The sequence below is a fragment of the Erpetoichthys calabaricus genome, chromosome 9 (assembly GCF_900747795.2).
Source record: "Erpetoichthys calabaricus chromosome 9, fErpCal1.3, whole genome shotgun sequence".
NCBI classification, from domain to species: Eukaryota; Metazoa; Chordata; class Cladistia; order Polypteriformes; family Polypteridae; genus Erpetoichthys; species Erpetoichthys calabaricus.
In genome coordinates this window covers 185296285-185431874 of record NC_041402.2, presented here as the reverse complement: position 1 = coordinate 185431874, position 135590 = coordinate 185296285, and the positions used below count along the sequence as shown (strand labels likewise).

The 135590-nt window shown below is 42.2% G+C and overlaps 3 protein-coding genes across 10 annotated transcripts in view; 2 read left to right on the top strand and 1 right to left on the bottom strand.

Annotated features, from left to right (window-relative positions):
- Positions 1-13994: 13994 nt before the first annotated feature.
- fam78ab (family with sequence similarity 78 member Ab) lies at positions 13995-52134 on the bottom strand. Of its 2 annotated transcripts, XM_051932322.1 has the most exons (3): positions 52017-52134; positions 40253-40552; positions 13995-15048 (listed from the first exon to the last, which is right to left on the bottom strand). In XM_051932322.1, the coding sequence occupies exons 1-3, from the start codon at positions 52025-52027 to the stop codon at positions 14523-14525; spliced, it is 837 nt and encodes a 278-aa protein (XP_051788282.1). In that variant the 5' UTR covers positions 52028-52134; the 3' UTR covers positions 13995-14522. The 2 variants fall into 2 exon arrangements, with proteins under 2 accessions (XP_051788282.1, XP_028648857.1); XM_028793024.2 differs by lacking the exon at positions 52017-52134 and having other exon boundaries at positions 40253-42504.
- A 1005-nt stretch (positions 52135-53139) lies between these two features.
- LOC114645134 (inactive phospholipid phosphatase 7) lies at positions 53140-86792 on the top strand. The gene is made up of 2 exons (XM_051932321.1): positions 53140-53791; positions 85913-86792. Exons 1-2 carry the CDS (start codon positions 53326-53328, stop codon positions 86302-86304), a joined length of 858 nt encoding a protein of 285 aa, XP_051788281.1. The 5' UTR covers positions 53140-53325; the 3' UTR covers positions 86305-86792.
- Positions 86793-117307: 30515 nt separating this feature from the next.
- The window catches only part of prrc2b (proline-rich coiled-coil 2B), a 78974-nt gene continuing 60691 nt past the window's right edge, over positions 117308-135590 (top strand). For 2 of the 7 annotated variants that reach the window (XM_051932173.1, XM_051932172.1), the window contains exon 1: positions 117308-117480. The gene's annotated coding sequence lies outside the window, so the exon portion shown is untranslated. Of the gene's footprint in view, positions 117481-117594; positions 117729-135590 lie in introns of those variants that run through there. The other 5 variants (XM_051932170.1, XM_051932171.1, XM_051932169.1 and 2 more) reach the window with 3 other exon arrangements.

The following is a 135590-nucleotide window of genomic DNA, read 5'->3' as shown; positions in this document are numbered from 1 at the left end:
TCCTTCCCAAACTTCTGTTCTTGGAGCTTTGATGTCCCTTTAGAGCTACTGTAGTTTTTCATATTGTTGTCTAACACACAAATCCCACCGCTGACCGCAGTTTATTTGGCTGACGTGTAACATCAGGTTGCTGCTCAATTGTTTGCATATCTGGAGGACGGCTGGGTGAGGTGACCTGCTCGGAGCTGACCCTGCAGACTTGTGTGTAAAGCCCGCGGCCCGCTGCATCCCACCGCTGACACCAACATAACAGAAGCCTGTGGCTCTCGTCACCGCACACCCGGCCCACTGCCTGCTGTGCTGAAGCTTCTTCCAGACTGGTGGTCTATCAGTCTGTCCTTTGAGCTGTGACTTAACTTCTTCTTCTTCTTCTTCTTTTTCTATAGCTATTCCACTTTTCATATGGGGCAGCTATTACTTTTGCCTAGACTCCTACAATAGAGTTTCCGGCATGATTTTTTACGGCCAGATGCCATTATCTTAAATTAATTATTGCAAACAAATAAAATAATTTAAAGAAAAAAGAAAAACTGCCTAATTTTAATTAAGTTAGACTGGACGACCGTCATGTGAATTTAAAACTGACTTTCCATTACTCAGCTATGGAGCGCTGGCCCAGTCAGGCATGCACTTGACTATAAATAAGCCAGTCTGAAAATAGATCAGTCGTAGTAGTGGGGGGATTAGGGGGCTGTTTATGCCCCTTCGACTTTTTGGAACTGAATAATGAAAGTTATTGAGAGAGGGCAGAAGATCATCGCTGGCTGCCACTTAGAGGGCTGAAGCTTCTCCATTTTGTTTCTTTGCAGCAACAGATAAGGGTCCGGGTGAAAAGCGGGTGGGTCGGTCGGTGTGGTCTGTACGAGTATTCTATACAGGAATGGGGGCGTCACTTCAGAAAAGGTTTGGACATGGAGGAGAACCCAAAATGGCCAATTAAAGCTTTGATTAACTCAGGCTTGTCCAGCTTGGGCTAGCTGAATACCGTTGGGGGGTCTCAATGTGTCCCCCTATGTTAACTAGAAGAAGAGAAATCCGACCAGCTCAGCACTTCTGTGATCTCACAATTCATTTTTTTCTTTGATTAATTCATCTGCTTGCTAAGTAGAAAGTGCCGCAGCATAAATCCCACTCAGGGGGCTTTCTGAAGCTCACCGGCAGATTTATGACGGCTCTAAGCAGAGCAAGCTTTGAAAGTCCAGTGCACTCTGCATAATCTAATAGCTGCGTTTTATGAGGACTTGATTGGTTTAATTCAAGAGACAGAGACGCCAGAAATGTTCCAAGAAGTTCTTCATCTTGATTACTGGGCTGCAGGGATTTGATTGGAAGGCATCTGACAGACCCGCCCATTCCCAGGCCTCTCCCTAGCATCTGGTTGGTTGGCATCTGCTATTTTGAAAAAAAAAATATTCTGCTAATATGACACACCTCCTGCGTATGGAATTTCAAATGTAAGGAAAACGCACAGGTGACATGACGTGTGACGTGTGGCATGTTGATCAGCACGTGAGGCAGAACTGCACTGTAGGAGGGGTGTAAACAGTGGAGGGTTATTTCGGGATTAAACCCCCTTGCAATATGACAGTCCCAGCTGACTGACTGTAGACAGAAATATAATGTTTGGACTTTCTGAAACCCCAGAAATTAAGTGGATTGTGACAGTAAAGACCCTGTAAACCAAAACTTTATGTCACGTGCAACGCCTAGCAAAAGTCTCCCTCCCCACCCCTTGGGCCTTTTCACATTTTTATGTTATATGACTTTGAATAATTTGGCTTTTTTTGATACACATTAACAGAACAAAGACTCTTTAATGTCAAAGTGAAAATCAGTTTCTGCAAAGTGGTCTGCGGCCACAAGGGGGCACCACTGAGCCCCAAACCTCAGACACAGTGTTACCCGACACAATGGGTTTTTAATTTTCAACCCCACTTGTGAGCACAAATGCCAGCTCAAACACTTCCAAATTAAATACATTTCTTCCTCCTGTCACCTCCAGTTGAGTGTCGCCCGCTGCCCCCCGGCACGATATGAGGCGGAGGGTTTCTTTTCAAGCAAAACCCAGAACTGCTGCCAGTGTCCCCGGGTTACATGAAAACCAGTACTGTCCTCCCCCGACGGTGCCCCCTGGTGGTACACAAGGACCCCGACAGGGCTGCACTCCCATACAGCCCTGTGGGTGTCCTGATTGGGGTCAGCCTTGAGGAACACTGCCACCTTCTGTTTGGGGGTATGAACTGCTTCTGGAATCCACGTTGTGCCAGTCCATCCATTAAAGAGCGATCCCTTCCAGGATGAAGATAATAGGGCATTGCAGCCGGGTTGGGTCTCCGATCCAGCAGTCCTTCCATTTTGGCAACCAGGGTGGGCAAGAGATTATCCTCCATATTCTGGCCAGGATGCCTGTCCTTCCTCTTGGGCATTTACACGACTACATTAATTACAAATATAAAACACAAAATAGTTGATCACATGAGTGTTCGTCTGCGGTGGGTTGGCACCCTGCCCAGGATTGGTTCCTGCCTTGTGCCCTGTGTTGGCTGGGATTGGCTCCAGCAGACCCCCGTGACCCTGTGTTCGGATTCAGTGGGTTGGACAATGGATGGATGGATGAGTGTTCATCCCCTTTGACATGACACGTGACACCCCTAAATCTTCAATGGGGCAACCAACTGGTTCTAGAATCTCCATCAATGGAGCACCTGAATGTGGAAGGACCAGCTTGTAATGAGCTAGTATGGTGGTCTAACTTCCAAAATGAAGACAAAAGAACACCACAAGCAACTCCATGAAGAACACAAGTCAGGGGACGGAGTCAAGAACATCTCCAAGTCACTGAATATCCAGTTAAAGCAGTCGTGAAGAAATGGAAAGAGCTGGAAATCTGCTAGAGCAGGCCGTCCACAAAAAGTAAAGAAGACGAGTGAGGAAGGCCATCAAGAGACCTCTGATTGTAGCGAGTGATAAGCTACAGTGGCTCATACTGGAGAAACTATGCAGACAACAACAGTACTCGGGGGGGCTCCACCAGTCACAGCTTTAAGGGGGTATGGCAAAGAAAGAAAATTACACAGGACATCTCAGATGAAGGGTCATTGGCAGACTCGGAAGTCGGCTGGAAGAAGATACTTCAGCCTGATGAGACCCCAATGAACTTTTCTGGCCATCAGACTAAACGTCATGTCACACCACACATTATCACAATCACATCTGGTAGCGTCAGATGGGGGGGGGGGGGGGGGGGTAATTCTTTGCAGCAGGATGTGGGATGCTTTTGGGGGGGGGGAATCAAATGGAGCAAAAATACGGAGAAAACCTGATGGAGTCTGCAAGAGACTTTGAGAGAGGACAGCAAGACCACAAACACAAGGAGAAGGCCAGAGAGACACAGGAATGGCTTCAGAACAACAAGGCGAATGTCCTGGGGTGGCCGAGTCAAAGTCCACATCTCAATCCGATGGAGAATTTATGGTGGGCTTGACAGAGAGCTGTTCACTCAGGACCTCCATGACAGGTGAACAGTTCTGCAGAGAAGTAGAGAGCAGACAGAAAGGGACCCGAGCACAGCAACTCCAGGCTGTCATGGCTGCCATCTATGAAAAGCTGGAGTGAAGGGAGTGAACACTCATGAGATCAGGAAGTTTGTTGTGTTTTATGTTGGTCAGTAATTCCAGCCACTTTGCAGAGATCTGTTTTCACTTTGACTGTTGATCAGTTGTTAAAAAAAAAAAAAAAATCAGTCCACTGGGATTCAAAGTTGTAGAACAATCGACTGGGAGAACCTCCAACGGGGTGAAGGCTTTTACTAGGCGCAGACTTTCTGAAAGTGAAATGCAGTTGTGAAAGTGTCTCCCATTCCATGAGTCATTACGTTGTTCCCCATCACGTTTCTTCAGTTCTGCACGTGTTTGATAGTGGAGGGTCGTGACCGAGAGAAGCTATTGAGTGGTGGAACAGCACTGTCATTTCACTCAGGAGCGTGCTCTTCCTCCGACAGGACACAGAATCCATTACGTTTGTAATATTACAGCTCTCTGAGTAATTAAAATACTGAGAAGTATACGTGATATCATTTTCATGATGATATGCGTTAAAGCACGTTATTAAACATGGGAACACGTGGCGCAGTGATTGTTCATGTCTTACAGCAAGATGCTTACTGTGCCTTGTGTGACCTTCAATGAAATACTTTATCACAGCAGTACTGTCCTTTTCAAACGTACTAACCTCCAATTCCTGTCCTTACTTTTCTTTCTCCAAATACCCAATCGCCACACAATCAGCTCTGTAATAGACGTTAAGCCATCTGTAAGCTTAGAACGCCGATTCTTCAAAACGTTTAAGGAACTTCGAAATATCTTCGTAATGTTTAATTATTCTATCCATCTATCCTTCCAGTGTCACGCCAGCCACAGCATGAAAACAGCGCGAGGCAGGAACAAACCGTGAACGAAACTCAAGCTCGCTAGTGCTGCGGCACTGTGTAGTTATAGTTAAAGTTTTATCTGTATAATATAATCAACATATTTTGCTGCATTTCATCTTAAAAATGATATCGTCATCATATGTAAATACGCGTTTTATAAAGTGGCTCAGAATGTGCAATATTATAACTGTATCATAAGTACAATCACCTCACGGTAACTTGCAAGTACAAACAGTTCTACAAGGAGCACTTGAGCTGCCGTCGTGGATGTGGATCTAAGAAAGGGTAACCACACAGGAACAGTGGCACTGCTTTGACGCTGGGTGCCGCCAGTCTGCAAAACCTAACGGAGAACTTACGTACGACAGGGTATGAGGTACCGTGGAAAAGTGCGTGGCTTTACGCCAAGTGTAGGTTTTATACATCGCGATTTGAACGTGGAAACGTTCTTACGCAACATTTCTGTGCATACGCACCGTTTATACATGGCGCCCCACTTTGGGACGCTTTGTGGAATGTTGTCCCATTGACAGAGGTTTAGAACATATGAACACTCTAGACGAGAACAGGCCATTCAGCACAACAAAGCTCGCCAGTCCTATCCACTTATTTCTTCCAAAAAAACATCAAGTCGAGTTTTCAAAGTCCCCAGCGTCTTACTGTCTACCACCCTACTTGGTCGCTTATTCCAAGTGTCTTATCGTTCTCTGTGTAAAGAAAAACTTCCTAATGTTTGTGAGAAATTTACCCTTAACAAGTTTCCAACTGTGTCCCCGTGTTCTTGATGAACTCATTTTAAAATAACAGTCTCGATCCACTGGACTAATTCCCTCATAATTTTAAACACTTCAGCCAGGTCACCTCTTAATCTTCTTTTGCTTAAACTGTAAAGGCTCAGCTCTTTTAATCTTTCCTCATAACTCATCCCCTGTAGCCCTGGAATCAGCCTAGTAGCTCTTCTCTGGACTCCCTCTAGTGCTGCTATGTCCTTTTTGTAGTCTGGAGACCAAAACTGCACCCAGTACTCCAGATGAGGCCTCACCAGTGTGTTATAAAGCTTGAGCAGAACCACCTGTGACTTGTACTCCACACATCAAGGCGCTATATAACCTGACGTTCTGCTAGCCTTCTTAATGGCTTCTGAACACTGTCTGGAAGTCGATAGCTTAGAGTTCACTATGACTCCTAAATCCTTCTCATAAGGTGGACTCTCGATTTTCTGACCACCCATTGTGTATTCAAACCTCACATTTTTACTTCCTATGTGTAATTCTTTACATTTACTGACATTACATTTCATCGTCCACAAATCTGCCCAAGCCTGTCTGATGTCCAAGTCCTTCTGTGATAAGATAATGGATTCCAAATTATCTGCTAATACACCTATCTTGGCATCATCTGCAAACTTAACCTGCTTGTTCCTTATATTCCTATCTAAATCAATTATAAATATATTAAAAATAGCAGCGGCCCCCACACTGACCCCCGTGGAACACCACTCTTAACATTGGCCTGTTCTGATGAGGTTCCTCGCACCATCACCCTCTGCTTCCAGAGAGTTTAGAAACCTCACCTTTTCTTGAATGAGTGCCACATTAATAGGAATGTTTCTTGATCGAGTATCACTGAACCACATAAAAACGGCTTTTTCGACGTCTTCAAATGTAGCAGTTTGCATACATTTGCAACCCGAGATTTTTCTTCTTTCTTTGCTCGGTCTTTCAAGAAAGTTGACAGTGTCGATGGAGAAATTCCGAGTTCACTGGCAACGTCTTTTTTCTTTTTGCTGCAATCGAGAGCTGCAAAAATTAAGTTTTTTTTCTAATATGAACTGTTATCGTTTTTTTCATGTCTGCCGTTTCTATAGGACGGTGACAATGAGTTAAATTCCAATGAATGTTTTTCAAATGTTGACGAGCGATAAGCAAAAGGTATCACTGAAAACCACCGAAAACAAAGACAGCAAAAAAACATTAAAGGAAAGGAAAGTTTGAAGAAAGAAAAAAAGTTTGGGAGATCCTTGGGCACAACTGAGCTGCGACCATAGAACTAACTGCGATTCATTCGGGCATTTCAAGGTCTTTTGGGCACTTCGTTGTAATGAAAGTATCTGCTGAATGTACATCGTAGTAACGAGATTTCTATAGACTTGTGTCATAAGTGTCTGGACCATAAAAATACTTTGTTGTAATGAAAATTTCGTTGTAAAGATATTCGTTGTAACGGAATATTACCTGTAGTAAAAGTAACGGGAACATAACAGATAGTCAGCCGTGTGTACCGCGTAGCTCAGCCTCAAATTTTACCGACTTCCTAAATTAACGTGAATGACACACTTAGGTAACGCGTATTTGGCTGTACCAAACTGTAAATCTTCGCAAGGAAACTATCGTAATTGAACGTTGCTGTTTAGTATGTATAATTATGTGTATTTTATGTTATTTTTCACAGTTTCTGCTTAATTTCACAAAGTTTATGTGCTGTTCGGGAAGAAAAGACACAATTTTTAAGCAGAAAACAAGGAAATAAGACATCATAAAACAGGATAGGATTATAAAAAGCAAATCAAGGCGCACTTGCAGAGGAACTAAAGCCAAAAAGGTACAAACAAAAGTCGTGAACAAACGACGGGGGGTCATATGTTTAGTAAACGCTAAGTAGGCTCCAGGGATTTATCCACAAACTCAGATAGAAAATGGCCGAAAGAAAAACGCGTCTTTGTAATCGGCATCGAGATTGTGACCCTTGTGGGCACAGCCATAATCACAGCAAATGGCAAATATGAACTTTATAAAGTAAATTTCAAAACGTCAAACAGATGCCCAAAAAATTAGAAGTAATGACAAATACTGCTGGGAGTCTAAAAACTGTTAACTGCCTTTGAGAAGTGGAAAATGTTCATTAATAAAATGATGAAAATTAAAGAATAAAGCCAAATCAAACCAGTTCATTTTATCTTGCGTTTTGTTTCAGTTCGCACAATGCCATTTGGAGATACCATGTCACCATGATCATCTCATCGATGGCGTTGTGAATGGAATAAAATCTAAATGTGACGGTCACTTCATGCCCTGTCCCTCGGTCGATACAGTTACTGTCCAAGCTCTAGAGTGTCGTAGTTCGCTTCTAATTCGAGGAGGTTTGTCCTCTCTGGTTTTGACATCGGTTGATTAGCGTCTCGACCCTCTTGTTACAGTTTCAGTTCTCTTCTGATCTCCTGCCTGCACCTGACTATGTTTAATTTTTGTCATCCATCTCCTGGTCCTTTTATTTTACCTCTTTCACAACAATCTTTTTGCCTTAACGGAAATAAAAGTAGAAACCCAGAATTGTCGTTGTTTCCTTTGTGGATGTGAAACACGTACGATAAATGCTAGAAACCATAAACGACTGTGAATGTAATAATTAGTCATACATCTGAGGTAGTAAGTCAAGGGAACAAAGTGACCACACTGTCCTCGAAGGAGACATGCGCTCAACATGGCCGCAAGACTTCACAATTTACATAAGAGGGACAGGCCTGCAAAGACGCAAACTAAATCTTCGGATCTAAACGTGCTTATCTTATTTCTACAACTTCTAACTTTGTGAATATGTAATACATGCTGTGAACGACTAAAATAATCAAAGATCTGTGAAACGAACGTAATAACTGGTTTTGTGTATGAGGTAGGAAGTCATAAGTACGTTGACTCGGGGAGGCGTCTGACTAATTCTTTAATGGTTGTCATCCATCCAAGAATGATATTGTGTTTATATGTTACTTACCCCAGGGAGTCTGTGGTGACGGCAAAGAAAAATTTTTAATCTCATGCGTTCACGCAGAATCGAATGAACAAAGTTTCTGATATAATAGACTATGGGGCTCCGCCCCTTCTCTCTTTGCTCCGCCCACCCCCGGGTTTGGTTAGAATATACAATTTAACACTAGAATTACCAGAGCCTACGAAAAAACTCGTAAATCCGTCCCACCTTAAATCGCGTCTTAAATCCATTTGCACATCTCCTCCAGAGTCTTTTGTCATCTAAATGTGCTGATAAACACAAGCTACTAGCAGCCAGCTATTCCATCCCCCCACCGACTTAGAATGAACTTCTCCTAGCTCATGCGTTGCCTTGATTTGATTATCTGGGATTGAAGTGGAGTTTTAGAGTGGAAATAATATAGCGTTATTTGGAATACACGCATTTCATGTTGTTCCGTTTCTATAGTAGTCTGTGCAAACACATTTTTAAAACAGAAACGTTTTTCATATTCTAATAGTAAATGACAAAATGTAGGCATAAACTATATAACGTATGAAGCCTGAAGTCCATATATCAAAGAAACACTTTCACAAAAGGTACAAATAAGAGAACACGTGCGCTTTTATTCAAAAATATAACTGCACAAAGAAAAAAAAGCCGCGTTAGCATGCCACATTGACACTCTTACTACAACTGCCGCGGTGGCGTAATGGTATCAGCTCCTGACTGGGAAACAGAGAGTGGTGAGTTCGATCCCGCACGGCTCCACTTTGAGAAATGAACTGCTCTTATTCTTACAATTTTAGAATAACAACATAAATTTGATTTCAGTCTGTAACAGCCGGTGTAACTTATGATACTGGTAAAGGTTAGCTTTTTTTTTTTTTTTAATTCGCTTTTCATTCTCGCAGTCGCATTCAGAATCAATCCATTTTTTCTTTGTGCAGTTATATTTTTGAATAAAAGCGCACGTGTTCTCTTATTTGTACCTTTTGTGAAAGTGTTTCTTTGATATATGGACTTCAGGCTTCATATGTTATATTGTTTATGCCTACATTTTGTCATTTACTATTAGAATATGAAAAACGTTTCTGTTTTAAAAATGTGTTTGCACAGACTACTATAGAAACGGAACACACATGAAATGCGTGTATTCCAAATAACGCTATATTATTTCCACTCTAAAACTCCACTTCAATCCCAGATAATCAAATCAAGGCAACGCATGAGCTAGGAGAAGTTCATTCTAAGTCGGTGGGGGGATGGAATAGCTGGCTGCTAGTAGCTTGTGTTTATCAGCACATTTAGATGACAAAAGACTCTGGCGGAGATGTGCAAACGGATTTAAGACGCGATTTAAGGTGGGACGGATTTACGAGTTTTTTCGTAGGCTCTGGTAATTCTAGTGTTAAAGAGATTGTGATTTTCATGCGTATTGTTACATATGCCTTATTTTCACTTTTACTTTAAAACTTTATTAAAAACAATATTTGGAATTAACGTTTCTTCAAGATCGCATTGAATTTTGATTCCGTGTTTACTTCGTGACAATTCAACGTATAACTGCCTGTGAGTGAATATCGTTTCTTTCTCTCTAATAAATAAATTGAATGTTTGTTCCTGCTCTTTCTTGTTCGCTTAGTCGTTGACGTGTCATCTAGAACGTATAAAATTATTGTCCTGATAAAATTTATAAGAGCTGAGAGCACAAGAAGTGTGTCTGACAAAAGCTTTCACACGACTGAGGTTAGATGACCGTGGTCTTGTTTGAAAATGGTTGTAAGTAGGGCGTGACTTGAAAGAATCTCATGTTAAAAGTCTCCATCTCACGGGACTTCATGCCACAACAACGTTTTTGGAATCTTTTAATTCTCGCTGACAACATGAATTAGACGATCTACAAGTCTCTGATATATTCAATCTCTTTTTGCTGTTCCGTTATTTCACCGAGACTTTCGAATTTTCGTAGTTCCATTATCTCTAACCTGCTGTGCGTGTGTACCGCACTAACGCTTTTGAATTCTTTACAACGTTCTACTTTGTCATCTACTCTTTGTCCTTTATTTCCGGCCCCGGGCCTGGTTAAATCTCTTTCTCACGTGACGTATAAGTGTCTTTCCGAGAAGGTCACGTCTCGACCCAAGATTTTTTAATATAATATAGAGATGTCTGTGGTGGCCTGTGGCTTTGGGCCCATTTTAAATAAATTATTGTGGCCCGTGACATGCAGCTCTACATGATCTCGCTCCGCTCCGGGATGATGGAGGCGTCTGGCTGATTGTGCGATTGCCAGTTGGGTGCCTCATTATTGCCACGGGTGGCGCACCATTTCACATCTGCACCCTCATTAGGAGATGCAAATAAAAGGAGTGTGCACGGGTCAGAGGGGGTCAGACAAAGAATAGAAAGTTGTTAAGAAAAAGGGTCTGCGATGAACCAGCAAGAGAGAGATAGAGAGAGAACAATCAGGCACCATAGGACGGCAGAGACCCGGACCTGTAGTAGTTGGACGGCTGAGCGTCTCCTCCTTCCATAAGGTCCACATAGAACAGCGGTCCTCAATCTGTGGGGTGCGCCCCCCTAGTAACAAAAAAGGGGGCACGAATGTTGCCATATGTGGTGTAATTTCGCTATTTGTAGGTAAATTTTAAACTTGCAGTGGTGTATCAGCAGCAAAAAATATAGGATTAAATTTTATTAGGGTTTCAAAAAAACGTTAGGGAGGCGCAATTAAAACTGTTATGAAAACTCGGGTCGCAAATACTTAAAGGTTGAGAAACGCTGACATAGAAGAAGGGGTGGAGATTCCAGGATAAAAGGGTCTCTCCGGGAACTCAGTTATAAAGGACCGCTGCCTGCCTAGGGTTTTTTAACCTCAAATTTAAAGACTTATTGGATATTTTAACCTCCACGATCCCAGACTTTTAATGGATTTTGTTTTTTTTTGATTGAAGATTGCACTGCTCTTTCATTTGGACACTGTTTTGTTTTTGGAGTTTTAATAAAAGCACTGTTCACTTTTTTTTACACCTACCCCTTGCTACGTATGTGTCCTCATTAGCCTGGCTCATCTCGGTGATGTTATCAATGGCGGTGGGTTCAAGAGGCTACCAAGCAAGAGGGAGAGTATGGAGCCCACCCACACCATCACAGACAAATGGTGGACAACAGCAAACATTATCAAGAACGTCCATGAAAAGAGTCTCACGTAACTCCTGTCACATAATCCATGTGTGAACTCGTCCATTTGTATTCTCATAACTTGTCCAACACATGTATTTTTATTTTTTAAATCAAATATTGATAAATTAAAGTCAGGGACGTCTTAATGTATGGGCACAGGCCAGGGGCCCCAAGAGCACTGGGACCCACTACTTTGCTCAGGGGGCCTAGGATTCTGAATAAAACTCGTGAATGAATGCAGAATGAACTCAGAAGTGACTGTGTGTTTGAACTGTGGACCCCCCCCCCCCCCTCCGATATGTGCAAGTGTGAGGCTGACCCCCCATTCCTGACGATGTTGGCTATCTTTCGTTGTACACGTCTCTCAGTGCACAATGCTAATATCACATGACATGCAATGGTAGCCAATGGTTAAGCTGTTATAGGGCTGGACTCCTGACCAATGAATGAGAAAGAGGCGGGGTCTTCAACTCAAAAGCTCTTTCTTGTTTATGCGCATTACTTTCGCGTTCACGAGAGCATTTTCCGGAAATCGTCTATTTAACAACATTTTAGTAAAAATAAATGGGATTTGCACGTTGTGAGCAGATGACCAGATGACTTGACACGTGGATTGTGTGACACAAGTAGCGTGAGATTTTTATGTCACTGACTTTTTGATGCTGTTGCTGTTCTCCGGTGTTGGTCACCTATACCATCTCGCGAGTGACGGTAAAAGAAAACATGAAAAATGAGCAGGAGAATCGTAAAAGTCAAAACTAGAAAATAACACAACTGAGCGTCAGAAGCAAATATCAAAGTCAAAAAACAAGAGCAGAGATCCAATAACCGGGAAGGGTGAAAATTTAATTCTTCAGCACAGCAAAACAGGGTTTGTCTGCCAAACTTGGAAACCCCTGAGGATGATCTTTAAGCTGTCACTCCGTTGACATCACCGACGAGCGCATCACAAAGCATTCTGGGAAAAATGGTCAGGGAGACCGTAACAACAAAAAAGCTCTAAAATCGCGGTGATCTTCAGAAAAACAAACGGTCGATGCCGTGAAACATAAAAGAAAATTTGCCAGTTACACCATTCCTGATCAAAATACTAACTTCCATGTATGGATCGTCTGGATTGCACTAGGAAAGGGCTTCAAGAATTTATGAAAATCAGAGATCATGACAACACCACAGATGCCTTTTTCATCAGAAAATGTATTTATCACCGTTCCGCATGAAAGCACAAGATTAAAACTTTTTCCCGGCCATCACTACAAACCTCATGAAGTAAGTAACAGAGAAAAAAATAATCGTTTTTGGGTGGCGTATTCCTTTAAAATAGCATATGAATCAGATATGAATATAAATGTAAGAACGAGAGGCGCGTCTACATTTCAAATGTTCCTTCACACCGAAATTCATTCCATTTACGCTCACGAGAACGTTTTCCAGAGGTGGTTTATTTAACGATATTTTAATAAAACTACGTTCATTGTGAACGTACAAACGGAGAAGTTGACATGTGGAATATGCGACACGAGCAACGTGAGATTTTTCCCGTGGACGTTTTCCATAATGTTTGCTGTTGTCCAGTGAGGGTCACCATGGACGACTGTTTTATTTTAAACTTCGCTATTTCCGTTCTGCACGAAAATACGAGATTACAAATTTTCCTCGTCCGTCACTAAACTGCATGGGTTTAGTTATAAAAACAAATCATCCTCTTTGGGTGGAATATTCCCTTAAACAGTAAATGTTAAGGGAAAACATCAAGTAGTAGATCAGTTTTAGGAAGATGATAACCGACAAGATCCATATTATTACTCGGACCGAATGCCTAAAAGACGCATCATGAAAGAACCCGGGTAACAAAATAACACGGGACAGTCATAACTATTGAATTCCCACTGTTTTTTTTTTTCTTCTCTCACATGAAATCAACATCGTGTAACTGAAATCCATGAAATCGCTGTATTCCCGAAGGTTCCAATTTCGTACACATTACATAGGTACACCATTCTTGGGTGGTAATGGGGAAGGCCAAAGTAAGTCATTGAATTAAAAAAGCTTCCCGTGCAAACACAATAGCAGATTGTCCGAGCGTCAACAGGAAAGAGACACAGCTTGTTCCAAATCACACATGCACAACATAAGGATCAGATGGGAATGAAATCGAAAGTAATGGAAACATGATCACCGACCACATGAAATAACCGAGGCGTTTATCCCAGGCGGAAACACCTCACTCCCACAACTGACAATTTCAGGAAGCGCGACTTCCACACCAGGCAGAAAGCCGTGGCTTCCCAACTTTTTACCGTTTCCTTCTTCTTTCCCGATCTCTGAACATTTGGGTGGAATTGGTTACAGTTTGTATGATGGAACCATACAAGTTAGGGGTAGTCATCCGTCCAGAAGTACCTGCGCTTGCAAGGTCAATGCTAAAGTTTGAACGCAAAGCAAGACACAAAGCTCAATCCTCAACCAGTCTCCACTGAACCCGGATTTTCCACTTCTCAGTCTCGTCAGGATTTGTTAGGCGGGACATGCCAGACGATTCCCAGGTGCTACGTTCTCACAGTTGAACACGTCGTAAATGAAATGGGGTGAAAGGGGGAAATTCGCATTCAGGTCCCCAACGCCCTCCATCCCCTGAAGCCCCTGAGATGATGAAGTCCGTCAAGATGAGTCACGTGATGTTGAAGAGCAAGGAGGGGGGACAGGGGGTTGTCTCAGCGGTGGGGCAGCAGGTGCACTTTTTTTTTTTTTTTGGTGGGATCTGAATCTATCCCTGGGGAACAGGGGATTCTGTATCCAGCACTTTTATTTAAGGCAAAGATTCCTTCATGAAAAAGCAATGTAAACTTAAGGCCGCATGGATTGACATTTTGCATGTTAGAAAAGTATTTTGTGTTCCTTTTTGGCGAAAAGAGACCCCTGCCAGTTTAGAATCAAAAATATTTTCCCTGTTTTGAGTATCCAAAATGAAAAAAAAAAAAAAAAGTTGAGATGAAAAAATATGTATCCGTATGAATACTTTGAGAGGTCCATCAAAGTCAAGTAATTTGTTTCAGAACGCAAGCATAAGACTGCCAGGGTTCAGTTTGCACAGTGATAATCCGAGCCACGTGTGAAGGTGCAACCTCAGAAATGACATTCATGGACCAAGACGTCCCCTCTTTCACTGCTTGGGTTTGATCACCACAATGGGATCCCCAGAGGTTGGCCGCCACATCAGAACCTGAGCATCGTTGGCGTTGGGCTTCAGCATGGCGTGCGGTGGGATTGGTTCATTTTGGCTGAGGATCTGAGGCTGCTCCTGGGCGATGGGCTCCAGCAGTTTGGCACGCTGGCCCAGAGGTTTGCTGGGGTCCACATCGATGTGCAGTCGCATCCGCCACTTGATGGTGTGCAGTACGATGGTCTCATTGGTGGCCTGGTTCATGGCCACCAGCCAAGTGGTAAAGCTTTGGTCCCTACGGATACTGGTCAGCTGTGCCACATTGCTGGCACTGACGGGTATGCCCCATGTGACGCTGGGGTAGAAGTTGTCGTTCATGCTGACCAGGAACTTGGAGTCCTTTTTGGTTGGGCCTTCAATCTTGTGCGTCTCCGTCGTATTGCCATACCAGGGGTAGTTCACCCCGTCCGAATCGCTTATTGCTTGGGTCTTCTTCTCTCTCAGATCTGGGAGCTCCCAGCTTGACCTGAAGAAGAGGAAAAACAAGAAGAAAGAAATCACACTTTTGTATCAAAGTGACCTCTGAAGAAGAGGGAGGTAAGGTCTGGGAGAACTTTAGCCATTTCAGAACATTACTGGACTGCATGCCAGGCGAATCTCTGAGACATTCAAGTCCACATCGTGTAGGGGGAGCTACACTATAAAAATCTTACAGGTCACCAACACTCGTCCACCACTTCAGACCATGCTCAAAATTTCCAGTTTGCTAAATACGACTCGTGTGCTCAAACTGTGCAACACCCTAGTGAGACCACATCTGGAGTCCTGTGTGCAGTTCTGGTCACCACACTACAAGAAGGACAGGGCAGCACTTGAAGCTGGGCAGAGGAGAGCAACCCAGTGCATCATGGGACTTAAGGACACATCCTACTGTGACAGACTCCGAGAATTAAACCTGATGAGTCTCGAGCAGAAAACACTGCAAGGGGTCCTCATCTAGTTCTTCAGAATCCTCCAAAGCATCAATAAAGGAGATCCGACAGAATTGTTTCAGCTTAACGGTGAGTCACTAATCTCGAGGACATCACAAGTGGAAATGCATTTAGAACTGAAGCCTGTATGGACTACTCTATTCAAAGAGTTGAGGGACTTGGGAACAAACTACCGAGACATGGAGTTGAAGAAGGAACCTTGAGAACCTTTAAGAAGATGTGGAGGAGATGTTGAGACAGTTAAGCTGTTAGCTAAACAGATGAGTGACAAATGGATGGAAGGAGCTCCTCATTTTTGTCAGACCTGTTTAGTTTCAAGTAGATGAGACTGCATGTGGACCTCATTGAGGTCTTCATAACCCTCAATGGCACTGATAAAGGAGATCCAGCAGAATTCTTTCAAATTAATGGTGAATCATCTACTCGAGGACATCAGTGGAAATGAAATGGAAATACTGAAGGACTGAAGCCAGGAATGACTTCTTTAGGCAAAAAGTTGTGGAAATCTGAAACAAACTACCAAGCCATGGAGTTGTGAAAGAAACCTTGAGATCCTTTAAGAAGGATCTGGATGATGTGTTGGGCCAGCTTAGCTATTTGTTACTAACCCTCACCTGTTGTGTTTCTCTTCTCGGTACTCAAATGTGGCACTTGGTGCCACGGCCCACCTGTCAAGTTGTTTTGCCTGCTTAAGGTAAAGTCATCTCTGATGGAGGATCGCAGGAATTGTGGGGTAGAGGGGTCCTTTCATCGGATTGGCGCTATTTCAGCTGTGAAATGGCCAAATGGAGGAGGCAGCTTGATGGCTGAGGTCTCCAGGACTCTAAACAAATCCAAATCATATTATGTGATATCATCTACTGTTAAATTATACTCCGTACTTCTAAAATTTTTGTTTTTATACTGTATTGAGGATTTGTTCTGTTCTGTGTATTGTATTGTATTGTGTTGATCCCCTTCTTTTTGACACCCACGCCACGCCCAACCTACCTGGACAGGGGTCTCTCTTTCAATTCCCTTTCTCAAGGTTTCTTCCATTTTTTCCCTACAAGGGTTTTTTGGGGAGTTTTTTCTTGTCTTCTTAGAGAGTCAAGGCTGGGGGGCTGTCAAGAGGCAGGGCAGGTTAAAGCCTATTGCGGCCCTCCTTATGTGATTTTGGGCTATACAAAAATAAATTGTATTGTATTGTATTGTATTAGCTAAACAAACAAGTTTGATGGATGGAATGATCTCCTCTTCTTTGTCAAACCTGTTTAGTCCAAGCAGAGAAGACTCTGTGGGGACCTCATCCAGGTCTTTAAAATCCTCAAAGGCATCGATAAAGGAGATCCAACAAAGTTCTTTCAACTTAACCTTGAGGACACCAGTGGAAATGCATTTAGGACTGATGACTGGAAGCTCCTCTTTATGCAAAGTGTTGAGGGACTTGGGAACACACTACCGAGACAGGGAGTTGAAGCAGAAACCTTCAGAATCTTTAAGAAGAATCTGGAGGAGATATGAGGACATCTTAGCTATTAGTTAAACAAACAAGCTTAATGCATGGAACGGCCTCCTCTTGTTTGTCCAATTTCTTACATTCTTAGGTATTATTTGATTTGTGTCTTTTATTGCAGTGTTTTATATTAGGATTATTTATTTATAGCTTTTAAGTGAACAAACCCAGCATTACTTTTGCTGGAGCCCTGGTAGGCCGGTGCCTGCTGCATGCATTAAGATGACAATAGACTTGTTTACATGCTTCTCTGAAGCCCAGCTATTCACAAAAACCTGTTTGCTAAAATGCTAAGTAAGCCCTTATTGTGGTCAGAGAACCCGGGTTATTGGTGTTTGAGAAACCCAATTCTGTAGCCATGTAAACTCTTAACCGGGACGATTAAGGGTTTTGTTGTCTCCACGTGTCCACTGCTCTTTGTCAGCCTATGTGTGTGTTATATGGTTTCAGCAGCCACGGGTAGCCAGCCACAAAATAAATTTTCTGAGGCAAACACTCGGACGATCGCATTATTCCTAATCCTGGCTAAAATCATCCATCGCAGTATTCAACAGGTAACATGGCTAGTTGTTCATAAAATAAACCGCACTCATTTAGGTTAAGTTCTTTCAGGGGTGACGGTTCAAGTGTGGACTGCCATATTCATGACTCACCAGCGGAAGGTTTCCAAGTCCTTTCACATATCTATCTATCTATCTATCTATCTATCTATCTATCTATCTATCTATCTATCTATCTATCTATCTATTATATAGTACCTTTCACATCTATCTACTTATCAATTATATAGTGCCTTTCACACTTATCTATCTATTATATAGTGCATTTCACATCTATCTACTTATCTATTATATAGTGCCTTTCACATCTATCTACTTATCTATTATAAAGAGCCTTTCATATCTATTTATCAATTATATAGTGCCTTTCACATCTATCTACTTATCGATTATATAGTGCCTATCTATCTATTATATAGTGCCTTTCACATCTACCTATCTATCTATCTATCTATTATATATTGCCTTTCACATCTATCTACTTATCGATTATATAGTGCCTATCTATCTATCTGTCTATTATATAGTACCTTTCACATCTATCTAGTTATCTATTATATAGTGTGTATCTATCTATCTATCTATCTATCTATCTATCTATTATATAGTGCCTTTCACATCTATCTATCTATCCATCTATCTATCTATTATATAGTGCCTTTCACATCTATCTATTTATCAATTATATAGTGCCTTTCATATCTATCTATCTATTATATAGTGCCTTTCACATCTATCTATCTATCTATCTATTATATAGAGCCTTTCACATCTATCTACTTATCGATTATATAGTGCCTATCTATCTATTATATAGTGCCTTTCACATCTCTCTATCTATCTATTATATAATGCCTTTCACACCTATCTATGTATTATATAGTGCCTTTCACATCTATCTACTTATCTATTATATAGTGCCTTTCATATCTATCTATCTATCTATCTATCTATCTAAAGAATACGGGGTAGCATTCCTTTCCACAGCCAGTCAGCTGATATGGAAGCCCAATATAATGTTCCTTAATGGCAGACATCCCACCTGACCAGTAGTGAATTCCCATGACTGGCCGACCTGCCATATCAAAGATGGCTCAATGAGAAGGACGGATGGGCCTCCTGACCTGGATGGGCATGGCTCCCTGCCTCACTGGGGAGTGACAGAGGAGGTCTTTGTTCTAAGACACGTTATTGTTAGCAGCAGTTCGCTTCTCTTTTCAAGCAGACCCAGTGCTAGGCTTGTTTTATGATCTACTTGTCAGTTTGATTTTTGGTTAGACCACTGCAACGTAGTCTATGTGATAATATAAAACACAAACTCACTGATCTCATTAATATTCACCCCCCCCCTTCACGTCTGTATTTAGTAGACGACAGCCATGACAGCCTTGACTCTGTCCTCACAGGTCTTTCACAGGTCAGCTCTGCCATTTTCCTCCTTCTTCTTTACTAAACTGCTCGGCTCTGTCAGGTGTCATGGAGATCCTGAGTGAACAGCAGGTGCAGGTTATTTGTGGATATCCGTCCTTCAAGATTTCCTCATATTTTGCTTCCCTCATTGTCACCTCACAAGCCTTCCTGGGCCTGCTGCGGAGAAGCATCTCCACAGCCCAATGCTGCTACCACCATACTTCACGGGTGGAATGGTGTGTTTGTGATAATGTGGAATGTAACATGGCGTTTAGTCTGATGGCCAAAAAGCTCAATGTTGGTCTCACCAGACCACAGACCCTTCTTCCCATAGACGTCAGAGACCCCCATATACCTTCTGCTGATATGTGCTGTGTGTGTGTGTGTTTTTTTTTTTGTCTTTTGTCCACTCTCATCTGTGACAGGTGAAGCCCCCAGACACAGACATTGTTTGCACAGTCTCAGCTACTGTAGCTTGTCACTCCTTCAGCCTTCTCAGAGGTCTCTTGGTGGTCTCCCTCACTCATCTATTTTAGATACTGTGGCCCGCCTGCTCAAACAGATTTCCAGCTCTGCCATACTCTTTCCAGTTCTTCGTGGCTGATTTAACTGGACATTGACTGACTTGGAGATTTTCTTGTCTTCGTCCGCTGACTTCTTATTTCTTCATTCTGTAGGTTAGCCCACCATATTGACTCCCTGCAAGTTTGCTCTTCTACATTCAGATGCCACCCCAGACAGGTGACCTCCATTGAACTAATTCTGGGACTTCTAAAGTCAGTGGGCTGCATCAGTGAGGATTTAAGGGTGTCATATTTTTTTGGTGGGGGGGGGGGCGTGAATACTGACAAGATGAGTTCAATTGGTGTTTAATATTTGTAATTAAGTTAGACGACTTTGACACTAAATAGTCTTTAACTGTTGTTCAGAATTTTAAAAAACCCAAATGAATCCTGGTGGGTTTAAATTATGTCGGGAGTGAAGACTTTTTTATCTGCACTGTACGCACGTTATGCCCACGCAGGCAGCTTTTGAACAGAGAATGACGAGGCCGATTGCACTTGAAGTCCCCCTCCCCGCCACCAAAGGTATCGCAAGGTCTCTGAAAATCAATGGCTGACGCGCGATGGCTTCTCAGGTTCCGCAAGCAGTCGGAGATTCGCTTACATGGGAGCCAGGAAGACTTCAGTCGCCGCATCGCCGGCCCACGGACATGCTTTCAGTTCATTCCCGTTGCCCTTCAGAAGGAGCAGCACGTTGAACACTTAACGCCAAACACACACACACACTAAACACCCCCTGACCCCAGCAAGAATGCGATAAAGAAGAAGAAGAAGATCGAGTGAGCCGAGCGACCAGAGAATCAGCGAAGACAAAAGGGTCCGACACGACACCGCCTACCCGTTCAACGTGAAAGGAGCTTTAAACATAAGGAAAAGGCTGCTCCGGCCCAAAGATGGACTGACGCCCCGTCCAGGGGGTTGTTCCTGCCTTGCACTGGCTGGGATGGGCTTCAGCACCCCCCCGCGACCCTGCTCGGGACAAAGCAGTTTAGAAAACGACTGACAGTCCGGTGTGTTTATTAAATTGGGGTCACTCAAATACAGCAACGGCGAATAAAAATATGAAATACACGCAAAAAAGCTATCAACAGGACCGGCGACAACGGACAGCTATAAAGAAACGGAATGGCCTGCCACTGAAGTTCTGTCCCAGTGTGCTAAACGTGTATAATAAACAACAGGCTGCCATCTTGGGACTTGTGGATGAGATTCACGTATTTAATAAAATAAAATAAATGACACGGCAAGGAGCTTTCACTGACTGACTGACTGATTGATTTTTCTATTTGTCTGCTCCTTCACTCTGATTAGACAGCTCAAACGTTTGCTTTCTTGTTAGTAACTCTTGTGTGCATTGGTTTCTTATATTATTTATTCATTTATTTACTCATTTATTGAGCTACCATAAAAAAGCCAAATTTTCCAACTTTCACATCGATTTACTCTAAAGTACCATTAACATCTATATATTTATCTACTATGTAGTGCCTTTCACCTCTATCTATCTCTCTATTATATAGTGCCTTTGCAATCTATCTATTATATAGTGATTGTCACACCAATTTATGATATAGTGCCTTTATGATGCATTTGTCTATTAAATGGTGTCTTTCACATCCATCTATCTACTACATAGTCTCTTTCATATCTAACCATTTATTATGTAGGACACCTGAAATCTATATCTATCTCTATTATATAGTGCTTTTCACATATATCCGTGTATTATATAGTGCCTTTCATATCTATATCTATTATATAGTGTATTTCATATCTATCTATCTATCTATCTATCTATTTATTTTATAGTGCCTTTCATATTTATTTATCTATCAATCATATTGTGCCTTTCATATCTAACTATCTATCATATAGTTCCTTTCATATCTATCTATCTATCTATCTATCTATCTATCTATCTATCTATCTGCTTTTCACATATATCCGTGTATTATATAGTGCCTTTCATATCTATATCTATTATATAGTGTATTTCATATCTATCTATCTATCTATCTATTTTATAGTGCCTTTCATATTTATTTATCTATCAATCATATTGTGCCTTTCATATCTATCTATCTATTATATAGTGCCTTTCACCTCTATATATTTATTATATTTTGCCATTCACATCTATCCCTTTACCATGCAGTGCCTTTCACACCTGTCTATTTATCTATTATATAGTGCCTTTATGATCTATGAATTAAATGGTGTTTTTGACATCAATCTATTTATAATTTAGCACCTTTCATTCCAGTTTATCTATTATTGCTGCCTTTCACACCTATCAATTTATTATACAGTGTCTTTATGATCTGTCTATTATGTGGCATAATTCACATCTATGTATGTTATATAGTGCCATTTACTTCTATTTATTATATAGCACCTTTCATACCTGTCTCTCTATCTACTGTATATCTATCAATTATAAGTGTGTTCATACTGTTCTGTTGATTAATAGAGAGACTGATAGAACTTTATTTGTCCCTAGGGGAATATTATACAAATGCTCTTTAGATAGATAGATAGATAGATAGATAGATAGATAGATAGATAGATAGAGTGAAAGGCACTATATAATATATAGATTGATATACACACTTTAATCTGAATTCACACCAGAATGACTAAAAAGAAAGAAGAAATTTAAAACAAAGTAATGGAAACATCTGACTTGGCAGTCCCAGTGCCAGTGAGGCGCTATGCAGACGTCTTGCTGTTGGTATTAATGAGTCCTCATCACGTTTCTTGACGCACTTCAGCTGAATGATTCAGTGTCAGTGTGCCACAGAGAGGATGTGCAGCATTGTTCATAATGGCACACAATTTTGTTTTAATTCTCTCCTTTTCTATGACCACGGGTGTCCAGAGGGCGTCCCATAACTGATTTTGTTTTATCTACAAAGACAGACGTCACCATGTAACAGATATGAAAGGCACTATATAATAGATACAATAAACAGATGTGAAAGTCACTATTAAAGATTCTCTGTCATTGCCTTGGGCTTATGATTTCCTCCTGTTGTACTAAGCAATGTCAAAAATGAACAGAAATTGTGAAATGAGAAGAAACAAAAGCCAGCACATGACCTGAGCGGAGTCACCTCATTCTGTCACAGCTCCACACTTGTGGTGCACAAAGCCAAGCAGAGCACATGAGGTTCACACGCACAGACAGCCATTCAGAAAACCACACGCCATTTCTGCTTTTGAAAATGGAAATGATAGCAAACTGTGATGAGCGCAGTGAACTTCTCCGTACAAAAAAAAAAAGTCCAAGAGAGCAGAACTGCTCAGGAGCTCAGGTGGTGACCAACACACAATTTGGTCTCAGATGTTCTGTGGCCTGCTGCCTGCAGGGTCTTGTGAATTATTTCTTCTTCTTTTACATATCTCTCTGTCAGCATTTTTTGCATCTCAGTAATGGCATTCAACTTGATTCTTTTTTATTTTTTGTTATATACCACAAAGAATTCTTACCTTTGTCCGTCCTCCTTTTAATACACACTGTTAAATTTTCTTTCCACTTCAAAATAACCCGATTTAGCCCCCGGGCTTCATTTAGTCCTAAGATCAGCTCTTTTATAGTTTAGGACTAAATGCTCTCAACAATTTTCTGAAACGTGAAGTACCAGCTGAAGTGCCCAGTGTTGCCCAGCTGTATTTGTCAAATGGGTTAAGGTAAGCAAGCAAAGGTTTAAGTGTTTTGTAAATGGTGACCCTGCTGTCATTGCTGGCTGTCCCATCTGTCACCCACTTTGCCTATCAATGTCTCTACTCTCGAGAGTTTGTTCTTTTTAGGTCTGATGGATTCCAGAATTGCTGTAACTCCTTGCTGTGTTGTTACCACGAATGCTGTCATGTCTGACTGGTCCTCATAGTTTAAGGTGGGCAGTTCGTGGTGCTTAAATTATAAAGAAAAGCTGAGAATGCAGGAGTTAAACGAACTCTGATTGTTCTTTGTGTTGCACTGCACTTCCACAGTGATCAAGCCTCACCCAACACTTCCTTGCAAAAGCCCAACACACTCATTTTAATATTACAGGAGACTTTCTCAGAGAGACACTTTCACGTCCCGCGAGACGAGACTTTGTGCGAAGTCATTTTCTAACCCACTCAGTCCTGAACAGCGTTGCGGGGGTTTGCTGGAACAAACCCTGGACGGGGTGCCATTCCATCACAAGGCAAACTCACACACACAGCCAATTTAGCATCGCCAGCACCTAATCTGCATGTCGTTGGACGGTGGGAGGAAACCCATGCAGACACGGGGAATTTGCCCAAAACGTTTTTCATTTGCAACGAATTTCACCGGTGCCCTCATTCGCTGAATATTTTCTTTTTTTTCCGCGCCACGTGATAACCTACGAGGCCAGCGTGACGTCACAGAGATGTAACAGCCATGCGCAGAACTTTCACCCGCGTGCGATAAAATGAGTTTGTGGTCTGCGGCTCAGGATGAATATCTCAGCCAAAATAAAATAAATAAATATGCAAATAAATAAAAGGGCTGTACAATGTCACAATAAATAAGGGAAAAGAGGATGAAATGTGAGCGTGAATACGTGTTTTATTTATTTATTTAATACTGCCCGTAAAATTCCTCCAAACACTGCATAAAATGCGGCTTGAATGTAAAACTGTCACTTTCACTCGTCAAAGCTTGAGAGGGCGGGCTCTAGCGAGTGCTGTGTTGTGATTGGTGAATTGTCCGCAGATTGAGCGGACGCGCTTGAGTTGACCTGGGAATTCCGCGGCATATCCGCGCGCTCAAAGCTGTGACTACGTGTGCAAGAAGAGGATGCCTTCATTCTGTAAACTCCGGATTCATCACTAGGGGGTCTGTATGTGAAGTGTCTGCTGAAAATGTGGCACTTGAATGTGGCCGACGATACAGCAGTTCAAACACTGCATCTGTGTGTGTTGATCTTAAGGTGCGAGAGCAGACGAACACAGTAACAAACTCAGTATGTCCTACCCAGGTCCACGCGCCGGAGAGAAAATTGACTGCGCTTGCAGGCGGACGTTTTCCCTTGCTGAGGATGAGACATTTGCTGATTGAGTTTAGCATCCACAAGAATATTATTTTGATGGATTATTTTTGACTTATTTATGGAGATTCTGAAGTGTAATGTTGGTACTTTGTTGTGAAAATAAAAGCATTGTGCACTTTTCACCACTCTTGCTGTGTGTTTGTGTCCTCTGTAATGGCCAGCATTGTCACTCTACAGATGGGCGGGTCTTGGACAGTTGATTGACAGCAGGGTATTCACGGGTGTTGTGGGCGCTGTTCTTGTTATACCTTTGAGATCCGAAGGGGCTCGAGAAGGCAGGTGAAGACTCCCATGGCATTACAAATACAGACTTGCAGATTAGAACGGAGTAACTGGGAAATGGGACACGACATGAAAGGTTGGACGACGATCGGGAACACCGCGTGAGTGCAATAACCTGCCTATTGAAGGGACTTGTTATTTTTACAGGGTACAGCATTTGCGAGTTTGATTCTGCTAAGAAGGCAGCTTTAAATTATTTGTCGTGGAATAAACGCGCCCGTTATTAGGCGTAACTTCTATTCGGCGTGTGTCTCGGTCTTTCTATCTCGGTGTTCGTTACACCTCCAGTCCAGCTCGGTTTCGGACTATCGATGTCCCGGGTTCAAGGAGGTAATGTCAGCTGCGGACAATGATAATTAAGATGTTGTTTTGGGAAGGCTAAGGAGCTAGCACTGGTTTCGCTCCAATTAGCTAACTACAGACCCCCAAAGCTCTGCGTTTTAGGAGTTCTGCTAAACAGCCAATTGGATTGCACATTCATGTCACCTGGTTTACTCAACAGTCGTCATTATTTGAGTCCGATAACCTTGTGTATCCGGGCATATTGTGTAACATCACTGACGTGTAATGCAATACGACGACCTCCTCACAGAGCGGAGCCTTGAAGGTCTGCAGCGAGACTCTACTGGGGCTCTTGGTCTGCTTCACGCATACGTTTTCCGTGGACGCCAGACACGTCATCCACATAACTAAATAAAGGTCAGTAAGTGCCACAAACCCCATCCAAAAAACCTTTAGTGACCTTCCCTATCAGTACATTCGGTTTATGAAGCCTTCTCCTGTTCCTTGACTTCGTTTAATGTCTGCTCAATTTGGCTCTGATTATGAGTCCCCTTTAGGCTTGTAATTCTCGTTCTGGACTTTTTGTTTATTTGTTTCAAGTCTTCATGGTTTCAACCTTTGGTTTGTTATTTCGACTTTGCAACTTCACCTGCAATTCTCATTCCATTTTACCCTTGACGTGGCCTTCCACTGCCTTTAGTTCTCCACACTCGGACATCTCTGTGTGTTTACAACATTCATTTTAAATATCTGGAACATTTAGGACATCCATGCTGGCCCACATCGTCCATACATCCAAATGTAATCAAACCTATCGACTCCGTTCAGTTGCCTCCATGATGGTCCACTTATTTCATTCTGACGCACAACATGTTCCTTTCTAGTGCTTTTGGGCCCTGTCCACACTAATACGTTTTCATTTAAAAAAGCAGATCTGCCTCCGTTTTGGTCTTTCGTTCCTCACTACCTGGACATTTTCAACTCACAAAAACGAATATTTCTGAAAATGTTCTCCAGAGTCGCAATCTTAAAATGATGGCACAGTATTTCAGTATGGGTGGGTGAAAACAAAGATTTTTGGAAATAAAGACTACATTGCGTTCTGATTGGTTCGTGCTTGTTATGTGGCTTTTCCCTGATTGGACCCTGCTCATTACCACATCTCACTCTCTGATTGGTCACCCTTCACGGAAGAAAAACAACATTCTCACATAGCGGGTGGGCACAGACAGGTTGCTTTCCATATGCTTGCTCTGTTGCCTACCTGCAGTGCCAGTCAAAACCCATATGGATCCCTAATTGTGGGTGGGCAGGGGTTAGACTTCCTCGGTGTCCACAACGCATAAAGGTTTGGTGCCCGCACCACTTGACTTACATGAATGGTGCCCATTGTGTCCATAGCGTGGCAGAGTGTGGGGATGGCACTTTGGAGTGTGCAGTGCTTGGGTGCTTTTATGATGAGGTAAGTCACCCAGGGGCCTGTGGGGGGTCTTCAACCAGCCTTGGTTGTATCCACAGATTTGGACAAACTAAGGAGTGCATGATGTTCACTTTTATACCCCTGACCTGGTGACGTCAAACCCCATACACAGCTGACTTTATGTTGTAGAAAGATAAAAATCGTAATTTTGGAACTACAGCAGTCTGCCTTAATGGCACCTCTTTGTTCAAACGGACTGTCATGAAGTATGAAGGACTCTCGAAGGTAATTTAGCTGACAAACTTTCTTTCTTGTCACCAATAATTGATGACCCAAATACATTTGGGCATTCCCTCTTTCTTGTGTATCTCACTAGATTTGTACATTGTTTTTACTTAATAATGTATGGAACTCTTAGTTTAAAATGATCAAATAATTTACTACTTAATGGTGAAACAACTGGAGACAGTGACAGGGTGGACAGATAAAGTACGAGGAGCAAAGCTTTTAGGCAGAGCCATCCATCACCAGGGGAGCCAACTGCAACATCATGACGTCCAGAACCCCACATGATTTTTTTGACATACTGTACATAATGGCCTGTGCCAGAGACCAGACAGCATCGACAGAGACAGATATGTCGGACCATCCCACGTGAACGTCGGAGACCACAATTCATGCATCAGTCCAAGCGGTGAATCCAAAAGCCGTCCAGGACAATGTCCTCTGTTGACATTGCTGCTAATCTTCAGTGAGCTTTCTAAGACTCTAGTAGATTCATCCAGACTTTCTTATCTATTTATATTTTCTATTGGATTATCTTCTACTAATGGTATTTTATTTACATTATTTCTACATTGCTTTTAAATTTCTATACTTTGTCTTTATATTTAGAGTGATGGAAGTAATAAAGTACATAGATGGTGCCTGATCTATGAGTTATGAAGCCGAGGGGGACACCAGCAAGGAGAACAGTGCAGTAGAAGAAAAGAAACATCATTGGTGGGTGAGTGGCCATCATGTGTCTCGATAGCATTTAGGTTGGGGTTATATCCAGGGACTGTGATATACAAGATGTGACGCTCACGCACAAGACAATGAGTCCCCACGTAACAAGTGACGTTTTCCTTGCACTCGAGTTCACCAAAGAGACACCCGTCACAACTGTGAGCAGGCGCTTTACTTGCTTTGTGAAACCTGTGGCACGTCAGCATGTGGACAGCTGGACTGGGATGATTCACCAATCAAAACACAGCACGGACTAGAGCCCGCCCTCTCAACTTTGATGGGGGCACATGACAGTTTTCATTTCATGTTGCATACAGTGTCGTTGAAATAAACACATAAAGATACACTTAAATAAATACATGACGAAAACGTGAATTCATGCTCACATATCACTGTGTTGTTACTCGTATATTGTCACATTTCACAATTCACATTTACTTATTTGCATTATTTGTTTAACGTTGTCTGACATATTCCTCCTTAATTGCTCACACAAACAGGGGTATGAAGGATACTGCAGGGCGATTGTGTCAGTCCATTGTGGAATGGTGTGACACAAAATGAAGGATAAAACTGACGTGTTGTGTCACCATGTGAGGGTCACTGCTTTGGCCAGGGCTCACATTGTGCAGGGCGGATAAGAAAACAACTTGGATTATTTAACTATTGATAGGTGGATAGAAAGGCACTATAAAACTGATCAACAGATAGATTAGAAAGGTACTATAAAATAGATAGATAGATAGATAGATGTTAAAGACATTATACAGTATAAGTGATTGATAGATAGAGAGATGGGAAAGACATTATACAGTATAAATGATAGATAGATAGATGGGAAAGACATTATACAGTATAAATGATAGATAGATAGATGGGAAAAACATTATACAGTATAAATGATAGATAGATAGATAGATAGATAGATAGATAGATAGATAGATAGATAGATAGATGGGAAAGACATTATACAGTATAAATGATAGATAGATAGATAGATAGATAGATAGATAGATAGATAGATAGATAGATAGATAGATGGGAAAGACATTATACAGTATAAATGATAGATAGATAGATAGATAGATAGATAGATAGATAGATAGATAGATAGATAGATAGATAGATAGATAGATGGGAAAGACATTATACAGTATAAATGATAGATAGATAGAGAGATGGGAAAGACATTATACAGTATAAATGATAGATAGATAGATGGGAAAGACATTATACAGTATAAATGATAGATAGATAGATAGATAGATGGGAAAGACATTATACAGTATAAATGATAGATAGTTAGATAGAGAGATGGGAAAGACATTATACAGTATAAATGATAGATAGATAGATGGGAAAGACATTATACAGTATAAATGATAGATAGATAGATAGATAGATAGATAGATAGATAGATAGATAGATAGATAGATAGATAGATAGATAGATAGATAGATAGATGGGAAAGACATTATACAGTATAAATGACAGATAGATAGATAGATAGATAGATAGTGCCTTTCATATCTATCTATCTATCTCTCTTATGGATAAACACAAAAGACAGTATATTATAGATAGATATGAAAAGCAATATATTATAGATAAAGAGATGGACAGATATAAGGGGCACTATATGAGTAGATATGAAAAACATGAATAGACAGACAGACCAATATGAAAGTGATTATTTGATAGGTAAATAGATATAAAAGGCACTATATTATATAAAAATAGACAGAAGACAGGTGTGAAAGATGTTATATTACAGATGGACAGATAAGATATAAATGGTATATTATTTTCATTTTAAAAGACTAGGGGGCTTCGCTCGCCCACCCCCGTGTTCGGTTTACCGGATATACAATACAATTTATTTCTGTATAGCCCAAAATCACACAAGAAGTGCCACAATGGGCTTTAACAGGCCCAGCCTCTTGACAGACCACCAGCATTGACTCTCTAAGAAGACAAGGAAAAACTCCAAAAAAAAAAACCCTTGGAGGGAAAAAATGGAAGAAACCTCAAGAAAGGCAGTTCAAAAAGAGACCCCTTTCCAGGTAGGTTGGGGCGTGGCGTGGGTGTCAAAAAGAAAAGGGGGTCAATACAATACACAGAACAGAACAAATCCTCAATACAGTATTAGAAGTACGGAGTAGAATTTCACATTAGATGATATCACATAATATGATTTGGATTTGTTTTAAGTCCTGGAGACCTCATTCATCAAGCTGCCTCCCCCATTTTGCCATTCCACATCTGAAATAGCGCTACTCCGATGAAAGGACCCCTCATTCCCACGTCCCCAGTCATCAGGGATGACTTTACCTTAGGCAGGCAATCTACAATTTAAAGAGATTGTTATTTTCTTGGGAATTGTTACATACAGTAGTGTGAAAAACTATTTGCCCCCTTCCTGATTTCTTATTCTTTTGCATGTTTGTCACACAAAATGTTTCTGATCATCAAACACATTTAACCATTAGTCAAATATAACACAAGTAAACACAAAATGCAGTTTTTAAATGATGGTTTTTATTATTTAGGGAGAAAAAAAATCCAAACCTACATGGCCCTCTGTGAAAAAGTAATTGCCCCCTTGTTAAAAAATAACCTAACTGTGGTGTATCACACCTGAGTTCAATTTCCATAGCCACCCCCAGGCCTGATTACTGCCACACCTGTTTCAATCAAGAAATCACTTAAATAGGAGCTGCCTGACACAGAGAAATAGACCAAAAGCACCTCAAAAGCTAGACATCATGCCAAGATCCAAAGAAATTCAGGAACAAATGAGAACAGAAGTAATTGAGATCTATCAGTCTGGTAAAGGTTATAAAGCCATTTCTAAAGCTTTGGGACTCCAGCGAACCACAGTGAGAGCAATTATCCACAAATGGCAAAAACATGGAACAGTGGTGAACCTTCCCAGGAGTGGCCGGCCGACCAAAATTACCCCAAGAGCGCAGAGACGACTCATCCGAGAGGTCACAAAAGACCCCAGGACAACGTCTAAAGAACTGCAGGCCTCACTTGCCTCAATTAAGGTCAGTGTTCACGACTCCACCATAAGAAAGAGACTGGGCAAAAACGGCCTGCATGGCAGATTTCCAAGACACAAACCACTGTTAAGCAAAAAGAACATTAGGGCTTGTCTCAATTTTGCTAAGAAACATCTCAATGATTGCCAAGACCTTTGGGAAAATACCTTGTGGACTGATGAGTCAAAAGTTGAACTTTTTGGAAGGCAAATGTCCCGTTACATCTGGCGTAAAAGGAACACAGCATTTCAGAAAAAGAACATCATACCAACAGTAAAGTATGGTGGTGGTAGTGTGATGGTCTGGGGTTGTTTTGCTGCTTCAGGACCTGGAAGGCTTGCTGTGATAGATGGAACCATGAATTCTACTGTCTACCAAAAAATCCTGAAGGAGAATGTCCGGCCATCTGTTTGTCAACTCAAGCTGAAGCGATCTTGGGTGCTGCAACAGGACAATGACCCAAAACACACCAGCAAATCCACCTCTGAATAGCTGAAGAAAAACAAAATGAAGACTTTGGAGTGGCCTAGTCAAAGTCCTGACCTGAATCCAATTGAGATGCTATGGCATGACCTTAAAAAGGCGGTTCATGCTAGAAAACCCTCAAATAAAGCTGAATTACAACAATTTTGCAAAGATGAGTGGGCCAAAATTCCTCCAGAGCGCTGTAAAAGACTCATTGCAAGTTATCGCAAACGCTTGATTGCAGTTATTGCTGCTAAGGGTGGCCCAACCAGTTATTAGGTTCAGGGGGCAATTACTTTTTCACACAGGGCCATGTAGGTTTGGATTTTTTTTTCTCCCTAAATAATAAAAACCACCATTTACAAACTGCATTTTGTGTTTACTTGTGTTATATTTGACTAATGGTTAAATGTGTTTGATGATCAGAAACATTTTGTGTGACAAACATGCAAAAGAATAAGAAATCAGGAAGGGGGCAAATAGTTTTTCACGCCACTGTATGCATTATTTTCACTTTTACTTTAAAAATATATTTCTTGCCAGACGTATAATGCTGCTCGTGTTTTTCGGCCTTATGAATACACGCTAAGGATATGTCTTTGGATCATTTGCTGTCTTTCTGCTGCTTGCTAGCTGTCTCTTCTGCCTGTCGCATGTCGTTGTTTTAAGAGCTGGGAGCACATGATGCTTGTCTACCAAAAGCAATCCAACAACTGCTTGGTTAGAGGTCTGTGGACTCCTTTTAAATGATGACTTATTGCATGGTCTCGCGTGACGTTGTAAAAACAATCCTTTTCCTTTATTTCTGGCCCCGGGCGTGGTTAAATTCTTTCTTGCAGGACGTAAAACGCTGCTCTTGTTGTCGGTTCGGCTGCTGTCGCGGTGCCCTTCAATCTTTTTAAAGCCTGTACTGCCGCTGTCATTTTTGCTACGGCCCTGGGACAATCTCTTGGCACCAAGTCTCAAGTTTACGGTCCCCGCGAGACGCACCGTGGCAAGTCTCGCGGGTCTTTTAAATGTCTTTTGAGAAGATCACGTATCGTAGCTTTGCTTTTGCTTCCCAGAAGATTTTTTTTTATAAATAGAGAGATGTTTAGTATATCAAATAATTAAATATTAATTAGGTATGAAAGGCATTCTATTATGGACAGATATATAGACAGACACACTTGAAAAACTATAGTATGGACAGTTAGATGTGAAAGGCACTATATGGTAGATAGATAGACCAACAGACATGGAAGCCACTACTGATAGATAGATAGATAGATAGATAAGCACTATATTATGGAGAGATGGATAGAAAGACAGAAAGACAGACATGAAAGGCACTATATTATGGACAGTTAGATTTGAAAGGCACTATAGGTATAGGCACATCGGTCATTTGTAGATCAGCAATTCGAAGTCGCCGACCTGCACACGTCTACCTGACCGTTCATTTCGCGGTCCTCTTTGCAGTATCTATGCACCGACACATCGTTTTTTCGCATTTTGTCGCTTATCGCCTTCGTTATAAACTGTTTCAAGGACCCTCCATCGCTGCACATTTGGTTCGGTCTATGGCCACTGGCCAGTGGTCATCAGTGGTATAATCTGATGTGCACGCCATGACTACACTGACAATGAAGGCACTATATAGAAACCTCTGTTAGATGATGCGAATGTCCCCGTCCATTTCTTGTATGGCAGATTTAACAGGCAGCCTCGTTTGTATCGCATGGCGTGTAAAATTTCAAAAGGAAAGTGGCTCCTGCATCCGTCTAAAGCACTCTTGGTTTATTTCTTTATTTATGCTTTATATTTAGTTTATGAATCTCGTTACAATCATATTACAGTAATGCTTTCGAAAACTTTCAGCTCCGCAAAAGATGATCCACTTCATGCTTGGTGTTCAGTTTTAAAAGTGAATATCCATCCATCTTCTTAACCCGCTCATCTTAATAATAAAGGTGCTGAAGTACGTTCTTTAAAGCGAATCTATAGGGGAGCAATTTTTTTAGTTCCAAAAAGAACCAACCACATGAAGACTCCAGAGAGAACCTTCATTTGCTTGGATCTCAATCACCTTCCATAAACAGATGCTGATAGATTTGTGAAATATCAAGGGTTCCATATTTTAAAAGGACTCTCGCCGCACACAGTCACGCAGGCTCAGCTCAGGCTTTCTTAATTTGTTGTGTCCTGTTCGCCCACTAGACATTAAAGATGTCTGTTTTTTTTCATCATATTAGGAATATTTTCAAAGTCCAAAGAACAGATTTAATATGCGAAGGAAACGTCACAGAATACAACGCGTCTTTGTCAAGTGTGAGGAGCCAGTTAAGTGTCAGCCGTTGTTTAGAAGTGCGTGCAGTGCGCGCGCGCACACAGCCGAAGGTTAAACTCCGCCTATAAAAACCCGCACCGTACCACTTTAGCAAAGCCATTACGGGTCCAAAGGCGCCTCTGGACCACCTGTAGACCTACGTGTATTCTTCTTTATCCTTCTTCTCGCACTGCTGCGACCCGCCTTACCAGGAAGGCAGTCAGACAGTAGACAATGCCGTTAAGAGCAGCGGCCTCACTTCCGTAACTGCGATCTGTTCTGACATCAGGACGGAGAAACGCTTGGGGACCGTGACACATCTGACACTTCAAACCGCACAACTTTATCAAATAGACCCCCACAAATCACTGGTGACGGACTGTTTACAGCGAAATTGCCTGATTCTGCCCTCCTGACTCGACCCCTATGCCCGCGGTTTTAGTAAGGCTGGGTGAAGAAGGCGGCTCGCGACCCCTGCCTGCTTCGCCACAGGGCCACTGGCCTGATCGGTTCGGGTTTGTCCATCTCCCTCACTCTTTGTGTTTTTGGAGCGTTTTTTTTTTTTTGGGGGGGGGGGGGGGGTTGTGGTTATCATGTTGGATTAGCGCGAACCTGCGCCACCCATGCCAGGCAGAGCTCACATTTCAGCGACAGACTGTGTTGTCAGGGTCTGTCTTTTTTTTTTTAAAATTGCCAATCGCCATTACTGGGCAATCAGTAATCTCTATCCGTATTCTTGGGGGCGACCTGTGCTATTTTTACTCCATGTTTACCACTGTTCATATTTTGGGGGGGATTGAGGGTAGTCATCTGTTCTATTCTGCTTTTGACCCTCATCTTTACTTTGGGGGACGGGGGGCGGTAATGATATTACAAAATCTGTAATCTCTACTCACATTTTTGGGAGGACTGACTTGTGCTAATTTGCCTGTTATTTTCCGCCACATTCAGCGCACTTTTCGGGGGATCCTGGGGGGGAATTTGGTAATGCGCTCTTCTCACCCTTAATCATATTCTGTGCCACTTTACCCGTCATTGCGCCACAGACATGCCAGCACCGCACATTCTAATTTTAGTGGCCTCCTCTTCAGTTTGAATTTGTTTCTCTTCCTTATCGGCAGGGCCAGCGATCTGTTCGGACTTCTATACTCACATTCTGACATTCCTTGATGGGGGGGGGGGGGGTGAGAGGGTAGACCCCTGCCTGTACTCACTTCAGGGATGGAGTTTTTTGATTTTCTTTTTTTAAGATGCCCCAATCATCTCCAATGGAAGGTTTTATGTGTATCTGTAATCATGGGGGGCTTTGGGGGGGGGGGGGGGGGCTGACCTGTGCTGTTATTTTATCTCATATTCATCACTGCTAACGTTTTTGGGAGGATTTTCAGGGTTGTGATCCGTTCTGTTTCTCTGTTCTAATTTGCCCCTCATCATTACTCAAGTGGTGGTCTGTTCTAATTCTTGCTCATAGTCTGTGTTATTTTGCCCATGATTGTGGTAGTGCTTGCATTCTAATTTTAGTGGTCTCCTCTTCACCAGGGGGGTTGTGGGCAGGGTAGTGATCTGTTATGTTCTGCCTTTCTAGGGGGAGGGGGGGCAAGCAGGGGGACAGCAACACCTTCACTCATATCCTGTTCTAAATTCTGCCCACCACAAATGCCAGCACTCCCATTCTAATTTTAGTGGTCTCTTCAGTTTCAATGCCCCCCCCCCCCCCTTCCTTAGAGACAGGGTGTACTGAGCTGTTCCTTCTTCTACTCACATTCTCACATTTTTGAGAGGGATTGACCTGTGCTGTTATTCATCACCTTTTTTTTTTTGTTATGGGCAGGGTAGTCATCTGTTCTGTTCTTTTGCTCTAATTTGCCCCTCATCCTTCCTAATGACCGGTATAATCCTTAAACATATTCTGTACTATTTTGCCCACCATTGTGCCACCCATGCCAGTACTCACATTTCTGGGATGGGTTGTGTGGTCAGGGTCTGTTCTTCTGTTTTAATTTGTCCATCACCTTTACTTGAGGTAGTTGTCTGAAATCTGAAATCTCTACTCACATCCTTAGGGTGGGCTCACCGGTGCTAATGTGCCTGGTATTTTATGCCACATTCACCAATGGTCGTATTATTTGGGGGATTTCAGGGTAGTGATCCATCCTGTTTTTCTGTTCTAATTTGCCCCCCATCCTTACTTTACTAATGACCTGTTCTCACACTTTCTCATATCTTGCGCTGATTTGCACACCATTGTAACCAGTACTCCCATTCTAATCTGAGTGGTCTCTTTCTCAGTTCTCTTGTCCCCCTCTTCCACATAGACAGGGTGTAGTGATCTGTTCTGACCTCCTGCTCTAATTTGCCCTCCATCCTTACTTTGTTAATGACCTGTTCTAACCCTCACTCATATTCTATGCTTTTTTTGCCCCCCATTGCAGCCAGTACTCACATTCTAATCTGGGTGGTCCCTTCTTCAGTTCTAATTTGGCCCTCTTTCTTATAAACGGGGTGTAGTTATCTGTTTTAACTTTTAATCACATTCTCTAATATTCTTGAGGGGGATTGACCTGTGCTGTTATTTTTACACCATTATGCTTCACTCTTTGGGGGGGATTATGGACAGGATAATGATTTAATCTGTTCTTGCCCCTCATCCTTTCTTTAGTAGACAGTAATGATCTGTTCTCACCTTTACTCATATTCTGTGCTAATTTGCCCACCATTACAGCACACCTGCCTGTACTCCCATTCTAAACTAAGTGGTCTCTTCCCCAGTTCTCCTGTCCCCATCTTCCTTATAGACAGGGCGTAGTGATCTGTTCTGACCTTCTACTCTAATTTGCCCCTCATCCTTACCTTAGTAATGGTCTGTTCTCAACCTTACTTATGTTTTATGCTAATTTTGCCCACCACTGCAGCCAGTACTCCCATTCTAATTTGGACGGTCTCTTCTTCAGATCTAATTTGCTCCTCTTCCTTGTGGATCCATTCTGTTGTTTTGCTCTAATTTGCCCCTCACGTGTCTGGGGCTAACGCTCTCTTCTAATCCTTACTCAGATTCTGGGCTCATTTTTTCTGTCACTGCTGCACACACCGCGGGACTCGTATGTCGAGGGTGGCTTTGTTTTGGTGTCAGGGTCCGTTCTTTTCTTTTAATTTGCCCCATCATCTCTACTCAAAGTAATCATCTGTTCTAAAATCTGTAATCTCTGCTCACATTATTAGGGGGCTGGAAATGTGCTGATTTGCAAGTTACTTCACACCATATTCACTACTAGTTGGGTGGGGGGTGTTAGTGCTCTGGTGCTCTGCTCTGTTCTTCTACTCTAATACACCCCCCATCCTTACTTTGATCTTTTTTCACCTTTACTTATATTCTGTGTGTGTTAATTTGCCCCCCCCCCCCCCTCGCAGTCAGCACTCGTGTTGTAATTTTAGTGGCCTCTTCAGTTGTAATGTCCCCCTCTTCCTTATAGACAGGATGCAGTGATCTGTTCCTACTTCTACTCATAGTCTTGAGGGGGATTGACCCGAGTTGTTACTTTACGCCATTATGCACTGGTTTTTTTTTTGGGGGGGGGGTCCGTTCTATTCTTCTGCTCTACTATGCCCCCCATAATGCTTTGGTTAATGAACTACTAACCCTTAGCACCCTCTCCCATATTCTGTGCTAGTTTGCCCACCATTGCCCTCACCTGCCAGCACTCACATTCTAATTTTAGTTTACTTATCTGTTCTAACTTCGACTTGCAGTCTCACATTCTTAAGGGGGATTGACTTGTGCTGTTATTTTACACCATAATTCACAATTTTCTTGGGGGGGTGGGAGTTGTTTACGGACAGAGTAGTGCTCTGTTCTGCTCTGCTGTTAAAATTTGCCCCTCATCCTTGATTTACGTAGGGGACAGGGGGACAGTAATGATCTGTTCTCACCCTTACTCATATTCAGTGCTGATTTGCCCACCATTGCAGCCGGTACTCGTATTCTAATTTGAGTGGTCTCTCCTCTTCAGTTCTAATGCCCCCGTCTTCATCATAGCCAGGGTGTAGTGATTAGAATATGTTCAGTTCTTCTGCTGTAATTTGCCCCTTCGTCCTCCCTTTGGTAATGACCCGTTCTCGATCACAGACACATAATCTTTACTATTTTACCCACCTTTGTGCCACACATGCCTGACATTTCTCAGATGGGTTGTGTTGTCAGGGTCTGTTCTTCTGTTTTAATTTGTCCATCACCTTTACTTGTAGTTATCTGAAATCTGTAATCCCTATTTACATTCTTAGGGTGGGCTCACCGGTGCTAATCTGCCTGGTATTTTACGCCATATTCACTACTGGTCATATTATTGAGGGATTTGGGAGTAGCGATCCGTTCTGTTTTTATGTTTTAATTTGCCTCCCATCCTTATTTTACTGTTGATCTTTTCTCACACTTTCTCATATCTTGTGCTGGTTTGCCCACCATTGTAGTCAGTACTCCAATTCTAATCTGAGTGGTCTCTTCCTCAATTCTGCTGCCTCCATCCTTCACATAGACAGAGAGTAGTGATCTGTTCTGTTCTTCTGTTATAATTTGCCCCTTCATCCTTCCATTGGTAATGACCTCTTCTCAACCGTACACATAGTCTGTGCTAATTTGCCCACCATTGTGCCACCCATGCCAGTACTCACATTTTCAGGGATGGGTTTTGGTGTCAGTGTCTGTTCATCTCTTTTAATTTGCCCATCATCTTTACTGGAAGTAGTTATAACCCTAACCCTAACCCTAACCCTAATTTAATATTATTTATTGTATCAGTATGCTGCTGCTGAAGAATGTGAATTTCCCATTGGGATTAATAAAGTATCTATCTATCTATCTATCTATCTATCTATCTATCTATCTATCTATCTATCTATCTATCTATCTATCTATCTATCTATCTATTTTAAAATCTCTACTCACATTCTTAGGGGGGCTAACATCTGTTAATTGGCCTGGTATTTTACATCATATTCACTACTGTTCATATTTTGGGGGGGATTTGAGGGGTAGATATCTGTTCTGATGTGGTAATGTGCCCATCATCCTTTCTTTCAGGACGATAATCATCCATTCTCAACCTTAGTCATGTTTTATGCTATTTTACTCACCATTGCAGCCAGTACTCCCATTCTAATTTGAGTGGTCTCCTCTTCAGTTCTAATGCTGCCCCCCCCCCCCCACCTTCCTTTTAGATAGGGCGTGGTGGTCTGTTCTGTTCTTCTGCTGTAATTTGCCCCTCATCCTTCCTTTAGTAATGGTCTGTTCTCAACCTTACTCATGTTTTATGCTATTTTGCCCACCATTGCAGCCAGTACTCCCATTCTAATTTCAGTGGTCTCCTCTTCACTTCTGATGCTTCGAACCCTCCTTTTAGACAGGGTGTGGTGATCTGTTCTGTTTTTCTGCTCTAATTTGCCCTTTCATCCTTCCTTTGGCAATGACTTTTTCTCAGGGTGCAGTGATCTGTTCCTACTTCTACTCACAGTCTTGACCTCAGCTGTTACTTTCCGCCATTATTCCCCGCTTTTTGAGGTGGGATTGTGGACAGGGTAGTGATCTGTTGTATTCTTCTGCTACTACCCTTAACACCCTCATTCCTATTCTGTGCTATTTTGCCCACCATTGCAACATGCATACCAGTACTCCCATTCTAATTTGAGTGGTCTCCTCTCCAGTTCTAATGCCCCCCCCCCCTTTTCTTATAGACAGGGTGTAGTAGTGATCTGTACTGTTCTTCTGCTCTAATGTGCCCCTCATCCTTACTTTAGTAATAGTCTCTTCTCAACCTTACACATATTCTGTGCTAATTTGCCCACCATTGTGCCACCCATGCCAGTACTCACATTTTCAGGGATGGGTTTTGGTGTCAGTGTCTGTTCATCTCTTTTAATTTGCCCATCATCTTTACTGGAAGTAGTTATCCATTTTAAAATCTCTACTCACATTCTTAGGGGGGATAACATGCGCTAATTGGCCTGGTATTTTACATCATATTCACTACTGTTCATATTTTGGGGGGATTTGCGGTGTAGATATCTGTTCTGATGTGGTAATGTGCCCATCATCCTTTCTTTCGGGACGATAATCATCCGTTCTCAACCTTAGTCATGTTTTATGCCATCTTGCACACCATTGCAGCCAGTACTCCCATTTTAATTTCAGTGGTCTCCTCTTCACTTCTGATGCTTCGAACCCTCCTTTTAGACAGGGTGTGGTTATCTGTTCTGTTTTTCTGCTCTAATTTGCCCTTTCATCCTTCCTTTGGCAATGACTTTTTCTCAGGGTGCAGTGATCTGTTCCTACTTCTACTCACAGTCTTGACCTCAGCTGTTACTTTCCGCCATTATTCCCCGCTTTTTGAGGTGGGATTGTGGACAGGGTAGTGATCTGTTGTATTCTTCTGCTACTACCCTTAACACCCTCATTCCTATTCTGTGCTATTTTGCCCACCATTGCAACATGCATGCCAGTACTCCCATTCTAATTTGAGTGGTCTCCTCTCCAGTTCTAATGCCCCCCCGCCCCTTTTCTTATAGACAGGGTGTAGTGATCTGTACTGTTCTTCTGCTCTAATGTGCCCCTCATCCTTACTTTAGTAATAGTCTCATCTCAACTTTACACATATTCTGTGCTAACTTGCCCCCCATTGCAGCACAAGTGCTGGCACTCACATTCTAATTTTGGGGGTCTCTTTTTCAGTTTAGATGTACCTTTCTTTTCCTGAAGGACAGACCATTGTGATCTGCTCTAACTTCTACTGGCATTCTCACATTCTCTTGACATCTGCCCGTTCGCCCGTCATTTTCCGCCTGTACTCACATTCCTCTGGAGCCGTACTGGTTGAAGAACTCCATGTGGTTGCACGCCTGGATCCAGCCCACGATCCACGTCTCTTTCCTGGCCAGCGAGGAGACCTGCACCCGAGCAGACGCCCGAAAGTGCGGGGTCCGGTAACGAAGGACGACGGAGGAGGATTCGTCGATGCTGGTGGGGTTTGAATCGATGGAGGCGTTCACTTCTAGAACGACGAGGCTCTCGCGGAAGGTCTTCGGCTTGCAGCTGATGCTCTGAATGCAGCCCATGGCATGGAAGAAGAGCACGGCGATCAGCGTGGGGCTCCTGTTTGTGAAGACAGAGTGACGCATGGAAACATTACCACATTGTACAGCATATTCACAGTGATCTTCTCAGGGTGCTTTGCGCTTGCAGTTTGTCTCAAATTAAGTTTTTAAGAAGTCCCCACGTGGAAAAAACACATAAGGAGCATTCCCGTTAGATGTTTGCTGTTTCTGAGTTCCAGCATCCGCACTTTTAAGCCCCTCGACGCGTCAACATCCACAGTGCAACTCCTTTGCAAGAACAAATACAAGAACATGCGTGTCCCCGTTTTTTTTATTTTTTTATTTTCCTGTGTGCCTGGGGTGGGGTGGTGGGGGGCGTGGGGTGGTCTGTGTAACTCAAGACGGCTTTAAGTTGGCAGAAGCCTGCGTTACCTTTTCAAGCGCGACCTTGGCCAGCACTGTAGGTGTCCTCTGATCTACTAGGAAGTGTCGTCCCTGATCGCGACCTTATTGTTTCCACTTTGCATTTTCCGGTACCTATAACACAAATAAAGAAGCCTCTTGGCGGTGTGTTTTTCAGTTGCTGCTTCTAAAAGTGCTCGACCACTTTTTCTTTTTTAATATTTTTAGCACATGGTAGACTAGACGGGTGGAGTTGAAGGGTCCACTTTTTTTTCTTGTTTTGTTTTATTCTTCAGAAGCTCCAAAAAAATGTCGCTTTCTTCATTGCAATGTGTCACTGCTTTGAAAAGCTATCAATGATCGCATCCAAAAAAAAATCAACTTGCGTTTCATTGACAGGAACGTGCAAGAAGAAAAAAAAAGGAACACGAGGTAGCAAAACTCACAAAACGTTAATCTGCGCATGGGAGATCAAAAGCCGTTATTTCCTTTTTTTGCACCAGTTTTTGAAAGAGTCATCTCAAGAAGAAAAGCAGCCCCTCTGACAAACCGAAAGTTGTGCTTTTTTTTTTCTGCAGCCGGAGAGGAAGAGGATATTGTGACTGTGACTCTGTGTGTGTGTGTTTGTGTGTGTGCCCGTGTTTTTAAGCTGAGGTTTCCTGCCGGCCGATAAATGCGTTATCATCAATGTACTAAAACGCCTTTTAATTATGTAATAGCCGTGCCGCTGGCTAAAGAGCTCGGCGGTCGCGTGTTTCCTCCAACCCACAAAAATTAATTAACACGTAAAGCGAAAAAAATAGCAATACAAAGATCTATGGGTTACACACATCGGCGCACTGTGAGCACAAAGTCAAAATGACAATGCTAAACCTGATGTGCCTGTGGAAGAAGATGCATAGAAAAGGGGAAGCTAATACCGTTAGGTGTCCTTGTTTAGAAAAGAAAAGTCGCAAAAATAAATAATTAAATAAGAACAAAGTCTTTCAAAAAGGAGGTAGACGACTTCGTCAGGGGAACAAGGTGCAAACAAATAGTTAACCCTGATCATCACCAATGCATCCCGATCAACGCGCACCGGACTTAACGTTACTCGCTACAGAAATACTGAAGCTGTCCTTATAATGTTGTTTTATGAGGAAGTGAGGCAGCTGCTAAATATATAATAATATAAAAAAAACACTCGTGCCGTGCATTTCAAATGAACTGGACCACTGAAAATTGTCAACAGCTAGGATTTCAACGCAGGGAAAACATAAATAAATAAATGAAATTAAAAAAAACGAAAGTCTCGTTCCGTGCAGAAGTTACCCAGGCCATCAAGTTAAAGCATTTTACGGTTCTTGTTTGCTGCAGCATCCAAAGGCAAGCAGGTCAACTTTGTGCTTGTAAAGTGCCTTCTTCGGTCGCTCGTCTGGCACACACACTGTTCTAAGCCGCACATTCTTGCGCACTGGCATGTCTGCCCCCCCGACTGGCACTCGCCTCTTCTGATGCTTCATGTTTAAATCCCGGAGCGTCCTTCATTCCCCCAGCCCCGCTCCCATCCCTGGCAACGAAGGTAGCCAGCCTGCCAGCTTGCCTGTTATTCCAGCAGTAATCAGCAGAGAAGCGCTGCTGCAACGCTTTTATATCAGCCGCTGTGACACGCCTCTTCCGCCCGGAGCCGCTAGGCATCTGGGAAATGTAGTTTCTTAGTCGGCGAAGTCCTCGAGACGTTCAGTAATCTGCGAATTACCTAAGAGGAGGACGAGTAGAGCTGGAGCGTGACGGTGCAAATATGATAAGAATTACAACATGATGGATATAAAGTGATTGATGCTTCATCTCCAGAAAAAAAAATAAAACAGTCGGTGCACAGAATTTACTGTTAAATATGTTTTCCGGGGTGGCGCAGTGGGTAGCGCTGCTGCCTCGCAGTTAGGAGACCCGGGTTCGCTTCCTCCCTGCGTGGAGTTCGTATGTTCTTCCCGTGTCTGCGTGGGTTTCCTCCGGGTACTCCGGTTTCCTCCCACAGTGCATTGGCGATTGTAAATTGTCCCTAGTGTGTGCTTGGTGTGTGTGTGTGTGTGTGCCCTGCGGTGGGCTGGTACTCTGCCCAGGGTTTGTTTCCTGCCTTGCGCCCTGGGATTGGCTCCACCAGACCCCCGTGACTCTGTAGTTAGGATATAGCAGGTTGGATAATGGATGGATGGATATGTTTTGCGGGTCTTTCCGTTAAAAAGGTTTAACTTCCTCACAAATATTTTGGCAAAACTGGAATCTGTAAAACAGATAGTTCACCCGTCAATGGGGATTTTGTGATCACGCTCAAGTCCCCTAATGGCACGTTACTGGGTTGTTGTGTGGCACCTCGTGCATTTTGTAGAACCATACCATAGGCTTTTGCATATGAAATGTGTTTTTTAGGCTTCAAAAAGTTTCCTATTATGTGGATAAACCGAAATATTGAACTTATTAGTAGGCTACCTTTGGATACTGGAAGATCAAGAAAACCTGAACTTTTATAGCCTCTGTTAGTATATGTAACCCTAAGCCTAACCCTTTTAAAATCGGCGATAATTCTGTTATTTCACAAATCACTTCTGTTCATGGCTGTTTATACGGTTTAAAATAAAGGGTGCTTACTGTGCCCGGTTCTTTTAGTAAACAAAAACGGGTCTCCAATAGCATCGATCTGAAGAACCTCATTATTTGTCCACACTTGAAAATGAAGGTACCAAAGGGGAACCATTTTCGGTTCCCAAAAGAACCATCCAAATGAAGGTTTCACAAAGAACCGTTAGTTATTTAAGTCCATGCCAGGCTCCATAACATGACTAGATGGTGTAAGATTTGTGAAATACCAATGGCTCCTGATTTTAAAAGAACTTTCTCTGCATGCAATAACACAGGCTAAGTGCGGGTTTCCGTAATCTGTTTGTGTCCGTCAAGGTATATCTTACTAAAAATTAAAGATTTTTTTTCTTGATATTATAATGATTTCCAAATCACAAAGAACCAAACTTCATTACGCAAAGAACCCAACTTAATAAAACGCCATTAAAGTCGAATAAGGATTTTACAGAGTGGGCACAGGTCCCCGAGAGTTCAAACTGGCACTGTTTCAATGAATGTACCTGCCTTGATGTCTTGGTGAAATTTCCGAAGTTCTAGCGCACCCTATAAGTAAGACAAATTTGTGTTTTCAAAAGCATTCAGAGGCGCCGGTCAGACTACACAACGTTCATGTAATTTAGGGGCGTGCGCTACGGGCCACGAGTGGGACCCCCACTCTCATTCTTGAAGTTTAATAACGCTGAGAGCGCTCTTTGGAAACAGAGGAGCGCCGTTTATAAAATGTATATGGACACCGTGGGTCGACACCCCCCAGTCTAACTACCAAAACCCTCCACCCAGGGCTCTATGGGCTTCTACATGCAGGATTTACGTATAAGCTACACAAGCTATAGCTTAGGGCCCCCGCCTTCTTGGGGGCCCCCAAAACAAATTGTCCGAGTGAGCAATTGTCATATATACTTAAATATACTACAGCATTATTTGTCCCAAGGGTGCTCTACAACGCAATGGTCGATTGTTTTTTTGCCATCGAATCCATTTTTCTCTTCTATCTCCACATGCCGATCACAACTTTCGAGCCCACTTTTATAGTTTATTTAATTTTATAGGAGGTTATTATTGTTTATTATTTTATTAGCACTTTTATTAGTGCAGAGATTGGGGGTCTTTCCTTTCCCAGACCTGGCGAAAAGATCGGTGGTTGTTCATCCCAGAACACGTTCACCCCCCACCGGGCCATGCCGTTTCAATAGATTAGGGGCGGCGTTGTGTGTTGTAAGCGCCACAAAGGGACTTGGAAATTATAAGAATAAAGAGATTACGTTTGACATTTAATGATATTCAGTATAAGATGACGGGCCGTGGCAGGCGCAACGTGACAAAGTGGTTCTGAAGAGCGATGTCAGAGCAGAACCATTCTTTGACCCAGAATGAACCATCTCATGATGGCTCCAGAAAGATATTTTTGAATTTATATCGTAACAATAAGTACGTGATGATAAGAGATTTGTGAAGCGCACTCCATGGGACAGGCTTCAGCTTCCCTGTGACCCAGAATGAATGGATGGCTGGATGAACCAATGAATTCAGGACTTTCAGAAGACCCTCGTCTGCATACAATAATTTCAGGTTTTTGTTTTGTTTGTTTGTTTGTTTGTTTTTTGTCTTTAGTTTCCCTAAGGTTAAGTGATTAATTGAAATATACTATATATCTGTGATTGGCGCTGTTAATTAAAGCAATCAAATCCATTGGCATTGTTTCCACAGTGCCCAATCCCGAGTCCTCCCTGCATGGTTTTTGCGGGTTCTCCTCGTGTCTATGTGGGTTTCCTTCCACTGTCCAAAGGTTTGTGGGTCAGGTGAACTGGTGACGCTAAACTGCTCCCTGTGTGTGTGTGTGTTGAACTGGCGCCCTGTCCAGGGTTCATCACTGCTTTGTGCCCCTCTGTTTGCTAGGATAGGCTTCAGCTGCCATCTGCGCCCCTGGTCTGAGCTAAGCGGGGTTTGAAAATGACATGACCTGTTTCCACATACATTGCTGCCCTCCATAACGTTTAGGACAAAGACCCATTTTTCTTTGATTTCCCCCCTATGCTCCATAATTTAAAATTACAAATCCAACAATTCTGACTCTGGGCACGTCTAACCGGGAGGAGGCCCCGGGGGAAGACCCAGGACATGCTGGAGGGACTATGTCTCTCGGCTGGCCTGGGAACGCCTTGGGATTCTCCCGGAAGAGCTAGAAGAAGTGGCCAGGGAGAGGGAAGTCTGGGCATCTCTTGCTCAAGCTGCTGCCGCCGCGACCCGACCTCAGATAAGCGGAAGAGGATGGATGGATGGATGGACAATTCTGACTTGAATAAAGTGGCCATTGTAGACTTTCATTTCGGGGGATTTGCGGACATTTTGGTTACACAACAATTTTTCTGCAAGGTCCCCCCATTTCAGGGTGACACCATAATGTTTGGCACACAGCAGTGGCAGGTCTATTAAAGCCATTGTCATATTTAGGACTTTGTCGCATGTCCCTCACGTGCAATGACAGCTTGAAGTCAGCGATTCACAGACATCACCAGGTGATGAGAGTCTTCTCTGGTGATGCTTTGCCAAGCCTCTAATGCAGCCATCTTCAGCTCCTGCTTGTTTTGGGTGGCTTATCCCCTTATGTTTCCTGTTTAGCTTATGGAAGGCTTCCTCAGTTAGATTTCCATCAGGTAACTCACTTGGCCATTCAAGAATTTTTCATTTTCTATCTTTGATAAAGTCCTGTGTTGCCCCAGCAGTTTGGCTCATTATCTTGTTGGAGGATGAAGTGCCAGCCAGTGATTTTGGAGGCCTTTACTGGACCACGAGCAGATCAGATGTTTCTCTACACACTTCAGACTTCATTGTGCCGTCAGCAGTTCTATCATCAATGAAGAGAAGTGTGCCAGGACCTGTGGCAGCCATCCATGCCCAAGCAATATCACCCCCAGCACCGCCATGTTTAACAGATGAGGTGGTCTGCTTTGGATCTTCAGCAGTTCTTTCTTCTCTCCACACTTTGTTCTCACCCTCACGCTGGTTCAGGTTTGTCTTTGTCTGTCCTGCAGGCTCTTTGAAGTTTCAAACTGTAATCTGGACGTCCTGTTTTTTATGGTCTGCATCTTGCAGTGTGGCCTCTGTGTTTCTGGTCATGAAGTCTTCTGCTGATAGTCGTCTCTGACACACACACATCGGCCCCCTGAAGTCTGTGTATGATCTGTCACACGGGCGTTTGGGGTTTTTTTGTGACCATAGAGAGGATTCTTCTGTCGTTAGCAGAAGAGGTCTTCCTTTGCCCACCAGCCCCTTTGTAATTACTAAGCCCACCAGTGTGTTCTTTCTTCTTCATGATATTCCAGACACTTGATTTAGTTCATTCTAAGGTTTTACTGATGGCTCCAATGGTTTGATTCTTGTTGTTCAGACTCATAATGGCTTCTTTGACTTTCCTTGGCACAGCTCATTTTGAAGAATGGCAACTCCAGACTCCAAAGGGTAGTAGCAGGCCGAGGTATCTTTTGAAGCCATGAAACCCGCCTGAGGAATCACAAACACCTGTGACACCAAATGCCCCAGACATTATAGTGCCCTGAAATGGGGGGACCGTTTAGAAAAAGTGGTGTGTGATGAAATGTCTGTAATGTGCACTGTCATGTCTGAACTGTTTGATTTGTAATTGTGGAGTGGAGGGGGAAATAAATCAAGGAAAATGTGGCTTTGTCCCAGACATTATGGAGGGAACTGTATATATTTAACTGTGACACAAGGTTGGGAGCAGATGCTGATAGCACATTGCTGCACCCACCACACGCCGAACCACCTGGATTGGGACCTGAAGTGCAGCGGGCGGAAGAAATTTGATTCAGATTTACAAAAAATGAATATGCAGAGCCTAAAGAAGACATGAAAATGTTGAGTAAAGTCAGTTTAGCTGTGTAATAATAACACACCCTAAGAATATTTCTGAGTGTGACGCAACAATGTCAAAGTTTATATTTTAGCCCCTAAAATTATGTGCAGATTGAAATGGCTCTTTGTCAAGCAAAGCTATATGTGGAAGCAGGCCAGAGCTCTTTATAAGGGTGTGCCTTGTGATCGTGGCATTGTCCTTCCACTCCTGCGCCTGCTCGTGGACCGAGTGGACTTCACACATTTTCCTTTCCCGTGTCTCCATAGGCTTTCCTCCGGACCCACCTGTTTTCCTTACACATCCCCAAGGACCTCCAGGTCGTGTTGGTAGCTTGGTGATTCCTGGTGACCCTGTGCGATGGGCATGAATACACCATGCAAAGGACTTTCACATCTATCTATTAGTTATATAGTGCCTTTCTTTTCTCTCTGTTTACATTTACTGATTTGGATAATTACAACATGAGAGATGCATTTGGTTACACGGCTCTGTGTCAGTTGAAGAGACTTTCTCGTCATATAGTGTCACTAACGGGATTTGAATCAACAACCTTAGGATCTGAAGTACAACGCTTTAACCACTATGACACATTGTTTATCTATCTATCTATCAGGGCGGCATGGTGGCACAGTGGGTAGCACTGCTGCTTCGCAGTTAGGAGACCTGGGTTCGCTTCCCGGGTCCTCCCTGCATGGAGTTTGCATGTTCTCCCCGCGTCTGCGTGGGTTTCCTTCCACAATCCAAAGACATGCAGGTTAGGTGCATTGGCAATTCTAAATTGTCCCTAGTACGTGCTTGGTGTGTGGGTGTGTGTGTGTGTGTGTGTGTGTGCCCTGCAGTCGGCTGGCGCCCTGACCGGGGTTTGTTTCCTGCCTTGTACTCTGTGTTGGCTGGGATTGGCTCCAGCAGACTCCCGTGACCCTGTAGTTAGGATATAGCGGGCTGGATGATGGATGGATGGATGGATGAATATCTATCTATCTATCTATCTATCTATCTATCTATCTATCTATCTATCTATCTATCTATCTTTTATATAGTGCCTTTCATTTCTATCTATCTATCTATCTTTTATATAGTGCCTTTCACTTCTATGTATCTATCTGTCTTTTATATAGTGCCTTTCATTTCTATCTATCTATCTATCTATCTATCTATCTATCTATCTATCTATCTATCTATCTATCTTTTATATAGTGCCTTTCATTTCTATCTATCTATCTATCTTTTATATAGTGCCTTTCACTTCTATGTATCTATCTGTCTTTTATATAGTGCCTTTCATTTCTATCTATCTATCTATCTATCTATCTATCTATCTTTTATATAGTGCCTTTCATTTCTATCTATCTATCTTTTATATAGTGCCTTTCACTTCTATGTATCTATCTGTCTTTTATATAGTGCCTTTCATTTCTATCTATCTATCTATCTATCTATCTATCTATCTATCTATCTTTTATATAGTGCCTTTCACTTCTATGTATCTATCTGTCTTTTATATAGTGCCTTTCATTTCTATCTATCTATCTATCTATCTATCTATCTATCTATCTATCTATCTATCTATCTATCTATCCATAAATTCTTATACTTTCGAATGCATTTATATATTTTGGGAGGTGTTCTTCTACGCGCTTGTCTGATCTCTACAAATATGTCAGCTATGTTTGGCTTGTGCTGCCGTTCGCTCAGAACTCCGCAGGTACCGCTCATGTAATTTACTTGTTGACAGCCTTTACTGAGGAGCTTTTTTTCCCCCAAACCAAGTGACTTTAAGCATTTAAGAACTAGAAGATGGGACTGTATGCATGCAATAACTTATGAGAAGTCACATCTTTATCTACTATTCCTAACGCAGTTCCAATCTTAAACTTCATTTGAGAAGCGACACATTTAGCCGATGCATGGCTTTTTGAAACGAGAGAATAGGCGCTTTTATTGCTTAGCGTAAAACACAAAAACTTCTTGCTATATTGCATGACACTTCCCATATTTTGTAATATATAGTGTCTTTTTTGTATTGATCTGTCTATTGTAGCTGTAGCCTTTGGGTAATGCCAACTGCATTTTCTGATTATTCAAACGCTCCAGGAGAATTTTTAGTACTCCGGAATGTATTTATTGGTCTTTTTAGCAGTGCTGCGCAATTTAAGCACCATGGAGAACTCCTCTAAGGACTAAAATGGCAAGAAAGAGGAATTCTTGTGATGCCACAGGCGAGCATAGCATTGCAGAGGGAAACAGGAGAATGTGAAGCCTCCCGAGAAGACGGGTAAAACATTAGCTTTGATGAGGCGCTGTCCCTGCTGAAATAAAAATAGAAATTCTCAAAACATTTTCTTAGGAATTCCAGACGTTGCTGAAATTCATCGTCTTGCACCGCTTAGCAGCCGGGCGCGTCACTCAGAGCCGAAGTCCTGAGAGATCCCGACGCCACACTGCGCCTCCTGATTAGAAACGTCAAATCTATAAAATATATATCAAATCTATTAATTAGTCCTTAGATTGTATTTTTTATTTATTTATTTTTCACATTTTATTTTTAAAGCCTTCGTTTGGAACCCTTTTCGTTTCACCAAATTCTGCAAATAAATGGAGTTCACATCCATCCGTGGTATTCATGTAGATGCTTTCCAGGAAGCTGGTTTGCATCACAGTTACACTGATGAGAAATGTTTAGATTTATTAGCAGGTCATACCAGTATATAAGCATGTAAATGATATGAATTGTAATTTATCATTTATTCATTGCAGTAGGTTTGTGCATATATTTAAAAATTGATGTATTTTTGAGGGCGGCACGGTGGCGCAGTGGATAGCGCTGCTACCTCGCAGTTAGGAGACCTGGGTTCGCTTCCCGGGTCCTCCCTGCGTGGAGTTTGCATGTTCTCCCCGTGTCTGCGTGGGTTTCCTCCCACAGTCCAAAGACATGCAGGTTAGGTGGATTGGCGATTCTAAATTGGCCCTAGTGTGTGCTTGGTGTGTGGGTGTGTTTGTGTGTGTCCTGCGGTGGGTTGGCGCCCTGCCCACCATGTGTTGGCTAGGATTGGCTCCAGCAGACCCCCGTGACCATGTGTTCGGATTCACCGGGTTGGAAAATGGATGGATGAATGTACTGAACTGAAGCCCTGTGATGCAGCTGTGCTTATCACTGAGCCACAAAGCCCCATATTTATAAAAACAATTGGTTTACATTTTAATAGTTGTGTATATTTTGGAAATACATATATTACTGTATATATAATATATATATATACTGTATAGCCATGTAAATATAGACACAGAATATGTAGGGCTAGCCACTGAGCCACCATGCTCTTAAGTATCTAAATTATATAAATCATAAAAATTTTACATTGCAATAGAATTGTGCATACATTTATAAATAAATATAATATTGAAATAAATATACTGCACAAAATATGTGAGGCAGGTGTGCTGCCACCATGCCCCATACATGTAAATTATATGAAGAAAATTGGTTTACATTTTAATAGGATTGTATATATATTAATAAATATATATATATAATATTGAATGAAATGACACACACACGCTGTAAATCTTTGCAAATATAGACACACAGACAACAATTGGACGTGGGACCTGTGAGACAGGTGTGTTAACCACTGCATCATAAGCATGCATATGATAAAAATAAAAACTATGGCTTATATTTTAATAGGTTTGTGCATACATGTATAAGTTAATAAAATATTGTAATAAATAAAATATTTACTGTACATTCATGTTAATATATGCACGGAACATGCCAGGAAGGTGAGCTAAGCACTGAGCCACTATGCCACAAGCATATAAATTATAAGAATAAAAACTTGGTTTGCTATATCATTTATACATTTAGTTGTGTGCATATGCAGTATTTATAAATATATTTATATGCTATTTATAATATTGAAATGTATATTATATACTGTACCTCCATGTACACACAGACAACAACTGGACGCTGAGCTTGTGAAGCAGCCGTGCTAACCACTGAGCCACCGTACCCCTAAATTACATTAATAAAAAATGGTTTACCATATCATTCATTCATTGTAAAAGGTTTATGCATATATTTATAGATTTATAATATTTAAATATACACTATAGAAACATATTGCACATCCATGAAAATATAATAATATTGTAATCTGTTCATGATAATAGCGAACTACATGAGGCATGACAAATTAAAGCCCGGAGACTCCGTGCCTCGTCGTGTTCACTAAGCCTGAAGCTGAGGTTCGGCTCCGACGGCCGCCTCTGATTCCACATTAATAAGTTGTTAGTCCCAAAATAGTAAAAAATGAAAAATGTCTCCTCTGGCGGATCGCAACAACTCGTTCTTCATAATTTTCAAAACTCGTATGATTAGACAGAACGACTCCAACAGACATCAAGTTTCGCAGTTCTGTTCGATTTATTTCCTGCTTTAACTATCCATACGGTTAATTCCTGAGGTCTGGTTCCAAACATGGATTCCTTGAGTTAGGTAGCAGCAGTCTTAACTACTTCGCCACCCTTCAAAGAAATTATCACTAACCACATAAATTAATTCATTCGTTCATTCATTTTCCGACCTCACGTATTCCAGGCTAGAGAACCCAATGAATCTTACCTGAAACTCATTTGAATGGAGGGGCAAACCGCAGAAGCCGTGTAGAGCCCACGTGCAGAACATGCCAACTTAGCCAAGAGTTGAGCTCGGCACTCTGGTCCTGCATGGTAAGCAGCGCCAAGCAGGGTGCTCGTCCCATAATATGCATTGACAGCAGAGATATGGGCGAGTCCTTACATTGCTTTGCATGAACAGCACCTGCTGCCACGGCATTAGAGCTTATCTCTTAACACGGGGTATTTTCAAGCTGAGCGAGTTGGTCTATTTCTATTCTATAATGTCTAAAAACTTTAATGCTCTGATTGTGTCGCCAGTTACTTTCAAAGTCTGGCGTTCATTCCTCCTTTTGACTGAGGTTCTGCGATTTTAGAAGCCATGTCCTGAGCAAATTACGGTCTGGATTTCTTGTTCACTGAAAAGTTTTACTCTTATTCGAAGTGATTCTCATTTTTTATTTAATTTTATCCCCTGTTTGTTTCGATCGGAGTTCGAATTGCCCCAAGATGAATTGATTTCACCGTATGTAAATAGCGCTATATTAAACTTGGATTGCCCAATTTATGTAGTTAAGTAAAGACCACGAATGCAGAAGATGAACATGGATACATAATTGAATAGAATTTTTTCTGAAATGTTACCACCTTTAAAATTATATTTTTTATCTTTTATTGGATTTATTAAAAACACCTAACGTTCCATACAATCAAGTCAAACTTAACAAAGCTAAATTCAAATGAACCCCCCATTATTTTATTATTATTTCATTTCCACAGAAGTTGAAAGAATCTGTTCCCGAACGTGTGCTTGTATCTAATAAAGGACTGTATTCGTTGATACTTTAAAACGAAAGTGGCTTTAAAATACGAACAAAAAAGCCGATATTATTTTTCTGGTTTATTTATGAAAAGTGGAAAATTATTTGGGGACACGCTGGGCAAAATCTGTGTCGTTTTTACAAAATAAGATTTAAAATCTGCGGTCATCTGCTACGAGTAAACGCTGCACGAACGTATTCCAGATTGACCTATTAAAGGTCTATCGTTTTGCGTTTCTATTGGCTGGCTACTTGCGCCTCTGATAAGCGATTGGTTAATCCATCTGTCAGTCATTAATAATACGGTTTGTCTGCCGCAGCAGAGTAAACAGCATGCGCGTGCGGTCGGCTGGGTTTCTAATTTTATCAGCGGGACTGGAGGCGCTGGGCAAAAAATAAACATCTTCCGAGAAACGGGATATCTCTATGTGTGCTTTTAGAGGAAAGCATAAAAAAAAGAAAGAAAAACTCGTCAAATAACGACTAACAGGCAAAATGCCGGCACACCAAAGTAGATCCCGAACTAGGGACAGGAACAACGTCCTTAACAGACCCGAATTCATGTCTTTGAACCAACCCCTGCGGGGCAACGCTGAAGTCCGAAGCGCCTCGCGCCGTCAGAGTGGACCCAAAGCGTCGCTGGGCCAGCACGAGTGCCCCACTCCAGGCGACGGGGTCAAGGACCGGAGAGAGTCCTCTCAGCTGCCCGAAGAGGACTGCATGCAGCTGAATCCCTCCTTCAAGGGGATCGCCTTCAACTCGCTGCTTGCCATTGATATCTGCATGTCAAAGCGGCTTGGGGTCTGCGCTTACAGCACCTCCTCCTGGGGCAGCGTCCGCTCCATGGTCACCCTGCTGGCCATCACTGGGCACGCCATCCCATGGATTGGAGGCACCCTGCTTTGCTTGACCAAGAGCAGCACGCTTGCGGGTCAGGAGGTTCTTGTCAATCTACTGCTGGGTAAGTAGTTGTGCAATTATGGGTTGGGGTTGGGGAGACGGCTGTTATGTCGAACTGGACAGGGCTGAGGGACATGTGTTGCTTCATTTTAAGTTTAAAAGAGCAAATGTTAGATCACCCAGGAACTGTTCGGAACGTTATTAAGCCGAGAAGAACTTCAAAACCCGACACTGGGAATGTAGGAGTGGCATTTTTAGCCAGGATTGGACAGTTTGCTGCTGTGTGAATCCATACAAGACTGTTTGGTAAGAACTGGTCGAAAAGCAGCAGAGGCGTTCTGAAGTAAATCGTTAAAAGTGGACCATTAGGGGCTCACTGAGTCCTTGGACTACCGGTTAGGCTTACTGGTGAATAAGCAGCTACGATATTCCAACTTATTGTACACGCTGGACAGACAGGCCCTGCATGAACCAGAAAGAAGTGTTTGGACAAGCTGTGACACTGCTGTGACCTAAATTGTAATACTAGACAGCATGCAGCTTGGTGGTAATGAGTAGTTTGCAAATGGCAAGATGATTGTTTTCAGAATTCCACTGGACATATAAGTGACAGTATTCTAACATACCGTAAATAGTAATAATTAACAGAGTGAGACTAATGGGAGCCCATATAACACACGCCATTCGAGGACAGTCAGTGTGCTGGAGAAGTAGTGACAGAATTCTTCTAATTATAGTAATGATTAGACAGCCTGAAATATGGAGATCTCTTTAAGATAATGCACAGCCAGAAGTGGTCAGTTTAATGCTGGACAAGCGTTCTGCTTGTAATCTATTTTAAAAAAAAGGATAGGTGTCTGTCTGGTTGTTATGTCTCTGTCATTCCAACAGATGGTGCATCACAAACATGAACACTGTTCTTACAAGTCCTTTACAAAATCACAGCAGAACGTAATTGCAACCCGTAATACCTGTGAGGTGAGTCGCATAACACCCCACCATCAGGCAGTGCTTATAACGTTAGTCACGAAACGCCCATCAAATGCCCAGTTGACTTAGAGGGCATTTTGTGACTGACATTGTGGGTGTTCTGTGATGTTGTGGACCTTACATAACCTACATTATACTTATTGCAGGCTGTTGTTAGACCCATGTGTACCAAATGACATTTAACAGAGACACACTGTATGCATTACATAAGTTGCTCCAACAGATGGTGCATCACAAACATTGGTAGTAGTACATGTTATTATTACACTAGGGAGCTCTGCCCCCTGCTCACTTTGCTCGCCAACCCCCATGTGGGCACTACACGTTAGCCACTTCACGGATCTCCTGCTCGCGTATGGGGAAGCAGATGTACAATTTAAACAGATTGTTATTTTCATGGATATTGTTACATATGCATAATAGAACTAACTATTTTACATTACAGCAAGTAATTAACCATAGTAAAAAATAGTAAAACGTAATAAATTGAAAGAAATTGTTTCATGTTGTGTTAGAGGTATTCATTGCCTTATATGTTTTCATTCTGTTTGTCTTTGAAATTAACACGCAAATACTTTTTAAACTTACACTTTTACTGTAAAAGTTCAGTAAAAACAATATTTGGCATTAACTTTTTGTCAAGATCGCATTGAATGTTGATTCCGTGTTTGGAGTTACATCGTGACAACGTATAACTGCCCGTGAGTGAATATCGTTTCTTTCTCTCCGATAAATAAACCGACTTTTTTGAATGTTTGTCCCTGTGATTTGTTAATGGTCATTGCAAAGGCTCTTCTAACAGGAAACTGTAAACGTTTTAATACGAATGGCATATCAAGATCTTCTTTGGTGTCTCATGTTATCCCCTGAAGATGGACTGCATTACCTTTCTTGTCACCTGTTAAACTTTGACATGTCAGAATTGTTTGACCAATTTTGAATACAACTAATCTTGTCCTATTGCACAGCCCATCGCTCAGACATAAATGATGCAATAACATTACGACACATCCTTCTTTCAACAGTAATTCGGCCGGTAGGAGACCAGACGGTGTTAACAGTTGTAGATATTCTTTGTGATATTGTAAGTTGATGTTTTCATCTTCTGCACCATCACCACCAACTGTTTCAGTCTATTGATATGCATTTAACCAATTTGCTGTGTAACCGATCGACAATTTTCGCATTAATTCGTTTGACTTCCTCGTTTCTCGGTGCTAGGATTGCCCGTGTACTCATTTCTTCTGTAGATAATTCTTCAGGATGAAATTCTTCAATAACATTTGGACATAATGCGTCGTCTTTTATTGGGAACTTAAAGTGAGGAAAACGTAAAAATTTATAAAAGCTGAGAGCGCAGGAACTGTGTCTGACAAAAGCATTCACATGAATGAGAGGTGAGAGGACCGCGGGCGTGGGCCGTGAACTGGAAATGGTGGAGAGGAGGGCAGGACTTGAAAAAAATCTCTTGGCAATAGTCTCGTCTCATCTCAAGATTTTCTTTTATAATGGAGACACACACACACATTTATTTTTATTTATATATATATATATATTGTGACAGTTTAAGGGTCCCCATGACCCCTTGAACCCTCGGACACCACACCAGACACCAGATAAAAGTCCAATTATTATTTATTCTATAATAATAATGTGCACCAAGCACCCTCCACTCCACTATACTCTTCTTAATACATAATTCACCAGTCTCCTCACTCACTCACTCACGTCTGTCCGAAGCCGAATGCGCAGTCGCCTTTTGCGCAGCTGCCCGAAAAACCTTACGAGACCGACATCGCAGCAGGCCGCAGATTTACGGGCGCGGAAATTCAAAGAGAAAGGCGACTTCAACCGACATCCAACCCCAACATCGCGGGAGGCGGCGGATTCACGGCCACAAAAATTCAAAGAGAAAGGCGAATTCGATTAAAGCTCTAGAGGCCTGAAAGGCGATTTCGACTACAGCTCGAGGCCTAATTACGCATTCATTCAATACACCTATATCAGGTTTGTGGTGCTTATACTTATTATATATTATACTATTCCACTCGTGCCCGTTTCATCTTATGTTGTCGAAACGGGCTCTTTGTCTAGTATACAATAAATCACTAATCAATACAATAATTACAATCCCCCACTCCCAGACGCATTGCCACCCTTCCACCCAACTCGGCTCACTCATCTGGGGTTTCTCCTAGTCTTTTATAGTCCATGACCCGGAAGTGCTCCCGAACCCCTGTCCATGTGATTTCTTAGCACTTCCAGGTCGGATAAAAACCACTCTTTCTTCATCCTGGAAGCACGTCATTCCTTTTGTCCATGTGACCAGGACGCACTTCCGGGTTATAGGGCACGTAGTATTCCCTGCGCCTCCCTACAGCGTCTCCTGGTGGTCCCCATGGTATCCAGCAGGGCTGGTTGTAACAACTACAAGGTCCATGAGGCCCTACTGGAATTCAGGGAACTTCCATGCTGCCCGGAGGGCTCCATCTGGCGGCTTGGAGGTGTTGGCCGCAATATATGGCCGGCCATCCCTCACAATATAAATATATATAATATACATATTGCATTCTTAGTTCTGAATCACAATCTGATTATTTAAGTGGTTACCTATCAGGTAACGTTTGTGGTTGGTTGGTCAGTCGGCAAAGGACAAAACACGTATCATGTACTCTTTAAATTGTTTCGCAGATACTGTGTCATATACATGACTGAGAGTTGTCCATCTGTTACACAAAAGCTTGTGAACCATGTGGCCTTGATCTTCATCTTAATCAAGCGCTTATGACGTGATATGTGTAACACAAACAACAAATTAAACATGCAGGCTACATCAGCCATGTAATTGGGCTTTGGGTCCTTTTCACAGCAAGTGGGTGATGTGAGTGTGCGCCATAGTTGACAGGAAACGAATAGCAGCAACATCTGCTGACAGTAAAGCAACTTGCAGAGCCTGATTACATGATAGGAAGAAGAAGACGAAGAAGAATGATAGCTCTGCCTTTCACTGAGCTCAACCTGCTGGTACTCCTGAACTTTTGGGGCCAGGGGCTGCTGAGTGTGAGGCAAATTGCAGAAGCCGATTATGAGATATGGAAGAAGAAGTAGAAGGATGACGGCTCCGGCATCCATTGACCGTCAAACACCTGTGATTCATCAAACTGCTGGTACTCACACTGTTGGGGCTGGGACCTCATTCATGGGAGGACCAGCGTTCTCAATGATTTCTAGTATTTAATAAACCTCTAGAGGTTCCAAGGCCAAAAGAGCAGCCAGTTTAACCTGGATGCTAACTGTACTTAAATATGGCAAAGTCCCTGTGACTGCAAGTTTTTTGTTTCCAATCAGTCAGTCATTTTATTGGTAGTTGGTCTCATTGTTTAATTAGATGGCGTCTTCTCCTTCTCTGGCTCCACCACACTATGACATGTTTGTCTTTAGTCTTTGTTTTCAGTCTTTGTCCACGCTTCTGCATCATTTTGACCTCTGAAAAACCTATGAAAATGCCCTCCAGATCCGTATACTGCTAAAAACGCCGTTTTGACATTGCAGTGAGGAAGGGTGAAAATGTTGAGACTCTAATTGCGATCTGATTGGTTTGTGATTATTATGTAGCCTTTCCCTGATTGGATCCTACTCATGACAACGCCTCATTCCGTGATTGTTCACGCTTCACAGAATAAAACTGTAATCCACTATAGTGGAAATAGAGGAGCCGCTTGTTGTGTTGCTTACCTGTATGCGTCTAAATTGTGCTTCATACGGTTTGAACGCTGCATACGTGCAAAAGGCAAATTATTTAATGGTCACTGCAGTTATTCGACACATTACAGTCCCTTCGAGGATTTTTTTTGAGCCAAAAGGTGACCTGAGCTGTGCCGCAGCAATGCCAACTGCTGCACCAACGTGAGATCAAAGAAGAAAGAATGCAGTCAGAGATGCACAATCATAGATTTCATCAAAATAAGGCAGAAATGCTGAAATAGTAGTAAATAGCCAGAAAAAATAGGTAGGTCTTTTAAAGGCGGAAAATTTAAAATGGCGGGTCATGGTTGGAGCTGCTGGCTCATTGTGTTATCAGAAGTCGCGCTGAAGGCTCTCCAAACTGTCTGTGCTGAGGATTTGCACTTTTTCTTCTATCAAGAAGATAGAAACGTCTTGTAAATAGAAATAAATCTTTTGTTATTATTATCATTCCATAGAGTCTTCTGTGTTTTTTGTTAGGCTCTGTGGAAAGCAGCCTGGACAAAGACGGGCCGACACCGATGGTTTACACCCAAGCACACATCTGCTCTTATTTACTTATTTACAAGTGTGCACGTACAACCCAGTGCCCCTGCACCAAATCACCCTCAGTCCAGGCCTTTTCACAATAATGCCTCTTCTCCTGACCGCCTCCACTCCTCTCCTCCGAGCTACGTCCACTTCCACCCGACTCCAGCCATCGAATGGAGGGAGGTGGCCCTTTTTATGTTCACCCAGACGTGCTCCAGGTGTCTCCTGATGAACTTCCGCCACTGCAGGAAGTCATCAGGAGGCACCTGGAAGCACTCTGGGTGTCCCTGGTAATCCCGAAGGTGCTGGCGGAAGTGCTGATGGCCAGGGCTCTTCAGGCATCTGGCCACCCCTAGCGGTGACCATGGGCCCCTATAGGGTTGAGCTTCCATGGTCTGTTCCCATGGTCCCCATACCAACCAGTGTGTCTGCCCTCTCGTGGTCCGAATGAGGCATAGTCCCTTTTCTGGTCCTTCCAGGCGTCCCAGCTGGGTACCGCCTCCAGCCGCTCGCCACAGCTTCTTCAAGTTTTGTGTTTTATGCCCGCATGGCTAATTATGTAGGCAAAGGGCACGTGCCTCCTCCTGTTATACGGACGTGGAATTCGAAGATCGACCTGCACATTTGGCGATAACTTGCTATTTATGCTCTATATGTTTCATAAAAATAACATTTTGAGAACCTGAATTATTTACTTATCTGTTCTACCACTAACTAAGTCCCACAGAGACTGTGATGCAAATGATCAGCATTATATACCTGGGAGGGGGAGGACGGTCCCATCCAATGTTGGGTGTTACAGGGGATGTCACGCTGGCCTCAGAAAGCATTGTGGGGTGCCAGGTGAAAAAAGTTCTCCTAGACCGGCTGAATCTGTGGCGAATAACACTTTGGCGAAACTCGCTGGTCAATACTTGTGCTCAGCAGTAGCCGTTCTGCCCAAAATGTGCGTCTTGGAGGGTGATAACAATCAGTTCATCTTGCTTAAACTACCAGCCAGCTCTCTGTCTTTGTATGCTGATGGGCCTCTGATCCGATGTGGTCTGGCAGGACCCTTGGATGAAATGACCTTCTGAGTCATGGAGCAAGACAGAGAGAGAGGCAGAGAGACCACATACCTATGCAGGCCTCAGTTTTACCATTTCTAACGGTCTTTGAGATGCCTCTAGAATCTGTGGGTGTGGAGATCCCAGTGACTCCACTCAGGCAGATTCATCGTCCAGTCCAGTCCAGTCAAGCTGCTGGCTCATTCATGTCCTTTCTTCTTGGTCACCTGTATTCCCCCAGGCTAGCTGGCCCGTCATTTCCTACTTTGGAATTTCAGCTATGGGGCTACCTGCATGCAGAGGTCTTATCTGACCTGTTATTAAAATGAAAATAAAAGTAGACAATTTTAAAATGAAGACAATCTACAAAATATGCACCACTATATATGGTAGATATTACCAGTTTTATGGAATTTACTAAATTAACGCTAGAGCAGTGAAACTTCTAGAATACAAAGAGAGACTCCTGGAGACAACGTGCATTGCAATCATTTAATGGATGGCAGAGGTTTGTTTTTGTTTTAAATGCACAGTAATCATTGATGTGCTTTCTAACATGTAATATTTCGATAATCGAGGCAATGAGAAGTTGAGCAAAATGACACCTTGTATTGGCTGACTGAGCGATTTACAATATGCAAGCTTTTGAGGCAACTGAGGCCTTCTTCAGGCAGGTTGTGGAGGCTGTGAACCATGGTGGGTTCAGCAGTACTGTTTTTCATTTTGACCCTGTGTGTGTGTGTGTGTGTGTGTGTGTGTGTGTGTGTGTGTGTGTGTGTGTATTGATTTTAATGTCCTCAGAAGCATAAGGTCATTACAAAGCCAAAAGACACACAGCACAATGGTGGCTGATGAGTCACGCTGCACCTCTAAATGAAGTCCATCTCTTTTTTTGTAACTGATTTTCCACTACAGGGTGCATTAGACAGTAGAACTGAGCAGACACCAACCCTGAATGGGACACCAGTCCATCACATAGGACATGCCCACAGTCACTCAGATTGGACCTGTTTAGTAACCAATGCTTGACCTGCTGTTATACGAGCGTATTTATAGTGAAGAAAGAAGCAGACAGGTTTGTTCCTTGTGGAGCTCCAGTGTTCCTCTCACAGTCCTTGAACCTCACAAACTGGGGTCTGTCCAACAGATAGTCCATCATCAGGACACCGTATGCTCTTCCACCTGCATTTTTCTGAGGTGACGCCTTAACAGAGATGGCTGGATGGTATTGAAGGTACTGGAGAAATCAAAGAACAGGTGGTCCAGGTGAGAATCAGCCTTGTGGAGCAGTGAGGTAATTGCAGCCTCCTCTCTAGTCTCCAGTCTTTGTCTGATAGGCATTTGGTTCATGTGGTCTTTCACAAGAGAACTCACAAAGTCCAGGACCAGCCTCTTCAAGGTCTTCATGATGTGAGATGTAAGTGCCACCAGTCTGTAGTCTTTAGGTGAAGAGGTGCCTGCCTCATTTGGAACAGGAGCAATGCAGGATGTTTTCCACCATTTTCCACAGTAGTGGCACTTTCTGAAGCCTTAGGGGACAAACTGAACAGGTGACAGAGGACACCACAAAGTTGGTCAGCACAGGCACTGAAAATTTGAGGGCTGACCTCTAATCTGGTCCTGCAACTTTTCCTGTGTGTATCTTCCTCAGTTGACCCCTCACTTGGCCTTCAGTTGTGGACAGTCCACACTGATGGTCAGGGGTGAACGTGTCACTGGCCATTCCAGCTGACATGGTAGAAGTTATTGATGTAGTAGGGATTGTGTGAAGAGATTCCTCACTGGAAGAAGGTGGCAATGGGAGAGAAAATCTGTCAAAAAATTGGTTCACCATGCCAATTTTATCCACATCCACTTGTAGCACCTGAGCTCCGGATTGCTTGAGTCCACTAATTATGCCCAGTTAGTTCCAGACAGCCTAGCTCTATTAACGTTTGTTGCGTTTTTCATTTCTCATCATTTTATTAGCATTGGTGCTTTGAAACTGGGTGGTCTGTGAAGACCACCACCTCTTCATGTTGCCCTTTGTCTGTTCTCTTTTTCACTGACTACAAGGAAGGCCGAGATAAATGAAAAAGAAACTCGAATCACAACTATAGGAATGGCCCAAGGCTCCGCCCCATTCTGTCACCCTGTCTGCCTTTAAAGCCTGGCCATTCCCATTTGTGTCTGTTGCATAGCAACCTTTACTGTCAGCAGTCACATGATGGAAGGGCAGGTAACACAAAAAAAGGAGAACTTCAGATAAGTGGTGAGGCTAGAGGGATGTTGCCTATTTTTATCAACACCAGTTTAAATTTTTGCATTCTTGTCTTTCCTTTTTTGTTTGGCTGCCAATTCACGTAAAGTTGAATTCACATAAATTTAGTCTGCCTTAACGTCTTACTAAAGAACCACTGACCTGCTCTGACACCCTGACCAGGTCACTTTGTCTGTCAGTGCTTCAACTGAACTTCTCCAGTCCAAGTTTTGTCATAAGGACAAGTATGACTATAACTCAGACACCGCCAAGAGTGGCAGCCTTTTCAGCAGCTCCGTGTACGACTTTATTTTTCTACCTTTTATTTTTCTCTTTTCTTTTTATTATTTTTTATTAATCACTCCTATCACTTTCTTTTATGTGGATTCGTTCCCTGGACACTTTTACAACGTGGACATGGATTTTTACACGCCGAGACTCGTCTATTCAAGTAGTATTACTTTTTGTCTGCAGAGGGTAAAGACCTATAAATACCTAAGAGTGCAGCTGGATGATAAATTGGACTGGACTGCCAATACTGATTCTCTGGGCAAGAGAGGACAAAGCCGGCTATACTTCTATAGAAGACTGGCGTCCTTCAACTTCTGCAATAAGATGCTGCAGATGTTCTATCAGACGGTTGTGGTGCGCGCCTATTCAAGTACTCAACTTCGAGCGCTGAGAACAAATGCCAGTGCCGGTGTGGTTCCATATTTACCTGACGAGGTAAGAAGGCGGTATAGTGGCAGCAGAGCAGGCACTAAGCTAAAAATGAAGCGGCTTGCGAGAAAGTGGCGTTTCAAGCCTTCAGTGCCTTCTGTGATTCTGGGGAATGTAAACTCAATCTCAAATAAGATCGACGAACTGGCTGCGCTGGTGAAAAATGTCAGGACCTACAGAGAATGCAGTTTGTTGTGTTTTTGCGAAAACTGGCTAAATAACACCATCCTAGATGCCAACGTGGAGCTACCCGGGTTTAGCACAGTTAGAGCGGACAGAGATGCAAGTACCTGTGGGAAGCACAAAGGAGGAGGACTCGCTCTCTATGTTAATACACGGTGGTGTAACTCTGGACATGTTAATGTCAAAATCTCCACTTGCTGCAGGGACATCGAACTGTTGGCCGTAAGTTTACGTCCCTACTACTTGCCCAGAGAGTTTGGACATGTCATTGTTGTCATCGTGTACATACCTCCTCGGGCGGACAAGGAGTCAGCGAGTGACATCATCCATCCTGCTGTTGCTAAGTTACAAACGCAGCACCCTGAGGCGCTTGTGCTAATCGCTGGAGACTTTAACCATGTGACGCTGGACAAAACATTACCTGCATTCTCCCAGTATGTGGACTGTAACACCCGGGGAAATAAGACTATTGATTTACTGTATGCAAACGTTAAATAATAATAATAATAAATTTTATTTATATTGCACTTTATATTTTAGCAATCGCTTGGGAAAGCAGATCATAACCTGGTTCTGCTTCAGTCTCACTATAAACCAAAAGTGAGAGTCCTACCTGTAACCACACGATCATTCAGGAAGTGGACTCCGGAGGCTGAGAATACTCTGAGAGAATGTTTTGGAACTACAGACTGGGATATCCTGCAGGGATCTCATAGTGAGAACATTGAGGAAGTTGTTGACTGCACTACTGACTACATCAGCTTCTGTATGGACATTGTAGTTCCAGTAAGAACAGTACGCTGCTATGCTAACAACAAGCCATGGATTACAAGTGACATCAAGGGCCTTTTGAACCAGAAGAAAAGGGCTTTTAAAGACGGTGATCAGCATGAGCTCAAGCGCGTGCAGAAGGAACTCGGAGTCCAGCTCAGGGCGGCGAAGGAGCAGTACAGGAGAAAACTGGAGCAGAAGTTGCAGAATAACAGCATGAAGGAAGTGTGGGATGGGATGAAAATCATCATTGGCTGCAGCTCGAAGCGGGGTACCACCATCGAGAGAGACGTGAAGAGAGCAAACCAGATGAACAACTTCTTTAACATGTTTGACCACCCTAACCCACTCTCACACTCACCTCAGAGTACTGCACCCTCCACACATCCTTCTGCTGATACCAGCATAGGAAAGACATCCCCACCCATAATTACAACAGCACAAGTGAGCAGAGAGCTGAGGAGACTTCGTGCCAGCAAAGCAGCGGGTCCAGATGGAGTATCGCCACGACTGCTGAAGGTCTGTGCATCGGAGCTGGGGGGTCCTCTACAGCGCATCTTCAACCTGAGCCTGGAACAGGGGAGAGTCCCGAGGCTTTGGAAAACATCTTGTATCACCCCAGTCCCAAAGGTATCACGTCCTAGTGAGCTGAATGACTTTCGGCCTGTTGCTCTGACATCACATGTGATGAAGACCATGGAGAGGCTGCTGCTTCACCACCTTAGGCCACAGGTTCAACACGCCCTTGACGCTCTGCAGTTTGCATATCAGGAGAAGGTTTGAGCAGAGGATGCCATCATCTATATGCTACACCGATCCCTCTCACACTTGGACAGAGGCAGTGGTGCTGTAAGAATTATGTTTCTAGACTTCTCTAACGCCTTCAACACAATCCAACCTCTGCTCCTTAGGGACAAGCTGACAGAGATGGGATTATATTCATACCTAGTGGCATGGATCGTGGACTATCTTAAAGACAGACCTCAGTATGTGCGTCTTGGGAACTGCACGTCTGACATTGTGGTCAGCAACACAGGAGCGCCACAGGGGACTGTACTTTCTCCGGTCCTGTTCAGCCGATATACATCGGACTTCCAATACAACTCTGAGTCCTGCCATGTGCAAAAGTTCGTTGATGACACTGCTATCGTGGGCTGCATCAGGAATGGGCTGGAGGAGGAGTATAGGGACCTAATCAATGACTTTGTTAAATGGTGCGACTCAAACCACCTACACCTGAACACCAGCAAAACCAAAGAGCTGGTGGTGGATTTTAGGAGGCCCAGACCCCTCATAGACCCAGTGATCATCAAAGGTGACTGTGTGCAGATGGTGCAGACCTATAAATATCTGGGAGTGCAGCAAAAAATGTGAATTTCCCATTGGGATTAATAAAGTATCTATCTATCTTTAGGCTGACTATTCAATTCTCCAGTTGTCCTTTGGCTCTCTAGTCCTGTGCTTGGCTCGGCAATTCTAAATACTGATGCTGTGCCCCTGTGTGCCATACTTGGTCGGCCTATATAAATGAGTCCATAACAGTGGGCACAAAGAACAGTGACATTAAACTTAATAAAACATAGTATAACATGTGAGAAGACAGATGTACCCACTACGGTCACCGGACGCGTGTTCAATTACACATTAGGGGAGATACAAGACTGATACCCGCTACAGACCTCGGTCAACAGTATGATCGAATGTTACTAGAAATGATGTTCACCAAAGGATACGTGAAATGCTAAAATGTCAGAAACAGACCAGTCTGCTAGCCTGAGGGGATACAGGTGGGCTGAGATGAAGGGCTATTAACAGGCCGGCATAGCCTGGAATGAAAGGGACTGGTAGTATTTGTGACACCCCTTCCACATCCAGGAGGAAGGCCTGGGCTAGAATGGGGGCTGTGATTGGACGAGTGAGTTGTGCCAGAAGAGGACTGGTATGAAATAGATAGATATAGATACTTTATTAATCCCAAGGGGAAATTCATATACTCCAGCAGCAGCATACTGATAAAAACAATATTAAAGAGTGACTATGAATATAACTTTGAATAATGTTAACGTTTACACCCCCCCCCAACCCCCCCCCCCCCCGGATGGAATTGAAGAGTCGCATAGTGTGGCGGAGGAACGATCTCCTCAGTCTGTCAGTGGAGCAGGACGGTGACAGCGGTCTGTCACTGAAGCTGCTCCTCTGTCTGGAGATGATCCTGTTCAGTGGATGCAGTGGATTCTCCATGATTGACAGGAGTCTGCTCAGCGCCTGTCGCTCTGCCACAGATGTCAAACTGTCCAGCTCCGTGCCTACAATAGAGCCTGCCTTCCTCACCAGTTTATCCAGGCGTGAGGCGTCCTTCTTCTTTATGCTGCCTCCCCAGCACACCACCGTGTAGAAGAGGGCGCTCGCCACAACCGTCTGATAGAAGATCTGCAACATTTAATTGTAGATGTTGAAGGATGCCAGCCTTCTAAGGAAGTATAGTCGGCTCTGTCCTCTCTTGCACAGAGCATCAGTATTGGCAGTCCAGTCCAATTTATCATCCAGCTTCACTCCCAGGTATTTATAGGTCTGCACCCTCTGCACACAGTCACCTCTGATGATCACGGGGTCCATGAGGGGCCTGGGCCTCCTAAAATCCACCACCAGCTCCTTGGTTTTGCTGGTGTTCAGGTGTAGGTGGTTTGAGTCGCACCATGTAACAAAGTCCTTGATTAGGTTCCTATACTCCTCCTCCTGCCCATTCCTGATGCAGCCCACGATAGCAGTGTCGTCAGTGAACTTTTGCACGTGGCAGGACTCCAAGTTGTATTGGAAGTCTGATGTATATAGGCTGAACAGGGCCAGAGAAAGTACAGTCCTCTGCGGCGCTCCTGTGTTGCTGACCACAATGTCACACCTGCAGTTCCCAAGACGCACATACTGAGGTCTGTCTGTAAGAGAGTCCATGATCTGTGCCACCAGGTATGAGTCTACTCCCACCTCTGTCAGCTTGTCCTTAAGGAGCAGAGGTTGGATGGTGTTGAAGGCGCTAGAGAAATAGAAAGAGGGAGTTAGCTTATCCTATTGGTCGGGGAAGTACATTAAGGAAGCTGGATTACAATAAAGACCGTGTAATCATAAGGGGGTGTCACTGAGCCCCCAAAACCAAAAACACAATAATGCCCAAACACAATTCTGGCTCATAACAAAGATATTTATTCTCCTTCCTTACAGAAACACCAGCCACCGTGCACAAATACAAAATCTCTCCTTCCACCTCCGGCAGAGTTTTGCCCGCTGTGATTCAATCAAGTGAGGCTACGGACTTTCTTTTGACTCCGACCAGGGAACTGTTTCTCTTGTCACACCAGGGCAGTCATCACCTGGCAGCGCCCTCTGGCGGTACCCAAAGACCCCGATAGGACTGTGTTTCCAGACCCCAATTGCCATTCCACCCTACGGGTGTTCTAATCAGCCCTGGTCAACTCTGCCACCTGTCGTGTGGGGAAAATGAACTGTTCCCAGTATGTCCATTTGCCCAATCCATCCATTATGACTCCTGTCTAGGTAAGAATTCATCCTTTATCCCGGCCAGGATGCCAGTCCTTCCTCCATGGCACTTACAACAAGTAACAAAGAAACCCAGTGTGTGTGTCTCTCTCTCTCTCTCTCTCTGCCATTTTCCATCCACAGAGGAGAAGACCACCTCTCTTAGCGGCAATATTCAAAGGCCATGCTGGATCAAGGGCCAGGCCAAACCAGGGATGATTCAATAAGACAGCCAGCCACCTGGTAGTCTATTACCAGGTTGCATTATTTTGCCAACACTAACATTTGTACATCGTGGATTGTTTAGAGCCTAATATCTTTGTGGACCTGGAGAAAGCAAATGACAGGGTGACAAGAGAGGAGCTGTGGTATTGTATGAGGAAGTCGGGAGTGGCAGAGAAGTACGTAAGAGTGTTGTGATAGTACGTAATCTATTGTGAATTTCAAATTGGGATTAATAAAGTATCTATCTATCTATCTATCTATCTATCTATCTATCTATCTACAGGATATTTACGAGGGAAGTGTGACTGTGGTGAGGTCTGTGGTAGGAGTGATGGAGGTGGGATTACATCAGGGATCTGCTCTGAGCCCTTTCTTATCTCCAATGGTGATGGACAGGTGGACAGACGAGATTAGACAATAATCCCCGTGGACTGAGATGTTTGCTGATGACATTGTGATCTGTAGTGGGAGTAGAGTGCGGGTTGAGGAGACCCTGGAGAGGTGGAGATCTGCTCTAGAGAGAAGAGGAATGAAGGTCAGTAGGACCACCACAACAGAATACATGTATGTGAATGAGAGGAAGGTCAGTTGAATGGTGAGGATGCAGGGAGTAGAGTTGGCAAAGATGGAGGAGTTTAAATACTTGGGATCAACAGTACAGAGTAATGGGAATTGTGGAAGAGAAGTGAAGAAGAGAGTGCAGACAGGGTGGAGAAGAGTGTCAGGAGTGATTTGTGACAGACAGGTATCAGCAAGAGTGAAAGGGAAGGTCTACAGGACGGTAGTGAGACCAGCTATGTTATATGGGCTGGAGACGGTGGCACTGACCAGAAAGCAGGAGGCAGAGCTGAAGGTGGCAGAGTTAAAGATGCTAATATTTGCATTGGGTGTGACAAGGATGGACAGGATTAGAAATGAGGACTTTAGAGGGTCAGCTCAGGTTGGACAGTTGGCAGACAAAGTCAGAGAGGTGAGATTGCGTTGGTTTGTACATGTGCAGAGGAGAGATGCTGGGTATATTGGGAGAAGGATGCTAAGGATAGAGCTGCCAGGCAAGAGAAAAAGAGGAAGGCCTAAGAGAAGGTTTATGGATGTGGTGAGAGAGGACATGCAGGTGATGGGTGTGACAGAGCAAGATGACGAGGACAGGAAGAGATGGAAGAAGATGATCCGCTGTGGTAACCCCTAACAGGAGCAGTCGGAAGAGGATCTATAGGGTGGTCCAGATCTAACTATGCAACTTTTAATGCAATGCAATAATAGCATAATTAGATCTGGACCACCCTGTATAATACATTGATATAAAACAAAGTGTAACATGAGGGCTAATGTAGGAATTTGGGGGACATTTTGTTAAGGTCTGCATAACAAAGAGTATAAAGTGGAGAATAGGGGTCACTCTAGGACCCTAACATGACAAACCAAAGTTGTCTGAGATGATGATCCACTGTAGAAGGGTACTTTTATAAAATAAAATTTGACAGCCTGTTGTACATTTTACATCTGCATTACTGATTACCCGCATTTCATAAAGCGGTCCTGCAGAACCAGCAAGGCCACGGTGGTCTCCGAGATGACTGGAGTTGCCATATTTTGGGTTTTCAGCCTGGGTTGCAGTATTCACACAGCTACTGAGTTCAAGTCAATATGAAAAATCAAATTCATTTACTTCACATTGCAGCCCCTGATTTTAATACAAAGCGAGGATTCTTTCTTTTTCTGCCTAAATGCCTATACTCCGTGTGGCACCAGGTGTAAACCCACAGCGTCACAGTAATCAGAGTAAAACCTCCGACACAGGGCTGTGAAGTCCTTCAAGTTCAGATTGGCCTCCTTGACGTGAAGCAGGATGCCCCTCATGGCTCGGGAGGGGGGGGGGGGTCAAGTTGAATTCACGTGATATGGCGCTCGTTCTGACCGACCCTCCAACTGACTGACGGCAGCAGGTTCTCCTGCGTTTGGCCTGCTGCACATCTTCAGTGTAAGACGACACCAGCTGATGAGTCATCTCTCAAAGTTTAAAGGTGACTGCTTACTTGACACTGGCAGAGAGAAAATTAAGACGAGAAGCCAGGCTCCTGTGAGAGTTGTAGGAGAGAGCCCACCGTGAAAAACTGAGAGACACATCCATACAGATGTGGCGAAAAAGGAGGATCGTCCACAGGGGTTAGCGATGAAATCGAGGAAGACACGCAGTGCAGAACTAGAAACTGTGTGCTTAAAGTAGAACACGGAGTAAAATCATTGCCGTAGTGATAATGTCACCACATCCGCTGTCCCCTCACTTTTGAAAAATATGAACAAGAGGACAGTGCCAATGTATTCTCCAATTAGAGTGCATCTCACATTTTTGGAGAACTCCAATTGCGCAATTTCTGGACTCTTCATTTAAATAATACATGTGCCCGGCATGGACCCAAGTCTTGGAGCTTTAAAAACAAAATCAGAATATTGTAAGAGTAAAGTATGAGGTCTCTAACATAAAATATCTAAATATGAGCTCTCGTCCTAGGTTAAAGTTACTCCTCAGAAAAATAATTCAGCCATTTCATTGTAACAGAAAATGGCCTACAGAGTGTCCTTAGCACAGAAAAAGTAAAAGGAGCCGCAAGTTCACAGGCTTATTAAGTCTTAGCCAGCTTGAGGTCACCGTAAGTAATCACCTTCTCATTAACATTAGCAGTGCACCAACCGTAGGAACGTATTTTGCAATGCATGCAGTAATAAAATGTATTGTATTTGTCATTCCAACACATGGCGCATTCCAAACGTTTGTAGTAATAAAATGCAACGCCTATGTCTCTGTTTTATGCCATTTTGGAGCGCTGTATTAGTCCCCATCGTCTTCGGAGGTCAGAGCTCAGGATCAGCCATTTGGTAAAAGCAGTGTTTAATGTTTGTGATGCGCCATCTGTTGAAATGACAAATGCAATGCATTTTATTACTAGAAATGTTGGTGATGTGACAGCTTTTGGAATGACAAAGACATAGCAAGCGGACAGACACACAGACACTTATCCTTTTATTAGGATGGATAGCTGTGCTACCCATCTAAGCTGACTTGTGATCTAAGTAATCACCGTACACCTCCACATTAACATTAGTAGTGCACCATCTGTTGGAATGTTTTTTTAAATACATGTAATAATAAAATTCATTGCATTTGTCATTCCAACAGATGGCGCATTATAAACATTTGTAGTACTAAAATGCCTTCATCTCTGTTATATGCCATTTGGTGTGGGATTTGTAAAAGCAGTGTTCATGTTTGTGATGCACTATTTGTTGGAATGGCAAATGCAATGCACTTTATTACTACAAATAGGATATAGCGGGTTGGATAATGGATGGATGGATGTTGGTGATGTGCCATTCTTTGGAATAACAGAGACATAGCAACCGGATAGACACACGGATGCACAGACACTTACCGTTTTATTAAGGTGGATAGCTGTACTGCCTGTCTAAGTAATCACCATACACCTCCACATTAACGTTAGTAGTGCACCATCTGTTGGAATGTTTTTTTTAATACATGCAAAAATGCATTGCATTTGTGGGCGGCACGGTGGTGCAGTGGTAGCGCTGCTGCCTCGCAGTTAGGAGACCTGGGTTCACTTCCCGGGTCCTCCCTGCGTGGAGTTTGCATGTTCTCCCCGTGTCTGTGTGGGTTTCCTTCCACGGTCCAAAGACATGCAAGTTAGGTGCATTGGCGATCCGAAATTGCCCCTAGTGTGTGCTTGGTGTGTGAGTGTGTGTGCCCTGCAGTGGGCTGGCGCCCTGCCCTTGGTTGTTTCCTGCCTTGTGTTGTCTGGGATTGGCTTCGGCAGACCCCCGTGACCCTGTAGTTGGGATATAGCGGGTTGGATACTGGATGGATGGATGGATTGCATTTGTCATTCCAACAGATGGTGCATTACAAACATTTGTAGTACTAAAATGCCTTCATCTCTGTTATATGCCATTTGGTGTGGGATTTGTAAAAGCAGTGTTCATGTTTGTGATGCACCATCTGTTGGAATGGAAAATGCATTGCACTTTAGTACTACAAATGTTGGTGATGTGCTATTCTTTGGAATGACAGAGACATATCATGTCCATTTAGCTGTGCTGCCTGTCTGAGTCAGGTAGAGATCTAAGTAATCGCCGTACACTTTAGCAGTGCAGTGTATTTTGTAATGCATGAAGTTATAGAATGCTTTCCGTTTGTCATTCTAACAGATGGAGCATCATAAACATTTGTAGTAATAAAATGCACTACTATGAATGTTTGTGATGCACCATCTGCTGGAATAACTTATGTAATGCATACCGTATGTTTCTGTTAAATGTCATTTTGTACAAATGGGTCTAACTACAGCCTGCAATAGGTATGACGTAGATTACATAATGCCAACAACATCACGGAATGCCCACAACGTCAGTCACAAAATGCCCTCTGAGTCAGGTATCCATCCCACAATCCTAATCTTAACCATAGTGTAACCGGGTATTTGATGGGTGTTTCGTGACCGACATTGTGAGCACTGTGTGATGGTGGGGTATTATGTGACTCACCTCACAGGTATTATGGCCTGCAGTTACACTCTGTTGTGATTTGTTACGGGATTCATAAGAGTAGTGTTAATGTTTGTGATGCACCATCTGTTGGAATGACTAATGCAATGCATAAGTCTGTGTTATATCCCATTTGGCAGAGATGGGTCTAACTGCAGCCTGTAATAGTGTGTGACGTAGGTTACATAATGCCCACAACTTCATGGAACACCTGCAGTGTCAGTCACTGATATCATGAGGAAAAAGATACTCTGGTCTCATGAGATAAGAACTGACTCTCTGGGCAGAACTCCAAATGCTATGTTTGGTGAAGACATGATTGTCACAGCATCAAGATATATGGGTGCTTCTCAGCGGCAGGGACAGGGAGACCTCAGAATTGAAGGAAGGGTGAATTCAGCCAAATACAGAGAGCTCCTTGAAGACAACCAGCCGTCAGACTGTGGTGACGGTTCACCTGCCAGCATGACAATGACCTGAAGCATATTGCCACGGCAACGCTGGGGTGGCTTCAGGACAAATGTATTAAGTGTCTTTGAGTGGCCCCACCAAAGTCCAGACTTGAACCCCCGTTTACGGGTGCTTCGCATCCAATGTAATGAAAGTTGAGAGTATCAGCCAGGAAGAATGAGATGGACTGCCCAAATCCAGGTGTGCAAAGCTTGTAGAGACTTACTTAGAAGACTCAAAGGTGAAACTGCTGCCAAAGGGATGTGTAGAAAATACTGAATGAAGTGTCTGAATACTTCTAGGACCAAGAAATTTCTGGTTTTCAGTTTCAATAGATTTGCAAACCTTTCTTAAACATGTTTTCATTTGTCATTAGGGGTTACTGCATGCAGATTAATAGGCAAAAATGCCAAATGTATCCGTTCCAAACTAAATCTACAGCACAATAAAGTGTGCAGTGGAGGGGACTGCAGACTTTCCGAATCTGCTCTAAAATGGCATTGCACGTGAAAATGAGGATGGCATTGAAGTAAGATGCAAAAAATTCAGAAGTGCCAAAATAACAATTTAGAAAGAAAACAAAGCCGGAAATAAATTTGTGATTTCCCCCTCCAAACGCAATTCCATATAAAAAATAACAAACGTAGAAAATCTTGTAAAGTAAACAATACCGATCAGAAGAATCCATCCATCCATTATCCAACCCGCTATATCCCAACTACAGGGTCACAGGGGGGTCTGCTGGAGCCAATCCCAGCCAACACAGGGCACAAGGCAGGAACAAACCCCGGGCAGGGTGCCAGCCCACCGCAGGGCACACACACCAAGCACACACTAGGGACAATTTAGGATCGCCAATGCACCTAACCTGCATGTCTTTGGACTGTGGGAGGAAACCCACGCAGACACGGGGAGAACATGCAAACTCCACACAGGGAGGACCCAGGGAGCGAACCCAGGTCTCCTAACTGCGAGGCAGCAGCGCTACCACTGCGCCACCATGCCGCCGATCAGAAGAATACTATCCCAAAATGGTCTGCCATATTTAAACTTGCCCAGCCGTAGTCCTGGCACTGGAGTAAGAAAAGCAGCCGACATTAGTGAGCCTTGACATGCAGACAGTGAGTCCCTGAGGCAAGCTGTATAGAATGAGACCCAAAAGCTGGACTAGTGAAGAGCCCAATATTTGAAGGGAGACGTGTCCAGGGCCGTCTTAACGCATGGGCATGCTGGGCAGTTGCCCGGGGGCCCCTACAAGCATAGTGGCCCACGTATTTTTGTTTCTGTTTTGCTATCAAAACCGGGGCCCCAATGCTCTACTTTGCCCAGGGGCCTATGATGCTGTTAAGACATCCCTGGACGTGTTTAGTGAGGATCTTTAAATACATTTTTCTATCATTCATAGACGTCCATTTTTGAAAAACGGCCAAAAAAACGAAACGAAGTAAGACTACGTTTGCATTACCAGGCTGAAGTGACTCAAATCTGATTGTTTTTGCCTCGATTTGACACAAGTTGGATGTTACCAGGGCTGAAATCCAAGTCACTTTCAGAAGTGGTCATAGATCGGATACGTGTCCGGTTTTCTGAACGCCGTCCTCATCAGCTAGCACCGGCAGTGCAGCAAAAACAACAATCAATGGTGGAGAGTCACAGCTGTGACAACAGTCAGGGCTCCACCATTGCCAGCTCCTTTCTAGTACCCACACATCTCTTGGCACAGCAGAGCCAGCAATAGCTGCAAAAACAGTAAAAGCGAGATGTTGGGTTTTTTACTGCCTTCTCAGATTTAATCACAAGAAGTCCAACTCAGTCAGGGTCTCAAACTCCAACCAGTTGCTTAATCAGTTGCTGAGTCTTGTCGTTAATTAAACTCGTTCTTTAATTCCGTGGTTTGTAGCTGCTCTCATGGTGCATTAGCAGACATTTCTGAAATTATTGATATTCTCTTTTCTAAGAGCGCCATTAAAATGCTTTGTGGCCCTGAGCAGAGCAACATTCCTGACACCTTCATCGTTATTTATTTTCAGATATCGTATGATGGACACCAGTTGTTTTGGTTCATTTTGTATCTCATTATTGTTTGGCTTCTAATTAAGGAAAAAAGAAACAATTAAGGGGTCTGAATCTTCAAGAGCAAGTCAATTCAAATGAGTTCAAAAGAAGTTAATTAGCAGCAAAAACAGGTCACACAATAAGAAAAAAGGGTTAGAGTGAAAACCTGCAGCCACGGTGGTCCTCCAGGACCGGAGTTGGCAAGCCCTGCTTTAGCTGGTTGGATACTGGATGGATGGATGGATTGCATTTGTCATTCCAACAGATGGCGCATTACAAACATTTGTAGTACTAAAATGCCTTCATCTGTTATATGCAATTTGGTGTGGGATTTGTAAAAGCAGTGTTCACGTTTGTTCCAACAGATGGTTTGTGATGCACCATCTGTTGGAATGGCAAATGCAATGCACTTTATTACTGCCCTTGGTTGTTTCCTGCCTTGTGTTGTCTGGGATTGGCTTCAGCAGACCCCCGTGACCCTGTAGTTGGGATATAGCGGGTTGGATACTGGATGGATGGATGGATTGCATTTGTCATTCCAACAGATGGCGCATTACAAACATTTGTAGTACTAAAATGCCTTCATCTCTGTTATATGCCATTTGGAGTGGGATTTGTAAAAGCAGTGTTCATGTTTGCGATGCACCATCTGTTGGAATGGCAAATGCAATGCACTTTATTACTACAAATGTTAGTGATGTGCCATTCTTTGGAATGACAGAGACATATCATGTCCATTTAGCTGTGCTGCCTGTCTGAGTCAGGTAGAGATCTAAGTAATCACCGTACACTTTAGCAGTGCAGTGTATTTTGTAATGCATGAAGTTTTAGAATGCTTTCCGTTTGTCTGGCCGTTTGTCACCTATCTTGGCCAATGTTCCCAAGCATCAGTTTAAATTGCAGTAGACAACCCGCACACGGGGAGACCTGTCAGACATTAGGAACATGACTGCAACTAAAAATATCTGATCTGCCACAAACCCAACTTTGAACACCAGCCTGGCTGAGCCATGACACCCACAATAACACAATGGGAGCGTCGATCATGCTGATCAAGCATGGAAATTCTACCCTGTCATGTTCAAGCAACAGAAGGAATGTCGTTACCTGAAAACTGCACAAAGAACACGCTCGTACGGTCCCGCTTGCTCCATAGGGCTCTGTGTCGATGTTTCAAATCCCATCACGTGAAGCGTATTAAATCTGCGCAGCAGTGGTCACTCGACAGACCTCTCTTAAGGTATTTATGTTGAAACTTTCGGATTTTCATGTTTCTGTTCATTACGTTTTTTTCTAGTGGATAAAAATTCTACGTTTTTTTGGCTTGTTTTTCTGGGGGTTAACATAATGCAAAGGAAGCTACTGAGGAGTCCTGTTTATTTGAGAGTAGCCCGTCTGTGCGTTTTATTTTTTTTGCCCTTATCCAGAGATGGGCTTTGACAGAATATACTGGAAGGTCCCAAGTCCATCTACTCCACTTTGGGAAACTGTCCCTGTAAACTGTAAAGCGGGCAGCCCAATTTCAGGCGGAGTCCTCAGGGTATTTCATGAACGTGCATCCTACAGCACTGAACCACAGCCGGATGTCAGGGGCTTTTTTCAGATAAAGGTGAACGTTTCCAATAGGAAGGTGTTGAGAACGGATGTGAGGAAAGGAGTGCGGTGACAAAGTGAGGACAGCAGGGCCAGGTGACAACACTTGGAATGAGGAAGGAAAAGTGGGGTTTAGGAGAACGAGGCCGTGAGGCAGGAGGGTCCGGACCACACTTGGGCGTGAAGGAGGAAGAGGAGGCCGCAGCATCACTGACTATTCGTGGCAGAGCAGACCCCAAATACTAGCAGACCAGGTGCCGTTCCTTCACTGCACTGGATGGCGGGATTGACAGATAAATAAAAACTGCAGAATTTACAGCTAAAGTAACCCCCAGTAGACAACCCTGGACAGCAGCAGAAAATGCATTCAGCATTTAGTGAAGACATCCATCATCAAAAACACTTCCGCACAACAGAAGGAATTGGCAAGCGGAGAGCTGAGGCCTTTGCTAAAAAAGATCCCACTAAGTAGTTCATCAGAAAATTGAGCACTCGCCCTAAAATGCGGCCCTCCATTCATTTCGTAATTAAATGTATCCCGTGTGACTGGGATTAATGTATAATGGATGACATTTTTAAAGGCAAGCTGTTACGCACTGACAGAAACAATTTATTTTTATACACAATATTGTAAAAAAATAAACCACACTTTGCATACTACACAGCGCGGGCTTAAATCGATAAGAATGTGATCGGTTATGGGGTGGTGGCACGCACGTCTACATTGTTAGCAAACTGCAATTTGAGTTATCTGGCAGGGATACGGCATGCAATGTCAGTGTGGAAGATGGTGGAGAGTGTCTTCTCTAAGGTGGAACCTCCAGAAATATCGTGTGTCCAGATATGTCCAAGGAAGACTTGGTGCAGCCAACCGGACCACCCTGTTTAATGCTCTGGCAAACGAAAATAAGAGGGGGACACGGAGCCACATCAGCAAAAAACACTTTGGCTCGTTGGCCACATGAATTGACTTAAGTAGCTTCTCCTCTGAAGCGCTCGTCTTGGGCAGATCATCCTTCTCTGGACAGTCCACGTCTGAGAAAGACGCCCCCTACTGGGCACACCCGCAGTTATAGGACATGTGTGTGTGTGTGTGTGTGTACATATATACAGTGCATCCGGAAAGTATTCACAGCGCATCACTTTTTCCACATTTTGTTATGTTACAGCCTTATTCCAAAATGGATTAAATTCATTTTTTCCTCAGAATTCTACACACAACACCCCATAATGACAACATGAAAAAAGTTTACTTGAGGTTTTTGCTGTGGAGATGTTTTTCAGTGGCAGGAACTGGGAGACCAGTCAGGATAAAGGGAAAGATGACTGCAGCAATGTACAGAGACATCCTGGATGAAAACCTGCTCCAGAGCGCTCTTGACCTCAGACTGGGGTGACGGTTCATCTTTCAGCAGGACAACGACCCTAAGCACACAGCCAAGATATCAAAGGAGTGGCTTCAGGACAACTCTGTGAATGTCCTTGAGTGGCCCAGCCAGAGCCCAGACTTGAATCCGATTGAACATCTCTGGAGAGATCTTAACATGGCTGTGCACCGACGCTTCCCATCCAACCTGATGGAGCTTGAGAGGTGCTGCAAAGAGGAATGGGCAAAACTGGCCAAGGATAGGTGTGCCAAGCTTGTGGCATCATATTCAAAAAGACTTGAGGCTGGAATTGCTGCCAAAGGGGCATCGACAAAGTATTGAGCAAAGGCTGTGAATACTTATGGACATGGGATTTCTCCGTTTTTTACTTTTAATAAATTTGCAAAAACCTCAAGTAAACTTTTTTCACGTTGTCATTATGGGGTGTTGTGTGTAGAATTCTGAGGAAAAAACTGAATTTAATCCATTTTGGAATAAGGCTGTAACATAACAAAATGTGGAAAAAGTGATGTGCTGTGAATACTTTCTGGATGCACTATATATACATCATAAATCCAGCATATGCAAACTTAAGAAGAACATGTTCATAATAAATAAACTGTACACCCAATACCCCCCTTACTGATCACACTGACTTAGCCACCTCCCCCTCCCCCTACGTAATTTTTTGCTATATATCTAAGTCTAAGCATTATCCTCTGATGAAGACCCTTGGCAGGGGTTGAAAGCTCAGGAATAAAAACTACTTTTTGATACGTGATTCATTTTTCTCCCTCTGGATCTCCAGCTGCAAATATGCAAACCGTATCACAGACCTTCTCTTCCATATTTACTGTATATATGTATATTGTGAGCTGGCCAAGCACAGGTCAAAACAAGACAAGTGAAAATTAGTTGGGACACCAGCCAGGTTGTCCCATTTAATCCTCTGCTCTTCTTTAACTTAAACAAGCGCCTTCTGGCAACAACTAGCATAACCCCATAAGGCAAAACACAAAAGAAAATAAGGGCTCAGGTTAGCCGACGTAACAAAAAAGAGGTCTCCTATAGGGCTCTGACTTGGCAGGTATCAGTCCTCAAAAGACTGCTCATTGGAAGCAGTTGAGCTTTTTATAACGGGAGGACCGGAAGGGGTGGAGCTAATTTCCTTCATTGAGTGGCTTCTTGGAGCTGCGGGGATAAAAGGAAATGACACAGTTAGTGACAGAGCCCCTCTCGCCCCAGAGGGTTACCACCTGCTTCAAGGAGCCAGCAAGGAGATTCTCGGACACACGTGTGACAATATATATCTATCTATCTAACATTATATATATATATATATATATATATTATAGATGGATAGATATATTATATAAATAGATAGATAGATGTATCTATCCATCTATATATATATATATATACTGTATATACTCGCATTTAAGTTCTCCCACAGATAAGTCGGAGCTTGATTTTACCGTATAATTTCTATTGGTCCAAGAGATTATGATATGCTGACACCCACCTGAGAGAGTAACCACTGAGCACACTGCCTTTTTTTTTCAGTGTATTGTCACTACGTGCCCACACGGTGATACCCAAACTGTTCTGAAGAGACGTTTGCACTGTTTTGTGTTTTTTGTATCTCACACCCTCATACACCTTTATCGTAAGAGCATCCCTAGAAATCTAATTTAGCCATCATTATTATGCAAAAAAATTACCATAAATTGTTTTGTTACTTCTCTTGCATGCTTGATATGTGAATTCATGTCATGGAAGAAAACAATTGGCAGGTCATCCATCTATCTATCTATCTATCTATCTATCTATCTATCTATCTATCTATCTATCTATCTATCTATCTATCTATCTATCTATCTATCTATCTATCTATCTATCTATCTATCTATCTATCTATCTATCTATCTATCTATCTATCTATCTATCTATCTATCTATCTATCTATCTATCTATCTATCTATCTATCTATCTATCTATCTATCTATCTATCTATCTATCTATCTATCTATCTATATATATATATATATATATATATATATATATATATATATATATATATATATATATATATATATATATATATATATATATATTCACGGCATTCGTAGTCTGAATCACAATCTGATTGTATGGGTGGTTACCTACCAGGTAACGCTTGTGGTTGGTCAGGAAGTCGGCTAACATCCACCATGGTGCCCTCTTTCAGTTGCGAGAAGCAGATCATAGAATGGTTAAAATAGTTTTACTGTCAAATAATGCAAAGAGTACGCGACACGTGTTTCGCCGTAATTCTGGGCTCATCAGGCGTACACACTCACTGCACTCCCTCTTGGGAATCGAACCTCGGACGTCAGCGCTAGAGGCGAAGCCCCTAACGTTGCGCCACGGCATGTGGTTCGTTCATTTGAAAGCATGTAGATCGGGGTAATTACATTCACGGCATTCGTAGTCTGAATCACAATCTGATTGTATGGGTGGTTACCTACCAGGTAACGCTTGTGGTTGGTCAGGAAGTCGGCTAACATCCACCATGGTGCCCTCTTTCAGTTGCGAGAAGCAGATCATAGAATGGTTGAAATAGTTTTACTGTCAAATAATGCAAAGAGTACGCGACACGTGTTTCGCCGTAATTCTGGGCTCATCAGGCGTACACACTCACTGCACTCCCTCTTGGGAATCGAACCTCGGACGTCAGCGCTAGAGGCGAAGCCCCTAACGTTGCGCCACGGCGTGTGGTTCGTTCATTTGAAAGCATGTAGATCGGGGTAATTACATTCACGGCATTCGTAGTCTGAATCACAATCTGATTGTATGGGTGGTTACCTACCAGGTAACGCTTGTGGCTGGTCAGCAAGTCGGCTAACATCCGCCACGATGCCCTCAGTTGTGAGAAGCAGATCATAGAATGGTTGAAATAGTTTATTGTCAAATAATACAAAGAGTACGCGACACGTGTGTATGCCTGATGAGCCCAGAATTAGGGAGAAACACGTGTCGCGTATTCTTTGCATTATTTGATAGTAAACTATTTCAACCATATATATATATCTAGATATCCATCCATTTTCCAACCCACTGAATCCGAACACAGGGTCACGGGGGTCTGCTGGATCCAATCCCAGCCAACACAGGGCACGAACCAATCCTGGGCAGGGTGCCAACCCACCGCAGATATCTAGATATATATAAAATCATGTTACCCATGTGTGTCAGAGGAACACCTCCGAGACTCCTCACAGGTATTTAGTACCCCGCAAGGGCAAGAGGAGGCGCTGCTGATGACAGACATGTCTTTTTCTTTTCCATCTTCAGCCCATAGAAGACACCCTCTTAGGGTAACTAACCATGCCCCTCCCTGTAGATCTGGTATAAAAGGGAGACGAGACCCCCCCAAATGCCTGTGTCTCATTTGGATCCAAACCTGTGAGAAGGATGGAGCTCCAGAGAGCATTTTTTTTTTTTTTTTTGCCATAATCATTGAGGTGATTGTCTGTTTAATTCAGCGCCATTGAGTGCCTGCTTATATTGAATTAAAGGGGCGACCTGGTTGACACCCCAGCTGTTTGCAAGGACTGAGAATCTTTCTTTTACCCGTCTACAATATACAGTATATGTATGATTTTTTTTTTTCTTTTATTGAAAATGCATTTTTATTGTGGGTTTTGCTCAGTAAAAAATGCATTTAGTTAGTACAATAAAGTGCCACTCTAAATTTACTTTGGAGTTAGGAACAAATCTATTTCCACTGAGAAGGATCCACTAAATTGTTACAGAAGGACTTGGACAGCATACAGGGTTAAGCAGATTATGTTGGAAAATGAAATTTAATGAAAGCAAATGTAAAGAATTATGTGCAAAAATGTTACACAGCGAGAGGATTGAAACTTGAAAGTAAAGATAATACAATTTTTTTAATTCAAAAATAACTAACACAAACTGCTAGTTGATATGTAACACACGGTACCAGATGTAATTAAAAAAAAATCTGAACAACAAAAAAAATCAAAATAGAAAAATTTTAAAAAGTCAAAAAAAAAAAAACAACAGTAAATAATTAATAACACATTGAAACAAAAGCAAAAAAATCAACAGTGCCTTCCTGACAAAAGTAACCCCACAATACGCGATACCAACGGCTTTCAGGCGGCACGTCCGCTCCATTTTTTTGAATGAAGACCCCGGTGAGGATGCACGTCGGCACTTTCTTGCTGTCCACTGCTCGTTTCTCACAGCATCACCTCAGTCCGCCAGTCAAAGGATGCATAAGATGGCAGGAAAGAGTCAGCAACAAAAGGTGAGCAATAAAAACAAAAAAAAAAACCTAACACCACTGGCGCTGGCACCATTTATCCATCTGTCACAACTCACAGCCCAGAACTGGCTGGCAAGTTCCATACTAGAAAAATGACCAATTTATCTTTGCTGTGTTTTTTTTTTAAGAAGTGCTTCTAATCTAATTAGAAAATGGAAAGGAAATGAGTGGAAAAGGGCAACATGAATATTTTGTTACACCCTTTGGACTGACAAATGCACCTGCTACCTTTCGGTCATTTGTTAGCAATGTATTTTATTACATTTTTGCTGCTTTCTTTGTGTACAATAATTTTTCTATTGTGTGGGAGATGAGGGTACCTAAATATTGATACATATATTGGAATGTTCCTTTTTAGTGGATACCTACAGCCCTAGTTGCACCAACCTGCCAAATTTCAAATAGTGAGTGAGGAAGTCAGCATTGCTTTTTATATATAGTGGCCACCGGGGGCGCTGCAGATCCCCAAACACCCAGCACAGACAGACTGTGGGCACAAGTCAAGGGAATTTACTGGTGTGAAACACTTCCAGTAAGCACTTCCAACAACACCAAGTGCACAGTATGAAGCAAAAGCAGCATACAGCAATTCTCCTTGTCTTTGTCATTTCTTCATCTCTCTCTCTCCTTCCTCCACACCTCACATAAGCTTTGTCCTCCTTCCTCCTGACTCAAGCTCCCCGAACAGTGGCTGGCAGCTCCTTTTAAGTAATCCATGGAAGTACTTACAGTGGCCCAAAGGCTTGGCTTGGGAGCCCTACAAAATAGGGCTTACTGGTCCCCACAGCACCCCCTGGCAGCACCCATACAACCCAATAGGACTCTGTTGAAGAACTCTAAATCCCATGATGCCCTGTGGGAATCTGTGACATCTCCACAACCCAGGGGGGCTGCAAACTGCCAGTCCAGGGGAGATAATACTCTGTGAATGCTATCTCCCCTGGTTCTTCCTGGCTGATGGAGTGCTGGCCAGGCAAGGCTCCTAGCAAATCCCTCACACTAATATATATGTGTATATATATAATAATATGTGTATGTGTGTGTGTGCATGTGTGTGTGTGTGTGTGTGTGTATATATATATATATATATATATATATATATATATATATATATATATATACAGTAATCCCTCCTCCATCGCGGGGGTTGCGTTCCAGAGCCACCCGTGAAATAAGAAAATCCTCGAAGTAGAAACCATATGTTTATATGGTTATTTTTAGAATGTCATGCTTGGGTCACAGATTTGCACAGAAACACAGGAGGTTGTAGAGAGACAGGAACGTTATTCAAACACTGCAAACAAACATTTGTCTCTTTTTCAAAAGTTTAAACTGTGCTCCATGACAAGACAGAGATGACAGTTCTGTCTCACAATTAAAAGAATGCAAACATATCTTCCTCTTCAAAGGAGTGCGTGTCAGGAGCACAGAATGTCACATAGATAGAGAAAACAATCTCTAGCAAACAAATCAATAGGGCTGTTTGGCTTTTAAGTATGCGAAGCACCGCGGCACAAAGCTGTTGAAGGCGGCAGCTCACACCCCCTCCGTCAGGAGCAGAGAAAGAGAGAGAGAGAGAGAGACAGAGTTTGTTTTTCAAGCACAAATCAATACGTGCCCTTCGAGCTTTTAAGTATGTGAAGCACCGTGCAGCATGTCGTTTCAGGAAGCAGCTGCACAAAAGATAGCAACGTGAAGATAATCTTTCAGCATTTTTAGACGAGCGTCCGTATCGTCTAGGTGTGCGAACAGCCCCTCTGCTCAATCCCCATACGTCAGGATCAGAGATAGTCAGCGCAAGAGAGAGAGAGAAAGAAAAGTAAGTTGGGTAGCTTCTCAGCCATCTGCCAATAGCGTCCCTTGTATGAAATCAACTGGGCAAACCAACTGAGGAAGCATGTACCAGAAATTAAAAGACCCATTGTCCGCAGAAATCCGCGAACCAGCAAAAAATCCACGATATATATTTAAATATGCTTACATATAAAATCCGCGATGGAGTGAAGCCGCGAAAGGCGAAGCGTGATATAGCGAGGGATCACTGTATATGTTTATTTATATATATATATATATATATATATGTATATATATATATGTATGTATATATATGTATGTATATATATATATATATATATATATATATATATATATATATATATATATATATGTTTATATACAGTAACAGGAAAGAAATTGGGAACCCCTCTCAGCCTGCATAATAATTGACTCTCCTTTCAACAAAAAAAATTAACTGTGGTACGTCTTTCATTTCCTAGGAACATCTGAGTACTGCTGTGTTTTCCAAACAAAGCTTTTAGTGAAGCAGTATTTAGTTGTATGAAATTAAATCAAATGTGAAAAGCTGGCTGTGCACAAATGTGGATCCCCTTGTCATTGTGCTGATTTGAATGCCTGTCACTGCTCAATGCTGATTATTTACAACACCAAATTGGTTGGATGAGCTCGTTACGCCTTGAACTTCATAGACAGGTGTGTCCAATCATGAGATGTAAAGGGATTTAAGGTGGTCAATTACAAGTTGTGCTTCCGTTTGACTCTCAATTGTCTGGGTGCCCCCTGGTGGTGGCCATGGGCCCCAGCAGGGTTGAGCTTCCAAGCTCCAATTCCGTGGTCCCAATACAAACCAGGGGAGCTGCCCTCTCGTCTCTCGTGTCCCAGGGGAGATATCACCTCTCTCACTGTCCTTCCATCTTCCTGGAGATTACCACAGTGTGTATATATATATATATATATATATATATATATATATATATACACAGTGTATATGTATACAGTATATATAAAATGTAACTACAAGTGGGCGTTACTGAGCCCCAAACCACAGACGCAATATGTCCCAGAGACACTTTCGACTCAAATACATGGTATTCATTTAGCTTCCACACTTTTTCTTCGCAAGATCACCAGCAAAACTTCCCATTCAGTTTGTTCTTCTTCCTCCAAAAGAGTGTTGCCCACTGCTTCCCAATTCTGACTCAACTAAAGTGAAGCAGCAGGCTTTCTTTCAAAGTCGACCCGGGAACTGCTTCTGGTTATGCAGAAACCAGAACCCTCTGGCTGTCCTCAAAGATCCTGAAAGGGCTGCGTTTCTGGACTCCAATTTCCCATGCCACCCTGTGGGTGTCCTAATCAGATTCAGCCCCAAGGAACACTGCCACCTGCTACGTGGGGGAATGGCCTGCTCCTGGTAAGCCCACTTGCTTGGTCCTTCCATTATGGCCTCCTGGCTGGGTATGAAATCTCCCTTTATACTGTCACCTACTATATATAATATATATACTATACAGTATATACTATATATAGTATATATACTAGGGGGCTCGGCCCCCTGCTCGCTTTGCTCACCAACCACTATGCACTAGCCACTTCACAAATCTGCCACTCACGTATGGGAAAGCAGATGTACAATTTAAACGGATTGTTATTTTCATGGAAATTGTTACATATGCATAACAGACCTAACTATATATATATATATATATATATATATATATATATATATATATATATATATATATATATATAGCACTTTGAGTACTGAGAAAAGCACTATATAAATGTAATGAATTATTATTAGTATTATATATATATATATATATATATATATATAACACATGGAGTAAGCTATCAAGTAGACATTAGGACTTTAGGGACTTTCAGAATTTGATGTGATGTTATTTTAGTAGAATGAAGTGGAGATGCCTGGTGAGCTTTATTGGGATGAATGGCCTGTCCTCGTCCAGACTCTTCTAATATTCCAATAATTATCTTGTATAAACATTCATTTTTTTCTTTCCCCATTTTCTTTTTCTTTTTTTTTTTGCAGCACTGATCTTGGACATTATGACAGTGGCTGGTTTGCAGAAGCTGGTGAAGCGCAAGGGCCCTCTAGATATGACCCACAGCTTTATGGACTACATTGCCATGGATATGTATGCCTTCCCCGCGGCCCATGCCAGCCGAGCAGCTATGGTGTCAAAGTTCCTCCTCAACCACCTCGTCCTGGCTGTGCCCTTGCGTATCCTCCTAGTCCTGTGGGCCTTCCTGGTGGGCACTTCCCGGATTGTTTTGGGCAAGCACCACCTGACGGACGTCTTCTGTGGCTTTGCGCTGGGCTTCCTCCATTACAACTTGGTGGAGATGGTGTGGCTCTCGTCCAATACCTGCCAGACACTTCTGTCCATCTGGACACTGAGCTGGAGTCCACTTTTTAAATGAGACGGCTCAGTCTGCCCTTTGTATTTGTATTTGCAGAAGTTCTTTTTTTAAAAAAAAAATAATAATAAGTCTCCTTGCGGAAGCGGATGGGTTTGTTTTTGTGGAATCTGTGATGGGCAGTTTTGTTTTTTTTTTTTCTCTTCTTGGCAGTTCATAGACGAAGCTTTTTATGTAAGGAGACATGTCCGCCCAAGTGTGGAATCTCTTTGACTGTGATAGAGTGACTAGAGCATCCTTGACAAAAATGCATGGCATTGAGGGCCACTGGCGTCCACTGGTGTCGTTGGCAAAGAAAATGAGGGATTTCTGGTGCCGTCGCGGCCCTGTGTGCTTTAAGCAGCAGAGTGCAAAGCCATGAAACACAAGAACTTGTAGGCTCTTGCATGTCTTCTTTTACATGTGTCTCTTGCTGAACCTGGAGTGAGAAAGGTTAGATTTTTGTAAGAATATGTAAAAATAAAAATTTACTACTGATAATGAGTAACAAAGACATGTCATGTAAGATGATTTAAGGAGAACGTTTACATTGGGAAAGAAGAGCCCTTCATGTTTCAGATTTTCCATTGTAACCTGTAGGTGGCACCACTGAGCCCCTAAACCCTCCCAACACACCCACACAAATGCAAGTCCCGGGTTCAAATAACAATTTAATTTAGCAAATACAGGTAATGTGTAAATACAGCCCAGCCACAACCCCTCTTATTCTCTTTTTTTCCTTTCCTTTCACTCCTCCAGTTGAGTGTTGTCCAGCTCGACTCCAACTCCCTGGATGTGGTTGAGTGGTTTCCTTTATGCCCGATCCAGGAGTACTTCCGGTGTTACTGCACTGCAGGCTGGAAGCACTTCCGGGTCAGGCAGATGTTTCTTAAAGTGGGGATGGCCTGTCAGTACAGCTCCCCCTGGTGGCACCCATGAAACACAGCAGGGATATCTAATGGGGTTGCAGCTTACAGAATGCCCAGTGGGTATCCATGCAGGCACCATAGCCCAGGAAGACTGCCACTGATTGTATTGGGGGAGCAAATAATCCATGAGATTAAACTGGTAAGGAGCCTTGAACCATCCCAGCCAGAAGAGCAGCCCATGCCTGGTGTCCATGACACCATTCACTTTAGGTGGGACCAAGGGGGTGAACTGTTAAGATTGTCATTTATATGGATTGATCACACAACGTGATAAATGAAATAAAGCTCAATTTGTTCTTTAGCAGAATCGATCGAGGAATGAGATTCGTGTAAACTTGTTTGGTTTATCCTTTCCCCTCAAGTGAAGAAACCCTCAGAAACCTGTCCAGTAAGACACATCAAGAGACGAGACACATGGACTCCAAAGGCCACACCACAATTTTCAGTCGTAGCCATCGTTTACATAATCATATCGTGCTGGGGACAGTCGCGTAACGTGACCAGCCCGGTGACTCATTCCGACGAGTCCTAGATGCGGGAGGGTGAAAGAAGGGACTCGTCGTTGTTAGAGTAGATTAATTTGTATTTAAGCCTGGCTGATCCAGAAATGAACTGTACGGTAATCTGACCGTTGAGTGTGTTTGAGTAGAGGGGTCAGACGACAAACTCTTTCAAATTTCTGTTCGAGGAGAAGGAACAATCAAAGCCGGGGGTTAATGAAGAAACCAAGGACGTGGACGCCTAATCAGTTTGTCCTTTAGATTCATTGATGAACACGTAGACATTTGCTGACTTTGTCATTTTCGGGGGAGGGGATTGATGAATGGTCTAGATACATTGAAATCTGTTCAGTTTGTATTTTTTGGGTCAATAAAAAGATGAACCACACTAATACATAGTTTCATTTGCCCTTAAGAGTGTCAGGATCTCATTAAGTACTGTCCTGCACCATTTTATTGACGTTATTTAATAATTATTAGTTTTCATAGCCTTACTGTTAACTTCCGTAACGTTTTCTCAAAAAAAACTTGTAAAAAAGCATTGCATTTTTTGGCTTGAAAAAATTACATTTTTATTAAGTCTCATCTTTCTACTGTAAAATGTGCAGAACGCTAAAAGTCAGAAGTGTAGAAGTACAACCCCAAATCAGAAAAAGTTGGGACAGTGTGGAAAATGTGAATAAAAAAAGAAAAAAGCAAGTTATAAATTCTCCTCAAATTTTATTTCATTGCAGACAGTATGAACACAAAATAATTCATGTTTTGTTTTGTCAACATCATTTGATTTGTAAATAAATATCCACTCTTGCCATTCAGGCTTGCAACACATTCCAAAAAAAGTTGGGATGGGGGCAATTAAGGGGTAGTAATGAGGTATAATAACTAAATAATGATGTGATTTGAAACTGGTGATGTTAACAGGTGATTGCAATCATGATTCGGTACAAAAGCAGCATCGAGGAAAGGCCTACTCCTTTAGGAGCAAAGATGGGCAGAGGATCGCCAGTTTGCCACCAAGTGCGGGCAAAAATCTTTGAAATGATGAAGAAAAACATTTCTCAAAGACAGATAGATAGAGATTTGGGCATTTCTCCCTCTACAGTGCATAACATAGTGAAAAGAATCAGGGAATCTGGAGAAATTACCGTGCGCAAAGGCCAAGGGCACAAGCCTAAACTGAATGGCCGTGATCTCCGAGCCCTCAGAGGGCACTGCATTAAAAACCGTCATTCATCAATAAATGATATAACTGCGTGGGCTCAGGACTACTTCAGGAAATCACTGTCAAGCACTACAGTACGTAGTTACATTAGGAAATGCCAGCTAAAACTGTATTGTGCCAAAAGGAAGCCCTACATAAATAGTGTCCAGAAGCGCCATCGACTTCTCTGGGCTCGGAGGCATCTGGGATGGTCCATTGTGCAGTGGAAACGTGTATTGTGGTCAGACGAATCGGTTTTTCACATCTTTTTTGGAAGAAATGGACGCCGTGTGCTGAGGACCAAAGAGGAAAAGGACCATCCAGACTGTTACCAGATACGAGTCCAAAAGCCAGGGTCTGTCATGGTATGGGGTTGTGTCAGTGCCTTCGGCAAAGGTAACTTGCACTTCTGCGATGGCACCATCAATGCTGAGAAGTATATCTCAGTTTTGGAGGAACAAATGCTGCCTTCAAGACGACGTCTTTCCCAGGGACGCCCATGCATATTTCAGCAAGACAATGCCAAACCACATACTGCGCGCATAACAAAGGCATGGCTGCGTAAGAAGAGGGTGCGGATGCTTGACTGGCCTACCTGCAGCCCTGATTTGTCTCCTATAGAGAATGTTTGGCGCATTTTGAAACGAAAAATGCGTCAACGAAGACCCCATACTGTTGTGCACCTAAAACGTTGCTTGCAGGAAGAATGGGACAAACAAACACCTGTAACACTTAGTCACTTGCTTTCTTCAATGCCTAAACATCTTTTAAGTGTTGTTAAAAGACAGGGGAACTGTACAAAGTGGTAAATGCTGTACTGTCCCAACTTTTTTTGAAATGTGTTGCAAGCCTGAATGGCAAGAATGGATATTTATTTACAAATCAAATGATGTTGACAAAAAAAAACATGAATTATTTTGTGTTCATACTGTCTGCAATGAAATAAAATTTGAGGAGAATTTATAACTTGCTTTTTTCTTTTTTTATTCACATTTTCCACACTGTCCCAACTTTTTCTGATTTGGGGTTGTATAATCATGATACACATACCATATATACTCACGCATAAGTCGGGTCTTGAAACCCAAAAAATCAGACCCCGACTTGTACGCCCGTTCAAAAATATGACACTTTTTTTTTTTTTTTTACATCTTCTTGCCTCCTCCAATCTCACATCAGTTTTTCAGACACATCGAATTTTGTTGCAGCAGTGCCGTTACCAATTTCTTTTGCTATTTCACCAACTTTTAATTTAAAACCAGCTTCATATTTTCTTCTGATCGAACGCACCATCATACATAAGGGATGCTCTTACGATAAAAGTGTATGAGGGTCTGAGATACAAAAAACACAAAACAGTGCAAACGTCTCTTCAGAACAGTTTGGGTTTTACCATGTGGGCACGTTGGCACAATACATAGAAATTAAGGCCGTGTGCTCCGTGGTTACTCTCTCAGGTGGGTGTCAGCATATCTCTTGGACCAATAGTGTGAGTTTTCTGCATTCTACTTGAACAACTGACATTATAAAATAAAGAAAATTATACATTAAAATCAAGTCCAGACTTCTCCACGGGAGAATTTAAACGAGAGTGTATATGGTAATAATTATAATAATATGAACAGCACACTGCATATGTGTGAGTGTCACTTTCAGATTCCCAGAGTCACTTTCAGTTTCACTGTCCATTTCGATGTCACTGCCTGATGACAGATTCACTTCGTCATCACTGCTCGTGTCACTGTCAAGAGCGTGCAATGCCTGGGCTGCTGAAAAACATTTCTTACGAGACGCCATTGTGAGGATAGGAGACAATGCACCATTTACACTGTTGCCCGGGTAACGCTCAGGCCTGACACTTACAGAAGACACGCCTACACCTTAGCACCTTAGTAACACCACTGACCTGGTGTGAATTTCCCTTTGGGATTAATAAAGTTTCTATCTATCTATCTATCTATCTATCTATCTATCTCTACACCGTTGCCTGGGTAACATTCGGCACTAATGCTGTTGCCACTTTTACACCCCAAGTAATCTTCACGTCTTACGCAAGACGCGTCTATATCGTTGCCCAAGTGACACTCGGGACTAACGCTTCTAGCAAGTGATGTTCAGGTCTAATCTTAAGGAGGTTAACTTTAGCATTACTTTTGTGAACTCATCACACTGCCATTTTGTTTTCTGTGTTTTGAGGGGAGCCGCCATTTTGTGCATTGTTTTAAGCAAGGGCGGCCATTTTGTTTATGATAGTAACACATGCTGTTGCTCACGAGGGCCGATGGCAACTTCTTTCAGTCTATCCATGTATCTGTCCTTTATTTCTTTCAAATGAGCCTGTACATTCAGATGAATTTTGCCAAGTGTTCCATCAAGTGCCCGTTTTTTGTTTTTGTTTTTTAATTTTGTTTTTTTGACTAAAAGGATGGGACTTTGCATCCTACTGTCAATTCCTGGAGCCCTAAAATAAAAACTGCAGTAAAACTGTGTATCTGTGGTGCTTGATATCCTTATTATTTGATGTAGTAAGTCGATCAGCATTTTTTTTTGAATTGCTTATAATCTAATTAGAAGATGGAATTCAATTTCAATTCTTTTTTGTATTAATTGATCTATTTATATGGAATGATTACAATTATTAAATAAAATTAAAAAAAAAAGAAGATGGAAATGAAATGAGTGGACGAAAGGCGTCACAGATATCTCGTTATGCCTTCTGGACTGGCAGATGCAGCTGCTATCTTCCTGGCATTTGTCAGTGATATGTGTTTAAGATCTGTTTAGGGTTTTTTTCATAGTATATATGTCTGTGTGTGTGTGTGTGTGTGTGTGTGTGTGTGTGTGTGTGTGTATATATATATATATATATATATATATATATATATATATATATATATATATATATATATATATGTATGTATATATATATATATATATGGTTTGAAAATAGTTTACTGTCAAATAAATGCAAAGAGTACACGACACGTGTTTCGCCCTCATTCTGGGCTCATCAGGTGTACACACTCTACTGCACTCCCTCTCGGGAATCGAACCTCGGACGTCAGCGCCAGAGGCGATGCCCCTAACGTTGCGCCACGGTGTGTGGTTCGTTTATTTGACAGCATATATATGTATATGTATATATATGTGTGTGTTAGATGACCTGCCAATATTTTCCATGACATGAATTCACATATCAAGCATGCAAGAGAAGTAACAAAACCATTTATGGTCATTTTTTTGCATAGTAAGAATGGCTAAATTAGATTTCTTTTTGTGTTTTTACGTTATGAAACATCATACAGGTCTGAATATGCACTCAAAATAAATGTGTGAAAAAAAAAAAAAAGTAACGTTTTATTGATTTTGTAAATTACAGTTTCTTGAATGATTAGTCCTGTGGTGAGCATTAGAATAGTTGGAACGAGAGCAGGCCATTCAGGCTCGCCAGTCCTGTCCACTGAATTCTTCTAAAATAACATCAAGTCAAGTTGTGAGTGTCCCTAAAGTCCTCCTGTCCAACACACTACTTGGCCACTTACTCCATCTGTCTGTCATTCTTTGTGTGAAGAAGAACTTCTAATGTCTGAGTGAAATTTCACCTTCACAAGTTTCCAGCAGTGTCCCCGTGTTCTTGATGAACTCATTTTAAAGTCACCGTCTCGATCCACTGGACTAATTCCCTTCATCATTTTAAACGCTCCAGTCAGGTCTCCTCTTCATCTCCTTTAAAGGCTCAGCTCTTTTAATTTTTCCTCATAACTCACCCCCTGTACCCCTGGAATCAGCCGAGTCGCTCTTCTCTGGACTTCCAGTGTCCTGACATACATAGCAGCACTAGAGGAAGTACTTCCAGGGCTCACTTAAAAGGAGCCACCTGCTTTCATTCTGGGAGCCAAAGTCGAGTGGACAAAGCTTGCCAAAGGAGGAGTGGAGGTGGAAAGAAAGAGAGAGAGAGAGAGAAGAAAAGGAAAGAAAGTGTCTTATATTGTGCTTATTGCACTGTGCTTGCTGCAAGGGGAATGGAAAAGAAGCCCCCACACCCCTACTCCTCTATGTGAAATAATCGTGTGTGTGTGTGTGTGTGTGTGTGTGTGTGTGTGTGTGTGTGTGTGTGTGTGTTGCTGGACTTGTGCCTAGTGTTTGTCTGTGGCAGGTTAGGGGAGCTGGTGCGCCCCCTGGTGGTCACAGTCTGTAACCAATTCCATTGATGTGGTCTGCAACAATCAGGTTAGTGAGGGTCTTGGGAGAGTTCTTTGCTTTTACGCATCATGAGATGTTTCTTGTGTGACACTTTGGTAGGCCACCAACACGACTTAACTCAGCCAATAGTAGTCTGCACAGATAGGGAGGTGGAATTACTTTCTAACTACTTCTGGATTTCAGCTGCTTCCTTGCGCTTCTTTGCCTTGGTGTTCTGCATTTTACTTTTTCCTGGTGTCATTCCACTTTATTAGAAATACCTTTATTTATGGCCTTTAATGTTGTGAATTCTTTATATTTGTGGATTGCTTGAGTTAATACTAAGGTCTGGTGAGAATTTCATGTGCATAGCCTCATTGGAAATAGACTTACTGAAAACATATAGATAGATAGATACTTTATTAATCCCAAGGGGAAATTCACATACTCCAGCAGCAGCATACTGATACAAAAAACAATATTAAATTAAAGAGTGATAACAATGCAGGTATAACAGACAATAACTTTGAATAATGTTAACGTTTACCCCCATGGGTGGAATTGCAGAGTCGCATAGTTTGGGGGAGGAACGATCTTCTCAGTCTGTCAGTGGAGCAGGACGGTGACGGCAGTCTGTCGCTGCTGCTCCTGCTCCTCTGTCTGGAGATGATCCTGTTTAGTGGATGCAGTGGATTCTCCATGATTGACAGGAGTCTGCTCAGCGCCCGTCGCTCTGCCACAGATGTCAAGCTGTCCAGCTCCATGCCAACAATAGAGCCTGCCTTCCTCACCAGTTTGTCCAGGCGTGAGGCGTCCCTCTTCTTTATGCTGCCTCCCCAGCACACCACCACGTAGAAGAGGGCGCTCGCCACAACCGTCTGATAGAACATCTGCAGCATCTTATTGCAGATGTTGAAGGACGCCAGCCTTCTAAGGAAGTATAGTCGGCTCTGTCCTCTCTTGCACGGAGCATCAGTGTTGGCAGTCCAGTCCACTTTATCATCCAGCTGCACTCCCAGGTATTTATAGGTCTGCACCCTCTGCACACAGTCACCTCTGATGATCACGGGGTCCAGGAGGGGCCTGGTCCTCCTAAAATCCACCACCATCTCCTTGGTTTTGCTGGTGTTCAGTTGCAGGTGGTTTGAGTCGCACCATTTAACAAAGTTCTTGATTAGGTTCCTATACTCCTCCTCCTGCCCACTCCTGATGCAGCCCACGATAGCAGTGTCATCAGCGAACTTTTGCACGTGGCAGGACTCCGAGTTGTATTGGAAGTCCGATGTATATAGGCTGAACAGGACCGCATATTACTGCATATTAGAGAAATGGGGGGGGGGGGGGGCAGAACATAAAGAAGGAACCAATGCTGGATGGCATGCCACTCAATTACGGGACACACTCACATTGTGCCAGTTCAGAGTCACCAGTTCCCCTAACATACCAAACACATGGGATTTTAGAACATTAGAACACTCCAGACGAGAACAGGCCATTCAGCCCAACAAAGCTCGCCAGTCCAATCCACTTATTTCTTCCAAAAAAACATCAAGTCGAGTTTTGAAAGTCCCCAACGTCTTACTGTCTACCACACTACTTGGTCGCTTAGGCTCAGCTCTTTTCATCTTTCCTCATAACTCATCCCCTGTAGCCCTGGAATCAGCCTAGTCGCTCTTCTCTGGACCTTCTCTTGTGCTGCTGTGTCCTTTTTGTAGCCTGAAGACCCAAACTGCACACAGGACTCCAGATGAGGCCTCACCAGTGTGTTATAAATCTGAGCAGAACCTCCTGTGACTTGTGCTCCACACATCAAGGTGCTATATAACCTGACATTCTGTTAGCCTTCTTAATGGCTTCTGAACACTGTCTGGAAGTCGATAGCTTAGAGTCCACTATGACTCCTAAATCCTTCCCATAAGGTGGACTCTCGATTTTCCAACCGTCTATTGTGTATTCAAACCTCACATTTTTATTTCCTATGTGTAATACTTTACATTTACTGACATTAAATTTCATCGTCCACAAATCTGCCCAAGCCTGTCTGCTGTCCAAGTCCTTCTGTGATGATATAATGGATTCCAAATTATCTGCTGATCCACCTCTCTTGGTATCATCTGCAAACTTAACCAGCTTGTTACTTATATTCCTCTCTATATCATTTCTATATATTAAAAATAGCAGCTGCCTCAGCACTGCCCCCTGCTGGTCACCACTCTTAACTTCAGCCAGTTCTGATGAGGTTCCTCACACCATCACCCTCTGCTTCCTGTGTCTGAGCCAATTCTGTACCCATCTAAAAACATCACCTTGAACTGCCACTTCTTTTAATTTGTTGCCCAACTTCTCATGTGGCACCTTATCAAATGCTTTCTGAACGTCAAGATCAATAATCTCATCTGCTCCACTCTGATCAGATCCTTTTGTTGCCTCCTCATAGAATTCCAGCATGTTAGTAAAACACGACCTCCCTCTTCTGACCCCACGCTGACTGTCCTGTCCTTCCCAGGTGTTGCTCAATCTTCTCCTTAATGATCCATCCATCCATTCTCCAACCCGCTGAATCCAAACACAGGGCCACGGGGGTCCGCTGGAGCCAATCCCAGCCAACACAGAGCACAAGGCAGGAGTCCTTAATAATTCCTTCCATTAATTTTCCTGTGATGCCCGTTAAGCTTACTGGCCTATAGTTGCTTGGATCTGCTCGGTCACCCTTTTTATATAATGGGATGATATTTGCCATTTTCCAGTCCTTCGGAATCTCTCCAGTGTGCAGTGACATCCTAAAAACGGTGATGACCAGAGATGTCCATCCAGTCACAGGGAGAACATGCAGCACTCAGAGAAAGGACAAATTTGAGCTAAGGACTCTGCTGTGATGCCCACCTGCTAACATCCAATGTTAAAAAGATGCAAATATTCTGGAATTCTCTATGGGGTGAACACCCAGAGATCTCAAACCAGACTGTAGTGATTCAGAAGGACGCTCATCTGCTGGGCTTAGCTATAGCAGCCATGACAGTCACTTATTTTAGGCCACGGAGGTGCCGTCCCTGTCTGTGGTCATAGCTGATCAGCTTCAAGCCCACAATTAAACTGGACCACTTCCAGAATCCTGAGGAATATTCCCCCCCTTGTCATGTGGTCATTATGATTCCTTAGCCACTGCATCTCTGGTTTCACGAGCCTTCAGATGGTGACAGCTGCACCTAGTGGGGTCTGTGCCAACTGCGTTAAGTTCAGCTCTCCGAAGCTGACCTGGGACATTTTATTCTCTGGCTTGCTTGTATTTTTGCATCCTGACCTGCAGACTTTTAATGACACAAGTAACTGACGCATCTTTTAAGACACGTTGGATCAGTTTGACAGTCCAGGTTGGCCGCAGCTGCCATCACATTCTTAAACTCAAGACCATTGATACTCATAACAGAAGAAGAGCCGGGCAGTGATTACACGTGACAAGCAAGTGGCAGGGGCACAAGTGCTTTATGTGACAACCCGGGTTGGCTGCCGCTGCCATGTCCCTCTTGAATGGTCACAACTGCTCCTAGTGGTCCAGTTTTCCACAGTGGAGCTATCTAACAACTTGTGAAAAAGGTCACCACCAAGGGAATCCTGCTTTTTATTAATAGTGTGATATGTTACCAGCTGGTGTAGCCTTTTAATTGCTGACCCAGAAAGTGCCACCCTGGATTAATCAACTGCCTTGAAAGACATACTATAGCTGCCCAAAGTTAGGGTCATGCCTTAAAATTCCATTTTGTGTCCTCAAGGAGGGCACGGGTTTCATGGCATATGTGAGTGAAGAGCATCTCACGTTGCGGGGCTTGTGGAATTTATTATAGAATTTGGTATTGATTTTCATTTCAGATTCACCAAGCAATCATGGGAGCCACAGAGAAGATTACACTAAGCCCCAATCACATGCTTGTTCAATTCATCTGTGCTCCGTGTCCTGCACATTTAATATTCTTAGTTTATCTTTTTTTATTATTATTATTATTTAAGCTGGTGTGGGGGGAGGTGAGGTAGTCAAAGTGTCACATGTCAAGAGTCATACGGCAGAAGTGATGGCACAGTGACGACCCACTTTAGTTACATAACTGCTTCAAACGTTCTGCCAGCTGCTGTGGGCCACCTACCTCTGTGCCCTCAGTCTTAGCCCAAAGTCCTGGGGGGGGGGAGGAGGTTTCACCTGCTGGCCAATCAGATAGCTGCCTGCATCCTAAGAAGACCCCCCCTGTACAAATGTAGAATTCGTTTCTGCCCAAAGACACATCCAGGACTCTGTGGAGAAGATGGCAAGAACTTTAAAAACTTTAAAAATCTGATGATGTTTTAGGTCATATTTATGCAGAAATATAGAAAATTCTAAAGGGTTCACAAACTTTCAACCACAACTGTGTCCTGTGTAGGGGTGGAGATAAAGCTTTAGGTTCGTCAAAAATTTTGATCTCCGGTTTTTGACGGATCTTGACCTTTTAGGGTCCCCTGATACCAAAAACATTGATATCTCAATGATGGGGGTGTGTGTGTCTGTCTGTCTGTGTGTTTGTCACAGTTTCTTGAGCTGAAACGGCTGGATGGAAAAATACCAAAGTCGAAACTTAAGCCTGTTATGGGAGGACGATGTGTTGATTAGTCTTTGAGCCAAAACGTGCAAGAGAAAGAGGCGCTCTAGAGCAGGGGTCCCCAACCACCGGTCCGCGACCCACTACAGGGCCGCAGCCGTCTGACAGCCGGGCCGCGAGAGAACTGCCGGCAACGGAGACTCACTCAGACTTTTCAGAACGCTTGGCGGGCGGGGCTTTGCAGCGGCGCAGAGAGAGGAGAGAGACCGAGGTGAGAGAGTATTACAACAAAGTATTGTTACGGTCCCGACAGTTTCCCCATATGACACGAGACTATAGAAATCTCGTTACTACGAAGTACATTCAGCAGATGCTTTCATTACAACGAGGTGACCTTGAAATGCTTGAATGAATCATCCACAGAGCAGTTAGATCTGTGGCCGCAGCTCAGTTGTACACATTTAGGCTACACAACGATCCCCAAACAGAAACATTGTAAAAAAAAATTCTTTCTTTGAACTTTCCTCGTACTGTTTTTTTTTTATGTTTTTGTTTTCTGTGGTTTTCAGTGATACCTTTTGCTTATTGCTTGTCAACATCTGAAAAACATCCATTGGAATTTAACTCATTGTCACCATCCTATAGAAACGGCAGACACGGAAAAAACGATAACAGTGTTAATGTGTGTGATGTGCAGTCTGTTGGAATGGCAAATGCAAAGCATATGTCTTTGTTATATGCAAAAAAAGAAGAAAAATCTCGGGTTGCAAACGTATGCGAACTGCTTAATAATAATAGAAATGTTATGTGAATTGTGTATAAAACTGCCCCCCCCGACCGGTCCGTGGAAAAATTTGCATCTAATAAAGTGGTCCTTGCTGTCAAAAAGGTTGGGGACCACTGCTCTAGAGCAGGGGTGGGCAGATTCAGTCCTGGAGGGCCGCAGTGGCTTCAGGCTTTTGTTCCAACCCAGTTGCTTAATTAAAAACCAATCCTTGTCAATTATTTAATTGCATGGCTTCTTAGTGCTTTAACTCTGCCATGTCAGGTCATTCTCATATCCTAGATTTATTTTCCTTTCTAAGGATATCATCCAAATGATTTGAAGCCTAAAACAGATGAGTAATTCTCAGTGCTTCACTTTTTTCTCTTCACTTTCCTTCCAAGTATTTAATTAAACCCAATAGTGCATGATAAATACACACAGGTGTAAATGAAAACAAGCTAAATGGAGAAATGCTGGTCTCTTTTGTCATTTGCATGGTATTGCTAATTAGGAGCAATTAAAAAGCAAGAATACAGCTGTTTAAGACTGAAATAAGCAATAAGGGTTCAAAATCGTAACAAGCAAGACAACTAAAGTGAAGCTGAAGTGTTACTTGAGCAATAAGGGCTTCTTATTAAGCAATTGGGTTGGAGCAAAAACCTGCAGCCACTGCGGCCCTCCAGGACTGAATCTGCCCACCCCTGCTCTAGAGCAATCCTCAAAGTCATCAGTCAGTCACTCATTATCCAACCCGCTATATCCTATAACATAGGGTCACGGGGGTCTGCTGGAGCCAATCCCAGCCAACACAGGGCACAAGGCAGGAACAAACCCGGGCAGGGCGCCAGCCCACCGCAAATCCTCAAAGTAATTTTTGATAATATTTCGAGAATTATGGCACTTACTGTAATTCTGACAATTGCTACCATAATGACATATTTTATGGTCAGAAAGAGTGATAAATAATTACTGAAATCTTATAGAATAGATGGGTAACTTGGTTCTTAGGGCGCATATACTGACTTTCACTTCTGAATTTTTTCTCCATCATGTAACATTTTTAGTTATATTGAACAGGTTTTTTTATTGTTTTCATGCAATAAATGTCAATATTGTTTGAATTTAATATTTACTAATATTACAATCTAAAGCAAAACAGTTCATGTATTCAGTAATATGGTCAAAATATAACTTGAATTGAACCTGGTGGTGCCCAGCCCTGCCTTCTCACTTCACTGGAGTGCAGCAGACACCTCAGTGTGACTCGGTCAGTTGGTCAGGGACAAGAGCGGCGTTTGGGGGTGGCAAGTGGGGCGACTGCCCAAGGCCCCGATTTTGAGGTCCGCATGTCTCATTCGAGCGGATTTGTCAAGTTATATTCTCCAGCTATATTTTGATAAAGTCCGCGTGATATCTTGCAAAAATGTAGCTGAATACTGTAATGAGAAAATCCGGTGTATATTAACATTATTTTTATTAAATTCGCACGCAAGTTTATACAGTCCAAAGATACCGGTAACAGCGTTTGACGTAACCGGCCCTGAGTGGGGTTGGTCAGCCCTAGGCCCCGCACACCCTTTACGGCACTCAAAGGATCAATGCACGACCGTTTCTTTTCTTGTACTGTCAATTCATATGGCACCAAAGAACCCATTGGTATTTCATCTGTTCATTTTGTTATACTGTACCTGTTACTGATTTTTTTTAAAAAATGAAGGTTCTTTCTGGACCCTTCATGTGAATGGTTCTTTCGGGTTCTCCTTACGGCATCGCTCTGAAAAACCGCTTCTGCTACTTTATTTTTAAGAGTGTGGGTGGGCTCACTTGATGAATTGATAGGCATAGAAAATAAGGGTGTCCTCTCCTTCCTAAATCATTCACACGTTGGATTCCATGTGGGCTTCCCCATCGCAAATACGGACTGTATCTTCTGCATAGGACTCCTTCATTAAAATCATATGGAGAGATTTTACTGTCGCCTCGGTTGCGCGGTTTGTAAGGTCACGTGTGTAGTGAATGTGACGTCGCCTCCCGCTCACCTGTGACTGTGTGCTGCAGGTAGGAGTGTGAAGTGGGCGCGCGGGCGGATGAGTCAGGGGAAGTATGAGGGAGGTGGAGATCGTGACCGTGTGTGTGTCCTCTAAAACACCGGCATCTGAGCTCAGAGCCATGTGTTGTCACCATTGGACAAAACCGGGCATCACAGCTGGTGAGAAAATGAAGCGACATTAAACTACTCGCATTGGTTCGCGTCGCCGCCACTCGGATTTTTCTTTTGTTTGCTCCACGTGTGGAGTCTGCATGTTTGAATGGGCTCTTTTTTTCCTTATCTCCCCCCAAAAAACCTACAGTTTAGGCTGGTAACTCTAATGTGGGGGTATGCGCCCTGTCTGCGTCTTCTCCCTGCCTTGCGCGAAGTGTCGTTCAGTTATGCTCGCGGCCAAACCCTGACCCGTATTATTATTTATTATTAAGCGGCGTGACTCAACTAATACAACAGGGCTATGCATGATCTAATATCTGTTCTCAAAGCTGTGACCCTGCGCCATAACAGACACTGAATCAACGGAGTCCTGGCAGTGCTCACTCTTTAAAGTGCTGGTTCTATAATGGCATTTTACGGCTAAGTTACTGGGTTGTGTGGTTCCTATTGCTTGACAAGGCACCATTTCATTCTGTATAGGGTTCTTTGTGCTTCCTTCCTTAAGTGAATCTTTAACGTATATAGGCTGCAGGACACTAACAGATTAAGAAGACCTGCACTTAGTGTTGCTGGACTACTGTATGTCTAAAGTCCTTTTAAAATCGGGAGCCGTTAGTATTTCACAAATCAGTTACCGCCTATTCACGTTTAATTACTTTATGAAGTCTACGGATCTAAATAAATAAAAGGTCTTCCTGGAACCTTGAGGTCCAAAAATGGTTCCCATATGACATTGTTCTGCATTACCACTCTGGCATCTTCCTTTAAAGAGTGCTAGTGGGGCAGAAGAGAAATGGAGGATGAGGAGGACTTACCTCCGCATGGCACACAACTTTAAATGTTAGGAGACAGCCTCATAAGTGACGGGCCACACATTCTGAGAAGGGATCCATTACAGCAGAGGTGCCCAACTCTGGTCCTGGAGGGCTGCATGTTTTTATTCTAACCATCTTCTTAATTCGTGACCAGTTTTGACTGCCAATTAACTTCTTTTGCCTTAGCTTTAATTAACTTGTCTAGACCCCATAGTTGTTTCTTTTTCATTAATTTGCAGCCAAACAATAATGAGGCACAAAACCAGCTGCCACGTGACCAGCTTACCACAGTATCATGAAAATAAAGAAAGGTGAAGGTCTCGGTAAGGTTGATCTGCTCAGGTCATCCAAACGTTTTGATGGTGCTCTTAGAAAAAACACAGAATCAAGAGTTTTGTAAATGTCTGCTGTGGCAAATTGAGAGCAGCAACAAGCCATGGCATTAAATAATGGGTTTAACTAATTGGTTTCTCATTAAGAAATTGGTTGTAGTTTGAAGCTTAGATTTAGATGGTCATCTGTTGGCTTGTTTCACATCTGGTTTCTGTATGACTGCCATTTAATGAAGAAAGAATCTATTCAGAGGACTGAATCCTTTAAAACGGGTCTATTAAAGTGAAGGGAAAATGAGTTAAGGGCGGCACGGTGGCGCAGTGGGTAGCGCTGCTGCCTCGCAGTTGGGGCACCTGGGGACCTGGGTTCGATTCCCGGGTCCTCCCTGCGTGGAGTTTGCATGTTCTCCCCGTGTCTGCGTGGGTTTCCTCCGGGCGCTCCGGTTTCCTCCCACAGTCCACAGACATGCAGGTTAGGTGGATTGGTGATTCTAAATTGGCCCTAGTGTGTGCTTGGTGTGTGGTTGTGTTTGTGTGTGTCCTGCGGTGGGTTGGCACCCTGCCCGGGATTGGTTTCCTGCCTTGTGCCCTGTGTTGGCTGGGATTGGCTCCAGCAGACCCCCGTGACCCTGTGTTCGGATTCAGCGGGTTGGAAAATGGATGGATGGATGGAAAATGAGTTAATTAGCAATGAAAACTGGTCACTGATTAGGAAAGGTTAGAATGAAAACTTGCAGTCACTGCGACCCTGCATTACAGGGTGCAGAGACGGGGCATTTCCGAAGTCTAAACTGTCATGTTGCCTGAGTGGTTCAACAATGCGATGCCATAGGGGGACCATTTTTGGTCCCAAAAAGAACCATCTGTCCACATGAGGGTTCCAAGGAGAACCATACATTCAATAAAAAGGCGCTAGAAATGACCATGAATAGATTTGTGAAATTGAAAAGGGCTCATGATTTTAAAATAAAAAGATAAGCTCAATCTGTTAGACCAGGGGTAGGCAACGTCGGTCCTGGAGTGCCACAGTATGTGCAGGTTTTTGTTCCAACCCAGTTCCTGAACGAGAACTCAATTATTGCTGATGAAGCACATATTGCTTAAGTGACATTTTAATGCTTCATTTTAGTGGTCTCGCTTGTTAAGGTTCTCCAACCTTAATTGCTTATTTCAATCTTAAACTGCTGCATTCAGTGTTTTAATTGCTCCTTATTAGCAATAAGATGTAAAAGACAAAGCAGCCAGCAGTTCTCCAGCTAGCTTTTTTCCAATTACATCTGTGTGTGTTCATCATGCACGGTTTGATTTAATAAAACACTTAATAGAAAAATGTGACAGACTGAAAATGATCTGTTTTAGGCTTCAAATCATTTGGATGATATCCTTGGAAAGGAAAAAAATCTACGATATAAAAGCCTTACATTGCACAGACTAACAAGCCATAAAATTAAATAAGGTCTGAGATGATTGGTTTCTAATTAAACAATTGGGTTGGAATGAAAACCTGTAGCCACTGCGGCTCACCAGGACCGACATTGCCTACCCCTGTTTTACATCTTATTGCTAATAAGGAGCAATTAAAACACTGAATGCAGCAGTTTAAGATTGAAATAAGCAATTAAGGTTGGAGAACCTTAACAAGCGAGACCACTAAAATGAAGCATTAAAATGTCACTTAAGCAATATGTGCTTCATCAGCAATAATTGAGTTCTCGTTAAGGAACTGGGTTGGAACAAAAACCTGCACATACTGTGGCACTCCAGGACCGACGTTGCCTACCCCTGTGTTAGACTACGATCACATTACAAGTATCGCAGCTCAATTCCGCTTTTCTGCTAAGATCGGATGTATGTGAACGTAATGCCGAAAAGGCACGCATGCGCACATCGATACGTTTGTGCACGTGTCATCTGCGTCACCAACAAAAAAACCGTCATTATGTAACGCGACTCTGGGTATTAAAATGCACGCGCTGCTAGTTAGTGGATGCATCGCAGTTTGCTCTGGATGGCAGGAAACAGTTCAGCAGAAGCACAGTACGTGATAACCAAAAAAATCCTGACCTTTAGCTTTTGCTGGCACTAATGCACCAAGAGATGTGTGGGTACGATAAAAGAACCAGAAACGGTGGGACTGGGACACAGCTGTAGCTCTCCTCCGTTGCTGTTTTGCTGCCCTGCCGGTGCTGGCCGATGACGAAAACAAAAACGCATGAATTCGGATCTGGTCGTTCTCATTCGTGTGACATGGCCACAAATCACATACATATCAGATGTATGACCACTTAGGAAAGCGATACAAATCTGATCTGAGAAAATCGTGTTTCTGTATCCACACAGCCCTGAAAACATTCGATTTGAGTCACATTAGGACAAAAACTCGGATTTGAGTCTGGTAATGTGAATTCTCAGTGTATCCTGCACTATACAGTAAAGATTTCATTATATTATTACTTGCTAATTATCTGGCGAAGGCCTTTATCCAAAGCGACTTGCAACATCTGAGGGATACAATAGGTTACAGTTCTTTTCCTTTCCTTCTTATTTTTTTCTTCCAGTTGGATCACAAGTAGGTGAAGTGAGTTGCTCCTGGTCCTGGTCATTGGATTTGAACCCATAACCTGCAACGCTACGCCTGCCTAACATATCAGGAGCCTCTCCAAAAGACATAAAATTAATTTAATGCGCAAAGAACCCTTCCCAAAATGAAATAGTTCTTTGTGAAGCGATGGTTCAGCAAGGAACCACACAATCCAATAAAATGCCATTAAGGAAACATTAGGTTTAAGAGTGCAGAAGTGTAGTTAGTCAGCCAGTCATTATCCAACCCGCTACATCCTAACACAGGGTCACGGAGGTCTGCTGGAGCCAATGAGATTAAGATGGGAAAGTTATTGGATACGCCCTCAAAATAAAGATCAGACATTTCTATTTTGGAATTTTTACAACTGGAGAATTATTTATGTTGTACACCTATGTTACAGCAGAATATGTTGCAAAATGTACTAATGGTTATACCATAAAATGCACTTTGAATAGTATTGTTATTTCCATAGGGGTTGGAGTAAGCTTCCAAACATATCAGTGTCAGTGAATGTGTCAGGGACAATCAGAAAGAATATTATGAATTATCTACAAGTAATATGTCTAGTTTTGCTGTTTTGAAGCAGTACAAAAAGGAGGAGTCTTTTTCTCTAGTTTTGCTGTTTTCAAGTAAGTATTCATAGCATACATATGCATTATTGAAGACCCCTGGCCTGTGTATCATTTAGAAGGGCAGAAATTATACTGAGTATCCAAATTACAACACCAATAGTTGTAAGATTTAAAAATGTCTTTACAAAAAAAAATCTGAAACACAGAAAATGGGTCATGGTGTCTTTTGAAAGTTGACCCCCCACCCGACCCCCCAATCAAACCTCATTTGGTAGCCAGTAGTCTGTCCATCAAATTGTACACAATTGAATCAGGACGTTGAGTAAAGTCACCGGGGAATGGGGTTCTTACAGAGCTAATCTGGAATTGCCAGTTAACCCAAGGAGCTCGTCCTTGAGCCAGGGTCTTCAGGTTTAGTCCCAGAGGGTCTCAGAGGCTCCACTTTTTGATTCCTAAACTCTCTGAAATAAATTTTAAAAATCTATTAGACTTACTCAGTTGAATTGTGGTCATTGGTTCCACGTGACTTGATTTCATTATGGTGCCAGACACTTCTGCATTACTGCCATCCATCCATTTTCCAACCCGCTGAATCCGAACACAGGGTCACGGGGGTCTGCTGGAGTCAATCCCAGCCAACACAGGGCAGGAACCAATCCCGGGCAGGGTGCCAACCCACCGCAGGACACACACAAACACACACCAGGCACACACTAGGGCCAATTTAGAATCGCCAATCCACCTAACCAGCATGTCTTTGGACTGTGGGAGGAAACCGGAGCGCCCGGAGGAAACCCACGCAGACACGGGGAGAACATGCAAACTCCACGCAGGGAGGGCCCGGGAAGCGAACCCAGGTTCCCAGGTCTCCCAACTGCGAGGCAGCAGCGCTACCCACTGCGCCACCGTGCCGCCCCCTTCTGCATTACTTCCACCCATAAATATTAAATTTGTTCAATGTAACTTATTCAAGTAAATTATGCATTTTAATTAAAGTTTCTACATCCTGAATTAGTTATGCTATTTTAGCATTATGCTGTTCTTTTAGGCTACATGTTCTGATTTTATGTATTTCAGTTATTGTTTTGCATCATTCTGTTTCTCAATGGTTTGTTTTAGTGAACATTTCCCCAACTTGGCATTACAAACTAGAAATAATTAGGATTTGAAAGCTTCACCAAAGAAAAGAAAAATTTCCAGAGCTAACCTCAGTCATGTGTCTCAATCCCAGCCAGCACAGGGCACAAGGCAGGAACAAACCCAGGCAGGGTGCCAGCCCACTGCAAGGCACACACACACCAAGCACACACTAGGGACAATTTAGGACCTAACCTGCATGTCTTTGGACTGTGGGAGGAAACCCACGCAGACACGGGGAGAACATGCAGACTCCACGCAGGGAGGACCCGGAAAGCGAACCCGGGTCTCCTAACTGCGAGGCAGCAGCGCTACCACTGTGCCACCGTGCTGCCAAGTGTAGTTAGATTTAGCAGATATCATGGATTTAACACCTCTAACCCCCCGATCCCCCACCCAGATTATTACACGTGATGATTATATCACATTGAAGAGCGGGTGAAGTGTGTGACTGAGGGGCACATGTGTGGTTTCGCACGTGTCTAAGGTCTAAGAGCAGAGGTTGGGCTGGACGCCAGAGATCAAAGCCCCCCCTTCCTCCTACAATGATGCCACTGAGACCACCATATGAACAAATAAGAAAGAGACACACTTATTAAAATACTTCTTCTAAAATGGCACTTTACTGGGCTGTGTGATTCTTCGTAAAGCCATCATTTGGCATATAATCATTTCATTCTAGGAAGGGAATTTTGGGTTTTTGGTGCTTGGATAAGGGTCCTGGCTGGGATTGGCTCCAGCAGACCCCCCGTGACCCTGTGTTAAGATTCAGCGGGTTGGAAAATGGATGGATGGATGGATGGATAAGGGTCCTAATATGTGGACAAACAGAAGTGTTTAATATCTGGTAGGCTAGCAGGATACAACAGAGCAAGATGTCCTGAATGGAGACTGTGTGGTTCTAAGCAACAGATTTTTAAATCGTGAACCCACTGATATTTTGCAAATCTGTTGTCATGTCAACTTCATTATGTTATCAGTTACAGGCCTAAATAAATGTTCTCTGTGGAACACTTGGACAGGGTGCCAGACCACCACACACACAAACACAAAACAACAACATTTATTTATATAGCACATTTTCATACAAATAATGTAGCTCAAAGGGCTTTACAAGATGACATAAAAAGGAAATTAATGTATAAAAAACATAAACATGATTAGGCAGTAATATTAGAAACCAGTAACAGCGCACTGCACGATAGCATACAGTAAATCACCTTGACTTGCGCATTCCTAGTCTTCATCATCTTTCTCTGTACGTTTATCATTCGTTTGCTCAGAGGTTGATGGGTTTGCTGCTTCCTGAGCAGATCTTCTTTTCTCCACCCTAGCGGCCCACTTCTTCTCTTCATTCCTCATCATCTTTTCATGTTAAAACTGATTAAGTCAGTGTTTGTGTTGCAATTACTTAGTACGTTTTCACTTTAACTGGCACTTAAGTGTTCAATCTGCCTCAAGAATGATTTAAGATATGAAGAGTTAGGGGAAGTGACAGTGAAGTGGGTAGGGATGAGAATGGCGCCCGTACACATGCACCACATGGCTGCCCTGCTGCCCTCTGCCGAGAGTTGATTCTACAATAAAAAGAGGAATAACTTTGGAGGTCAATCATCACCCTGAAAGCGGATAGTAGATGTCACATAGTATATGTGCACCAAATTTCAAGTCAATAGTTCAAACGGTTTATGAGCTACAGGTGATTTAAAATCCTGGACAGACAAACGGACAGCCACGGTAGCGTATTACATAAGAAGACCAGTAACGGCGCACTGCACGATAACGTGCCGTGAATCCACTTGTCTTGATCATTCCTAGTTCTCATCCTCTTTCTCTGTATGTTTTCCATTCATTTGCTTGGAGGTGGATGCGCTTGCTGCTTCCTGAGCAGCTCTTCTTTTCGCCACCCTAGCGGCCCACTTCTTCTCTTTCTTTTGTTGGCATCTTTTTGTGTTAAAACTGATTAAGTCAGTGTTTGTGTTGCAATTACTTAATACATTTTCCTTCATTTTTCACTTAAGCTGGCACTTCAGTCTCCAATCTCCCTCAAGAATGATTTAAGATATGAAGAGGTAGAGGAAGTGACAGCGAAGGTGGCAGGGAATGAGAATGGCGCTTGTACACATGTGCCACCCTGCTGGCCGCTGCTGAGAGTTGATTCTACAATAAAATAAAATAAAAATAGAGGAATAACATTAGAGGTCAATCATCACTTCGAAAACGGATAGTAGACATCACGTAGTATATGTGTACCAAATTTCAGGTCAATAGGTCAAATAATTTGAGAGCTACAGGTGATTTAAAATCCTGGACAGTTAAACGGACAGCCACAGTAGCGTATTATATATAAAGATAATATACAGTACGTAACAAAGAAAGTCAGAAAGTTGGATGGCCAGGAGGACAAAAAAATAAAAAAAAGACTTTAGTTAGGCTGGAGAAAAAAAAAAAACAAAATCTGCAGGGGTTTCAAGGCCAAAAGACCGCCCAGCCCCCACTGGGCACATACACACGATTTATGGGCCAATTTAATGATGCCAGAGCCCCCAAAAAGATACATTCTGCTGCTTCTGCTTTCTCATAAAGTGATGCCCCTATTCAGAGGTCGTGGCGAGACCATACCCGTGGTATGGGCAGTGGACCCCAAAGCTACACGTTATTTCCTACAGCAAGCCTATTAATTGTCAGTAGGTGCACGACACCCTCCCAGACCCCTGAAGGCTGCAATTAACTCCTTTGCTTTGATTTTAGTGTTCAGACCACCCATTCAGAAGTTAAATTTCTTCTCCACATGGCATGTCTTGGTACTCAGACCCCATAGCGTTGTGTGGTCAGCACACCTCATGATTACAATTTATGCTGTGCTTTACAATACACAGTTGAGAGATGGGCCAAACACAAAAGTCTACAAGGCATTAGAATCACGTCCATGTGCCGTATGTGAAACCTCGGAGATGTTAGTTTTCATCGGATTCCATTCAGAGTCCTCCTGCACACCGTTCCCCTAGCAACAGACCCTCCACTCTTTGAAAAGCCACACATACAAATTGTCTTGCTGGTTAAATCCATTGAATTTGACTTGTCACGACACAAGTGACTCATCACCGAACTCTCTAAGGAGCTTTAGCAGCTTTAGTGGTCCTCACGTTCAGTCTTGGGGGGCCCCTTATGGCTGCAGGTTTTTTATTCTGACCAGCTTCTGTGTGTAATTGGACTGAATTAAGCAAGCTGGTAGTTCCCAGTTAAGGTCTCGCATCAATCCATTGTCACACGTGTGTGCATGGGAGACAGCTTAAGGCCTCTGGTGATAGTAGCTCTGGGATAATTATTTTTAACAATGTATATTTTTCTGAATGCAAAGTAATAAGAAAAAAAAACGAGCAGATGATTAAATAATGAGACCAATTAAAGGCAAAATCTAGAGGCAAAGGCAAAAACTCAGTGACTGTCATACTGCTTGGGACGAAAACCTTTGGCCACAGGTGGCCCCGCGACTAGACTTGAAAACCACTACCTGAGCTGACGTAACAGCCCAGACTGAAATAACTTGGAATATTACGCTTCGAAACAGCAGGGGGCGCTTTAACTCAACATTTTGTCAAAAACTGCGCTGCTTGACCAGGCGCGACTTACAAGTTAATAATCCCCGCTTGTACGACACTGCCGACCTGTGCTATCACTTCAAATGAAATGACACCGTTTTTTTTTTCCATTACAATACCTAATAATTTCAAAACTGATCGGATTGAATAATGGAACACATAATTTAAGAGCAGTATCATCGCAGTCGCAGTGTATTGTAGCGCCCGTGTTCTGACGATATATGCTGCCTTGTCGAAATATACAAATATGTGTACGTCTAAAAGTGAAAACGTCGAAATGAACATAAGATTTTGATGGTACTACTCACCATCAGCCAGCGTTTCTTTCTGAGGCTGCACAAACCAATCACGTTCAGCTTACAATCACGACAATACCGGACAAAATAAAAATAAAAAAACTGAGATTAAAATGGGAAAGGTATTGGATACGCCCTCAAAATAAAGGTCAGACATTTCTATTTTGGAATTTTTACAACTGGAGAATTATTTATGTTGTACACCTATGTTACAGCAGAATATGTTGCAAAATGTACTAATGGTTGTACCATAAAATGCACTTTGAATAGTATTGTTATTTCCATAGGGGTTGGAATAAGCTTCCAAACATATCAGTGTCAGTGAATGTGTCAGGGACAATCAGAAAGAATATTATGAAATATCTACAAGTAATACAGTATGTCTAGTTTTGCTGTTTTGAAGCAGTACAAAAAGGAGGGGTCTTTTTCTCTAGTTTTGCTGTTTTCAAATGAGTATCCATAGCATACATATGCATTATTGAAGACCCCTGGCCTGTGTATCATTTAGAAGGGCAGAAATTATATTGAGTATCCAAATTACAACACCAATAGTTGTAAGATTTAAAAATGTCTTTACAAAAAAAAAATCTGAAACACAGAAAATGGATCGTGGTGTCATTTGAAAGTTGACCCCCCACCCGAACCCCCAATCAAACCCCATTTGGTAGCCAGTAGTCTGTCCGTCAAATTGTACACAATTGAATCAGGACATTGAGTAAAGACATTGAGGAATGGGGTTCTTACGGAGCTGATTTGGAACTGCCAGTTAACCCAAGGAGCTCGTCCTTGAGTCAGGGTCTTCAGGTTTAGTCCCAGAGGGTCTCAGAGGCTCCACTTTTTGATTCCTAAACTCTCTGAAATAAATTTTAAAAATCTATTAGACTTAGCCAGTTGAATTGTGGTCACTGATTCTACGTGACTTGATTTTATTATGGTGCCAGACACTTCTGCATTACTTCCACCCATAAATATTAAATTTGCTCAATGCAACTTATTCAAGTAAATTATGCATTTTAATAAAGTTTCTACATCCTGAATTAGTTATGGTATTTTAGCATTATGCTGATTTTTTAGGCGACATGTTCTGATTTTATGTATTTCAGTTATTGTTTTGCATCATTCTGTTTCTCAATGGTTTGTTTTAGTGAACATTTCCCCAACTTGGCATTACAAACTAGAAATAATTAGGATTTGAAAGCTTCACCAAAGAAAAGAAAAATTTCCAGAGCCACCCTCAGTCACGTGTCTCACACATACTATCGTGACAAACTTTTTAATAAACAAAAATGTCTCTTTCATGCAGTAAATAAATACAATACAATACAATTTATTTTTGTATAGCCCAAAATCACATAAGAAGTGGCGCAATGGGTTTTAACAGACCCTGCCTCTTGAGAGCCCCCCAGACTTGACTCACTAAGAAAAAAAGGAAAAACTCTCAAAAAACCCTAGTAGGGGGAAAAAATGGAAGAAATCTTGGGAAAGGGAATTCAAAGAGAGACCCCTTTCCAGGTAGCTTGGGTGTACAGTGGGTGTCAAAGAGAAGGGGGTCAATAGAATACAATACACAGAACAGAACACAAGTCATCCTCCATATAATATGATAGTACAATAAAAATATTACAAGTACGGAGCAGAATTGAACAGTAGATGATATCACATGGGGCGGCACGGTGGCGCAGTGGGTAGCGCTGCTGCCTCGCAGTTGGGAGATCTGGGGACCTGGGTTCGCTTCCTGGGTCCTCCCTGCGTGGAGTTTGCATGTTCTCCCCGTGTCTGCGTGGGTTTCCTCCGGGCGCTCCGGTTTCCTCCCACAGTACAAAGACATGCAGGTTAGGTGGATTGGCGATTCTAAATTGGCCCTAGTGTGTGCTTGGTGTGTGGGTGTGTTTGTGTGTGTCCTGCGGTGGGTTGGCACCCTGCCTGGGATTGGTTCCTGCCTTGTGCCCTGTGTTGGCTGGGATTGGCTCCAGCAGACCCCCGTGACCCTGTGTTCGGATTCAGCGGGTTGGAAAATGGATGGATGGATGATATCACGTAATATGATTTGGATTTGTTTAGAGTCCTGGAGACCTCAGCCATCAAGTTGCATCCCCCAACTGGCCATTCCACAGCTGAGTCAACGCTGGACCAGCCAATCTGATGAAAGGACCCCTCTACCCCACAATTCCTGCGATCCTCCATCAGAGATGACTTTACCTTAGGCAGGCAGAACAACTTGGCAGGTGGGCTGTGGCACCAAGTGCCACATTTGAGTACTGAGAAGAGAAACAGAATACGTGAGAGTCAGTAACAAATTAGAACTATCATGTTATTTATGTTGGTGGACACCGGCGATGAAGGATGCTGTCAAGCTGAAAAAGGAGTCCTACCGGTCCCTTTTGTCCTGTGGGACTCTGGAGGCAGCTAATAGGTACCGGCAGGCCAAGCGGAATGCGGCTTTGGTGGTTGCTGAGGCAAAAACTCGGGCATGGGAGGAGTTTGGGGAGACCATGGAGAACGACTTTCGGACGGCTTCGAGGAGATTCTGGTCCACCATCCGGCGTCTCAGGAGGGGGAAGCAGTGCAGTGTCAACACTGTATATGGTGGGGATGGTGCGCTGCTCACCTCGACTCGGGACGTTGTGGGTCGGTGGGGGGAGTACTTCGAAGACCTCCTCAATCCCAATAACATGCCTTCCAATGAGGAAGCAGAGCCTGGGGACTCGGAGGTGGGCTCCCCCATCTCTGGGACTGAGGTCACCGAGGTGGTCAAAAAACTCCTTGGTGGCAGGTCCCCAGGGGTGGATAAGATACGCCCGGAGTTCCTCACGGCTCTGGATGTTGTAGGGCTGCCTTGGTTGACACGTCTCTACAACATCGCATGGACATCAGGGACAGTGCCTCTGGATTGGCAGACCGGGTTGGTGGTCCCCCTCTTTAAGAAGGGGGACCGGAGGGTGTGTTCCAACTACAGAGGGATCACACTCCTCAGCCTCCCTGGAAAAGTCTATTCGGGGGCTCTGGAGAGGAGGGTCCGTCGGATAGTTGAACCTCGGATTCAGGAGGAACAGTGTGGTTTTCGTCCTGGTTGCGGAACAGTGGACCAGCTCTACACCCTTAGCAGAGTTCTGGAAGGTGCATGGGAGTTCGCCCAACCAGTCTACATGTGTTTTGTGGACTTGGAAAAGGCATTCGACTGTGTTCCTCGGGGAATCCTGTGGGGGGTGCTCCGGGAGTATGGAGTACCGGACCCCCTGATAAGGGCTGTTTGGTCCGTGTACAACCAGTGTCAGAGCTTGGTCCGCATTGCCGGCAGTAAGTCGAACCCATTTCCAGTGAGAGTTGGACTCCGCCAGGGCTGCCCTTTGTCACCGATTCTGTTCATAACTTTTATGGACAGAATTTCTAGGTGCAGCCCAACCGGGAGGAGGCCCCGGGGAAGACCCAGGACACACTGGAGGGACTATGTCTCCCGGCTGGCCTGGGAACGCCTCGGGATTCTCCCGGAAGAGCTAGAAGAAGTGGCCAGGGAGAGGGAAGTCTGGGCATCTCTGCTCAAGCTGCTGCCCCCGTGACCCGACCTCGGATAAGCGGAAGAGAATGGATGGATGGATGGATGGATGTTATTTATGTTTTAATGCTAATGACTAACAACAGAGATGCAGTCTGTACAGTTAATCAGCAGCTCTAGTCAGGGTGTGCTAAACTGAAGTAGTGAGTCTTCAGCCGGGATTTGAAAGCTGAGACCGAAGGGGCATCTCTTATAGTAGCAGGCAGACCACTCCACAGTTTAGGGGCCCTGTAACTAAAAGCTCGACCTCCCACTGTTATTTTATTAATTCTTGGAATCACAAGCAGACCAGCATCTTGAGATCTTAATGTGCGCTCTGGTTTGTAAGTCATGATAAGTTCAGATAAGTAAGCCGGACCTCTGCCATTTAAGGCTTTATATGTTAAAAGGAGGATTTTGAAATCTGCCCTAAACTTAACCGGGAGCCAGTGTAAGGATTTAAGAACTGGAGTTATGTATTCGTATTTTCTTGTTCTTGTAATAATTCTTAGAGCAGCATTTTGGATTTTTTGTTTCTCAGAATTCCATTTATTTAGAAAGTGCCTTAATTTCCCAAAATTTTTAAGATGGAAGAAACATGATTTGGACAACTTTGTAATGTGCGCTTTAAATGACATGCTATAGTCAAAGATAACTCCTAGATTGCTGGCTGATTCAGTACAATTAATAGTGATTCCAACTGAGTTAAATGATGATAGAATATTGTTGTGATCAGCGTCATTCCCTTCAATAATTAAATCTCTGTTTTATCGGTGTTTAAAGACAAGTAGTTCTCATCCATCCACACCTTTAATTCACTAACACAACTAATTAAAGGCAACAATAATAATAATAATTAAAAGTTCTTTGATATTCTATCAATCCATCCATTTTATAAAACCCACTAATAAATAAAACAAAATTTAGTTTAGCTGGAGAAAATATTGAGAAAAGTATGATGTAAATATGTTTCAGTACGGTTGTGACACCAAAAAAGACATTTTTTTTTCTTTTGATTTGTCTGACCCACCACACGTAAATATCAAACTTCACCCATGATTGTGAAGAAATAACTTCGACTTGTAAAATAATGTATGTAAGAGTTGTACAGGATATGTACGAAGGCGTTGGTGAGGTCTGCGGTAGAAGTGATGGATTCATTCAACATGGAGGTGGGATTACATGAGGGATCGGCTCTGAGCCCTTTCTTATTTGCAATGGTGACTGGCAGGTTGACAGATTAGATTAGACAGGAGTCCCCGTGGACTTTGATGTTTGCAGATGACATTGTGATCTGTAGAGAGAGAAGGGAGCAGGCTGAGGAGACCCTGGAGAGGTGGAGATCTGCTCTAGAGAGGAGAGGAATGAAGGTCAGTAGGACCACCACAACGGAATACACGTGTGTGAATGAGAGGAAGGTCAGTGGAATGGTGAGGATGCAGGGAGTAGAGCTGGTGAAGGTGGATGAGTTTAAATACTTGAGATCAACAGTACAAAGTAATGTGGATTGTGGAAGAGAGGTGAAGAAGAGAGTGCAGGCAGGGTGGAGAAGAGTGTCAGGAGTGATTTATGACAGACGGTTATCAGCAAGAGTGAAAGGGAAGGTCTACAGGACGGTAGTGAGATCAGCTATGTTATATGGGCTGGAGACGGTGGCACTGACCAGAAAGCAGGAGACAGAGCTGGAGGTGGCAGAGTTAAAGATGCTAATATTTGCATTGGGTGTGATGAGGATGGACAGGATTAGAAATGAGGACATTAGAGGGTCAGCTGCAGGTGGGACGGTTGAGAGACAAAGTCAGAGAGGCCAGATTGCATTGGTTTGGACATGTGCAGAGGAGAGATGCTGGGTATATTGGGAAATGGATGCTAAGTATAGATCTGCTAGGCAAGAGGCAAAGAGGAAGGCCTGAGAAGGTTTATTGATGTGGTGAGAGAAAACAAGCAGAAGATGGGTGTAACAGTGCAAGATGTAGAGGACAGGAAGATATGGAACAAGATGATTCTGCTGTGGCAAACCCTAATGGGAGCAGCCGAATGAAGAAGAAGATCCGATGCATAAAATGAGCAGCTTTTAAAAATCGCATTTGAGCGACTACTCACTCTGCACGATAGATTTGTCTCCCATGTGCGAATAGGTTTGTCCCGAGTGACATCCGACGTGGGGTCTCGGACTGTAATCGTACATGGCCCCGACTGACGGTTTTACCCATTGACATTTTGCAAAAAAGCCTTACCCGAACTTCTTATGCTCTGTAAGTACAAAGAAAAGTAGTAGGCCTAACCGAAGATGCGTGCATCTGAAGCGCGTACACATTCGGTCCACCTACTATACGGATAGAACTTGAGGTATACGTGATCTATGTCTTGTAGCACCGTGCACGGTTTATTTCGGTCCTTTCATGTTATTTCATGTAAAGGCTTCCAAAGATGCATTCGTCTTTGACCATTTAATCGTATGTGTGTTGCTACATGACAACTTTTAGAAATCATAAAAGTGAAAATCAGTAAGACGGCGGATATACCCGATGTACAATATACTGCGTTCGATTCCTAATGAAATATTATAGTGACATCAGATAAACGGGTCGTGAGTCTGCTCACCATACAAGACAGCCGACTGAAATTTCTCACATGAAAGAAATCTTTCCGATCTTACGATAAAATCGAACAACGCAGGCCCTCTCATACTGCACGAGAAACGAAACGGTGTCCTGTGAAGCGGAAATTTGACCCAACTCAAAAACTAGGTCGGCGACTTCATATCGGACTTTAATCGTATCAAAATCGCAAAGTGTATGTCAGGCATATGCAGATTCTGCTTGAGGTCAAGGACCTTAAAGCCGTTTTTCCGCTATAATGTGCTGGTGATGAGTGTCTCGCTTATATTTTATCAATCGGATTGAGAGGGAAAAAACAACTGTGCATCTAGTGGGATATTTTGAAATTATTTTTAAATAAAGGTTTTAACACTGGGATGAGGTACAGCGCCTCCAGCCAAACCTAAGTACAAGGCAGCGGCTTCAGTTATCCAACCGAAGGGTCATTGCTTGTGACCTAGTATTGTGGATGTGACCGTTCCCTGATGTCCTCCCATGGCGGAGTGGTGGCTCTGAGGCTAAGGAGCTGTGCTGGTATCCTGATGGTTGCCGGTTCGAATCCCCGTCACTGCTCTGCTGGGCCCTTGAGCAAGGCCCTTAACCTGTATTGCTCCAGGGGCGCTGTACAATGGCTGACCCTGTGCTCTGACCCCAAGGGGTATGCAAAAACTACCAAATTCCTAATACAAGAAATTGTATAAGGCGAAATAAAGAACAAAAAAAAAATGTCTGGCGCTATCCTGCATTGTCCAACGCTTCGTTAGATAACACCGCATAGTTTATCGCTTATTTTCTCCATTTGAAAGGGTGCTGATCAATAAGGTTCCCTTTGTCGCACAGCTTTGTCACGTAGATGCGTTTCTTCTTTCACTTGTTTTTTATGGCACACATTATAAAGTAACGTGGGTTCTGGGATGTAAATGTGTATGCAGTACTGATTGTGCATAAACTGTGCGCCTTGTGCCGTGTATCCCGAGTCACCGAGGGTTCTGTTGAGCGCTCAGGTTTGCAGGCATTCTGTCAGGTGCGCGGACACGCTTGAGACAGAGCTGTGAGAAAGGAATGCATGCGCGGGCATGTTGAGACGGGACTGTGAGAAAAGAATGAACGCGCGGGCACGTAATGGGATGTGAGAAGATTCTCGCTCGGCGGCGACGCTAGGTGGCGCTGTGATATTTAAACGTACGACTAGCGAGTTGCGGATTGTTAGGCTCAAGCGAGTCACTGGGATCGTCAGGCCGGGAAGGTCCTGATATAGAAAACCAGGATAAACCAGAAAAGCGTAGCGATTACAATCCACGTCCATCCTCTTAACGTTTTGCACATCCACGCGAATTAATTGGAAAAGAAGAATTTTGGCTTGGCTACGGACTTGTCCCAGGTAAGAGGGACGCCGATGGTGCCGTCTGTGGAGCGCTGTAGCGGCTAGATGGAGTCGTAGCTCCCTGTTTCTTGGTGTTCTTGCTTTTGTTTCGAGTGGCGGCCATTTTTAATCTTCTGCACTTCCAAAACACAACGAGCAAACGGCGCGACTCTCGCGTTTTCGTGACTCCCTGTTTATTTTTGTCAAGATTTCGTCGTGTGCAGAGTTAGAGGCAGCAAAGCTCTTCTTATCGACAGAGCTGGAAGGTGGGTGGTTTGTGTTTTGTTTTGTGTTTATTTTTTATTGTGGGTATTAGTGTAAAATGTGTTTGTGAATGGTAAAGGTCAGCGAAACGTCATTATTAAAAAAATATATATATATATAAATAAATATGTAACCCCCAACCCCCGAAGGGCCTGCTAGTTGAGGACGCTTTTCGGTTTGGGTTTGCCTTTCGTCCGTGCAACTCGAGGTTTGCGTTCAAGAAGTGTCGGCCTTGATCGCTTTTTTAGTTTTCTTGTGATTTATTTAGCGGATTTTGATTTCCTTTCGTGGCTGTTGCGATGTCGGTTCATATCCTAGTTCGTATTTGTACTTTTTTTGACCCCCACACCCACCGTGTTTGCCCCAGATGCCTAGGAGACTCGGGGTGTTTTGTGTCCGTGCTGGGCATACACTTTTTTGGTGCATTTATCAAAGTGAGTTTCCTCTTGTTTATGCTGAATTAATAAACGCGTGCCCCCTCCCCCTTTTCCTGCCATTATTTCTGTGTTGTGATGGACTGGGTTGGGCTGCTGGTGGAGGACAGGGGTGGGCGTTTTTCCCCCTTATTGTCCCCAAATCTAGCCGAGCAATTTTCCAGCTTGTATCTCGCACACTGTGCTTAACTTTAAATTCGCCAGGTTAATCCCATCGTTCGTTTTTTAACTGCATTTTTTGTGGCGTTTTTGATATTCAGGCCTTTTGTTACCAGACGATCTGCGCACGTCTTGCGTAATCTGTTTACATTTTTATGCTTCAGAAATGCCTGCAGCTCGGTGGGCATCCCTTTCCGATTTGGTAACACAATCGCGTAGATTGACATTAGGGACTGTCTGCAGAAGCAGGAGATTTGTGCAGCCTTTAATATTTAAACATTAAATGCAAATAATTTGAATTTAAGAGGCAAAGATTACTATGTTCGCCTATCATTAGTTCAGGGGGAGCAGGTAGAAATAGTGACTGATTATAAATACCCGGGTACTCGCCTACTTCTGCATTCATTTGGTTAGCAAATATATCCGATTAGAGTTACAAAGAAGGTCAACATAATCAAGTAAAATTATTCTCGGTAGCTGTTTGGGGAGCAAGTGTTACAGGGTAAGGGAACGAAATTGATCACAAGTGAAGCGTTTAGAAAGACATCATACAAGCTACACACGATTCAAAGATTGCAAAACCTAATGGCTAATATCAGTTAGAAGTTCCTAAAGGAATCTTAATTGTAGTATAAATACAAAGACATACAGTACTTTAAATGCAATCTGTGCATACTCTTCCTCAGTTATCTCCAACCCATTTACGGTGGGCAGTGTTATTCAGTCTATCATCACTTTCAGCTTCATTGCCTGGTTTAGACCGATAGGTAGACTTGAATACTGTTCCAGAGGGGAAATTGCAGGGAAGTACAAAAGACATTGCTACACGGCTTATATTTTATTAAGTACACACACACTCCAGATGAGTGCAAAGATGAATAATTGCCTTCAACGGTGCAGAAAATAAATCAAAATTTGGCAGCATCCATACAACAGAATTGGCTTTGGAACTAAAATAGTTCTTAAAACTTTCTCTCTAACCGTCAGAAACCAAAATCTGCAGCCTGATGGCTACAGCTGAAATTTAGAGAAATCAGGATGGCTACTTTCTGACAGAATCAAATTGGGATTTTTTCTAACCTGTTTGTGGTACAGCAAACCAATAATTTTATTGCTAGTTTTTGCAGTGTCGTTAAGATGGTTTATATTCCTAATGCTGAGGTTGTTCAAATACCTATAAAAGCAGTTTCAGTAAAGGACTTGTGAAAAAAGCACTATGGTTTTTTCCACCTAAAACTGTTGCATTTCCTAAAAAAGAGGATTGCCCTTTGATATTCGTAGTGCTCTACCATCTTCTATCTATCTATCTATCTATCTATCTATCTATCTATCTATCTATCTATCTATCTATCTATCTATCTATCTATCTCCTCTTTAATTAAAGTTGAGACTGTGGAAGGAGGGGAGCACCAGAGATTTACAACCATATCCCTTGTTTTAGATATATTTAGCTGTGAAAAGAAATGATCAAACCATTGAACATGTAATCTGGTCAACCACAATTTAAAATGGCTTCAGCAGATTACCAAACATGCAGGTGAAGTTATTGGGGCTGAAGTAGATGGTATATTAAGTATGAGCTGGAGTGCAGTGTTTAAAGAAAAAATAATAGTAATGGAATTTATCTCAACTGGTGACACACACATTACATGCATTACCGAACTTCAATAAATTGGGAGGACAGTTGCTTGAAGAACCCCTACATATCGGCCCAGATATTGATTGATGAACAGATCTTTATCTGTCCCCAGGGGAAATTTGGCTTCTTACAGAATTTCATTAAATAGAAAGCTAGTATATATGTGGGTGTGTATCTATCTGGAAAATATGTGTACACCAGGAAGACTAAAAAGGAAGAAATGTCATGACTTTTTAATAAGGAAATATCTGATGATAAAAAATCCAGAAGTTTGGAGGTTTTATTTGTATCATGTAATTCTTTTTAATTAATACATACTATCAGACTGCTGCAAGTACTTAACAAATTAGTTTTTCAAATGATGTAAATATTATGGAATTTCTGAGTAAGTTTTAACTTGTATTGTTTTTTTTTTTTTTCTGTCTGTATGTTATGAGATACACCCAAAAATGACATTTGTTATATTTTCTTGAGTGAATATGACTAAATAAAAACCTTGAGCTTTCTTAAACTGTAACCCTATTCCATGGGTGTCAAACTCCGTTTCTGAAGTGTTGCAGCGGCAGTAGGTTTACGTTCTAGCCATTCTCTTAATGGTGACCAGTTACTGCTGCTAATTTAACATAATGCTTGATGCCTTAATTATGATTGTTTTTATTATTTCTTTCCTTAACCAGCATCACACAATGAAGTAATACAAAGTAAGCCGACAGGTGACCAGCTAATTCAGAGGTTTCAAACAGTTCATGATGGCCACCATTTTCACCCCAGCCAATTTTCCATTTAGCTTTTATTGAAACACATTTTTTATGTACATAAGATTGAGCATAAGTAATTTGAAAAGAGAGGATACCATTCAGTCCATCGAGCTTGTTTAGCTATTAACTCAGCCTTCCCAGTATCCCATCCTGTCCCAATATATCATCCAGATCCTTCTTAAAAGATTAATGTTTCTGCTTCAACTCCATTGCTCCAGATTCTCACTGATCTTTGTGTAAAGAAGTCCTAAATGTATTCCCATTAATTTCCACTGGTGTCCTTCAGTATGTTGTTCACAGTTAAGTCAAAGGAATTCCTTGGACCTGTTTTATCAACTCCTAAGAATTTTAAAAACCTGAATTAGGTCCCCATGTAGTCTGCTGTGCTAAAGGCTAACAAAGTTGATCATTTCCTGGGATACATTTGGTTGATCCACTCTACACGGCTTCATGTGCTGCTCTTTTTTGTAATGTGGTAATCAAAACTGCATGCAACACCTCAGATGCGGTCTCACTAGTAGTCACTATATATAATCACTCACTAGTAGTCACTATATATAATCACTCACTAGTAGTCACTATATATATAATCTCACTGTAGTCAAGCATAATGTCCTTTGATTTCTATTTGTTAGTTTTTACAATATAACCTAACACTTTTTTTTTTATTATTTATTTATTTTTATTTTTTTATTTTAAACTCTGGTGTTTGTGTTCTCATTCTGTCACACCAGTCATTTCCAAAACTGTCTTTTTACTGAGACAATTATCTAAATATTTACTGGACCAGAGCAGATCAGTATTTCTCAGACCTTCATTTTATTTTCATATTTTATTGAGACTGATATTCATTGAAAGATGCAGGTGGACATGGGATCTAAGTTAGCTGATCATTTTTTGGCTCATTTTGCATCACTTTGTTTGAAAGCTCGTTAAAGAAGAAATGGAACAATTAAAATAGAAGTTCGTTAAAATAAAGGCGGAATAGTATGCGCCATTAGCATTAGTAATCAGTTAATAATGAAGAAAGTGTTTGGAACGAAAACCTGTGGTTGCTGCTGTCTTCAAGGAACAGAGCTTGACATTCCTGCTTATACACCTTCTGAATTTTATTTTTTGTTTGTGGCAAGAACCAACCCAAAAAACTTAAAGGTCATGTGTGACCAAGAGTAAGTCACTTCACCTGCCTGTACTCCATTTGAGAAAACAATACAACCAAATATATCTTAAATTTTGTCACCTTAGGTTAAATATATCAAACAAATAATAAGTCATAATAAACTCTATCCCTGAGGCTGTTAGTTTATTTCCTTTGACCTGCCCTTCCGTGTTACCCTCAGTAGGTCGCTTAAACTTCCCATGCTACTGCTGCTTAAAAAGAAGCTAAAATATAATTGTTAGAGAACAGTAAATAAGGTAACTGTAGTAAACCAGATTTGAAGGATATGTTATTGGTTGAAAAGAAAACCAATATGAGGACTTGAGCATCCCTATTATCCTCATTTTGCAGATGTAATCCAGCATAATTGTGAATTCGTAATATTTACTGGTGGGGGGAGACAACAATAAGTGTGTTTTGTTATGGCATGTTTCTTCAGTATGCTTATTACAAAATGAACCCTTCAGTACTGACTGACATGCTATTTTAATACCAGCTTAAATGCATTTTTCACTTACCTTTAAACATCATGTGGACAAATATTGGAAAAGCACTTAACACCTAAAATGGAATTTATTAGGGCAGTAGAATCAGAATGTAGTCCTGCTGAACAGTTAAGATTGCATTTTTCAGTCTTTAACAAGAGAAATATATTTACACATGACAGCCACTCTCAAACAGCTATCCAGTATTTTACTGGTAATAATATTTCAGTATTGAGTACATGTGTTGGCATAGCAGAGACAAGAAACTCTCTAAAGCAGTTTGCCATTTTCATGGTCAAGAGCTATTATTCTATTACTATTGTTTGTATGTTGCCTTTATTGCCTTAACTTACAACTTTTGAAAAATAATTGGTTCAGTTTCTTTTGTTTTTCCAACTGGAGCACAATAATTGTGAAGAGACTTGCTACTTGTAACACATTGGCTGGCAATAGTAGGATTTGAGCCTCCAGTTGCAGGGTTTGAAGTCTAAAGCTTAACCACTACCCAAGAATACTTTAACACTGTACTACAGTTATTTCAAAATTTCTTCATTCGCCATGTGTGAAAGAAATGTGAAAATGTATGTAAAGCTATCAACTTAACATTCATGTAATTAAACTAGCCTGTCAAGTCTGGCTTAATTGTTTTGCAGGCATTTTTTTATGTTCGAGAAATACAGCAAATGTATTTATTTTTTAATGCGAGTCTGAGGCAAAGAAATATTGAACCCTGTTAACCACCAGACATAGCTGTAGACCTCTCTGCGACCAGTGAAGGGAGTGACATGCATTGGGATTTTGAAGATGGATATGTTTTGAGGACTTGCTGGATGTCACATGGAGCTTGGAACCGCTTTCTTGCTGACTAGTAACAAATTACAGTTGCAAACATCTTTGTATTCTCGCTTATTCATTTGGGTCTGCTGTTTGCCTGTTTCAAATTACAATATTTCTATCTTGATCAAGCCTTTATGAAGGGAGTCCATTTTATATTTAATGAGCCGTCCACTTGACACTGCTACCTGCTAATTAGGTGTAGAGTGGCGCCATATTTTGTGTCATCACTGCCTGTGTTTTGTTCAGCCACCAATGTTCTACAGTTCATTTCTACATTCCAGAGAAATAAATGGTAAGTTGATCGGCATAGCAAAAGTTTTTTTTTTTTGTTTTTTTTTTTGAAGTGTATTTTGATAAACTGGGCGATGTCAGAATGGATAACTAACATTGGTTTCTGGTTGGGTAATGTCCCTCCTTTGTAAGGATTGTCATTTTCCTATGCAATAAATCAATGTATTTGGGAAAAAATGATGATGTAACTTTTTCTTGATTTTTCCACATGCATTTAGCACTAGAAGGCCGCCTGTGGCAGCTCAGTACTCGGTCTGTGATGACTGTGATTTTTGAATGCTTGAAATTGTCACCCTTGGCTACAAAATGTTTAACCATAAGTTCTATTTTATTTTTTAATGAGGCAAAACGTTTTAGCCTTGGATTTTGAGCTGCTCTGTTCGTATGAAAATGTGCTTTAGAAATACATTGTTGGAGGTCTTTGTTAATGTATAGCACCTCTTTAAAGTTTGCAACTTTATTTGGAGGCCTGTGTATGTGTATAAAATATATGTGCCTTACCATTATACTGGAGCATAGTTAACTGTTAAAATACATCTGAACAGTACTTTGTACTACTTTGGAGTGCCAATTTGTCTGCATAATGTCTGGCAAGGAAAAGGTGGCATTTTACTTGATTTGTAGTTTTTTACAGGAATAGCAAGGTGTCTTAAGTGTGCAAAAGTAGTACCAAAACACTTTTGTTTGAGAAAGGAGAATTACAGTGATCTTAATTGAACAGAGCTTGAAATTCATTACAGGATAGTGGGTGTCCCACACAAATTTATTCCTGTTAGTTTGGATTTTTAAGCAGTCTCCCTTGCTTGTTGTTGAATATTAAAATATTCTGCATCTTTTTTTAATCACTGTTTAATAATTGCACCTGTTTGTTACTTGGGTTTTTTGTTGTTTAACATTCTTCAAGCAATCATGCATAGGGTGTTGTCTTCTATTGCAGTTGCAATAGTTGAAAGTGCGCAGTATGAGCTGAAGATTAGGATGGCACATGATGTGCTGTGTTTTAAATGCACTTTGGAAGAAACACTACTAAACTTTGTTAAAGTGAAGGCAAATAAACAGAACAGAGTATGTATATTGAGCTAAAATCAATACACAATTCAGGAAGTGGGCGTTTGTGAATTTGTTTTATGTTTCGTTATACACTGCCTGGCCAAAAAAAAAAGTCGCCACCTGGATTTAACTAAGCAAATAGGTACAAGCCACCTATTGGATAATTACTGCATGGGTGATTATCTTTCAGCTGGCAACAAGTTATTTAACCCCAACTGATGCAATGAGTTGCTTCTCATTTCTTAAACAACCATGTCGAAAGACACATCTCGTGGTCATGGAAAAGATGTTAGTCTGTTTGAGAAGGGTCAAATCATTGGCATGTATCAAGCAGAGAAAACATCTGAGGAGATTGCAGAAACTACTAAAATTGGGTTAAGAACTGTCCAACGCATTATTAAAAACTGGAAGGATAGTGGGGACCCATTGTCTTCGAGGAAGAAATGTGGCCGGAAAAAAATCCTGAATGATCGTGATCGGCGATCACTTAAACGTTTGGTGAAATCAAATCGAAGAAAAACAACAGTAGAACTCAGGTCTATGTTCAGCAACAGTATGTGCTCCAAGAATGAGGTCAGCTGTCTACCTGAATATACTGAATGACCAGGTTATTCCATCAATGGATTTTTTCTTCCCTGATGGCACGGACATATTCCAGGATGACAATGCCAGGATTCATCGGGCTCAAATTGTGAAAGAGTGGTTCAGGGAGTATGAGACATCATTTTCACACATGGATTGGCCACCACAGAGTCCAGACCTTTAACACCATTGAGAATCTTTGGGATGTGCTGGAGAAGGCTTTGCGCAGTGGTCAGACTCTACCATCATCAATGCAAGATCTTGGTGAAAAATTAATGCAACACTGGATGGAACTAAATCTTGTGACATTGCAGAAGCTTTATCGAAACAATGCCACAGCAAATGGCACGTGCCGTAATCAAAGCTAAAGGCGGTCCAACGAAATATTAGTGTGTAACCTTTTTTTTTTTTTGGCCAGGCAGTGTATGTGGGATGTCTTTCCTTCTAATATCACAATTCATCTTTACATTCTTTGTGGTCTTTTATTTAAAAAAAATGTTTTGTTTTTTGGCAACCGTTCATGATAGTCTCAGAGCAAATATGTTTACTAATACTACTCTTAGCTATTCATATACCCACTTAGTCAAGTTCAGAGGAGCAGGGAGCAACAGCCTGTCCTGGCAATACTGGGCACAATGCAGGAAAATGACCTATACAGTGTATCAGTCCATCACAGGGTCTACTCACACACACACACACACACACACACACACACTCATAACATTGGGACCATTTAACCAAACCTGCAAGGCGTTGGAATGTAGAAGGAAAACCAGAGTACTCGGAGAAAACAGTTAAACTCCATGTAGATAATAGGGTGGTGGGTTTAAACCTAGTGTGCAGAATCTGAGTGTATCAAGTACATCATATTTCTGATAAAACCTTTTTTTCCCTTAGGGGAATTTTTTTCTCCAGAAACATTATCATTATAAATAGGTATGGATATATACTGTATACAGGTGCTGGTCATACAATTAGAATATCATGACAAAGTTGATTTATTTCAGTAATTCCATTCAAAAAGTGAAACTTGTATATTACATCCATTCATTACACACAGACTGATGTATTTCAAATGTTTATTTCTTTTAATGTTGATGATTATAACTGACAACTAATGAAAGTCCCAAATTCAGTATCTCGGAAAATTAGAATATTGTGAAAAGGTTCAATATTGAACACACCTGGTGCCACTCTCTAATCAGCTAATTAACTCAAAACACCTGCAAAAGCCTTTAAATGGTCTCTGTCTAGTTCTGTAGGCTGCACAATCATGGGGAAGACTGCTGACTTGACAGTTGTCCAAAAGACGACCATTGACACCTTGCACAAGGAGGGCAAGACACAAAAGGTCATTGCTAAAGAGGCTGGCTGTTCACAGAGCTCTGTGTCCAAGCACATTAATAGAGAGGGGAAGGACAAGATGTGGTAGAAAAAAGTGTACAAGCAATAGGGATAACCGCACCCTGGAGAGGATTGTGAAACAAAACCCATTCAAAAATGTGGGGGAGATTCACAAAGAGTGGACTGCAGCTGGAATCAGTGCTTCAAGAACCACCACGCACAGACGTATGCAAGACATGGGTTTCAGCTGTCGCATTCCTTGTGTCAAGCCACTCTTGAACAAGAGACAGCGTCAGAAGCGTCTCGCCTTTGGACTGCTGCTGAGTGGTCCAAAGTTATGTTCTCTGATGAAAGTAAATTTTGCATTTCTTTTGGAAATCAAGGTCCCAGAGTCTGGAGGAAGAGAGGAGAGGCACAGAATCCACGTTGCGTGATGTCCAGTGTAAATTTCCACAGTCAGTGATGGTTTGGGGTGCCATGTCATGTGCTGGTCCATTGTGTTTTCTGAGGTCCAGGGTCAGTACAGCCGTCTACCAGGAAGTTTTAGAGTACTTCTGCATCTCCATAAAGTTCGTTAGCAGCAGGAAGCATGATTTAATTTTCCAATAGGACCTGGCACCTGCACACAGTGCCAAAGCAACCAGTACCTGGTTTAAGGACCATGGTATCCCTGTTCTTGATTGGCCAGCAAACTCGCCTGACCTTAACCCCTTAGAAAATCTATGGGGTATTGTGAAGAGGAAGATGCAATACGCCAGACCCAACAATTCAGTAGAGCTGAAGGCCACTATCAGAGCAACATGGGCTCTCATAACACTTGAGCAGTGCCACAGACTGATCGACTCCATGCCACGCCGCATTGCTGCAGTAATCCAGGCCAAAGGAGCCCCAACTAAAATTGAGTGCTGTACATGCTCATACTTTTCATGTTCATACCTTTCAGTTGGCCAACATTTCTAAAAATCCTTTTTTTGCATTGGTCTTAATTGATATTCTAATTTTCCGAGATACTGAATTTGGGACTTTCATTAGTTGTCAGTTATAATCATCAACATTAAAAGAAATAAACATTTGAAATACATCAGTCTGTGTGTAATGAATGAATCTAATGTACAAGTTTCACTTTTTGAATGTAATTACTGAAATAAATCAACTTTGTCATGATATTCTAATTTTTATGACCAGCACCTGTATGCACACATACAATAGCACATACACATTAGAATGATTAAAAAAAGAATGAAAAGAGAAACATCTGGCTTGCAGTCACAGTTGCCTTGTGCAGGCGGATTGCCATTGGTATGAAGGAGCAACAGTAGTGTTTGACCCAGCTGAATGATGGTTTTTTTTTTTTTGTTTTTTTTTTTTGGCTGAAAGTCCTCGGCATTAGTGCTTGGTTTTGTTTTCATTCTCTCCTTTGCTACTACCATCAGAGAGTTGAGAGGGTGTTCAATAACTGAGCCTTTCCCTTTAATTAGCATGTTGATTTGGTGGGCCTCTCTTGAAGTTAAGTGATGTTACCGGCCCAGCACATTACACTGGCCATCACAGAGCTGAAGAAGATGTGAAGCATGTCACTACCCATATTAAAGGAACTCAGTCTACTAAGGAAAATAGCCTGCTCTGCCCTTTATGTAGTTCTACTGTGTTTTGAGACCCAGTCTAACCTGTCATTGATGTGGACCCCAAATACTTCTAGGAGTACACTACCTATATGTCCACTCCCTGATTAGTGACTGGACATTGAGGCAGTTTGGTGCAGTGAAAGTCAATGACCAGTTCTTTGGTTTTGCTGATGTTAAGTTGCATACAATTCTTTCTACACCAAGAAACAAAGTTCACTTCCTGACTCCTGTCTCATCCCCCTTATCAATATACCCCATATGTGTGAATCATCTGAGAATTTCTGCAAGTGATGTGATCAGGTGTTCAATTTATAGTCAGAGGTGTACAAAGTGAAGAGAAAAGGAGGCAGGAATGTTCCTTCTAACTATACATTTGTAATTTCTTAAATTGTCCGCATTCACACAGCTTTATGTTGATCGCTCAAATGCGTTACACCTGTACTTTGGACAGAAAAAAAAACAGTTTAGTATTGGTGAAAAAAATATAAAAAAAATACTTGTTTCTTCCATACGAATGGACTAGAATTTTTCAGGCATCCTTATACAGAGCAAATACGATTCTAGAAAATGTATTTCCAATTTAAGCTGATCTGGGCTGGCCCTAAGTTATTAGTATACATAAAAGTATAGTAGATCTAGTGGTGAAATAATGTATAGTGGACCATTAAACATTTTGACAGTTGCACCTTTTCTTGATAACTTTGTGGTTTTAAACCTCCTAGACCTTGATGCTGAACCACATTGAAAGCCTCATATTGAATGGGAAGAAAATAAATGGAATGTGGGATTCTCATAACCATTTTTAGATTAAAGAAAGTTTTTAATATAGTGAATTTTTGTTTTAATTATGAAGTGTTAAAAGGAATTTTGTGTGTTAGATTTTACATGTCTTGAAAATTCTTTTTAGTAAGCAGAATTTTAGTGTTATGAAGTTGTGGAAAGGTAGAATTTTTTTTTTAAGATATTGGAAATAATACATTTAATACACAAGTTTGAATTTCTGGAAGAATCATTTTCGTATGTTGGAATTCTTTTGTGCTATTTGGTATACAATGCACACTACAGCTTAATTGGATTGAAGTTTTGCTCTAGTTATGTTGGTTTTTGAAATAGATGTGTGCATATTAAAAAAAAAAAAAATCATACCCCCTTTTTTGATCTGACCTTGTGCTGCATTTGAATAAGTTATGGCCTTTATGTGATGCAGTCATGGAAAAATTACATTTCCAATAAACTAGTACCAATTGGAAGTGTTGAAGTGGGCGAAACTGACAAGGTCTGTCCTTTCTCTCTCAATGTAACTATGGTGATAAAAATCTCGTCAGTGAGGGTTTTTTTTTTTTATATATATATATAAATATGCAGTGTTTGGTTAGCCAGTATGTGTTATTGATTCTTGCACCAAAGGAGTTATTAAGCCCCACCACCACCTGGGGCTGTTTTAATGAATAGAAATTTGCATTTTATGCGTTTGTCTACATTCTCTTGGGAATTTGTTCTATTAAATTTGTGGTATTATATGGATTAATTTACCCCTAAAAATCTGATGCATTTGAATGTATATTGAATATTTATATGCACAGTTTTTGAACACTTTGCGTCTCATTCATGAAACATTTGTAAATTAAGCATATTTGCACATAAAAGCCAGCCCTGCACATACCCGAGTCTCAGATTCTTCACTGAATTTGATTGAGTAGACTGATGAATAAAACTCAATCATAGATGTCAAGCACATTCATATTATTTACTCAGTATAAAATAACTTGTATTAATGCTCAGTTTAAAACTATTTACAATTGTTATAAATTAAGAACAACCTGTAAGTTTTATTTTTCAATTTTAACAAATGTTGGACACACCAAGATTTGTTCATTTAAACCATATCATTAGATAAAGATGATGTAATGGGGGGCAATGAAAGTTTGACTTATCAGCAATTTATTCAGTGAAAAATGAACAGACTATTCATGTATGGAAAAAGTCCAGCTTTGGCTGTTACAGCAAATCAACAATTCCTAACTGTATCCGTCTCTGACGTGGAGAAGGTTTTCCCCACTCCTCCATTCAGGATTCAGCTAAGCGATGTTTGGGGATTTAATGCATGTATAGCATTTTTCAAATTCTCCAACAGCATTCTGAACTGGGCTTTGACTTGGCCATTCCAGAATTTGTTTTTTTTTTTTTTTTTTTATTATTATTATTTGTATAAGCGATTCCCTGGTGGATTTACGTTTAGGGCAGTGTTTCTTAACCTTTTAAGTATTGTGACCCACTTTTTACCACCTTAGTTTTTTCATGACTTTGGTGATTCAGATTTGGTCATTTGAGCCGATTGGGCCCCCTTGGTCATTCAGTTGCGATCAACTGGAGGAATGGTACTTGACAGTGACTTGAGTACAATCTTCATAGTGTTTGAGTGGTTTGTCCCTCTAGGTGATTCAAGGGAGACTTTCCACAACCCAATGCCTTTTTTTTTTTTTTTTTTTTAACAGCAACTTGCAACCCAGAGGTGGCAAATCCTCAAGCACCTGCTGGTATGGTGAATTCTCGGTAGATTCAATGATGGTGAGCTGTCAAGGCTCTGATGCAACAAAGTAGTCCTAAACTGTATTGTTTACTGCGCCATGCTTTTCAATTGGTGTCAGATTCTTCTATTCAAATATTATCTTTAGTTTTCTCAAAACATATGTTCTGGAACTATGGCCAAATAAACTTTTTATATTGTTTGTCCAGAGCGCATTGTTCCAGAAGTCCTAGTGCCTTGTGTATAAACTCTGCAAACACACAAAAATGTTACGTACCCCCGTTTCTTCGTACACTTTGAGATGTATTAAAACTAAACTTGGCGTAAAGCTACGCACATTTTCACAGTAGTCACCTACGTTGCATATGCACATTTCTGCTCAGTTTTGCAGTGCTACTGTTTCTGTCATTTACCTTCCTTTTTCATATTTGCATCAGTGATGTGGGATTTATCAAATACACCAAAATGATTTGCATATCATTTACAAATGTAATTAATTTTTGTTGTAGTCATTCTGTAACAATATAATGTCGCAGGTAATGGCCAAATTATTCCAACTACCATAGCTGCTTTAGCGCTGTTAGAAGACATCGCAAATGGAAGAATTAGAAGAGGGCGCGTATTTAGAAATGGTGATGACTGGCTTCTAAGTCGATTTTGATTTCCAAGAGCTATCCTCTTGGAGCTGTGTGCTGAACTGGTGCCGGCTTTGCAGAGGCAGGCTTTCAGGAATTGTGCTCTACCTGATCCTGTGTAAGTTCTGTCCAGTCTCTGGTTTTTAGCCACAGGAGCTTTTCAGCGTGAAGATAATGGCCGATCGAGTATGTTACAAACATCAGAGTCGTGCCGTGCCAGCTGTGTAGTATGGTATTATACGCTTGTCATCCAATTATATAAGATTTCCCTATACTATGATTAAACTTCAAAACATCAAAGTGTAATTCGCAGCAACGTCCGGTTTTCCAAATGTAAGTGGTTGGCTGCATGTACATTCCCATTGCAATAGCACTGGACAAGTTACATTAGCTAGGCTTGAATCACCAAAAGAATGAGCTGGCATTACATCATACATAGCTGGCGAACCTATAAAAATGGCTGCTCTGTATAGTTGCAGGTGCTTTTTTGAACTAGCATGGTAAAAGGCAAGCAGTCATTTTAAGGATAGCCAGTTACCTCAAGGGTAAAGAGCAGATAATCGGTCCGTTGTGGCAATTTGTGCTGTCTCTACTCTATAAATGCACCAGAGAATGAATTTGCTTATGTAAATAGAAAACATTTCCAGTCTAGTAATTTGCTTCTTTATTGTGCCCATTAAGTATGTCGCTGTGTGCAAGCATGTACCTGAAGTGATGCGCTGTGATGACCCTGACCCACCAGATAATCCAAGTCGGAGAGCATTACAACTTCTTTTGAATGTAATTAGCAGAATGAAAAACAGGTAATCGGATGCATTTTTTTAAACCAGTTCATTTTAATTTGTGGTCAATATCACATAGTACAGTCCTTATATTCATTGGCCATATCTCTTACAGCATCCACTATTGTATTGTGTGACTCCTGAACAGTCTTGTCAGCACACAGCCAGATGGCCTCCCAGCAGTTTCTGAAGCAGAGGTGTGTTTGCAACCAGCTCCTAAAGATGTTCTTGACATAGCAGCACCATCACTGCCTGAGCATTGCATGGGGGGTCAGCTTTTGTAATATTGTCTGAAACAGAATAAACAGACTGTGGGCTGCAACTCACATTTCGATTGTGATATCTGACCACCTGTTTTTTTTTTCTTTCTGGCACTGTACGACTTTCTGAAGTTGAACTTACGAGTGTCGCTGCCACGCTTTTGTTGCTTATACCACTGCCAACAAATAGTACTTATTTCCTTGACTCCACTTCGCAATCACTCAAATTTTTCTTTTTCCACATACCTTTTCCATTGTTTTTTAACCAAATGCTGAACAGAAGGTGATATTTATATTGATTTGCATATTAAAATATGCGAAATTCTGGGAGGAGTTTGTTTGGGTTTGTGGGCGTGTGCACGTGCATTACATTTTACGTTTGTTGGGATTTGTAAAGGTGAAGTGTGTAGAACTTGGCGTATGTACAGATTAATACATTGTTTTTTTTTTTTTTTTTTGCATATGCACATTTCCATTTTTGTCTGTATGCCAAATTTTACTGTAAATTCTATGCATGCCCTTATTCATGAGCCCCTGGTCTTATGTGTTCATTGCCCTGATGTTCTTTCTGTTTCCTCCTAGCGCACCTCCCATGTTCATCTAATTTGTAAAGCCTCTTTGTAATGGTAGTCTTATGCACTTTGACATCAGCTTGGCAATAGCTACCTGGAGGCCCTCAGCACATTATGTTGGACACTCAGGCTGAACTTGCTGGAGTGGCTTAGCCTGGACAAATTGGTAATTGTTTAAAGTCTTCTCCACGTTTAGGTGATCTTCTGGACTTGTGTGATTTTCAGTTGTTTGGAGATCTTTTTAGATCCTTTCACAGGCTCTTAGTCATCTATAGCCACCTTCCTGTAGGCCACGTAGAGCTCTTTTGATCTTGGTATGGTGATTGCACACACTTTAGCAGCATTGACAAAACCAAGCTGAATATCTAACCTTTAAATAAGACCTGTTCAGACAAGATCCTGCCTAATGTTGTTTGTCTTTTGCAGCTGATTCTAATTTTAGGTGTTTGAGGGAGTAATTTTTTCCTTACTTGAAATTGGAATTTATGTGTACTTTACACAGTGGACTACAAAGTGTAATACAGTATCATCTTTTTTCTATGATACTGTTTAAATGAAGATCTTTATATGCCCACATATGTTAAGAGAAAAAATGTTTCATTAGGTGTATGAAGTTTTTCACACGACTTTAAAGAGGTGGTAGTTTAAAGGTCTACAACAATATGGAAGAAGAGAAAGACGGAAACAAAACCTCTCTTGCTTCTGAAAAGTTTTATCAGGTACTTGATGTTTTTGGTTCCACCTTGAAACAAACAAATGTTGAAAATATGTGTAATACGCTGAAAATATGCATAGTACTAAAGTATTATTGTATACCAAAGAAATAAATTAACATTTCATTGTTGTTCAATATTTTGTGTGGTCCTACTTCATTAGAATCACTCCATTAATTGTCAGCATGGATTTTCTTGGGTAGTGAGAGGACCTGTGCAAAACACAACAGGTCAGAATTATTTCATACACATTATTTGGTGCATAAAGAATAGTAATAATTCTTTGCATTTATATAGCGCTTTTCTCACTACTCAAAGCGCTTAGCAATTGCAGGTTAAGGGCCTTGCTCAAGGGCCCAACAGAGCAGAGTTCCTATTGGCATTTTATGGGATTCGAACCAGCAACCTTCTGATTGCCAGTGCAGATCCCTAGCCTCAGAGCCACCACTCCGCCCTAGAAGATAGAAGATTACCACCATTTGGATCCCAGCACAGCCGTAGCACCTTGAAAACCCCAATTGCTAATTCTGTTTCTGGTTCCTTAAATATAAACCTTTTCAAAGTGTACCACCCAATGTATTTTAAAACTCCCCCAAATTTCAAGTTAAAATTGTTTGTTGCATCTGGTGCATGGTAGGTCTTTTTTTTTTTTTTTTTGGAGCTTTAAAGAAGAGTGGCAAAGAAATTTTGTAGATAAAGCAGCTGTGAGGTTATTTTTAGTGTATTGGAAATTCTCAGTACATGTTCATTTATGGCTTGTGTGCTACTTAAGTTGAGTTGCTTTCCTTTTTTAAAATTATTGTAACTTCTGCGATTTTAAGGAACAGAATAGATTTGCTGACTGAATTTTATGGAAGCTACTGTGAAACTACATAAGCCACTACCACCAACAGCATAGCTTTGGGGACTATTCCGCTTGATATCTGTCCTCCTTAAATTCACCAGTCATGTGTAGCACACCTAGCTTGTACCTACAGTTCCAGTATAAATTCTTTTAACCTGCAAGTGGTAGCAATGCAAGTTCCTCCATCTCTGCTGACACCCATATCTTTCCCTGACAAAATCCTAAAATTCAGCAGATTAGTGCCACCCATTTATTGTAGCTTTGTTTGTCATAGCTTTACTATTGTTGTAGAGCTATGGGTAGTATCGCTTATGTTTATGTACTAGTATACATAGTGTAGGTTTTTTTTTACAAAACATTTGTCTCTTGATTTTTGTTACAAATTATATAGTCTGCTCCAGTGCTCAGTTCCATGTTTCCTAGTTGATTGGGTGGTTGATGTTGGCCTACCCAATTTTTGTGTCTGTTGCATTTGATTTTGCAAGAGAAAAACAAATAATTGGGCATGTTCAACTTAGGAATGCTAGAGTTGAAAACAGTTTGTGGGACTATAGCAGACATTGATTACTCCTCTAATAGGTGAAACGGTGTCATGCACCACACAGATAATAGGCTTTATTTATAAATTATGGTTGATTAATTTTCCTAATCTCTAACCTAGCTTCCCTCCAGGTAGTTATCCAGGTCTACCATCTTTGTGATTCTGCCTATGGCTCATCTAAAAAGTTGAAATTATTGGCTACTGTTATCATTTTATGCAATTAGTGACATCAGAAGTAAATGTGCATGTTTCCTTGCCTGCTTCAGAAATGCAGTGTTATCAATTGGCTGTTTGAGTTACCTGTTTTAACTTTCAGTATCTTGGATGAATGAGGGAGTTTTCAGGGTGGGTAGGGGCGTATATTTTAATCCTAGTTTCCCTTTATTTAAATGAATCACTGTAAAAACACCACATTGTTAAACAAGTGTCTCTGCTAGAGCAGGAACAAGGCTGGGTGATTTGATTTGGAGTAAAGCTCCGAAGGTTGTCTGATATAATGGCTTTCAAGAAAAAAAGTTAGATATTAACCCATCATGAAATAATAGAGAGTAGCAGCAGCAGTGCATAGCACCTTGCACCTTTTGCTGCCTTAATTCATTTAGGTATTTTTAGCATATACCCTGTAAA

Bases quoted from the DNA above. Each gene is read 5' to 3' on its own strand.
- fam78ab (XM_028793024.2), bottom strand. From the start codon at position 40,578: ATGCGTCACTCTGTCTTCACAAACAGGAGCCCCACGCTGATCGCCGTG. The intron at 15,049-40,252 runs GTGAGTACAGGC...CCTCTTCTTCAG, and splicing joins CAGTACGGCTCCAGAGGAAT to GTCAAGCTGGGAGCTCCCAG.
- LOC114645134 (XM_051932321.1), top strand. From the start codon at position 53,326: ATGCCGGCACACCAAAGTAGATCCCGAACTAGGGACAGGAACAACGTC. The intron at 53,792-85,912 runs GTAAGTAGTTGT...TTTTTTTTGCAG, and splicing joins TCTTGTCAATCTACTGCTGG to CACTGATCTTGGACATTATG.